This window comes from Zingiber officinale, chromosome 2A, assembly GCF_018446385.1.
Source record: "Zingiber officinale cultivar Zhangliang chromosome 2A, Zo_v1.1, whole genome shotgun sequence".
NCBI lineage: Eukaryota > Viridiplantae > Streptophyta > Magnoliopsida > Zingiberales > Zingiberaceae > Zingiber > Zingiber officinale.
The window spans coordinates 149,701,588-149,845,766 of record NC_055988.1 but is presented as its reverse complement, the minus strand read 5'-3'; the positions used below and the strand labels follow the sequence as shown (position 1 = coordinate 149,845,766).

At 40.5% G+C, this 144,179-nt stretch overlaps 7 protein-coding genes, 1 long non-coding RNA gene and 1 pseudogene across 12 annotated transcripts in view; 4 read left to right on the top strand and 5 right to left on the bottom strand.

The window, feature by feature from the left end:
• Window positions 1-65,091: 65,091 nt before the first annotated feature.
• Window positions 65,092-65,728, bottom strand: LOC122040146. The gene has a single exon (XM_042599491.1). The coding sequence runs from the start codon at window positions 65,674-65,676 to the stop codon at window positions 65,191-65,193; it is 486 nt and encodes a 161-aa protein (XP_042455425.1). The 5' UTR covers window positions 65,677-65,728; the 3' UTR covers window positions 65,092-65,190.
• A 21,420-nt stretch (window positions 65,729-87,148) lies between these two features.
• On the top strand, window positions 87,149-87,539 carry LOC122040145. The gene is made up of 3 exons (XR_006128528.1): window positions 87,149-87,173; window positions 87,276-87,416; window positions 87,505-87,539. It is a non-coding gene; the product is annotated as an uncharacterized LOC122040145 (long non-coding RNA).
• An 8,113-nt stretch (window positions 87,540-95,652) lies between these two features.
• On the top strand, window positions 95,653-109,349 carry LOC122042642 (lon protease homolog 2, peroxisomal-like). Of its 5 annotated transcripts, none has more exons than XM_042602870.1 (17): window positions 95,653-95,808; window positions 96,034-96,143; window positions 96,235-96,346; window positions 97,175-97,344; window positions 99,149-99,240; window positions 99,669-99,848; window positions 100,057-100,140; window positions 100,241-100,368; window positions 101,105-101,306; window positions 101,413-101,619; window positions 104,456-104,586; window positions 104,756-104,969; window positions 105,948-106,247; window positions 106,353-106,547; window positions 107,102-107,350; window positions 107,435-107,536; window positions 109,122-109,349. In XM_042602870.1, the coding sequence occupies exons 1-17, from the start codon at window positions 95,702-95,704 to the stop codon at window positions 109,218-109,220; spliced, it is 2,682 nt and encodes an 893-aa protein (XP_042458804.1). In that variant the 5' UTR covers window positions 95,653-95,701; the 3' UTR covers window positions 109,221-109,349. The 5 variants fall into 5 exon arrangements, with proteins under 5 accessions (XP_042458804.1, XP_042458805.1, XP_042458806.1 ...); XM_042602871.1 differs by lacking the exon at window positions 109,122-109,349 and adding an exon at window positions 107,821-108,113; XM_042602872.1 differs by lacking the exon at window positions 109,122-109,349 and adding an exon at window positions 107,607-108,113.
• LOC122042645 (NDR1/HIN1-like protein 1) lies at window positions 108,216-109,032 on the top strand. Its single transcript, XM_042602877.1, has one exon. It carries the CDS (start codon window positions 108,300-108,302, stop codon window positions 108,909-108,911), a length of 612 nt encoding a protein of 203 aa, XP_042458811.1. The 5' UTR covers window positions 108,216-108,299; the 3' UTR covers window positions 108,912-109,032.
• A 3,896-nt stretch (window positions 109,350-113,245) lies between the features above and the next one.
• Window positions 113,246-114,415, bottom strand: LOC122042643. Its single transcript, XM_042602875.1, has one exon. The coding sequence runs from the start codon at window positions 114,342-114,344 to the stop codon at window positions 113,475-113,477; it is 870 nt and encodes a 289-aa protein (XP_042458809.1). The 5' UTR covers window positions 114,345-114,415; the 3' UTR covers window positions 113,246-113,474.
• A 646-nt stretch (window positions 114,416-115,061) lies between these two features.
• LOC122042644 (protein STAY-GREEN, chloroplastic-like) lies at window positions 115,062-116,410 on the top strand. Its single transcript, XM_042602876.1, has 3 exons — window positions 115,062-115,353; window positions 115,449-115,622; window positions 115,724-116,410. Exons 1-3 carry the CDS (start codon window positions 115,225-115,227, stop codon window positions 116,210-116,212), a joined length of 792 nt encoding a protein of 263 aa, XP_042458810.1. The 5' UTR covers window positions 115,062-115,224; the 3' UTR covers window positions 116,213-116,410.
• A 3,444-nt stretch (window positions 116,411-119,854) lies between these two features.
• On the bottom strand, window positions 119,855-134,339 carry LOC122044114 (annotated as a pseudogene).
• A 2,067-nt stretch (window positions 134,340-136,406) lies between these two features.
• On the bottom strand, window positions 136,407-137,600 carry LOC122042641 (B-box zinc finger protein 20-like). Its single transcript, XM_042602869.1, has 3 exons — window positions 137,356-137,600; window positions 136,933-137,274; window positions 136,407-136,848 (listed from the first exon to the last, which is right to left on the bottom strand). The coding sequence occupies exons 1-3, from the start codon at window positions 137,530-137,532 to the stop codon at window positions 136,573-136,575; spliced, it is 795 nt and encodes a 264-aa protein (XP_042458803.1). The 5' UTR covers window positions 137,533-137,600; the 3' UTR covers window positions 136,407-136,572.
• A 6,108-nt stretch (window positions 137,601-143,708) lies between these two features.
• The window catches only part of LOC122044113, a 1,142-nt gene continuing 671 nt past the window's right edge, over window positions 143,709-144,179 (bottom strand). Inside the window, exon 2 of the mRNA XM_042604652.1 lies at window positions 143,709-144,179. This exon is cut by the window's right edge and continues 293 nt beyond it. Within this exon, the coding sequence (XP_042460586.1) occupies window positions 143,709-144,179 (471 nt within the window).

Sequence of the window (144,179 nt, the reverse complement as noted above, 5' to 3'; positions counted from 1 at the left end):
CTCCAAGCTGCGTAAAAGGGGCATATGGATTATCCGAGCCAAGCAACCGAATAAGTGAAGGCCTCCCAGCCGATTAGGTTCGCAAGCAAATGACCCATGCCGTTCGGCCGGGCACAAAGACTGTTCAAGCGCGAGATAAGTTATGAAGGCCAAGGTCGCTCGACCTGGTAAGGAGTTAGCCTTGAAGGCCGTCTAGCTCAGACGTTAAACCGTAGAGCCGCGCCGATCGGCTATAAACATCCGCGCCGACGAGCACCGTCGTTAAAAATCGAGAGCCGCGCCGATCGGTTATAAATAACCGCGCCGACGAGCACCGTCGTTAAAGATCGAGAGCCGCGCCGATCGGCTATAAACATCCACGCCGACGAGCACCGTCGTTAAAGATCGAGAGCCGCGCCGATCGGCTATAAACATCCGCGCCGACGAGCACCGTCGTTAAAAATCGAGAGCCGCGCCGATCGGCTATAAATAACCGCGCCGACGAGCACCGTCGTTAAAGATCGAGAGCCGCGCCGATCGGCTATAAACATCCGCGCCGACGAGCACCGTCGTTAAAGATCGAGAGCCGCGCCGATCGGCTATAAACATCCGCGCCGACGAGCACCGTCGTTAAACATCGAGAGCCGCGCCGACCGGCTATAAACATCCGCGCCGACGAGCACCGCCGTTAAAGATCGAGAGCCGCGCCGATCGGCTATAAACATCCGCGCCGACGAGCACCGTCGTTAGAGCGGAGCCGCGCCGATCGGCTATAAACATCCGCGCCGACGAGCACCGTCGTTAAAGATCGAGAGCCGCGCCGATCGGCTATAAACATCCACGCCGACGAGCACCGGCGCACGTGTGAGCGAGCGGCGCCGATCGGCTATAAACATCCGCGCCGACGAGCACCGTCGTTAAAGATCGAGAGCCGCGCCGATCGGCTATAAACATCCGCGCCGACGAGCACCGTCGTTAAAAATCGAGAGCCGCGCCGACCGGCTATAAACATCCGCGCCGACGAGCACCGTCGTTAAAGATCGAGAGCCGCGCCGATCGGCTATAAACATCCACGCCGACGAGCTCATGATCGTTCACAAGTACCAGATTGATTAATGCCGGTCGGCCGTCGGTTTGCCAATACTTCGCGTGCACTGAATGCAAGCAGTATGGTTAAGCGCTAAGTGCAAACAATATGGTTAAGCGCTAAGTGATTTTGAGGAAGCGAGTCAATTGATTAACCCGATCGGTCGTTTAGTAGGAAACCCGGGGAGCCCAACAGATTATACGAATGAGCAGCAATGCATTAAAAAGGGGCAATGAAAGGCAAACAAAAAATACAAGGCGCATAAGGGAGCCGAACGGCACGTACAATAAAGTTTTTGCATCCGCCGAGAGGATGAAATACAAAAAGCACTTGAAAGAACTCGCCTCACTCCGGGTCTTCAAAATTAAGAAAGGCGTCCGGGATGTCATCAATCATGGCCGCCAGGTCGGAGGCGGGAATATGCATTCCCTCGGGAAGGTGGCCACCCTTCTTCAGGTACGCCAGGGTGACCTTGACCGCTTCGGCGAATGTAGAAGAGACATTGTCGCCGAATTTTGCGCCGAACCGCTCCGAGTGGAGATATTCTTGGCGCGCCGCTGCTAAGCGACTCGGCTCTCCCTCCTTATACCTTTTAAGCACCGCCCGGGAGGCAATTAGGGAATCTTGGATTGCCTTCAAGTCCATCGCAGCTTTTGTGTGTTCGGCCGAACGGATCTCCCGCTCGGCATTCAGCTCAGCCTCTAGCTTTTTAGATTGCTGATCTAAGGCCCGGACTTCAACTTTCATTTTATCCAGATCAGCAATCGCCCGTCTCTTCCGGCCACTGGCGCGTTTCATGTCCCCGTCCCGCTTCTTCACCAAGTCTTCGAGTCGGGCCACCTCTGCAGCCAGATCGGCAGCCTTCTTCTGCTCGGCCTCGACCTCGGCCGATGGACCCCGATACTTGGAGTTTTTCCAGAGATCCTCCAGCTCCCAGCCGGTGGTTGGTGGCGATTTGCTCACCCAATGCTGTAAGGAAATAAAATCAGGAGTCAATCAATAGCATGGCACATGAAGAAAGATGAATTTACCTGTGTGGCCTATTGTTAGCCGAGCTGCTTGGGCGTCATGAGGGCAACCTGAATTTGGGCGTCCTCAAAAGCTTGGCGAGCGGACCCGTCAAGGTTATTTCGTGAACAGGGCTCGATGGCCGATCGGCAGACATAAATATTCCTCCGATGGGAATCGAAGGGTGGTGATGGTCGGATGGCCGGACGACGCTTCTTCAGTTGTAGCCGCTTGTTGCGAAGACTCCTATGGTGGAAGTTTCGCCCAACCGACGAAACGGCGACGAGTCCGGGAGGAGAGCCGAAGGCTGCAGAGGCGAGGCTACCGGAGTCCCGATCCGTGATGGTGTGCTAGCAGCGGTTACGCCGATCGGCACTGTGGTGCTCCCTCTTGTGGCGGCGAAGGCTGGAGTCTCTTCGACGCTTGCCGAACTTCCAGCGGTGGATCCTCGACTGAGGGACCCCAGGGCCGAGGAATGGATCCGCCTCAACCTCTGCTGCGGATGGGCAAGATCTGCTTGTGGGCGGATTGCGCCCCTCTCCTCTCGCCGGCGGCCGAATGAGACCCGCCGCGAGCTCCTTTGGTGGCCGCCAATTTCCACTACTTGAAAATGAACGGTAGCCTTAGAGCGCCACATGACTTCAGTAAACGAAATTAAAATCAATTAGACAAAAAGACTAAGAGAGTAAAGAACCTTACTCATGTGGACGGGAGATTTGCTAACGGAGACAATCCAAAATATACAACACCCTTGAGCAAAGAATGATCGATCTTGTATCACGACCGACAACCAGTCCGCATGAAGATAGGGATTGTTCGAACTTGCCGAGCTCCTACCGAGCTCAAGACAATGTCCGCCATTTGTCTGAATGTCGGGAAGTCGGATATAAAAGAAAAACTCCTTCCGGTGTTTGTTGGAGGTCGGATATTGTCAAAAATTTAAAGCCTATTCTACTTTGGAAAATAAAAGTCCCCAGCTCGGATTGTTTGGGGTAGAAGAAGAAGTGGAATATTTTAGGGTCAAGAGGGATACTGTGCAGCTTGAAGAGGACGACCATCCCGCTCAGCAGCCTAAAGGAATTCGGAACAAGTTGGCCGAGCGGGATGCGAAAATAGTTACAAACCTCTAAAATAAAGGGATGGGTAGGAAATCTAAGGCCACCCTGGAATTGGTCTAAAAAGAAACAGATTGTGCCGATCGGCGGGTCATGGGGCCGGTCAGTCGGGTTGGCTACAACTATTTCATAGTTATCGGGAATCCCATATGTCCGAACAAGGCGCCGAGCACCCTCCTCATCAAACTGACTCTCCATGGTCAGGTACCAAGGGCCGTGAACACCAACAGCGGGTTCGGAGGAGCTTGCCATCTCGAAGGAGCAAAAAGACAGCGAGAAATCGAAGGAATGGGAACAAAGGAGGCAGAACAAGTTGGGAAGGCCTTGTAAGGGAAGGGAGAAGCTTACTGAGGGAAGGTAGACAGAAAGGATCACCAAATAGCCGAAGACCACCAAGAGGCGAGAGCTGGGACGGCCGGAATGATGCAGCAGCAGCGGGCACCTTCGACGGAGAATACGCGATGAAACAGAAAATGCGGCGTAAAAGGCGAAGACGAGGGCTTTATACGAACGAGGCTGGTCAGCCTCGTCCGTCGGATGCAGGTCACGGAAGACGAAGTCATCATCTAGCCGTCCGTTTCAAAATGACCAGCGTCCCATCGTACGGATCATCACCGCCACGCGAGAAGAGCCACGTGGCGCTCTGTCGCCAGGCACAATTAATGCGCCCATACCGCGCATGCTTCGACTTAATGGAGAAGATTTGCGTGATTTTCGAGAAGATCTAGACAAGCAAACATCCATGTTGAGCGACAAGACAACCGGAATGAAGAGCCGAACGGCTGAATTTGACAGAAGGGCCGAACGGCCCCAGGGATATTATAAGCTACGGAAAGGCGGCGACCGCCCGCTCGGACACATATAGTCCAGTCAGTCGGACTCACTGCCTCCTTCGACTAGACTTGAAGGGAAGGCAAGTGATCCGGCGGTAAGAATGGGGGACCCATTTCCTGAAGGGTCTCAGCTTGAGGACCGATGAAGGGCTGACTAAGCGGTTAATGGCCACGCCGAGCAGCTGAGTAAGTCCGAGCGAAGCTAGACATACCCCATCCAGGGGTTTCGGACGCCTGGGCAGGAGGATCGAAGGGCCGAGCGGGATGCCGCTCGGCTGGAACCGAAGGGCCGAGCGGGTCGTCCGTTCGGCCAAGATAAGGGCGAGGGTACAAAGGGGGACGAGCGGCCTATGCGCTCGGCTCGGGATATGGGATATCAGCTAAAGCATGTCTGATGATTAGGCCGTACACAAGATCGCACGATGGAGGACCTTCCCGTCACATCATGGAAAGGTTGATACAGTAGCAGTATGGCCTCATGGACATCTTCCTGACATATCCATATCCGGGCATGACCCTTCTGACAGACCCATACCTGGGCATGGTCAAAGGCAGGTGGTTACTTTGATTGGTGCGCCCAGGCTTCTTCAGGAGGTCTATATAAGGCCTCCATTTCTTCACCGGAGGTATGAGAAATCTTGATCTGGAGACCACCTTCTTGTTATTCCTCGCCTGACTTGAGCGTCGGAGGGCCGTCGCCGGGACACCCCTCCCGGCTCGGTTTTGCTGCAGGTTCACCGGAGCCCTCGAGGACCCAGCAAGGAGCGCCACATCCCCAGCGTTCGTTGACCCTTGGTTCGAACAGGATCAATAATATTAACCAATATTAATTAAAATAAAGGGTTCATATTATATTGGAGCAAAATGTGATAGTGCTCCTCTTAAGCGGTTTAATATCGCCGGTCCCACAACAAGATACAAGTAGATAAATCATTAGGGGGGGGGCATATTGCCTTAGTACAATAACTCTTTACATGAGAAAGATCAGACATCCAACGAGACATTTTGCACCTATGAAGAATTAACCCTAAAATCTATTGGAACAAACACTCATGTAGGTACTAACTGTTGGATCGTAAAGTCGCTAGAGGGGGGGGGAGAGGGAATAGCGATTGTCGCTTTTTTGGAAATCGAGAATACGCAATGAAAATGAAATATGAAAATTCAAATGCTAACACAATTAATTTTTACTTAGTTCGGAGTCTGTGACGACTCCTATTCCAAGGTTCGCACTCGTCGAGTGTTTTTGTTAGACAATCATTATCAGTTTGAAAATGGATTACAAAAGATTTAGTATAAGAACTGAAATATAAATGTTACTAATAAACAGAAAGGAAATTTGAACTTTGGAGCAGCCTTTCGGTGTTGTTGGAGCCTTTTCGAAGTAGCACACAAGAATGAAACTTGTAGCAATTATTGTCCTGAAGCTATTGGTCAAAGGCCTTTATATAGACCCATTCCGGACGCTTGAACCCCTCTGAGTGCCTGGACCGCTGCTGACGTGACGATCTCTCATCGAAACTTGATTCGTGAAGTTTATCCACTTCCGGGCGCCTGGACCCCCTCTGGGCACTTGGACCGTTGATGTGGGTTCAGCCAGTCGTCGCGCTCCAACTCAGCTTTAGGATCAGTTTTCTAGTCCGAGTGCCTAGACCAGCCTTGGGCGCTTGGACTGCTCGGGTGCCTGGCAAGCCGCCCGTGCTAGCTCCAGGCACCCAGACACCCTTTTTTCAGCACTTCTTCCTTATAAAAAAGGGTTAGTCCAAGCAAAAAAAATAGATTTATCTTGCAAAATAAAGTTAGCACAATACAACAAAATAGTAGTAGTAATTAGATTGACCAGGATCTAGTCATGATCTCAACTTAAGTTTCCCAAATTGACCTAAGTTGGATTGACGCCTACAGTTCCCTCAACCGGAAACACGTCCTCACAGGATCTCTCCTCCAGTTGCTTACATCTTACTTGCCAATCGTAGTCGTTTAACTTGCCTTTGACTCACCAGGTCTTTCCGCCAGTTGTCAGTCCCGCAGATCCAACTGTATTTCGGCCGGTTGTCATGGACCCAACCGGACTTCCTGTCAGATATCAGGTCCCGCAAACCTATCTGGACTTCCCACTAGATATCGAGTCTCGTGGATCTAGCTAGATTTCAGCCTGGTGTCAGGTCCTTCAGACCCGTCAACTCCTATACACTTGGTCAAGCAATTAAATCACAAACACTCTAACTTTAATTCACTTGTCATTTATCAAAACCTGAGTTAGATCATTAGTGCAAATTGCACCAACACTAACTGCATCAACTGGGGGGGGGGGCAAAGTATTCATATTATAATAGCTATGCAATATAAAAAAAATGATGAATCAAGTAACACTGAACTTGAGGTGATTGACCCAGTAAAAAAAATGATAAATCAGGTAACACCGAACCTAGGGCGACCAACTTGGCCCCATGGAAGTTTCCCAATGACCACTAAGGTAAATCGAGAAGCGCTCACGCACGGGACAACCTAGAAGACCAACATCCTGTGATTGCACGTCTCATTTGGAGGAAAAATCCTTACAAATGCGTCATAAATGTTAGATTTTGAGTGAGAAAATCATGTGATTGCAATCGCCTTATGGTTTTTACTAAATATAGATTCACTATTTGAGTACATATTATATGTTTGATTATCTTAAACTCATTTACTGAATGTCTGCAATACAATTCATAGTATGAGAGAAATTATGATTAGATCACAACTATGATTATTTCTATATGTGCAATTATGAATGTATTGGAATTTCCCTAATCGTCAAATTGATGCATTCGGTCTGTTGGTTAGTCCTAGGAAAACGTACCGGTTCCACTGTACAAATTTTTTTTGTACAAGTGTCGAACCTTTCCTTAAATAACCTATTGTCTTCTTTAGAAGTTAAATTAGGAATTGCAGACGAAACTTAACATCATTGATTCCAAATTTAACTTATCTATTCTTAATGATTTAGATTTGAATCGAAGCGAAACTTAACACTATTGATTCAAATCCACCTATGTTATTAATTTCATTAAATATTAATTTCCAAAATTGGCTTCCAGGACTGCATGGCGAGGCACATGACCTTCTTAGATATGGGAGCAACCACCACCGCCTAGACAAAGCCTTTTAAGGAAAGCTAATATTTAATTTCCTTAAATAACTCTAGGTTTAACCAAAAAGAACAATCGAATCACAAATTCGAAAAATAAAAGAAAAGAAACACAACTTCGAAACAAATCTAAAAACTCTAGAATCATATACCTCTTGTGTTTGGTATTTTAAAAAATAACTTATACAAAGAAAACTAGTATGATGCGGAAAACAATTACTAGTTATACCTTTCTTTGTAAGCAAAAATAACCTCTTGATCTTCTACCGTATTCCTCTTCTAACCTCGGACGTTGTGTGGGCAACAATCTTCCGAGATGAGAACCACCAAGTACCTTCTTCTTCCTTCTAGGCTTCGGCCACCAAGAGCTCCTCCAAAGATGAAGAGGTTCGGCCACCACCAAGCTCCAAGGGATGCTAGAAATATCGCCTCCTTTTCTCTCCTTCTTCTCCAAGCAAGATTCGGCCACCACAAGGACTCCAAGGAAGAGATGAGGTTCGACCACAAGATGGAGAAGAGAGAAAGAGGAGGGGCCGGCCACACCCAAGGAGAAAAAGAGAGGAGAAAAATAATAGAGTCGTTAGCCATGAAGGCACCTCTACCCCTTCTTTTATAATCCTTGGTCTTGGCAAATAAGGAAATTTAAATAAAAAAACTTCCTTAATTCTTTTGCCATGAAAAGAAAAATTTATTTAATTAAAAATAATTTTCTTCTCATTAAACATTATGGCCGGCCACATTAATCTCCAAAACAAGAAGAGTTTTAATTAACACAAGAATTAAAACTTTCTAATTTGTCTCCGGAAATTTATAAAAATTTCTCCAATAATTTTTCCCTTCATGGTGGATTATAAAAAGGAAATTTTATAAATTAAAATCTTTCTTTTAAACATGTGGATGATTTCCAAAAAGGAAAGTTATCTCTAAAAATTAAAATCTCATTTCAATCTACAAATAAGGAAAGCTATCAATTCTTTTCTTAATCTTTTGTAGAAACTTATAAAAGAGAATATTTAATTTTTAAACTCTCTTTTAAATCATGAACATGGTTAAAAAGGGAAAGTTTTCTCAAAATTAAAATCTACCTTTCAATTTACAAATAAGGAAAGATTTCAAATTTTTTCTTAATCTTTTGTAGAAAGCTATAAAAGGAAAGATTTAAATTTTAAACTCTCTTTTAAAACCATGGAATCCACATAATAAAAATTTATAAATAAAATCCTTTTTAATATGATGTGGCCGACCACCTAAACTTGGGCTCCAAGCAATTGGACGGCCACCTTAAGGCTCAACCTTTAGGCTTGGTCGGCCCTAAGCTTGAGCTTCAAGCTTGGCTTGGCCGACCCCTATAGGTTGGGTAAAAGGGTGGGTATGTGGTGGGTATAAATCTCTATATACAAGAGGCTACGATAGGGACTGAGAGGAGGAATTGATTTTGGTCTCCCGATAAAATTAAGCTTCCCATGTTCGCTCCGAACACACAACTTAATTACATCAATAATAATTCATTCCACTAAAGAACTATTATTGAACTACCGCACCAATCCCAAATTACATTTTGGGCTCCTTCTTATTATGAGTGTGTCAGTGTCCCTGTGTTTAAGATGTCAAATATCCACTAATTAAATGAGTTACTGACAACTCACTTAATTAATATCTTAGTCCAAGAGTAGTACCACTTAACCTTATCGTCATGTCGGACTAAGTCCACCTGCAACGTTTAACATGACAATCCTTTTGAGCTCCTCTTGGGGACATTATCAACCTAGATCACTAGGACACAATTTTCTTCTATAATCAACAACACACACTATAAGTGATATCATTTCCCAACTTATCAGGCTTATTGATTTATCGAACTAAATCTCACCCATTGATAAATTAAAGAAATAAATATCAAATATATGTGCTTGTTATTATATTAGGATTAAGAGCACACACTTCCATAATAACTGAGGTGTTTGTTCCTTTATAAAGTCAGTATAAAAAGAAACGATCTCTAATGGTCCTACTCAATACACTCTAAGTGTACTAGTGTAATTATATAGTTAAGATAAACTAATACCTAATTACACTACGACCTTCCAATGGTTTGTTCCTTTCCATCTTGGTCGTGAGTTACTGTTTATAATTTATAAGGTGCTGATAACATGATCCTCTGTATGTGACTCCACACACCATGTTATCTACAATATAAATTAATTGAACAACTACATTTATCATAAATGTAGACATTTGACCAATGTGATTCTTATTTCTAGATAAATGTTTATATCAAAAGCTAGGCTTTTAGTATACATCCTAACAATCTCCCACTTATACTAAAAGACTATGCTGCCATACATCTGATTCCCAACCCTTCAACATGCCCATCAAAAGCTCTTGCCTTAAGGACCTTAGTGAAAAGATCTATAGGTCATTATCTGATGCAATCTAGGCGGCAACAACTTCTCCTCGTTTATACGATTTCTCGTATTGGGTGGTACTTGCGCTCTATTGTGTTTACTTGCCTTATAGACTCATGGTTTCTTCGAGTTTGCTACTGCACCACTATTATTACAATAAATTGTAATAATCTTTGGATAAACCAGAAATCATATCTAAGTCCATCTTGAGGTTCCTGAGTTATTCAGCTTCTATGACTGCCTCAGAGGCTGCCACAAACTCAGCTTCTATGGTTGAGTCTGAAAAAGCACTTTTGTTTATCACTCTTCCATAGTTATGACTTTACCTCCTAAAGTAAACACAAAAACTCTGAGGTCGACTTACTATTGTCCCTATCTGATTGGAGGGCAAAATCTGTGCAACCCACAGGGACCAAATTATCTGCCTTGTAAGCTAGCATATAATCTCTAGTGCCTCTAAGGTACTTTAATATATGCTTTACCGCAGTCCAATGTCCTTGTCTAGGGTTACTTAGATATCTGCTAACTATGCCCTCGACAAAACAGATCTCTGATCTCGTGCATAGCATACATTAGGCTTCCGGTAGCCGAAGCATAAGGAACTGTCTTCATTTCCTCTATCTACTTTGATGTCTTCGGAGACATCTCTTTAGATAAAGCTACTCCATGCCTGAAAAGGTAAGAAACCTTTCTTGGAGTTTTGCATGCTTAAAACGAGCAAGGATTGTTTCGATATATGAAGCTTGGGATAAGTAAAATATATTCTTTTCTCGCGATCCTTTTGATCCCAAGAATATATGCATTCTCCTAAGTCCTTCATATAAATTGCTTGGACAACCATACCCTTACTTCTGACAACACTTTGATATTGTTTTCAACTATCAAAAATGTTATCTACGTATAGTACAAGAAATATCACCACGTTTCCATCACACTTTTTGTATACACAAAACTCATTCGGTTATAAAATAAATACATAGGTCTGGATTACTTTATTAAACCGGATGTACCAAGACCTTGAAGGTTTACTTCAGTCCATAGACTGATTGAGCTTACACACAAGATGCTCTTTGCTCTTTGCTCTTTGCTCTTTGCAATGAACCATTCTGGTTGCTTCAAGACTTTCATTAATGAAAGCTGTCTTGACATCCACTTGCTAAATCTCCTAAATAAAAGAATCCGGATAGACTTAAGATGACTACCGGTAAAAAAGTTTCCTTTTTCAACAAGCCTTGCTTTGAAAGTTTCTACCTTCCTGTCTATCCCTCTTTTCCTATTGTAGACTTATTTTCACCCAATGACTTTTACACTATTTGGTGATTTTACAAGCTCCCAGACTATATTAGAATACATATATTCTAATTCTGTATTCATTGCATTTTACAAATATGCTGCATCTTTATCTTGGAGTGCTTCATCATATGTCTGGGGATCAGGTTCATGTTTACTCGGGATCAAGTCCGAAGACTCCCCCAAAAATATGAATCTCTCAGGTTGCCTCACAACCCTCCCACTACGACGAAATACTGTCTGTTGTTGTGTATCAATTGTGATACGTGTTGCAGTTTCTTGTGATATTTCATCTCGTACAGTTGGTACTAGGTTAGACGTGTCCTTTAATTTCCTTAAGAACAGTTTTTACTCATGTGCTTGTGGTTTATAGTATAGTCTTTTCGTTTTTCTAGGATAACTCACAAACAAGTGAACTCATGTTCAATTTTCAGTGTCTCTCATGTGCTAGACCACCCAAATCCGAATATGCTTCAGACTAGGCTTACGCCCATTCTGCAATTCTGTGGGAGTAGAGAGTTCTGACTTAGAAGGTACTATGTTCACTTCTGTTTCCAGTGTATATCCTTAAAATGAATTTGGTAATTTTCTAAATAACTCATCATTGATCTAATTATTCCATAAGAGCCTTATACTTTCTTTCTACTACACCATTCTGTTGGGATGTACCAAGTGCAGTTAGTTGGGATTGAATCCCTACTTCTGATAAGTGACTCCTAAATTCTCCCAAGAGGTATTTGCTACTACGATCTCACCGTAGTGTCTCGATATTTTTACTTTGACATTTCTCCGCATTAGCCTAGTACTCTTTGAACTAATCAAAGCACTTAGACTTGCGGTGTATCAAGTAAATCTATCTGTGTCTCGAATAGTTGTCTATAAAATAGACGAAATATTCGAAACTACCTCTCGTCTGGATAGTCATAGGACCACACAAATCAGAATAAACCAATTCCATTATATCTTTGGCTCCATATCCCTTAGACTTAAAAGCTTCTCGGAAGACTCTCAGGTTGAAAAGATTTCCACTACCATTGAACCCAAGAGTTCATTGATTATTATCTTTTGAATCCTAGTCAAGTTAATACAAACTAGCCTTAGACTGCCAAGGATGTGATTGGTTCATTTTCGAAGGTTGCTTTCTCTTATTAAAGTTAGAAGATGTGTTACTAATTTCCATTTATTACATTTATTGGATTTATAAATTGTCAACCAACGTACCAGAACAAATATCTTTCCTATTTTCTTGATAACAACTTTGTTATCAAAATAGGCACAATATCTATTCATTAATAGTTTAGAAACCGAAATCAAATTTTTTCTAAACTTGGTACGTAAAGATAATTTCTTTAAAATCCATATTTTATTCCTATCAGAGGATAAGCATCTCCCACTGCAACAATTACCACTTTTGCAGCAGTGCCCATGTAGACGGTGACTTCCCCTTCATATAGTTATAGGATTTCCTGGAACCTCTGTAATGAATTGCAGACATGATTAGTGGCTCCCGTATCTATACACCAGGTACCGGTAGATAACACTACTAGTCATGTATTAACTAATGAATGAAATACACCTATTTTGTTCCTAGTTCTAAGAGGACAGTCTACCTAAATGTCCAAGTCCTATTTCCTATCATTACAATTGGGACTACTAAGTCTATTCTATAGTATAACAACTAGGGGATTGACAAACATTTTAAATCCTAAGAATCACCAAAATATTTGGTCAAGACTAACACCTTAAAATCTCTATGAATTTTGTATGTCACGATAGTGTGGACGTATACAAAATCAAAGAGGAGATTTTATTCATTAATTTTATTATCTCGTTGATCCGGTGATAAGGCCGGGGGGCCCTCATAAGGGAAAGGTCAACGACACGTGGAGGTCAATAGTGAAAGGGGGGTCAACCCCATGGCTCGACGAGCGGGCGGGACAGGCCAATCATCAGGCAACGACCCTCATCCGAGAGAACAACCATCTGGCCGTGGGCCAAGATTTCCAATGAAGGAAATCATATGGCCGAGTGGATAGTCCGCTCGGCCGCGGTGCAAGGCAAGAGTAAAGGCCGAGCAGTCTGCCCGCTCGGCCGCGATAAAGGCCGAGCAGTCTGCCCGCTCGGCCAGGGTGTCAGGCTACGAGAGCCGAGCAGGCGACGACCCTGAACCTTCCCGGACGGATGACCACCTACGCCAGATCAAAGGCGAATGTTCTGGCTGAGCGGCGTGATGGTTGATCTGGGAAGTCAAAAAGCGTGGGACAGTGGGGACGTCATCTTAGTAACCCCTGTTGCTGACAACAGGCATGTTCGAGGACTAGGCCATACTCAGTATCGTACGACAAAGGATTCTGCTGTCCCATCAAAGAGACGCTTAGACTGTAGCAGTATGGCGTCAGACATGCTCTTCTGACAAGCCCATGCTGCGGTACGGTATAAGACACGTGTGCACCTCGATTTATGTGCACCAAGCTCCCGTAGCTCTATATAAGAGCCCTTGGACTTCACCGGAGGTATGAAATCTCTGATCCTGGAAGTCACCTTCTTGTTTTTCGTTTGCCTGACTTGAGCGTCGGAGGGTCGTCGCCGGGAACCCCTTCCCAGCTCGACTTCTTTGCAGGTTCGCCGGAAGTCGGTGGTGCAAGTGGTCGGAGATCTACGTCATCAGTCGGAGAACGCCACGTACCCAGCGTCCGTTGATTCAGCGACTCAGACAAGATCAATTTGGCGCCGTATGTGGGAACGCTCCTGCATCCGATCGGAAGCAATGGACGAAGCTGGACGACCGCATACGGTGATGCTCTCTACGGAGGAACTCGACACTCTGATCGAGTCGAGGGCAGCTAAGCTTGTGGAGCAAAAATAGAGGGCACAAGCCGAGCGGATTGAGCAGCAAGCGACATCAGTATCAGGGGGCCGAGCGGAAGCACCTCAGGCCACAGTTCCGTTTCACCGGGCCCTATTCCGCATGCCTCCGGAAGTCGCGGTAGTTAATCGTGATCGAGGATCATCATCAGACGAAGTGCCAATACAAGACAGCAGAAAAGGCAAAGCCCCCCGAGCGGACGCTTCTCCCGAGCGGGTCAACCGTCAGTTTTCGGAAGCCATCTTGCGGGACCCTCTGCCAAAGCACTATGTGCCCCCGGCGATCGGTGAATACAATGGAACCACTGACCCGGACGATCATTTGGGTAAGTTCGATAACACGGCTACCCTTCATCAATACACAGATGGAGTGAAGTGTCGAGTTTTTTTAACCACCCTCTCGGGATCGGCTCAACGGTGGTTTCGGAGGTTGCCGGACGGATCCATCACAAGTTTTAAAGACTTTCGCACGACCTTTCTTCACCACTTTGCAAGCAGTCGGCGCTATCAGAAGACTAGTGTCAGTCTGTTTGCCATCAAACAAGAAGCCCGCGAATCGCTCCGAGCCTATATCCAACGGTTCAACAGGGTGGCCATGGATATTCCTACGGCCACCTCAGAAACCATGATGAATGCCTTTATACAAGGCCTCGTGGACGAGGACTTCTTTCGATCGCTCATCCGGAAACCGCCCCGAGACTACGACCATATGCTACACCGGGCCAACGAATACATCAACGCGGAGGAAGCCCAAGTGGCCCGAAGAAAGGAAACTCCCACCGAATGGGCTCCCCCTTCGGAGCGGAAGCCACACACTGCTCATCAGCCGCCCAGAGGACCGAGGGCCGAAGCAATCCGCTCCCCCAGGCTAGGTCCCATGTACAAGAGGTAGCTGCCGAGCGGCCCAAACCAAAGAGGAAGGTATGGACCCCTATGTTATACTCTTTCCATCGGACCGACACGCACAATACAAGAGATTGCCAAAGCCTTCCTTTAATTGCCCACCCCGTGCCCCGGGGTGGTCACCGCCGATTGCCATCATCCGACAGGCGACAGAGGCCTCGTGAAGCCGATCGGATGATAGCCGACAGGAGACAACAATAGACTCTTGAGCGACATCACACTCCGAGGCATGAGAATCCCCGAATGTCTAGGGAGTAGCCCCGACCGTCCGCTCGGGAAGAAGAAAATAGAAGTAACACTTCTCATGGCGAAATCAACATTATAGCTGGCGGGCCGACCAGAGGTGACTCTAACCGAGCAAGGAAGGCGAACGTCCGGCAGCTCCAGATCCATGCGGTCGGCTGCAGCCAGGAACGGGCAAGCGGACCCGAAATCAGCTTCGGACCCAAGGACTTGGAGGGAGTCGAAGTGCCGCATGACGACGCTCTCCTCATCAGAGCGGTAATAGCCAACTACACTATTCACCGCGTTTTCATTGACACAGGAAGCTCGGTCAATATTATATTCAAAAAGGCTTTCGACCAATTGCAAATTGATCGAGCCGAGCTGCTGCCCATGACAACCCCCCTTATGGGTTTACGGACAACGAAGTCCTGTCGGTCGGACAGATCCAGTTGGCCATTTTGCTGGGAGAGGAGCCGCTCAGAAGGACGCGGACCGTAAACTTCGTCGTGGTGGACTCTCCGTCTGTTAGAGTGTATACTAAAAGCCTAGCTTTTGGTATAAACATTTATCTAGAAATAAGAATCACATTGGTCAAATGTCTTCATTTATGATAAATGAAGTTGTTCAATTAATTTATATTGTAGATAACATGGTGTGTGGTGTCACACACAGAGGATCATGTTATCAGTACCTTATAAATTATAAACAGTAGCTCACGACCATAATGGAAAGGAACAAACCATTGGAAGGTCGTAGTGTAATTAGGTATTAGTTTATCTTAACTATATAATTACAATAGTACACTTGGAGTGTATTGAGTAGGACCATTAGAGGTCGTTTCTTTTATACTGACTTTATAAAGAAACAAAGACCACAGTTATTATGGAAGTGTGTGCTCTTAATCCTAATATAATAACAAGTACATATATTTGATATTTATTTCTTTAATTTATCAATGGGTGAGATTTAGTTCGATGAATCAATAAGCCCGGTAAGTTGGGAAATGATATCACTTATAGTGTGTGTTGTTGATTATAGAAGGAAACTGTGTCCTAGTGATCTAGGTTGAGAATGTCCCCAAGAGGAGCTCATAAGGATTGTCATGTTAAACCCTGCAGGTGGACATAGTCCGACATGACGATGAAGTTGAGTGGTACTACTCTTGGAGCTAGATATTAATTAAGTGAGTTGTCAGTAACTTACTTAATTAGTGGACATTTGTTATCTTAAACACAGGGAGACTAACACACTCATAATAAGAAGGAGCCCAAAATGTAATTTGGGATTGATGCGGTAGTTCAATAATAGTTCTTTAGTGGAATGAATTATTATTGATGAAATTAAGTTGTGTGTTCAGGGAACACGGGATGCTTAATTTCATCGGAGACCAAAACCAATTCCTCCTCTCGGTCCCTATCGTAGCCTCTAGTATATAGAGATTTATACCCACCGTTACCCACCTTCTTACCCATCCAATGGGGCCGGCCAAGCTAGCTTGGAACCCAAGCTAGGGCCGCCAAGACCAAGTGGATGAGTCAAGTAGGTGGCCAAAGCTTGGGTCCCAAGCTTAGGTGGCCGGCCACTAGAATATTAAAAGTATTTTATTAAAATTATTTCTTATGTGGATATCATGATTTTAAAAGAGAGTTTAAAAATTAAAAATTTCCTTTTATAACTTTCTACAAAAGATTAAGAGAAGAGATTAATCTCTTTCCTTATTTGTAGATTAAAAGGATGGTTTTAATTTTTGGTAAAAACTTTCCTTATTTGTAAATCATCTACATGTTTAAAAGAGAGTTTAAAATTTGAAATCTTTCCTTATTTGTTGATTAAAGGAGGATTTTAAATTTTAAGAAAACTTTCCTTTTTAATCATGTTCATGATTTAAAAGAAAGTTTAAAAATTAATAATTCTCTTTTATTAGTTTCTACAAAAGATTGAGAAAAGATTTGATATCTTTCCTTATTTGTAGATTAAAAGAGATTTTAGTTTTTAGAGATAACTTTCTTTTTATCCATATGTTTAAAAGAAAGATTTTAATTTATTAAATTTCCTTTTTATAAACCAATCATGAAGGGATTAAATTATTGAAGAAATTTTATAAATTTCTGGAGACAAATTAGGAAGTTTTAATTAATTAAAACTCTCCTTGTTTGTAGCTTTGGTGTGGCCGGCCATGTAAATTGAGAAAAGGAAAATTATTTTAATTAAATAAATTTTTCCTTTTCATGGCAAAAGAATTAAGGAAGTTTTTAATTAAATTTCCTTATTTGCCAAGACCAAGGATTATAAAAGAGGGGGTAGAGAAGGCTTCATGGTGAACAACCTCTATTATTTCTCTCCCTCTTTTCCTTGGTGTTGTGGCCGGCCAACCTCTCTTCCTCTCTTCCTCTTGGTGGTGGCCGAACCTTCTCTATTGGCTTGGAGCTCTTGTGGTGGCCGGATACTACTTGGAGAAGAAGAAGAAGAAGAAGGAGAGAAAGCTTGTATCCCTTGGAGCTTGGTTGGTGTTTTGTTCTTCGTCCTTGGTGAAGCTTCTTTGTGTTGGCCGAACCTAGCTAGGAGGAGAAGAAGGTGCTTGGTGGTTTCTCATCTCGGAAGATCGTTGCCCACACAACGTCCGAGGTTAGAAGAGGAATACGGTAGAAGATCAAGAGGTTTTTCTACAAGGTATAACTAGTAATTTTTCTTTCCGCATCATACTAGTTATTTATGGAAATAATACCAAATACAAGAGGCTAACGATTCTAGAATTTCGAATATGTTTTTCGATGTTGTGTTCTTTTGTTTTTCTTTTCCTTGTGATTTGATTGTTCTTTTCGGTTAACCTAAAGTTATTTTAGGAAATTAAATATTAGATTTCTATAAAAGGTTTTGTCTAGTCGGTGGTGGTTGCTCCCATATCCAAGAAGGCCGTGTGCCTCGCCACGTCAGTACTGGGAACCGATTATGGAAATTAATATTTAATGGAATTAATAACTTAAGGTGATTTGGGTCGAACGTGTTAAGTTCCGCAGGAGATCCAAGTCAAAACCTAAAAGAACAAATAGATTAAGTTTTGGATCAAACGTGTTAAGTTCCGCAGGCGATCCAAAATTTAATTTAAAAGAACACATGGTAGCTAGGAAAAGGTTCAGACCTTTGTACAAAATTTTTGTACAGTGGAACCTCTAGGTTTTCCGAGTAGCAACCAACAATTGGTATCAGAGCTAGGGATTTGCCTCTGTGTATTTGGTATTAGTTTAATTATGCACATGTCATACATAATTTAGGCGGGATAATAGTAGGATGTGCTAACTTTGTGGATGCAGGATCCAACTATTATGGCTTATAGTTATTATGTGTGTGATTGGACCCTTGGACATGTCAAGGGCATTTATATGTGTGCATGATTGTATTATAAAATACAGCAGGAGTTGTATTTAGTTTTATTAGGATTTTATTTTGATTTAGATACATGTACATTCCTTTTATGGAATATAGGATCAAAATTGTAAAATTCTATTTATGTCATGGATCGAATCTTGCAAAGCGTGGAACCTTCTAAGGACCAGAGGCGCAGCGGAACAAGGAGCAAGATGGATGCGACAGCTAGACCCGGTGGCGGTGGCCAAATATGGCAGCAGCTTGGGATGACAACACACGGAGGACAACTAGAGATAAAAGCCATAATAGTTGAAAATTAGATTTTCTATTTATTGCTTTTATATTGTGCTGTGTGTGCATGTTAGTTTACAAGTTTAGTAGGCTAGCATAGTTAAAATTCCTCATTAATAAATAACTAAGTGGGAGAGAGATTTTTAAGTAAATCCCATGGTCTCCATTACTGGTTTGTAAGTGATGCAAACAAGCTTGCGCGTTGGCTCTGAGTGCCTTCCTCCATAACGAATGAGCTTGTTTGCGGATCACTAGAACAGACTTCCATTTTTGGATGACTATAGGAAGTTAATTAAGAGCGTGTGATCTTCCCCAACGGAAGGGGCATAATCTTATTAATGGACTTAGTGTCAAGTAATGGTATACACTTAGATACATCTAATAGTATCCTCCCCATCGGAGTCACTGCTATTATTTGTGTGACCAAATGAAACCAACTATTAATTTGTCATAAAACTAGGATGACAAGATAATAAAATTAAAGGGTTTAAACCCCTCTTACAAATGATTGATTTTGTATACGTCCACACTAACGTGGCATACAAAATTAACGGTGTTTGAGATAATTTTATTTGTCATAAAGTTACGTTGACAAGATAGTTAATGGGTAAAACCCTCCTCTTACAAATGTTGATTTTGTATACGTCCACACTAACGTGGCATGCAAAATTCACGGTGTTTTGAGGTGTTGGTAAATTTAAATAGTATTGTTAGAGGAATCAATATTATTTTAAATTTAGAGTCTTGACCAAATATTTGATTAAAGATAGATCAACTATTAATTTTATTCGTCATAAAGTAAGGTTGACGAAATAATAAAATTAAATAAAATTTCCTCTTTGAATTTGTATACGTCCACACTAACGTGACATCAAAATTCATGGGGATTTTTAAGGAGTTGGTCTTAACCAAATATTTTTGTGATTCTTAGGAAGATGGTCAATCCCTAGCTGATATACTTTAAGATAAACTTAGTGGTCCCAATTATAATTGATTGGAAATAGAATTTGGACATTAAGGTAGACTGTCCTCTTAGAACTAAGAACAATATAGGTGTATTTTATTCATTAGTTGATACATGTTTAGTGGAGTTATCTACCGGTACCTGGTGTGTAGATATGGGAGCCATTGATCATGTCTGCAATTCATTGCAGGGTTCCAGGATACCCGACAACTAAATGAAAATAAAAAAAACACCGTCCACATGGGCACTACTGTAAAAGTGGTAGTTGTTGCAGTGGGAGATGTTTATCCTTTGATAAGAATAAAATATGGATTTTAAGTAATTGTCTTTACATACCAAGTTTAGAAAGAACCTGATTTCAGTTTCTAAACTATTATAGATATTGTGTCTATTTTGATAACAAAGTTGTTATCAAGAAAAATAGGAAAGTTATCTATTCTGGTATGATGGTTGACAATTTATAATCCAATAACTCCCACGATGCAACAAATGGAAATTAGTCACACATCTTCTAATTTTAAGAGAAAGCAACCTTCGGAAATGAACCAATTATATCTTTGGCATCTAAAGCTAGGTTATATTAACTTAAGTAGGATTCATTGGTAGCTGATGAACTTTTGTGTTCATTAGTAGTGGAAATCTTTCCAACCTACAAGTCTTACTTGAAAGGAAAAATAACCAAGAAGCTTTTAAGTCTAAGGGGAATGGAGTCAAAGATATATTGGAATTGGTTCATTCTGATTTGTGTGATCCTATGACAATCCAGACAAGAGGTAGTATCGAATATTTCGTCTATTTTATAGACAACTATTCAAGATACAAATACATTTACTTAATGTGCCGCAAGACTAAGTGCTTTGATTAGTTCAAAGAGTACAAGGCTGATGCGGAGAAATGTTAAAGTAAAAAGTCACTATGGAAGATCGTAGTGGCAAGTACCTCTTGAGAGATTTTAGGAGTCACTTATCAGAAGTTGGATTTCAATCCCAACTAACTGCATCTGGTACACCCCAACAGAATGGTGTAGTAGAAAGAAGGTATAGGACTCTTATGGAATAATTAGATAGATGATGAGTTATTCAGAAAATTACCAAATTTGTTTTAAGGATATGCTCTGGAAACGGAAGTGAACGTAGTACCTTCCAAAGTCATAACTCTCTGCTCATATAGAATTGCTGAATAGGTGTAAGCCTATTTTGAAGCATATTCGGATTCGAGTAATCCAGCACATATGTTAAAGAGAGATAATGATAAGTTGGATAGGAGTTCACTTGTTTGTAAGATATCCTAGATAAACAAAAGTAGGTTTATAGTCTTAAAAATCAGAAGGTCATTGTTAGCATCAATGACTGATTTTTAGAAAAGGACTATATAATGAACCACGTGCTCATAAGTAAATTTGTTCTTAAGGAAATAATAAACGACATGTCTAACCTAGTACCAACTGTACAAGATGAGATACCACAAGAAAACTGCAACACGTATCACAAATGATACACAATTGCAAAAAGTGTCTTGTCATAGTGGGAGGGTTGTTAGGCAACCTAAATAGGTTCATGTTTTGGGAGAGTTTTTGGATTCGATCCCTGGAGGACATGAACCTGATCTCCGGTCATATGATGAAGTACTCCAAGATAAAAATGCAAGCATCTTGGCAAAGAGTAATGAATAACAGAATTAGAATATATGTATTCTAATAAAATCTGGAAGCTTGTAGAATCACCAAATGGTGTAAAAGCCGTTGGGTGTAAAAAGATCTATAATAAGAAAAGAGGGATAGACAGGAAGGTAGTAACTTTCAAAGCAAGGCTTGATGAAAAAGGAAACGTTTTCACTGGTAGTCATGCTTAAGTCTATCCGGATTCTTTTATCTATTTGGCAAGAGGATGTCAAGACAGCATTCTTTAATGGAAGTCTTGAAGAAAGCATCCATATAAAGCAACCAGAAGGGTTCATTGCAAAGGGCTAAGAGCATCTTATGTAAGCTCAATCAGTCTATGGACTGAGGCAAAACTTCAAGGTCTTGGAACATCCGGTTTATCAAAGTAATCCAGACCTTTAGATTCATTTAGTAACTGGATAAGTCTTGTGTATTCAAAAGGTGTGATGGAAGCGTGGTGGTATTTCTTGTACTATACGTAGATAATATTTTTGATAGTTGGAAACAATATCAAAATGTTGTCAGAAGTAAGGGTATGGTTGTCCAAACAATTCGATATAAAGGACTTGGGAGAATGTATATATTCTTGAGATCAAAGTAATAAGGGATCGCAAGAAAAGAATATTTTACTTATTCCAAGCTTCATATATCGGAAAAATCCTTGCTCGTTTTAAGCATGCAAAACTCTAAGAAAGGTTTCTTACTTTTCAGGATGGAGTAACTTTATCTAAAGATATGTCTCTGTAGACTTCAAAGGAGATAAAGGAAATAAAGGCAGTTTTTTATGCTACGGGTGTTGGAAGCCTAATGTATGCTATGCACGAGATCAGAAATCTGTTTTGCCAAGGGCATAGTTAGCAGATATCAAAGTAACCCTACAAGGACTGCGGTAAAGCATATATTGTAGTACCTTAGAGGCACTAGAGATTATATGCTAGCTACAAGGCGATAATTTAGTCCTTGTGGGTTGCATGGATTTTGACTTCCAATCGGATAGGGACAATAATAAGTCAACCTCGGGGTTTTGTGTTTACTTTAGGAGGTAAAGTCATAACTATGGAAGAGTGATAAACATAGGTGTTTTTCTGGACTCCACCATAGAAGCTTAGTATATGGCAAGCCTCTGAGGTAGCCACAAAAGCTGAATGACTCAATAACCTCAAGATAGACTTAGATATGATTTCTGGTTTGTCCAAAAATTATTACAATTTATTGTAATAATGTTGGTGCAGTAGCAAACTCGAAGAAACCATAAGTCTATAAGACAAGTAAACACAATAGAGCGCAAGTACCACCCAATACGAGGAATCGTATAAACGAGGAGAAGTTGTTGCCGCCTAGATTGCATCAGGTGATGACCTATAGATCCTTTCACTAAGGTCCTTAAGGCAAGAGCTTTTGATGGGCATGTTGAAGGGATGAGAATCAGATGTATGGCAGCAGATATGGCAGCTTAGTCTTTTAGTATAAGTGGGAGATTGTTAGAGTGTATACTAAAAGCCTAGCTTTTGGTATAAACATTTATCTAGAAATAAGAATCACATTGGTCAAATGTCTTCATTTATGATAAATGAAGTTGTTCAATTAATTTATATTGTAGATAACATGGTGTGTGGTGTCACACACAGAGGATCATGTTATCAGTACCTTATAAATTATAAACAGTAGCTCACGACCATAATGGAAAGGAACAAACCATTGGAAGGTCGTAGTGTAATTAGGTATTAGTTTATCTTAACTATATAATTACAATAGTACACTTGGAGTGTATTGAGTAGGACCATTAGAGGTCGTTTCTTTTATACTGACTTTATAAAGAAACAAAGACCACAGTTATTATGGAAGTGTGTGCTCTTAATCCTAATATAATAACAAGTACATATATTTGATATTTATTTCTTTAATTTATCAATGGGTGAGATTTAGTTCGATGAATCAATAAGCCCGATAAATTGGGAAATGATATCACTTATAGTGTGTGTTGTTGATTATAGAAGGAAACTGTGTCCTAGTGATCTAGGTTGAGAATGTCCCCAAGAGGAGCTCATAAGGATTGTCATGTTAAACCCTGCAGGTGGACTTAGTCCGACATGACGATGAAGTTGAGTGGTACTACTCTTGGAGCTAGATATTAATTAAGTGAGTTGTCAGTAACTTACTTAATTAGTGGACATTTGTTATCTTAAACACAGGGAGACTAACACACTCATAATAAGAAGGAGCCCAAAATGTAATTTGGGATTGGTGCAGTAGTTCAATAATAGTTCTTTAGTGGAATGAATTATTATTGATGAAATTAAGTTGTGTGTTCGGGGCGAACACGGGATGCTTAATTTCATCGGGAGACCAAAACCAATTCCTCCTCTCGGTCCCTATCGTAGCCTCTAGTATATAGAGATTTATACCCACCGATACCCACCTTCTTACCCATCTAATGGGGCCGCCAAGCTAGCTTGGAACCCAAGCTAGGGCCGGCCAAGACCAAGTGGATGAGTCATGTAGGTGGCCAAAGCTTGGGTCCCAAGCTTAGGTGGCCGACCACTAGAATATTAAAAGGATTTTTATTAAAATTATTTCTTATGTGGATATCATGATTTTAAAGAGAGTTTAAAATTAAAAATTTCCTTTATAACTTTCTACAAAAGATTAAGAGAAGAGATTAATCTCTTTCCTTATTTGTAGATTAAAAGGATGGTTTTAATTTTGGTAAAACTTTCCTTATTTGTAAATCATCTACATGTTTAAAGAGAGTTTAAAATTTGAAATCTTTCCTTATTTGTTGATTAAAGGAGGATTTTAAATTTTAAGAAAACTTTCCTTTTAACCATGTTCATGATTTAAAAGAAAGTTTAAAAATTAATAATTCTCTTTTATTAGTTTCTACAAAAGATTGAGAAAAGATTTGATATCTTTCCTTATTTGTAGATTAAAAGAGATTTTAGTTTTTAGAGATAACTTTCTTTTTATCCATATGTTTAAAAGAAAGATTTTAATTTATTAAATTTCCTTTTTATAAACCAATCATGAAGGGATTAAATTATTGAAGAAATTTTATAAATTTCTGGAGACAAATTAGGAAGTTTTAATTAATTAAAACTCTCCTTGTTTGTAGCTTTGGTGTGGCCGGCCATGTAAATTGAGAAAAGGAAAATTGTTTTAATTAAATAAATTTTTCCTTTTCATGGCAAAAGAATTAAGGAAGTTTTTAATTAAATTTCCTTATTTGCCAAGACCAAGGATTATAAAAGAGGGGGTAGAGAAGGCTTCATGGTGAACAACCTCTATTATTTCTCTCCCTCTTTTCCTTGGTGTTGTGGCCGGCCAACCTCTCTTCCTCTCTTCCTCTTGGTGGTGGCCGAACCTTCTATTGGCTTGGAGCTCTTGTGGTGGCGGATACTACTTGGAGAAGAAGAAGAAGAAGGAGAGAAAGCTTGTATCCCTTGGAGCTTGGTTGGTGTTTTGTTCTTCGTCCTTGGTGAAGCTTCTTTATGTTGGCCGAACCTAGCTAGGAGGAGAAGAAGGTGCTTGGTGATTTCTCATCTCGAAAGATCGTTGCCCACACAACGTCCGAGGTTAGAAGAGGAATACGGTAGAAGATCAAGAGGTTTTTCTACAAGGTATAACTAGTAATTTTTCTTTCCGCATCATACTAGTTATTTATGGAAATAATACCAAATACAAGAGGCTAACGATTCTAGAATTTCGAATATGTTTTTCGATGTTGTGTTCTTTTGTTTTTCTTTTCCTTGTGATTTGATTGTTCTTTTCGGTTAACCTAAAGTTATTTTAGGAAATTAAATATTAGATTTCTATAAAAGGTTTTGTCTAGTCGGTGGTGGTTGCTCCCATATCCAAGAAGGCCGTGTGCCTCGCCACGTCAGTACTGGGAACCGATTATGGAAATTAATATTTAATGGAATTAATAACTTAAGGTGATTTGGGTCGAACGTGTTAAGTTCCGCAGGAGATCCAAGTCAAAACCTAAAAGAACAAATAGATTAAGTTTTGGATCAAACGTGTTAAGTTCTGCAGGCGATCCAAAATTTAATTTAAAAGAACACATGGTAGCTAGGAAAAGGTTCAGACCTTTGTATAAAAATTTTTGTACAGTGGAACCTCTAGGTTTTCCGAGTAGCAACCAACACCGTCGGCATACAACGTAATATTGGGACGACCGACTCTCAGTGAATTCCGAGCGGCCGTTTCCACTTTCCACCAAAAGATCAAGTTCCCAGTCGAAGACAAAGTGGGAGAAGTACGAGGAGATCAACTGGCAGCTCAGCGATGCTACGTCGAGATGGTACGAGCAGAAGCCAATTCCGCTCGGAAGGCGCCCCGGATTGAGGTAAACGCCATAACTGAAAAACCTCCCTCTTTGGTGTATGAAGAAAAAGAGGAAGTGCAGATTCACCTGACCCGGCCGGAGGCCACCACGTTCATTGCGGCAAATCTGGAGGCGAGCCAGAAAGAGGAAGTGATCAAATGCCTCCAGAGAAACTGTGATGTCTTCGTCTGGTCGACGCATGAGCTGCCCGGAATTTCTCCGAGCATAGCGCAGCACGAGCTCCACGTCCGACCGGACGCTCGGCCGGTGAAGCAGAGAAAAAGGGATTTTAGCGCTGAATAGAATGCCATCTTCCGAGCGGAGGTTGAGAAGCTCTTGGAGGCCGGCCATATACGCGAGGTTCAGTTCCCGAGCTGGTTGGCGAACGTAGTATTAGTTTCCAAGCCGGGCAACAAGTGGAGAGTGTGCATAGATTTTCGGGATCTCAACAAAGCTTGCCCGAAGGATTTTTATCCTCTGCCTCGGATCGATCAGTTGGTGGACTCCACAGCTGGCTACGAGTTGATATGTATGCTCGACGCTTATCAAGGCTATCATCAAGTGCCGCTCGCCTGAGAAGATCAGGAGAAAGTTAGCTTCGTTACAGCCGACGGTACTTACTGCTACAATGTGATGCCGTTCGGACTGAAGAACGCTAGAGCAACTTACCAGCGCTTGATGAAGAAAGTGTTCAAGGAGCAGATCGGACGAAATTTGGAAGTATACGTGGACAATATCCTCATCAAGTCAGTCCGATCGGCCGATCTCTTTAAAGACATGGAGGAGACTTTCCGAACGCTGAGGAGGTATGGAGTTAAGCTCAACCCTCAGAAATGTCTGTTCGGAGCAAAGGGCGGACGTTTCTTGGGCTACATAGTGACCGAGCGGGGCATCGAGGCAAATCCCAGCAAAGTGAAAGCATTACAAGATATGCCGCCCCCAAGAAATATGAGGGAAGTGCAGCGCTTGACCGGTCGGATAACTGCTTTGTCCAGATTCATCTCCAAGACTGTCGACCGGAGCCTACCTTTTTTCAAAATTTTGCGCAAAGCCACTAAGTTTCACTGGGACGAAGAATGCGATCAGGCATTCGAAGATCTGAAAACATACTTGAACTCTCTGCCTGTGTTAGCCAAGCCAGCTATGGGTGAGCCACTTTGTATCTATTTATCTTCAACTGAGCAAGCAGTCGGCTCGGCACTAGTAAGGGCGAGCGGAGAAGAACCTGTATATTTTCTAAGTCATATTTTAAAAGATGCTGAATCTCGCTACACTGGACTAGAGAAGCTGGCTTTTGCTCTGGTCCTCGCCGCTCGGCGCCTCCGTCCCTATTTCTTGGCGCACACTATTATCGTCCGGACAAATAGCCCATTGGGGAGAGTGCTGTTGAATCCAGAAGCGTCCGGACGGCTCATTAAATGGACAACGGAGTTGAGCGAATTTGATATTCAATATCAACCCCGATCGGCGATAAAGGCGTAGTCCTTGGCGGATTTTATCACAGAAGTGCAAAGGCCAGAGCCCGAAGCTATGTTGAAGATATTTGTGGATGGATCATCTACTCGGCTTGGCAGCGGAATTGGGGTATTGTTGCTCTCTCCACAAGAAGAACGAATGCATCTATCCGTTCGGCTGGATTACAGAGCCACAAACAACGAAGCGGAGTATGAGGCCCTCATAGCCGGGTTGCAGGCCGCCTGACATGTGGGGGCCGGATGGGTGACGCTACATTCAGACTCTCAGTTGGCCGCTCAGCAGCTCTCTAGTACTTTTGAGATTAACAACGCTCGGCTCAAACTCTACGCTGAAGCCTTCGAAAAGCTCAAAGCCAATTTCAGAGAAGTCATTATCCAGAAGATACCCCGAGCGGAAAATCAAGCGGCAGATGAGTTGGCCAAACTAGCAAGTTCAATAACGCCGGTCGTCATCCAACGACCAATTGAACAAGTATCTTTGGTGGCACATGTCGACCGGATGGAGGGCCTCGCGTTTCCGAGCGACTGGAGGACAACCATCATAGAGTTTCTGCACTCGGGCGCAACACCGTCCGATCGGGATGCTGCCCAACTATTAAGAAGGAGAGCCGGTCGGTTCACACTCATTGGAGACCAACTCTACAAGAAGGCTTTCTCTCGCCCGCTGTTGAAATGCGTGGGCTTGGAAGACATGGCGTACATCCTCCAAGAAGTGCACCAAGGATCGTGCGGAGGGCATCCAGGCGGACGATCGCTTGCTAAGAAGATCCTGCTGGCCGGATATTTTTGGCCAACCCTGCAAGCGGATGCCGCTCGGACCTTCGCGACGTGCCTTTCTTGCCAGAAGTACCATAACTTCTCCCACCGACCGGTGGAGGAAATGAAGGCAGCTACCGTGTCCTATCCGTTTCACTAATGGGGAATGGATATTGTAGGCCCGTTTCCTATGGCAACCGGGCAGCAGAAATTTCTACTAGTGGCAGTCGATTATTTTTCCAAATGGGTGGAGGCCTAGCCGCTAGCCAAGATCACCGAGCAAATGGTCAAGAAGTTTATCTGGCAATATATCATCTGCCGGTTCGGCATCCCCCGTCGACTTGTTTTCGACAACGGGCGGCAATTCGCGGGAAAGTTGCTCGAAGATTGGTGCAAAAGCTATGACATCGAGCAACACTTCACGTCCGTGGCATATCCCCAAAGCAATGGTCAAGCCGAAGTAGCCAACCGGAAAATTCTTCGCATTCTACGCGCTCGGCTCGACCATTTGGGAGGAAGCTGGGTAGATGAAGTGCCGGGCGTCCTATGGGCCATCCGAACGACCCCAAAGGAGGGCACGGGCGTGACGCCATTCCACTTAGTGTATGGGGCTGAAGCAGTGATTCCAGTTGAAGTGGGCGTCGAGTCCGTCCGGATCCAGAACTATGATGATGGCAACGCCGAGCGGAGAAACATGGAGCTAGATTTGGTCGACGAGGAGCGAGCCAAGGCCGTCCGGCTGATGGCGTACAGGCAAAGAATGAAGCAGAACTATAACCAGCGTGTGATCCCTAGAGCATTCCAAGTCGGCGATCTCGTCTGGAAAAAAGTAAAGCCGGTCGGCGACGTCGGTAAGCTGGAGGCTCCTTGGGCGGGCCCCTTCAAAGTCATTGAAAAGCTCCGCTCGGGTGCTTATTATTTGGAGGATGAAGACGGTCGGCGGCTAGATCGACCATGGAGCGCGAATCATCTCCAGCCGTATCGAGCTGGGTGAGAGGTGCGCTGATGTAATTTTATATATGTTTTGGTCGCCTATGTCCTTGTAATGCAGGAAGCAGAAATAATTAAAGGATGACAAATAGCTTCGCCGAACGACAGTGTCAAAATTAGCCTTAATGGCCGTCGAGCTCCGACGTTAAAAATCGAGAGACGAGCCAGCGTCTATAAACCCTCCGAGTGGAAGACCGTTGAGCTCCGACGTTAAAAATCGAGAGACGAGCCAGCGTCTATAAACCCTCCGAGCGGAAGACCGTCGAGCTCCGACGTTAAAAATCGAGAGACGAGCCGGCGTCTATAAACCCTCCGGTCGGAAGACCGTCGAGCTCCGACGTTAAAAATCAAGATCTCCGAGCGGAAGACCGTCGAGCTCCGACGTTAAAAATCGAGATCTCCGAGCGGAAGACCGTCGAGCTCCGACGTTAAAAATCGAGAGACGAGCCGGCGTCTATAAACCCTCCGAGTGGAATACCGTCGAGCTCCGACGTTAAAAATCGAGAGACGAGCCGGCGTCTATAAACCCTCAGGTCGGAAGACCGGCGAGCTCCGACGTTAAAAGATGAGCGATGAACCGGCGTTTATAAAGCCTCCGGATGGATAGCTGTTCGCATGGTACGACCCGGTTGTAAGTGCCAACCCGTAACCAGTCCTACTATTAAGGCAAGAATAAGGCCATCGTATGGCCGAGCGGCTCCTTTATAAAGAATACTCAGCGTGAAAAAAAAATTTTTTTTTTAGGACTGAAACAAAGGCTAAGGATGAATATTGGTCCAGCAAGCAAGCGAAAATAAAGTTCATTCACGCCGAACGGCGGCCAGGCAAAAGTAGTAATAACAAGGATGTTCGTGTCGAACGACGGGCGTACAAAAAAACGGTTCAAATACTCCTCATTCATCGAAATTAAAAAGGGCTTCAGGGATAGAGCCCATCATGACAGCCAGATCTTTGGGGGGGGGGGGGGACGGACAACTCGGATGGTAGGTGGCCCTTAGTCTTTAAATAATCAACCGCCACCTTGATAGCCTCTTCAAAGGTTAGGGACAGCTTGTCGCTGAACTTTTCACCAAACTCGTCCGAGCGGACGAAAGCTTTTCGCACTTCAGCCGACCGGCCGGGCTCCTCATCTTGATATTCTTTGAGCGTGGCTTGGGAAGTGTCAAGGGCAGCCTGGAGATCTTTCAAATCCCCTTCAGATTTGGCCTTTTCAGTCGAGCGGCTCTCCCGTTCGGTGGTTAGTAGGCCGTCCAAGTCCTTCACGCGTTGTTCCAGCCCCCGATTTTCCACCTTCATCAAGTCCATATCGTCGATGGCCTTGAGCTTCCGGCTGGTCGCGAGCTTTATTTCCTTATCGCGCTGCTTGACTAGAGCCTCGAGCCGAGCCACTTCACTCGCCAAGTCAGAAGATCTATTCCGTTCGACTTCCAAGAGCTTCTTGGCTTTCTCCAAAGCAGCCGTGGACTGTCTGCTTTCCCTCGAGGTTTTGAGCTTTTTCAGCTCGTCCTCCAGCTCGGCTAGGCGATTGCTGATGGCGATCTGCTCCACCCAGTTCTGTGAAAGGATGTGATCAAGTTAAAAGCTAAACCAAATTGACCAACAAGATAAAGGATATACCCCAGTCGCCTGCTGCAAATTGCTGTTGCCTAGTTGGCTGGGGGTCATAAGCGCAATGCGGAGCCGGGCGTCCTCCCAGGCTTTGGCGAGAGGACCTGTGAGAGTGATTTGCTGTTCGGGCACCATTGGCTGATCAGCAGCCAATAAATATTCCTCTGACGGAAATCACAGAACAGTTTTTATCACCCGCGGGCCGCTCGGATCATCTTGAGGCGCAGCTGCTTTGCCAGACGGCTCGCCAGTTGTAGAAGGATGGTCACCCAATCGTCTAAGGCGACGCAGGGTCCGAGGAGGACTGGTAGGCGGCACCTCGGAGGTAGCTCGGGGAGAGCCGAGCGGCGTGGGGGTGCTCTCTGTGGAAATCGCCCCAGAGATCATGGGAGCGTCATCACCCCGCTCGGAACGCTGCTCATCGGAGCCTCATCCGCCGAGCGACCCTCTACCTCGGCTTGAGCCGAGGATGCAATATCGCCCCTAGCCTCGTCTAGAGAGACAGAAGCAGTTAGGGCTTCGGGGACAATCTGAGTCCCCTCACCCCCTCTAGCTGCCGAGCCAGCCAGGACCAACCCCCGTTCGGCGACCTCCTTATTCTTCGCCGCCTCAATCTCAGCAGCTCTCAACTTAAGCTGCTCGGTAGCCTTGGCACGCCACATGATTTCAGCTGCAGAAACAAAGAATAAATCAGTTAGAACAAAGGAAAGAGGACGATAAGAATGCTTACTCATGCTGCAAGGCAGGTCGGCTTGGACAGGGGACAAGCCGAATATGTATAGCACTCCCGGAAGGAGTAGCTTATCGATGTTGTAGCGTTGGCCGACCAGCCGGTTGGCCGCATGAAGATAGGCCGGATCGCTCTTAAACTTGCCGAGCTCCGGTTGTGTTGGCACCGCCGTCTGTCATTTGGTGCGAAAGGCAGGTAGCTCAGGAAAACGCAAGTAGAAAAAATGTTCCTTCCAGTGCTTGTTGGAGCTTGGCATGTTGTCGAAAAGAACGAAACCTATCCTAGATTGGAAAATGAAAGTGCCCCATTCGGATTGTTTCGGATAGTAGAAGTAGTGAAAAACTTTGGGGTCTAGTGGAATGTCATTCAGTTTAAAAAGAACTACCACCCCGCTCAGTAGCCTAATGGAGTTCGGAACTAGTTGCCCGAGCGGGATACGAAAGTAGTTGCATACTTGTAGGATGAACTGGTGCGGAGGAAATCGCAGCCCGGCTAAAAATTGATCCCGGAAAAAGAGAACGGTGCCGGGCGGCGGACCATGAGGCCGGTCGGTAGGGGTGGCTAATACTATATGGTGGTCAGCAGGGAGTTCATATGTCCGAGCGAGGCGCAGGGCGTCCTCCTCATCAAACCGTCTCTCCATGGTCGTGTACCAAAGACCAGGAGCGCCGGCGGTTGGTTGAGAAGTGCTAGCCATGGTTGAAAGTAAGGAAGAAATGCAAGGCAGAAAGGAAACAAGAGAGCAAGCGAGGAAATATGGTGATAATATGGAAAAGACAGCTAAGGAAAAGTGCAAGGGAATGATGGAATGAAGGGTGAGGGAGGCTTACTAGCGAAAGGATGATCGAAGGAAGAGGCTGTGAAGTCGCTGGAAAGCCGAAAGATGAAGTCGCCGGAGCAGAAAGAGCAACAAGGCTTCGAAGCGCTAGGGAGCAGAAGTGCGGTGGAGAGGAGAAATCGAGAGCTTTATAGCGTTGGCCCCGAATAGCCTCAGCCGTCAGATTCAGGTCGCAAGAAATGAAGCTGTTATCTAGCCGTTCATTTCAAACGGCGGCTGTCCCATCAGAGGTAACGCCAACGTCGTACGCTGACAACAGCGAGAACGTCACGTGTCAGCAGGACACAGGGCGCATTTAATGAATGCCCATTACCGTGCGCAGCGTGCCTGCTTGGCGTTAATGGAAAAGATTCGGCATGAATTCCGAGGGGATACCGAAGGTGTCAGCATGACAGCGCCGAACGGGCATGAAAAAGAAGGTAAGCAGAGCGGACGAACCTTCCCGAGCCTAGCATAGTGGCCATTACTCAATCAGACCGGCAGTCCAGTCAGTCGGACTTTGACGCCTCCTTCGACTAGACTTGAGGGGGAGGCAAGTGATCCGGTGATAAGGCCGGGGGGCCCTCATAAGGGAAAGGTCAACGACACGTGGAGGTCAATAGTCAAAGGGGGGTCAACCCCATGAGCTCGACGAGCGGGCGGGACAGGCCAATCATTAGGCAGTGACCCTCATCCGAGAGATCAAGATTTCCAATGAAGGAAATCATATGGCCGAGCGGATAGTCCGCTCGGCCGTGGCACAAGGCAAGAGTAAAGGCCGAGCAGTCTGCCTGCTCGGCCGCGGTAAAGGCCGAGCAGTCTGCTCGCTCGGCCAGGGTGTCAGGCTACGAGAGCCGAGCAGGCGACGACCCTGAACCTTCCCGGACGGATGACCACCTACGCCAGATCAAAGGCGAATGTTCTGGCTGAGCGGCGTGATGGTTGATCTGGGAAGTCAAAAAGCGTGGGACAGTGGGGACGTCATCTTAGTAACCCCTGTTGCTGACAACAGGTATGTTCGAGGACTATTCCATACTCAGTATCGTACGACAAAGGATTCTGTTGTCCCATCAAAGAGACGCTCAGACTATAGCAGTATGGCGTCAGACATGCTCTTCTGACAAGCCTATGCTGTGGTACTGTATAAGACACGTGTGCACCTCGGTTTGTGTGCACCAAGCTCCCGTAGCTCTATATAAGAGCCCTTGGACTTCACTGGAGGTATGAAATCTCTGATCCTGGAAGCCACCTTCTTGTTTTTCGTTTGCATGACTTGAGCGTCGGAGGGTCGTCGCCGGGAACCCCTTCCCGGCTCGACTTCTTTGCAGGTTCGCCGGAAGTCGGTGGTGCAAGTGGTCGGAGATCTACGTCAGCAGTCGGAGAACGCCACGTACCCAGCGTCCGTTGATTCAGCGACTCGGACAGGATCACTCGTCATCCTAACTTTATGACAAATAAAATTAATAGTTGGTCTATCAAATATTTGGTCAAAAACTTTGAATTTGAAATAATATTGATTCCTCAAAATAATATCATTTAAATTCACCAACACCTTAAACACCGTGAATTTTGCATGCCACGATAGTGTGAACATATACAAATTCAAACATTTGTAAGAGGAGGGTTTTACCCATTAATTATCTTGTTAATAAGTCTTTATAAAAAATAAAATTACCTCAAACACCGTGAATTTTGTATGCCACGATAGTGTGGACGTATACAAAACCACACATTTATAAGAGGATTTTTTCCATTAATTTTATTTTCTTGTCATCCTGACAAATAAAATTTCCTCATACACCGTGATTTTTGTATGCCACGATAGTGTGGACGTATACAAAAACTCGACATTTGTAAGAGGGGGTTTAAATTTTATTTTCTTGTCAACTTATCCTTTTAACAAATTAATAGTTGATTTTCCTTTGGTCACACAAATAATAGCAGTGACTCCGATGGGGAGGATACTATTAAACGTGCCTAAGTGTATACCATTACTTGACATTAAGTCCATTAATAAGATTATGCCCCTTCCGATGGGGGAAGATCACATGCTCTTGATTAATTTCCTATAGCCATCCAAAATAGAAGTTTGATCTAGTGATCCGCAAACAAGCTCATCCGATATGGAGGAAGGCACTCAGAGCCAACGCGCAAGCTTGTTGCATCACTTATAAACCAGTAATGGAGACCATGGAATTTATTTAAAATAAATCCCTCTCCCACTTAGTTATTTAAAGTGAGGAATTTTAAGTTATCCTAGCATACATCACATGCATACACACACACCACAGTAAATAAAAGCAATAAATATGGAAATTATTTTCCAACTATTATGGCATTTTCCTATTACTGTCCTCCATGTGCTCCAACCCTAGCTGTTGCCATCTTTAGCCACCGCCATCGGGTCGAGTTGTCGCATCCATCTTGCTTCTTATTCCCCTGCGCCTTCGGTGCTCCAAAAGTACCACGCCTCGCAAGAATCTGATCCGCGACAAAAATAGAATTTTACATATATCGATCCTATATTCCACGAGGGAATGTACATGTAATCCTGATCGAAAATAAAATTCTAAAATCCTAGGGCTAATACAGCTCCTGCTGTATTAGTTACATACAATCATGCACACACAAAATAATGCCCTTGACATGTCCAAGGGTCCAATCACACACAACATCTATAAGCCATAATAGTTGGAGCCTGCAACCATAAAGTTAGCACATCCTACTATTATCCTGCCTAAATTATGTATGACATGTGCATAACCTAATTTAAAAACCAAACACACAGAGGCAAACCCTAGCTCTGATACCAATTGTTGGTTAGTCCTAGGAAAACGTACCGGCTCCACTGTACAAAAATTTTTTGTACAAGTGTCGAACCTTTCCTTAAATAACCTATTATGTTCTTTAGAAGTTAAATTAGGAATCGCAGATGAAACTTAACATCATTAGGTTATTTAAGGAGGGAGAGAGAAAGAGTTTCATCTGCGAGATGAGAACTTAACATCATTGTTAAGATTCGACACAATAGATTCGACACAATAGGCCACAAGATGGAGAGAGAAAGAGGAGGGGCCGGCCACACCCAAGGAGAAAAAGAGAGGAGAAAAATAATAGAGTCGTTAGCCATGAAGGCACCTCTACCCCTTCTTTTATAATCCTTGGTCTTGGCAAATAAGGAAATTTAAATAAAAAACTTCCTTAATTCTTTTGCCATGAAAAGGAAAATTTATTTAATTAAAAATAATTTTCTTCTCATTAAACATTATGGCAGGCCACATTAATCTCCAAAACAAGGAGAGTTTTAATTAACACAAGAATTAAAACTTCCTAATTTGTCTCCGGAAATTTATAAAAATTTCTCCAATAATTTTTCCCTTCATGGTGGATTATTAAAAGGAAATTTTATAAATTAAAATCTTTCTTTTAAACATGTGGATGATTTCTAAAAAGGAAAGTTATCTCTAAAAATTAAAATCTCATTTCAATCTACAAATAAGGAAAGATATCAATTCTTTTCTTAATTTTTTGTAGAAACTTATAAAAGAGAATATTTAATTTTTAAACTCTCTTTTAAATCATGAATATGGTTAAAAAGGAAAGTTTTCTCAAAATTAAAATCTACCTTTCAATCTACAAATAAGGAAAGATTTCAAATCTTTTCTTAATCTTTTGTAGAAAGCTATAAAAGGAAAGATTTAAATTTTAAACTCTCTTTTAAAACCATGGAATCCACATAAGAAAAATTTATAAATAAAATCCTTTTTAATATGATGTGACCGGTCACCTAAACTTGGGCTCCAAGCAATTGGCCGACCACCTTAAGGCTCAACCTTTAGGCTTGGTCGGCCCTAAGCTTGAGCTTCAAGCTTGTCTTGGCCGACCCCTATAGGTTGGGTAAAAAGGTAGGTATGTGGTGGGTATAAATCTCTATATACAAGAGGCTATGATAGGGACCGAGAGAAGGAATTGATTTTGGTCTCCCAATGAAATTAAGCTTCCCATGTTCGCCCTGAACACACAACTTAATTCCATCAATAATAATTCATTCCACTAAAGAACTATTATTGAACTACCGCACCAATCCCAAATTACATTTTGGGCTCCTTCTTATTATGAGTGTGTCAGTGTCCCTGTGTTTAAGATGTCGAATATCCACTAATTAAATGAGTTACTGACAACTCACTTAATTAATATCTTAGTCCAAGAGTAGTACCACTCAACCTTATCGTCATGTCGGACTAAGTCCACCTGCAAGGTTTGACATGACAATCCTTATGAGCTCCTCTTGGGGACATTATCAACCTAGATCACTAGGACACAATTTCCTTCTATAATCAACAACACACACTATAAGTGATATCATTTCCCAACTTATCAGGCTTATTGATTTATCGAACTAAATCTCACCCATTGATAAATTAAAGAAATAAATATCAAATATATGTGCTTGTTATTATATTAGGATTAAGAGCACACACTTCCATAATAACTGAGGTGTTTGTTCCTTTATAAAGTCAGTATAAAAAGAAACGATCTCTAATGGTCCTACTCAATACACTCTAAGTGTACTAGTGTAATTATATAGTTAAGATAAACTAATACCTAATTACACTACAACCTTCCAATGGTTTGTTCCTTTCCATCTTGGTCGTGAGTTACTGTTTATAATTTATAAGGTGCTGATAACATGATCCTCTGTGTGTGACTTCACACACCATGTTATCTACAATATAAATTAATTGAACAACTACATTTATCATAAATGTAGACATTTGACCAATGTAATTCTTATTTCTAGATAAATGTTTATACCAAAATCTAGGCTTTTAGTATACATCCTAACACGGACATCATCAATTTTGTAAGACTAGCATGGGTTATACTCCTTGGTTTGCCAAATAGCTGTTTTCTTACTAGTTGGAGACATTGAGATGTCGAGAGTTAAACGTGGATGCTAGTTATGGTAACTAGTTCATTGGAGTGACTCAATGTAAGACTTCATATGGTTATCTATATATATGAATATGTCTATGAAGCTCTTATTGCAGCTCGAGTGTAAGTTTTTTTTGACTTAAGGTATACAAGTCATCTTGATCATGAAAACTTATACTTTGATATCTTAAATAAGCACCTTATTGAGGTGTGGACCTGGGATGATTGGGTATAAGTCAAAATGGCCGAAGATATTTGGATAGCCCATAGGGGATTCATCGCTCCTTGTGAGGAGACGTATACCCTATGATCATTCGTTAGGATTATTACTCAAAGTCTTTGGTCAAACCATCACATGTTAAGAGTGCGAGACTCTTAGGCACATGCATGAGTAATTTGAATCCGTAGAACAAGAAAGTATTACTTGGGCTAGGTGAAATGTAGTCAGTCTAGTTGGGACAGAATGCCTCAAACCAAGTGGGTATAAGACGAATGAAAGGAACAAGGCACGACTCACTATAGCTGCTGAAGGTTTAGAATTAGTTATAAGATCAACTATGATTTTTTAGCTAATTGGGGATCATAATGTACTACTAGATGCCACTCATAATCATTCTATAATTAAGTAGTTAATTATGGACGACTAAGATAAACCGGGAAACTATTGGATCACACGCACTAAAGAGTCTCTAAAAGACGTAAAACAAGTTAAAGAATAGGATTCCTAGATCAAGAGATAAATGTTTGGTTGGACCATACATAAGACAAATATGGAAATATTTGTTATAATGGAAGTGCAGATGTGTTACATCTCTTATGGTAGAGTTGGACCATATTTGGTTTAATCATGAATTAGTCATAAACTAACTTGTTTTTGTTAGGACCTTTGGCCGGCTAGAAAGGGTTGAATAGCCCTGCACAATTAAAATCGATGAACCCTTCTTAGACTTAAAAGTACACTTGCATAAAACAATTAAATGAACAAAAAAAAAATTGAGGCTCAGAGTTTTTACTTGATTACAACCGGGGAGGTTGTTAATCCAAGGAAATGAATTGCACTACTTTCTCCTTCAGGCGGAGAAGCCTCTTTACAGCAATTTACGCACAAAAATGAAGAAGTTAAACAAAGAGGAAAGCGTGTACAAGTATTGCTTAGTAATTTTTGTTGTTGTCTAGCTTCTGGACCAAAACTGTATTTATAGCCTTGGTCGAGGTGCCTGGAGTGGGATAGAATTCTATCCATGATGCAACGGTCAACATCCACGTTGAAGTGGATAAAAATGAGGTTCCGGGCGCCCGGACCCTAAAAGTCAATAAGGTTGACTTTTTCTGGTCCAGGCCCTTTGCTCTGGTGTTGCTTGCCTCGATCCGGGTCTTCCGTTCCGGCTCTGCTTGCTTGGGAGATTTTGGCCATCCATAATAGGGCTCACCCGAACCCAACTTTAGGCCTTCTCGAGCAACCTTCCGCTCCGGCTTCTCGTCCCTCGGAAACGTCACGCGCCTCCTTCTCGTCCGCCCGCGTACTCTTCCGCAGCACCTCGTCTCTCAGACGCACCGAGCCCGTCGGCTCTCTCCCGCGCCATCCTTCTTACTAGTTGCGTCTTTTGCTCGACTTCCTATGCTTCTAAGCTCTTACACACTTAGACACAAGGTTAAACATAACAAAACCTAACTTAACTTGTTTGATCACATCAAAATACCTTGGGGTACCAACAATCTCTCTTTTTTTGATTTGAGCAACCCAAGTTAAGTTAGGGTAAACTAACATAAATATAAAGGCAATTAAAGTGAAAAAAAGAACTTAATTTTAATCTACCAATCTACCTCCCCCTAGACTTAATCTTTTTTTCTCCCCCTTTGATCACATAAAAAATGGGTACCAAGAAAAATCTAAGGGTAATTCTGATTTTCAAATAATTTTAAAAAAACTTATCAATTTTTAAAAATTTTGAAAATTATTTTGATATAAAAAAATTATAATAATTTTAGAAACTTTAAGTATTGCAAAAAAAAAATTCTAAGTAAGAAAATTTTAAGCAGAAAAATTTTCTAAGTTTAAAGATAAAAAAATTTTATGCAAAGTATAAAATAAATTTTGATAAAGCAAAGTTTATAAAATAACTTAAAAACTTTAAGTTAAACAGATTTAAAAAAATGAGAAAATTTTCTAAGTTAAACAAATTTGTAGAGAAAAATTTGAGAATTTTCCAAGTAAAAAAATTTTGAGTAATTATTTAAATCATTATCTAATTTCAATTTTAATACTCTATTAATTAGTTAATTAAATATTTTATTTCAATATTTGGCTTCCAGGTTGTGGCGAGACACTAAGCCTTTTTGGTTATTGGAGCAACAACCACTTTCTAGACAAAACTTCATAAGGAAATTAAACGTCTAATGTATTATCTGAAAGCCCTAAGTCCAATTAAACTTTTAATTAAGACAAGACTTTGGAACCCAATAAAGATTCTTTCCAACTGGGTTAATTAGGAATTTCTTAGGGACATATTTCTTTGAAATGTTTCTAATTTGTCCTTTATGATATTTAAAATACCAGTTCAGGTTATATTTTCTAACACTTGTACTATATGTGCATGTATTATTTCTCAAGTTATTTATTTCTAGTTGTAAATTATCATTTTCAAGCTTTATTCTGTCAAGATCTTCTAATGGACAAGATTTTGCTAGAATTAACTTTAATTTCTTTACTTTTTTTTTTCAAGTTTACAACAATCTTTGGTTAATAATTTCATAAATTTAAATAATTTATCGGGAGGTAGAGATCGTACCTGACTTACCTTGTCGATCTCGTTATCCGTAGCTCCCCCTGAACTGCTACTTTCTTTCGATGTAGCTTCCACTTCATCGATGCTCTCGATGCTCATTTCGAACGAGCTTGCTTCATGTTCATCTTCTTGATGACTTGCCATTAATGCAAGTCCGGAGAAAGTCTCAACTTCCGATTCGGACGACGTTTCGTCCCACATCGCCTTTAAAGTCTTGTACTTGTTTGTTTGGACATGCTTCTTTCCTTTATCCTTATCCTTGTTCCTTAACTTAGGGCAGTTGTCCTTAACGTGCCCTTCTTTGTTGCAGTGGTAGCATCTGATTGTTCTTTTTTTTCTACCCTGCGGATGGTTAGTTTTTTTTATTTAAGTAACTTTTTAAAATACCTTACCATCATTACCATTTCATCATCGTCGAGAGAGGATTCTGACTCATGTTCGTCTCTCGTTGCCTTGAAGGCGATATTGAGCTTCAGCTCTTTAGTACCTGCACATCTTGATTCATACACTTTAAAAGTTGAAAATAATTCTTCTAAGGTAATAGATTCTAAGTCTTTAGAGATATAGAAGGCATCTACTAGTGATGCCCATTTTGTATTTCTAGGGAATGCATTAAGAGCGTACCTTAGCGAATCTAGGTTGCTTACCTTTTTTCTGAGATTCGAAAGTCGGATGATGAGCTCCTTAATCCTTGAGTGAAGGTGTGCAATCGTTTCATCTTCTTCAAATTGTAGGTTGGTGAGCTGATTGCGAAGTAAGTCCTGTCTCGCGAGCTTGGCTTCGGACGTCCCTTCGTATAGCTCAAGGAACTTCTCCCAAATCTCTTTTTCTGAGTTGTAGGTGCCGATCTAGTTGACTTCTTGTGGTGAAAGGACGCTCAGCAGATGGAACTCTGCTTTGCTGTTTGTCACGTAGTTGGTCTGCTCCTTATTTGTCCACTGGTATTCTTCCTTACCCTCGGGTACTATAAAACTAAACTTCATTATTAAAAGTAATTCAAAGTCGATTTTAAAGAATACTTGTATTTTTTTTTTCCAACTAGCGAACTCCCCCTAGAACTTCAATGGGTATATGCTCGGTCTGGCCATTGATTCAGTGATTTCCCCTTCATGTATAGGCAATCTGCCTATGCATCTCACCCCTTTATAAGTTTAGCAATACACAAACAAGGCAGCCCTAGTGTATCGGTGAAATGCTCAAGTCCTAGATCTATAGGAGTATGCTTTCTATGGGTTTGATCTAGACTAAGGTTAAAAGTAATTTTGAAAATTCTAAAAATAAGGGAAGTTTTGAGAAAAATAAATAACGGATTTTACCCTAGAATTTTTTAAAAAAATTGAAAGTAATTTTGAAATTAAGAGTCCTAGTCTATTAAGCACATTCTTAATTGTCGACGCAAGTTACTGAATTCACTTTCAAGGAGGGGTTTAGTGAATATGTCAGTCAGGTTTGACTTTGACTCAATGTATTTGAGTTTAATGTCGTCTTTAGTGACATGATCCCTGATACTAATTTCGACGTGTTTAGTTCTTGAATGATGCATAGGATTTTTAGTTAAATTAATTGAACTAACATTATTAATTAGTACTTTTGTATTTGTAAAGTTTAAATTGAAGTCTTTTAAAGTGTGCATCATCCATAATAATTGGGCAACACATTCTCCTATAACTATATATTCTACCTCAGTAGTAGATAAAGCAACACGGTGTTACTTCTTACTAAATCAGCTGACAAGTGATGGGCCAAGTAGCTGACACCCACCACTTGTACTTTTACAGTCCAATTTACAGCCAGCATAGTCTGATTCAGAGTAGCCTATGAGTTCAAAATTGAGTGTTCTAGGATACCAAATTCCTACATTTAATGTTCCTTTGAGATATCTAAAGATTCTTTTGATGTTAGTCAAATGTGATTCCTTAGCACAGATTTGGTATCTAGCACACATACTAACTGTAAATAAAATATCAGGTCGACTATAGAAGGCTACCTATGACACTCCTATAGTATTTTAGGTCAACTAGTTTTCCATTTGGGTCATCATCTAAGGTTGTGTTGGTTGCCATATATGTCTTTATTTCTTTAGTATTTTCCATTCCAAATTTTTTAAGTAATTCCTTAATATATTTTTGTTGATAAATATAATTATCTTCATTTGTTTGTTTAATTTGTAACCTTAAAAAGTAAGTTAGTTTACTTACTTAGCTCATTTCAAATTCTTGTTCCATTAGGGTTATAAATTTTTGTAAAAATTCTGAATTGGTTGACCCAAAGATTATATCATCTACATATACTTGAGCTATAAAAATATCTTGGTGGATTGATTTGACAAATAGAATTGGGTAAATTTATCCTTAGTTGGACCCTTTGGAAATTAGGTAAGAGGTTAACCTTTCATACCATACCCTAGGTGCTTGTTTAAGACTATATAAGGCTTTCTTAAGTTTAAATACATGGTCAGGATGGTTTAAACTCTCAAACCCAGATGACTGACCTACATAAACTTCCTCTTTTATTAGCCCATTTAAAAAGGCAGATTTTACATCCATTTGATAAAGTTTAAATCTTTTATGGGCTGCATAGCTGAGTAGCATTCTAATAGACTCTAGTCTGGCTACTGGGGCATATGTTTCATCATAGTCAAGTCCCTCTACTTGACTAAACCCTTTAGCAACTAGTCTGGCCTTGTTTATAATAATCTCTCCATTTTCACTTAATTTATTTCTGAATACCCATTTTGTTTCTATTATCTTTTTATTTTTAGGCGGTGGTACTAAGTCCAGACTTTCTTTCTCTCAAATTGGGCTAACTCTTCTTACATAGCTATGATCCAGTCTAGATCAAGTAAAGATTCAACTATTGTTTTGAGTTCAATTTTTGAGATTAGGGATATCTGACTTAAGTTTCTGAAGGATGATCTAGTCTAAACTCTTAGGTCTGGGTCATTAATTATTTGGTCAATTGAATGATTTGGGTTGACTCTTATGGTTCTAGTAGGTTCATTCATTTGAGGTTGATATTCTTCTTTTTGACTTAGATTTTCACTAACTAGCTCCCCCTTGACTAGTGTTACTTTGAACAAAATCAATTGGTTGAATCTGGATTTGTTATAAGTTTTGGTTGGACTCTTTAAATATTACATTTGAGATTTCTTCAATTCTTAGTGTAATTTTATTATATATTCTATAACCTCTACTGTTTGACGAGTATCCTATAAAGATCTCATTTTCTATTTTTGATGTAAATTGTCTTAAGTGTTCTCTTGTATTTAGTATGTAGGTTGGACATTCAAATACTTTAAAGTATTTAATATTAGGTTGTTTGTTATAATATATTTCAAATAAAGTTTTATTATGAGTTTTATTTATTGTGGTTCGGTTTTGTACATAGTAGGCTGTGCTAACAGCTTCTGCCCAAAAGTATTTTGGTAGGTTATATTCATTTAACATTGTCCTAGAGGCTTCAAGTAGGGTTCTGTTCTTTTTTTCTACTATTGTATTTTGTTGAGGTGTTTTAGGACATGAATATTCATGATGATAACCATTTTCAAGGCAAAATTGGTCAAAGTTATGATTTTTAAATTCACCTCCGTTATCACTTCTAATTCTTTTAATTTTTAGGTTTTTTCCATTTTCAACTTATTTGCAAAAATTAGTAAAGATTTCAAATATTTCATCTTTATTTTTTAAGAATTTTACTCAGGTGAATCAAGAGTAGTCATCTATTATTACTAAGCAATATAAGCTTCCATTTATTAATTGACCCCATGAGAATCAAATAGGTCTAAGTACAACAGTTCTAGTATTGAATCTGTTTGAAGTTGATTAATTGATTTGTGAGTAGATTTTGTTTGTTTTCCTTATTGACAAGCATTACAAATTGTTGAATCTAAGTTAGGTAACTTTGGTAGGCCTCTAAATAATCTATTTAATTTACTTAGATTTCTAAAGTTTGTGTGTGACATTCATCTATGTCATAACCAGGTTTCTTCTTTTTATGTTAAGTAACACTTAAGAGAAGAAGATGTTAGGTTAATTGCATAGATATTGTCTTTACTAAACTCTTTTAGGCTTATAGTAGGGTTATTTAAGTGCTTAATTAAGCATTCAGAGGAAAAAACCTAACCTTATATTCAGAATCACACAATCGACTTATACTAAGAAGGTTGTATTTGAGTTTTTCAACAAGTAATACTTTATTAATAATGAAATCAGTTTTGAGTTCAATATTATAGGAGATCGGTGGTCGTCTAGAAGGGAGAGTTGGATAGACGACACCCCCAAATACTCGCTTCCTACGATGTTAGCGCAGCGGAATACAAACAAATACAAATAGAAAGCTAATATAAAGACAATAAGGAAATGCAAACCAATACACGTCCGTTTAACGTGGTTCGGAGATAAAGCTCCTACTCCACGGCTGTCCGTAAGGTGGACGATCCCGATCTATCGATGGATGACTTCCCGGCAAACTCCGGCTAGCTCAAACCTCCTGTGGGTGGAGAAACCTCGCCATAACTCTCACAAGAACTCTTTTGACGCTAGGGCACAGGTAGACTACTAATAGGGGTTAACCACCTCTATTTCGTCAACTATAACCAAGCCCCAAGCCTTGGTTATATAGGTCACGGGTTAGAAAACCCCGGCTACCAGTCGACTGCTAAAACCATTAGTCGACTGCCCTCTGTGGAAATTCGACCGTTACATTCCAACGGCTCGATACCAGTCGACTGCTAAAACTAGCAGTCGACTGCTCCACACTGGTCGAGCGAACAGAAACATTTTGTTCGCTCCCAGTCAACTGCCCAGTCGACTACTATTTTCACCAGTTGACTGCTACAGTGACTGCTACAGTAACCCCTAAACCTAGGATTTTACCCTGAGTACAATCTCTCATGCACTCGTACCCTCACGACTCACTTGACCCTTCATTGCGGCCTTGACCTTTACCCTTCAAGCCTACTTCCTTTGGCTCTCTTCCCTCGGGTGCATTCAAGCCCGCGGCTCATCCCCAATGTCATCCTTCGCGTATGCCTCGAAGTCGCTTCCCTCGGCTCTTGTCCTTGCTGTCTTGCCCACGGTCCCTCAGATGCTCCATCCTTCACCGGACCCAAAGCCATCAAACTGAGTCATATGTGTATCCTACAAACCTACACACTCATATACACATATCAAATATAAGGATGAACCTAACTTAAACCCTTTGCTCAAATACCAAAACACATGATCGCACGGACCATTGGGATTGCTCTAACAATCTCCCCCTTTTTGATGTTTGACAATACATTTAAGTTAGGGAAAACAAATAGCAAATAAACATGCTAAAAACAATGGACTTACGATGCCAAGGCTACACACTTGGACTTACAACGCCGAATGGACTTACGTTGCCAAGGCTACACACTTGGACTTACACTGCCGAATGAAAATGCACCATGCATTGGAACCTATCCCAAGGCCCCCCTACACCTATGCTCCCCATTGAGCTAGGAATTTCCCATAGGGCTATTTAATAACTTATCACAAGGCTCCCTCTACGCAAAGACACTTAAGGTTTTCCCAACTAAACCTTACTTTTCCCCCTTTGCCTAATATCAAAAGGCTCCAACAATATCTCAATTGTTGAAAACTTGATCATCAAATTGATCCTAAACTCGTGCATTTATTCCTCATGGATCTCATAGACATATACAAGCTGACATGGTCAAAATCTAATGCTGAAAATAATTTTAGACTGGTATCAGTCGACTGCTAGAAGTACCAGTCGACTTCCCTTATCAAAAATAAGCTTACAGAGACATTTTGTACTCAAAAACACTGTTATCAGTCGACTGGTATGCTATTTCTGAAAAAATCAACATTTTCTGACCAACTTCAGAAATGCACCAGAAATTTCACAAACCTCCAAAAATTCTCAAATTTTGTGGAGAGGTCTATTTTATCAATGTCTACTTGGGAAAAATATATATAAAAATATATTTATCATAAATCCTAATATTGACACAAAACTTAAAACTAGCTAAATGGTTCAATTGAACCTTGACCTAAAGTCCTAGTTTTGGCTTCCTCTTGATGTATTTGCCCATACTAACCCATAATGCATCCCTAGCATTGGTTTATATGACATCTGTACATCAAAAACTAATTATCATGCTATATGACTCCAATGTCATATTTCTAAGCATAAAACATAAACCAATTGTGCCAAATCCCTAGGTTTGAGACTCAAGTCCGTCTCCAAACCACTTGGCGCATCCTATGGCTTGTCTAGACTCCCAAGTAAAACCCACCTGAGATCCATTGATCATGGGCCCCAATTTGACTCTTAGAGTTCCCCCTAGAGCTCTTAACCTTAGTCACCTTGTCTTTGGTTAATTTCTCTTTACTTTTAAATGACTTTCCCTTGCCATTTCTTGACTTCTCCTTGCTATAGTCATATGCAACTCTAACATAAGACTTTCCCTTAGCATTGGAGACACTAGATCAGTATCCTAAATCCGATCTATCATTGTTGGGTCTTTGGCTACCCAACACCATACTTAAACCCTTAGATCTAACATTGAATCTTTCTAGCATTTTCTCCAACTTATCACACTTTGCCTTCAAAGCTTGATTTTCCCTTTCTAGATTCCTAAACCTAGAGTCAACATGTCCACCATGGACATTCCTAGACCTACCCATTTTTCTAGGTATATGTCTCCCCTTCTTGGGATTAATGCCTTGAGCCTCCTTAGGTCTACCATTTCTAGAGTTATCATGAATGAGTTTCCTAGGGTTATGATCCACATTTACCTTACTCCTATCATGATATTTAAAACTAAAATTTTGCATGGGCATACTATGATTAACAAAATCATTTCTCCTAGCATGCATGGAAGAATAAAAATTTAAATCATGATTCAACTTAGGGTATACCTCCCTTACCCTTGAAACTCCCCCTTGACACTTGCTTCTCTCCTTCTTCTCCCATTTATTTAGATGCGCTAGCTTCTTAATCTCTCCCTTTTTAGGACATTTAGTGTGGTAGTGGCCCTTCTCTCCACACGTGAAGCATATGATGTGTATTCTCCTTCCTACAGCCCTTGTTAGTATTCAAATTAACTTAAATGAGTTTAGGAGTTACCTTCTTCTTACCCATTGGACACCTACTCTTGTAGTGTTCCTTCTCATTGCGCCCGAAGCAAATTATGTGGTCCTTTGACTTCACTTCGGTGGAGGTGCTTGCTAGGTTGACCACTTCCAAGACCTCTTCTTCTTCTTCACTTGTCTTGGAATTTTCTTCAATTCTTAAGGATGTAGATGATATCTCATCTTCCTTTTCCTCCTCGGATATTGAGCGCGACTCAACTTCCGTTTGCTCCTCCTCAACTTGAGCAATTAAACCCATTTCCTTGGGTTCTTCTTCTTTTTGTCTAGGTTTAGGTTCTTCCCGTAGAACCATCTTCACCTTGCTCCATAAATCGTGGGTGTTCTTATATTCACCTACACCACTTATCACATTAGACGGCAATATATCTATTAAGATTGATATTACCTTTGAGTTTGCCTCCGAACGTGAGGTTTGCTCCTCCGTCCAATATCGTGGTCGGAGCTTCTTCCCTTTCTTGTCTTTCGGGACTTCGAACGGTTCCTTGATCACCATCATGGTATCCCAATCCGTGTCGAAGAAGACCTCCATCTTCATCATCCAATAGGTGATGTCCCATAAGCCTCCGCCTTCAAACTTCGGTAGTTCAATCAAGTCGGTCATCTTCTTGTATTTGCTCTTCTAATGTCCGATGAAGTGCAACCTCACTCTGATACCAGTTGTAGGGGATCGGTGGCCGGTTAGAAGGGGGGTTGGATAGACGACACCCCCAAATACTCGCTTCCTACGATGTTAGCACAACGGAATACAAACAAACACAAATAGAAAGCTAATCTAAAGACAATAAGGAAATGCAAACCAATACACACCCGTTTAACGTGGTTCGGAGATAAAGCTTCTACTCCACGGTTGCCCGTAAGGTGGACGATCCCGATCCGTCGGTGGATGACTCCCCGGCAATCTCCGGCTAGCTCAAACCTCCTTGTGGGTGGAGAAACCTCGCCACAACTCTCACAAGAACTCTTTTGACACTAGGGCACAGGTAGACTACTAGTAGGGGTTAACCACCTCTATTTTGTCAACTATAACCAAGCTCCCAAGCCTTAGTTATATAGGCCACGGGTTGGAAAACCCCGTCTACCAGTCAACTGCTAAAACCATCAGTCGACTGCCCTCTATGAAAATTCAACCATTACATCCCAACGGTTCGATACCAGTTGACTGTTAAAACTAGTAGTCAACTGTTCCACACTGATCGAGCGAATAGAAGTATTTTCTTCGCTCCCAATCGATTGCTATTTTCACAGTCAATTGCTACAGTAACTGCTACAATGCTGCTACAGTATTGCTACAGTAACCCCCTAAACCTAGGATTTACCTTGAGTACAATCTCTCATGCACTCGTACCCTCACGACTCACTTGACCCTTCATTGCAGCCTTGACCTTTAGTCTTCAAGCCTACTTCCTTTGGCTCTCGTCCCTGTTGGTTGCTACTCGGAAAACCTATAGGTTCCACTGTACAAAAATTTTGTACAAAGGTCTGAACCTTTTCCTAGCTACCATGTGTTCTTTTAAATTAAATTTTGGATCGCCTGCGGAACTTAACACGTTTGATCTAAAACTTAATCTATTTGTTCTTTTAGGTTTTGACTTGGATCTCCTGCGGAACTTTACACGTTCGACCCAAGTCTCCTTAAGTTATTAATTCCATTAAATATTAATTTCCATAATTGGTTCCCAGTACTGACGTGGCGAGACACATGGCCTTCTTGGATATGGGAGCAACCACCACCGACTAGACAAAACCTTTTATAGAAAGCTAATATTTAATTTCCTAAAATAACTTTAGGTTAACCAAAGAGAACAATCAAATCACAAGGAAAAGAAAAAACAAAAGAACACAGCATCGAAAAAACATATTCGAAATTCTAGAACGTAAGCCTCTTGTATTTGGTATTATTTCCATAAATAACTAGCATGATGCGGAAATAAAAATTACTAGTTATACCTTGTAGAAAAACCTCTTAATCTTCTACCGTATTCCTCTTCTAACCTCGGACGTTGTGTGGGCAACGATCTACCGAGATGAGAAACCACCAACCACCTTCTTCTCCTCCAAGCAAGGTTCGGCCACAAAGGAAAACTTCACCAAGGAGAAAAAACAAAATACTAACCAAGCTCCAAGAGATGCTAGCTTTCTCTCCTTCTTCTTCTTCTTCTCCAAGTAGTATCCGGCCACCACAAGAGCTCCAAGGGAGAGAGAGAGGTTCGGCCACCACAAGAGGAAGAGAGGGAGAGGATGGCCGGCCACACCAAGGAACAAAAGAGGGAGAGAAATAATAGATGTTGTGTCTCATGAAGGCACCCTCACCCCTTCTTTTATATTCCTTGGCCTAGGCAAATTAGGAAATTTAATTACAATAAAATTTCCTCAATTTCCTTGACATGATTTAATTGAGAAAATAAAATAAAATTTCCCAATTAAATCTACATTGGCCGGCCACATCATTGGAGAACAAATTGGACAAGTTTCAATCAACAATTAAAACTTCCTAATTTGTTTCCGAAAATTTTAAAATTAAAATTTCTCTTTAAAAATCTCTACATGGTTAATAAAAGAAATTTCTATAATTTTAATTTTACAACATGTGAATAATTTTTAAAGAGAAAATAAAATATCTCACCAATCTACAAATAAGGAAAGAGATCTAATCTCTTTCTTTAATCTTTTGTAAATTTTACAAGAGAGATAATTTAATTTAAATTCTCTTTAATAAATTATTTCTTCCACATAATAAAAATTAAAATTAAAATTCTTTTTAATTTATTTTGGCCGGCCCTACTAGCTTGGGTTCAAGCTAGGGCCGGCCACCCAATCTTATACCTAGGCCGGCCCTAGCTTGATTCCCAAGCTAGCTTGGCCGGCCCCTTATTGGTGGGTATAGAAGGTAGGTATAGGTGGGTATAGTACTCTATAAATAAGAGGCTACGATAGGGACCGAGAGGAGGAATTGGTTTTGGTCTCCCGATAAAATTAAGCATCCCGTTTTCGCCCCGAACACACAACTTAATTTTATCAATAATAATTCATTCCACTAGAGAACTATTATTGAACTACCGCACCAATCCCAAATTATATTTTTGGGCTCCTTCTTATTATGAGTGTGTTAGTCTCCCTGTGTTTAAGATATCGAATGTCCACTAATTAAGTGAGTTACTGACAACTCATTTAATTAATATCTTAGTCCAAGAGTAGTACCACTCAACCTTATCGTTATGTCGGACTAAGTCCACCTGCAGGGTTTAACATGACAATCCTTATGAGCTCCTCTTGGGGACATTATCAACCTAGTATCTCTAGGACACAGTTTCCTTCTATAATCAACAACACACACTATAAGTGATACCATTTCCCAACTTATCGGGCTTATTGATTCATCGAACTAAATCTCACCCATTGATAAATTAAAGAAATAAATATCAAATATATGTGCTTGTTATTATATTAGGATTAAGAGCACACACTTCCATAATAACCGAGGACTTTGTTTCTTTATAAAATCAGTATAAAAGAAACGACCTCAAATGATCCTACTCAATACACTCTAAGTGTACTAGTGTAATTATACAGTCAAGATAAACTGATACCTAATTACACTACGACCTTCTAATGGTTTGTTCCTTTCCATTTTGGTCGTGAGCTACTGTTTATAATTTATAAGGTACTGATAACATTATCTTCTGCATATGACACCACATGCTATGTTATCTACAATATAAATTAATTGAACAACTACAAACAAATGTAGATAATTTGACCAAATGTGATTCTTTATTCAAGACAAATGTTTACAAAAGCTTAGGCTTTCAGTATACACTCCAACAATCTCCCACTTATACTAATGACTAAGCTGCCATATCTTCTACCATACATCTGATTCCCATTCCCTCCACATGCCGATCGAAAGCTTTCGCTGGAAGGGCCTTAGTGAAATGATCTGCCAGGTTATCTGCTGATGCAATCTTGGTGATGACAACTTCTCCTCGCTTCACGATATCTCGTATCAGGTGGTACTTGTACTCTATATGTTTACTTGCCTTATGAGCTCGTGGTTCCTTCGAGTTTGCAACTGCACCACTATTATCACAATAAATTGTGATGATTTTGGGCAAACCAGGAATCACATCTAAGTCCATTAGAAAGTTCCTGAGCCATACTGCTTCTTTAGCTGCCTCAGAGGCTGCTACATACTCAGCTTCCATGGTTGAGTCCGAAACGCATTTCTGCTTAACACTCCTCCATGAAATGACTCCACCTCCTAAAGTAAACACATAGCATGATGTAGACTTACTGTTATCCCTATCTGATTGGAAATCTGAATCCGTGTAACCCACAGGGAGCAGATCGTCTGCTTGGTAAACTAGCATATAATCTCTTGTCCTTCTTAGGTACTTTAATATATGCTTTACCACAGTCCAATGTCCTTGTCCAGGGTTAATCTGATATCTGCTGACCATGCCCACGGCAAAACAGATATCAGGTCTCGTACATAGCATTGCATACATTAGGCTTCCTACAGCCGAAGCATAAGGAACTGCTTTCATGTCCTCTATCTCTTTTGACGTCTTTGGAGACATCTCTTTAGATAGAGCTACTCCATGTCTAAAAGGTAAGAAACCTTTCTTGGAATCTTGCATGCTAAAATGAGCAAGGATTGTATCTATATATGAAGCTTGGGACAGACACAACATTCTTTTCTTACGATCCCTTATACCTTTGATCCCAAGAATGTGTACACAATCTCCTAAGTCCTTCATATCAAATTGTTTGGACAACCATACCCTTACGTCTGATAATACCTTGACATTGTTGTCAATTAACAAAATATCATCTATGTATAGTACAAGAAATACCACCACGTTTCCGTTACACTTCTTATATACACAAGACTCATCCGGACTTTGAATAAATCCATATGACTGGATTACTTCATTAAACCGGATGTTCCAAGATCTTGAAGCTTGCTTTAGTCCATAAATGGACCGATTGAGCTTGCACACTAGATGCTCTTTGCCTTTTTCAATGAACCCTTCTGGTTGCTTCATATGGATGTTCTCTTCAAGACTTCCGTTAAGGAAAGCTGTCTTGACATCCATTTGCCAAATCTCATAATCCATATGAGCAGCAATGGATAAGAGTATCCGGATAGACTTAAGCATGACCACTGGTGAAAAGGTCTCCTCATAATCGATTCCCTCTTTCTGAGTGTACCCTTTCGCAACAAGCCTAGCTTTGAAGGTTTCTACCTTCCCGTCTGCCCCTCTTTTCCTTTTGTAAATCCACTTGCATCCAACGGCTTTTACACCATCAGGTGGTTCTACAAGCTCCCAGACCTTATTAGAGTACATAGACTCTATTTCAGAATTCATTGCCTTTTGCCAAGATGCTGCATCTATATCTTGGAGTGCTTCGTCATATGTTCGTGGATCAAGTTCATGTTTACCCGGGATCAAGTCCGAAGACTCTCCCAAAAACATGAATCTATCAGGCTGCCTTACAACCCTCCCACTACGACGAGGCACTGTCTGTGGTTGTGTATCATGTGTGACACGTGTTGCAGTCTCTTGTGGTACTTCATCTTGTACTGTTGGTACTGAAGTAGACATGTCCTCTCTAAGTTCTTCTAAAATAACTTTGCTACTGGGCTTGTGATCCATTATATAGTTTTCTTCTAAAAACTGGGCATTGGTGCTAACAATGACCTTCTGGTCTTTAGGACTATAAAATAAACCACCTTTCGTTCCTTTGGGATATCCTACAAATACGCGAACTTCTGTACGGGATTCTAACTTATCAGCATCTGGTTTCAGCACATGTGCTGGACTACCCTAAATCCGAATATGTCTTAGACTGAGCTTTCGCCCATTCCACAATTCTATGGGAGTAGAAGAAACTGATTTAGAAGGTACTAAGTTCAGAACGTATACTGCTGTTTCCAAAGCATATCCCCAAAACGAATTTGGTAATTCTGAATAACTCATCATTGATCTAACCATCTCCATAAGAGTCATATTCCTTCGTTCTGCTACACCATTCTGTTGGGGTGTTCCAGGTGCAGACAATTGGGATTGAATCCCGGCCTCTGATAAGTAATGCCTAAACTCTCCTAAGAGGTATTCGCCACCACGATCTGACCGTAGTGTCTTGATACTTTTACCTAGTCATTTATCCACATCAGCCTTGTATTCTTTGAACTTATCAAAGCACTCGGACTTGCGGCGCATTAGGTAAATGTATCCATATCTTGAATAATCGTCTATAAAAGAGACAAAATATTCAAAACCTCCTCTTGCCTGGACAGACACCACACAAATCGAGTGAACCACCTCCAACACTTCTTTGGCTCTATATCCCTTCGCCTTGAACGGCCTCTTGGTCATTTTACCTTCCAAGCAAGATTCACAAGTTGGAAAATTTTCAACTCAAATGAACTCAAAGTCCATGGCTATAAGCCTCTGAATCCTACTTAAGTTAATATGACCAAGCCTTAGATGCCAAAGATATGCTTGGTTCATTTCAAGGTTCTTTTCTCTTATTAGAGTTAGAAGATGAGTTATAAATTTCCATGTTTTGCTTTGTGGAAGAAATTGAATTTAAAGTATACAAATTGCCAACTAATGCACCAGAACATATAATCACTTTATTTCTTTTAATAACTACATCGTTACTAAAGGAAACTGAATATCCATCTAAAAATAGTTTAGAAACTGAAATTAAATTCTTTCTAAAGCTGGGTACATAAAGACAATTTCTTAAAATCAAATTTCTATTTCTACTAAAAGATAAGTAGACGCCTCCCCAGCTGCCACCTTAGTAACATTGCCCATAGACGGTAATCTCTCCTTGAGATAGTCGTCGGGTTTCTGGAACCCCGGAAGGAATTGCAGACATGATCGATGGCTCCCTACACACCAGGTCTTGGTAGATAACACCGCTAAACATGTTTCAACAACTAGAGTATGAGATATACCTTTGTTTTGGTTCCTACGAGGACGGTCCGCCTTCCAATGTCCCGCCTACAGATGAAGCACTTGCCCTTGGCTTCTTCATTCCAACTTCCCGTACACTGAGATTTATTCACTTTCTTTCTTGAACCACTTGTTTCTTCTTCTTCTTCCTTTCGGTTTAGAAGTAGAACCATTTTCGATAGTGAATTTGAGCATTGTGACGAAATAATCCTTCTTGAAGTTCCGTCAGTAGTTCCGCTAATGAATAAACCCTCTTATTCATATTATAGTTCAGGCGAAACTGCTCAAAACTTCTAGGTAGCGTTTGGAGGATCATATCGATCCGGGTTTCCCCATTTCTCCTCCAAGGATCGTATCTCGTTTAGATAAGCCATCATCTTTAGGATATGATCCCTCACAGGAGTACCCTCTTGCATGGTGGTGTCATTATCTTTCTCATGGCTTCTTGCCTAGAAGCCCTATCTGATGACCAAAGAGTTCCTTGAGATTATATCATAAATCGTTGGTAAATCTTGATCTCGATGTTGCAATACATTTGACATTGAAGCCAAAATGTAACACCGCGCCATCTCATCTACTTTTACCCATTTCCTATGATATTCAATCTCCTCTTGGGTAGATTCACCAGTAGGTGCTTCAGGGCAAGGCTCAGTCAGTACAAATTTATAGCTTTCAGCAGTAAGAACAATGTCTAGGTTTCTTTTCCAATCTATGTAGTTTGGTCCAGTAAGTCTATTCTGTTGAAGTATGATGGACAGTGGGTTGAAAGTCATCCTAAGAATCACAAATAACTTTTGGTCAGAACTCTAAATTTAGAATAATATTGATTCCTCAAACAATACTATTTTAAATTAACCAACACCTCAAAACACCGTGAATTTTGTATGCCACGTTAGTGTGGACGTATACAAATTCAACATTTGTAAAAGGAGGGTTTTATCCCATTAATTTTATTATCTTGTCAACCTAACTTTTTGACAAATAAAATTAATAGTTGGTGTCTTTTGGTCACACAAATAATAGCAGTGACTCCGATGGGGAGGATACTATTCGATGTGTCTAAGTGTATACCATTACTTGACACTAAGTTCATTAATAAGATTATGCCCCTTCCGTTGGGGAAGATCACACGCTCTTAATTAACTTCCTATAGTCATCCAAAAATAGAAGTCTGTTCTAGTGATCCACAAACAAGCTCATCCGTTATGGAGGAAGGCACTCAGAGCCAACGCGCAAGCTTGTTTGCATCACTTACAAACCAGTAATGGAGACCATGGGATTTATTTAAAAATCCCTCTCCCACTTAGTTATTTATAAATGAGGAATTTTAACTATGCTAGCCTACTAAGCATGTAAACTAACACATACACACAGCACAATATAAAAGCAATAAATAGAAAATCTAATTTTCAACTATTATGGCTTTTATCTCTAGTTGTCCTCCGTGTGTTGTCATCCCAAGCTGCTGCCATATTTGGCCACTGCCACCGGGTCTAGCTATCGCATCCATCTTGCTCCTAGTTCCGCTGCGCCTCTGGTCCTTAGAAGGTTCCACGCTTTGCAAGATTCGATTCGCGACAAAAATAGAATTTTATATTTTTGATCCTATATTCCATAAAAGGAATGTACATGTATCTAGATCAAAAATAAAATCCTAATAAAACTAAATACAACTCCTGCTGTATTTTAATACAATCATGCACACACATATAAATGCCCTTGACATGTCCAAGGGTCCAATCACACACATAATAACTAAAAGCCATAATAGTTGGATCCTGCATCCACAAAGTTAGCACATCCTACTATTAACCTGCCTAAATTATGTATGACATGTGCATAATTAACCTAATACCAAATACACAGAGGCAAAACCCTAGCTCTGATACCAATTGTTGGTTGCTACTCGGAAAACCTATAGGTTCCACTGTACAAAAAATTTTGTACAAAGGTCTGAACCTTTTCCTAGCTACCATGTGTTCTTTTAAATTAAATTTTGGATCGCCTGCGGAACTTAACACGTTTGATCCAAAACTTAATCTATTTGTTCTTTTAGGTTTTGACTTGGATCTCCTGCGGAACTTTACACGTTCGACCCAAGTCTCCTTAAGTTATTAATTCCATTAAATATTAATTTCCATAATTGGTTCCCAGTACTGACGTGGCGAGGCACATGGCCTTCTTGGATATGGGAGCAACCACCACCGACTAGACAAAACCTTTTATAGAAAGCTAATATTTAATTTCCTAAAATAACTTTAGGTTAACCGAAAGAGAACAATCAAATCACAAGGAAAAATAAAACAAAAGAACACAACATCGAAAAACATATTCGAAATTCTAGAACGTAAGCCTCTTGTATTTGGTATTATTTCCATAAATAACTAGCATGATGCGGAAAGAAAAATTACTAGTTATACCTTGTAGAAAAACCTCTTGATCTTCTACCGTATTCCTCTTCTAACCTCGGACGTTGTGTGGGCAACGATCTTCCGAGATGAGAAACCACCAACCACCTTCTTCTCCTCCAAGCAAGGTTCGGCCACAAAGGAAAACTTCACCAAGGAGAAAAAACAAAATACTAACCAAGCTCCAAGAGATGCTAGCTTTCTCTCCTTCTTCTTCTTCTTCTCCAAGTAGTATCCGGCCACCACAAAAGCTCCAAGGGAGAGGAGAGGTTCGGCCACCACAAGAGGAAGAGAGGAGGATGGCCGGCCACACCAAGGAACAAAAGAGGGAGAGAAATAATAGATGTTGTGTCTCATGAAGGCACCCTCACCCCTTCTTTTATATTCCTTGGCCTAGGCAAATTAGGAAATTTAATTACAATAAAATTTCCTCAATTTCCTTGACATGATTTAATTGAGAAAAATAAAATAAAATTTCCCAATTAAATCTACATTGGCCGGCCACATCATTAGAGAACAAATTGGACAAGTTTCAATCAACAATTAAAACTTCCTAATTTGTTTCCGAAAATTTTAAAATTAAAATTTCTCTTTAAAAATCTCTACATGGTTAATAAAAGAAATTTCTATAATTTTAATTTTACAACATGTGAATAATTTTTAAAGAGAAAATAAAATATCTCACCAATCTACAAATAAGGAAAGAGATCTAATCTCTTTCTTTAATCTTTTGTAAATTTTACAAGAGAGATAATTTAATTTAAATTCTCTTTAATAAATTATTTCTTCCACATAATAAAAATTAAAATTAAAATTCTTTTTAATTTATTTTGGCCGGCCCCTACTAGCTTGGGTTCAAGCTAGGGCCAACTTATACTTAGGCCGGCCCTAGCTTGATTCCCAAGCTAGCTTGGCCACCTATTGGTGGGTATAGAAGGTAGGTATAGGTGGGTATAGTACTCTATAAATAAGAGGCTACGATAGGGACCGAGAGGAGGAATTGGTTTTGGTCTCCGATAAAATTAAGCATCCCGTGTTCGCCAACACAACTTAATTTTATCAATAATAATTCATTCCACTAGAGAACTATTATTGAACTACCGCACCAATCCCAAATTATATTTTTGGGCTCCTTCTTATTATGAGTGTGTTAGTCTCCCTGTGTTTAAGATATCGAATGTCCACTAATTAAGTGAGTTACTGACAACTCATTTAATTAATATCTTAGTCCAAGAGTAGTACCACTCAACCTTATCGTCATGTCGGACTAAGTCCACCTGCAGGGTTTAACATGACAATCCTTATGAGCTCCTCTTGGGGACATTATCAACCTAGTATCTCTAGGACACAGTTTCCTTCTATAATCAACAACATACACTATAAGTGATACCATTTCCCAACTTATCGGGCTTATTTATTCATCGAACTAAATCTCACCCATTGATAAATTAAAGAAATAAATATCAAATATATGTGCTTGTTATTATATTAGGATTAAGAGCACACACTTCCATAATAACCGAGGACTTTGTTTCTTTATAAAATCAGTATAACAGAAACGACCTCAAATGGTCCTACTCAATACACTCTAAGTGTACTAGTGTAATTATACAGTCAAGATAAACTGATACCTAATTACACTACGACCTTCTAATGGTTTGTTCCTTTCCATTTTGGTCGTGAGCTACTGTTTATAATTTATAAGGTACTGATAACATTATCTTCTGCATATGACACCACATGCTATGTTATCTACAATATAAATTAATTGAACAACTACAAACAAATGTAGATAATTTGACCAAATGTGATTCTTTATTCAAGACAAATGTTTACAAAAGCTTAGGCTTTCAGTATACACTCCAACAGTCCCTCGGATGCATCCAAGCCCGCGGCTCGTCCCCAATGCTATCCTTCGCGTATGCCTCGAAGTCGCTTCCCTCGACCCTCGTCCTTATTGCCTTGTCCACGGTCCCTCGGATGCTCCATCCTTCACCTGACCCGAAGCCATCAAACTGAGTCATATGTGTATCCTGCAAACCTGCACACTCATATACACATATCAAATACAAAGGTGAACCTAATGTAAACCCTTTGCCCAAACACCAAAACACATGGTCGCACGGACCATTGGGATTGCTCCAACAAATATTACCTATCCCAATTACCTTGAGTTTGTCGTTGTTTCCAAAGGAAACTGTTCCTAAGCTTTTGTAGGTTAATAAAGTGAATTTGGTGTGATCTCCAGTCATGTGTTTGGAGCAACCACTGTCCAATATCCACTTGGGCTCCTCATCGGAACCTTCGGAAATGAGTACGGACTCGTGGCTCGATTCGGGTTTGGACTCATCTTCCAATTCACCTTCTGATTCTGATTCTCATGCCATCAGCGTGAGGTAACTTCAGTGCTTCTGTTCTTCGGCGTCCGATTCATCCGAAGATGATTCATCCCATGTTGCCTTGAGTGCTTTCTTCTTGGTTTTGTCATTCTTCATCTTTGGGTACTCGTTCTTGTAGTGCCCCTTCTTGTTGCATCCGAAGCAGGTCACGTTTTTGTTGTTAGGATCGGTGGTGAGGTTGATCTTCTGCAGGCCATTTCTACTAAATTCTTCTTTCTCCTGGTGAACATTTTTCTTACCAAGTTCACCAGGTATTCTTCGTCTTCTAGGTCTTGGTCAAGCTCACCTTCAGCTTCAGGTTTAGTTCTTGACTTGTCTTTGGAGGTGTTAGTTAGAGCCCTAGAGCCAATCATTTGATGATTGTATGGACTCATGTATATCATATTCTTTTATATTAATAAAGGCATTTGTTTGGTTATTATACTTATTTATATTAGTGCCAAATAGACTAAGTATAATAGCGTCCTTGAGTAGAAGGTTCATACCTATATCAATCGATTAGTTGAATCGATAGTGAGATGATATAGGGAACACTACTCTAAATCATTCCTAGTCGAGTATTAGCATTCAGGGACAATGTTAATACAATAAGACTAGCATGTAGGTCAGCTCGATGACTTGATCTCACAAGTCATGGATATAGAGATATCAAGCTGACACATGGGTATGCATTAGAGAATGTATACTGAATGACCCGCCATGAGAAAGTATCATGGATCGTTATATGAGTGTCATATACTTTCTCATGTGGCTATTAGTATGACTATTAGTCCTTAGACCTGAAGTCACCATGGATCCCTACATAAGGAGTTATGTGCTTTGGTTTCGTCAAACGTCACCCGTAACTGGGTGGACTATAAAGGCGATTACTGGGTATATAACGAATTATGTAGAGGGATGTGAGTGATGTAGATGGGATCTATCCCTCCCATATGACGGGAGCGACATCGGTATTCTTGATAGAGTGAGACCACTAAGTGCATGGCCATGCCCAAATGAGTCAACATTAGATGTTGAGCTCATTTGATCGAGTGAGTCTACTTGGAGTTCAAGATTTAGATTGATTAGAGGATGACACGGTCTATGCCTCATATTGATCAATCTAGATGTCTAGGATAGAATGACACTTGTCATTATTTTGTGAGGAGTCACAATTGGTAGTCACAAGGTGATGTCGGATCTCGACATTCTTGTAACTTGGGTAGTAATGATGTGTTGCTAGATACCGCTCATTACTTATGCTCCTAAATGAGTTTAGGGCATTGCCAACGTTACAAGAACCTATAGGGTCACACACTTAGGACATATAGATGGAGATTAGGTTCATATGATGAACCAAGAGGATTAGATTTATTTGATAAATCAAATTGGATTAAGAGTAATCCTAATTGGGCTAACTTGAGTTCGACTCAAGTTGATTCATGTATTTAATGAGTCTAATTTAGATTATGACTTATTAAATCAATTAATTTAATGAATTAGATTCATTATATTAAATTGGCTTGAATCAAATGGTTGGATTAGATCAACCATGGTAGAGATTGAGTCAAGTTTGACTTGACTAGAGAAGGAAGACCAAAGGTCAATTTTGACTTGACCTTTTGCCACCTCATTGGTGAGTTGGCATTAGGTGGACCAATAATGATGTTCCACATCATCATGGGTGCCACCTCATGGAAGTTACAAAGCCACTCTCTTAATGGTTTCATATTAATTGCAATTAATGCAATTAATTTTGTGAGTTTTTGAGAAGTGGTCGGCCACTTTGTTTCTTGGTGTGAATTCATTTTCATTCAAGGGTGGTGACTCTTCCTCCTTCTTCCTCTCAAGCTCTCCCTCTCCCTCTCCTCCTTGCTTGGCTGAATCTCACCAAGGTGCTAGCACACCTTTGTGTGAGGTTTTCTCCACCTACGTGTCCGTGTGGATACTTCTAGAGGACCGGCGCTTGACGGTCTAGAGATCCGACAACCCCTTGGACGAGCGGGATAAGCGAAGGGCTTCGCTTCGAAGGTATAACTTTCATCTAGTGTAGATCTAAAGTTTTACAAACTCGTACAAGAAAAAGTTTTTCGAAAAAGTTTTTGTTTACGAATCTTTGCACGGATCTACGGCTTTGGGTGACTCGGGGTTTCCGCGACGCGAAAAAGCGGTTTTCGCGGCCCGACGAACCCAACAGGAGGAACCTGCAAAAAGGGCAATTCCTTTCTCGACCTATTTTGAGTTAGTCTGTTCATGGAGTTCAAGTTCACAAAATAGTTCATCTAACTTTAATTTGGAAAAATTCTTCAAAATCTTATAAGCATCCATGATGGATGCTCACAGTGCATTTCGAGGAAACGCGTTAAGGGCATACCTTATCAGGTCGCGGTTCTCCATTTGGTAGCCGATGTTGTGAAGATCGTTGAGGATATCCTTTATCCTCGCGTGGAGTTGACTCACGGTCTTTCCTTCCTACATTTTTATATTAAATAGTTTATTTAGATAGGGGTCTCTTTTGGTTACCTTTGCATCGCTGGTTCCCTCGTGCAATTCGATGAGGTTGTCCCACAATTCCATCGCATTTATGTGTGGACCGACGTGGTTAAGTTTTTCTTTCATTAGTCTGCACTAGAGGGTGTTCAGAGCCTTGAAATCTATTTGAGCTTTCTTCTTCATCTCTGGATTCCACTATTCTGGGTCCATCGAAATTCCGGCATTATCGACTGGAGCCTTGTAGCATCTGGTTATGTTGAACCACGGGTCAAAGTCAGTCTTCAAATAGACCTCCATTCGCTTCTTCTAGTATGAGAAGTTGTCGTCGTTGAAGAGGGGAGGATGGACAGTGTTGTATCCCTCGTTTTGGGCAATTTCTCTTGCACACAATAAAGAAAAACAGAGACGGTCCCAAGACTTTTGGTCTTGGATTAGTAGTGTGGGGAAAAAAATAAAAATATTAAAACTGAATTGTTGTTGCACCAATTCAGATTGGTTTGCTATGAGAAAATATTTCCAAAGAAGTAATTGTACCAATTTGGATTATGTTAGAAAAACTTAAAACCGAAAATAAGAAAAAAATTTCACCCCCTTTGCCTGATTGGTGGTTGCACCAAATCAGAGCGGTACCTACTCTGATACCACTTGTTGGATCGGAAAGAACGCTAGAGGGGGTGAATAGCGATCGTCGAAAATCAATAATTAAATTGACTACACGGCGGAAGATAAAAATAAGAATAACGCTAACAAACCAAGTTTTACTTGGTTCGGAGCCTTTGTTGACTCCTACTTCAAGACCCACACTCGTCGAGTGCTTTCGTTAGGCAATCCACTAATAGATCGCAAAAAGGGTTACACGTTAAGTACAAGAACTATAATATAAAATTACCGACGACAAGGGAAATAAAAATCAGAGTCGCAGGTTGTCGGAGAAACTTCACAGCGTCGCAGGATCGTCTTTGGAGCAGCACGCAAGAAAGCAATTGCAGAAGAAAGTTGTTGTTCTTTGCTCCTGGTGGAAGGCTACTTATATAGACAGTTCCAGGCGCTTGGACCGTGACGATAGTCATCCAATCAATGTGCTCTAAGCTAGTGACAAGATAGATTTTGGGCATTCCAGGCGCCTAGACCGCTTCCGGGCGCCCGAACCACTCCGGGCGCCCGGATCCCTTCCGAGCATCGACCTATCTGGACTCTATACCAACTATCCGATCGGGCCGTCGACCTAGCTGATTTTTTTACCAGATATCCAGTCGACCCATCTGGACTTCTCCTACACACTTAGTTAAATCATTAGTTCACATTAAACCTAATTTAATTTATTTTGTCATTCATCAAAACCTGAGTTAGACCGTTAGTGCAACCTGCACCGACAGTAGCTTTGTAACTACTGTAACATCACCAAAAATGCTGATAGAATATTACGTTGTTATGCTAATAAATCAATAAGAATCTAAGGATCGAGTCCCGGGGCTAGTTTTGTTGGAGCAATCGGTGTGACCTTAGGTTTTGATATTTGGGTAAAAGTTTAAGTTAGATTTATTGTTGTATTTAATATGCGCTTGTGAGTATGCAGGATGTAGGTACAACAAGAAAAGTATAAGTGAGATGTTGGCAAAGGTAAAGTCCAAGGGTGAATATTGGCAGTGTAAGTCCAAGTGTGTAGTTTTGGTAACGTAAGTTCAAGTGTAGCTTGGCAAGGATGAAGACCGAGGCCAAAGGAAACTCTTGAAGGCAAGTCGTGAAGGATATGGAAGCATCTGAGGGAGGTTGATGAATGAGGCTAAAAGGCAAGGTCATGAGAAGATCCGACAACAAGGACAAGGTCGAAAGAAATATCTTAAAGGCAAGACGTGAAGGATAGAGAAGCATCTAAGGGACGCAAGGCTGATGGAGGAGGCTAGAAGACAAAGTCATGAGAAGACCCGACAACAAGGATAAGGCCGAAGGAAATATCTTGAAGGCAAAACGTGAAGGATGGGGAAGCATTCAAGCGACGCAAGGCTGATGGAAGATGGCTAAATGACAAAGTCGAGGTTGTGTGGGCGAGGACGAGTGCATGAAAGATTGTACTCGGGGTAAAACTTTATGTTTAGGCTTTTACTAGTCAAATGGCATCTGGATCAATCGACTGGGGCAGGGCATAGAATGTTTCTATGCTTGACGACTGTAAAAATGAGTCTACTAGTACTGTAGTCAGTTGACTAGTACACTGTAGCTAGTCGATTGGTACTGTAGTCAGTCAACTAGTACACTGTAGCAGTCGACTGGTAAAGAGCCGTTGGCAAAATCGTGGATTCTATGGAGTGTTGTTGGCCAGCACTAGTCGATTGGTACAAGGCTAGTCGACTAGTAACAGTAAAATCAACTTACTAATGGAGCTTGCGGTGACTGAGCTTAGTGACGAAATTAGAGGTCGTTAACGCCTAATTAAAGTCACCAAGCTCTCGTGTGATCCTCGTGCTTTTGATTGAGTTGTGATGAGGTTTCTCCATCGACAAAGAGGTTTGAGCTAGCCGAAGTTTGCCGAGGAATCATCTACTAACGGATAGGGATTGCCCACTTTACGGATAGCCGTGGAGTAAGAGCATCATCTTCGAATCATGTTAAACGAACATGTGTGGGTTTGTGTTTATTTTTCTTATCATGTATTGTCTTCTAGGGTTAGCTTTCATTAGTACTTATAGTTTGTTTTATATTCTGCTGTGCTAACAAGTGTAGGAAGTGAATATCGTGGGTAATCGGTTATTCACCCCCTTTAGTTGGCCATCAAGATCCCAACAAGTTTTAGTAATTAATGGATAAATTTTTTTTAATGAACGATTAATCTAAGAACACTAAGTTGATAGATCATTCACTGTAAGAGCTTTCTTATTCATTTTAATAATCCATAAAAATTTTTAATGGAACCGAGCCACTATTTCAGAATTAGTTGGCATAAGCATTATCTATTACCCAGTAAAAAAATAGAAAGGCACGATTTTTGCCCTAAAAGATTTCTACTTAATTTATTTGTATTTAATAAAGATTGGCGGAATTCGTGACTGCAGCTACCCTTTCCGGCGGCGAGAAAGCGATCGAGAGGGAGAGGAGCAAATTCGAAGTTGGATGATGTCGGCTCTAGACTCAACCCTAATACCTGTCGGCTGTCGCGGTCTCCTCATTCTTGGTGGATAAATGTCAACACATTCGTCCCCAATCCGCTTCCCACTCTTCCCTCGCCATCTCCCTACCTCGTCGCCCGATCCGAGGTGCCATTATTTTTTCTCTTCCTTGATTTATTTTTCGTGGCCTTCAATGAGGATTCACGACGATGCATTTGATTTCAGCTTTGAATCAGAAGTTCCTGTATGCAAACATGGAATGCGTTATCCCGTTTAACACCTAATGATTTAGTTTTCAAAATCCCACATTCGATCCTTTTCTTTCTGACTAAGCTATCATAATCTTTTTTTTTAATCAACATGCGTTTATGTTGCTATTTGGTTTTTGGTGGAGGGATCATGGTAGCTTCGTTCATTTTCAGAGTTCTGATGTAAGACATCCAGACTGGTTTAAATTGCGATGTTTAGATTGAGAAGCTGGTGTGTTGTGATTTCTGCACTCTGCAGACTGGTTTTTGGCTATGCTTATCCATCTTACAAGTGCCACAACCCACAAGACCATAGAATTGAACAAGCCAGAGATTGGGCAATTGCGTTTCTGGTGCCATTATTAGACAGTTAAGTTTTTTTCTGTATTAGCAGACTAAATTCCTCTGTGTGTTTGGATAAACAAACATGACATGAATTATTCAATTCCTTTTCAGGATTCTAGTTGCATTATTGACAGTCTTGGGAGCATTTGCAGATGCATCCTTCTCATAGTCAGCAAGCTATTTTGTTTCTTTTGTTATCTTATTCTCCTTGGTTTCATATTTCTTCCATTTCCACTACTATTGCTGTGTCTTTCTTGCTGAAGGTTACCATTGTATTATGAAGCCAAAGCAAGTAATTGGTTTGTGAGAGGTGAAGATAATTGCTTCACATTTTTACAAATATTACAGTACATTATTAGCAATCAGAATTGTGCATTTTGAATCTTGAAATATTTGTTTCTGCTTCTAGGTTAATTAGTCCAGCCTATTTGTTATGGCAAAATATTACTGCACTCAGAAATTGAGAGAAAGTTGACATTTTTGAATAGAGACTTGGTAAGGAAATGATGATTACAATATATCGTGCAAAAGGAACGTTCTCAGAAAATCCTAACTTGGTTTAGGGCGAGGCTTTGAATATGGCGGAAGGGGACAAAGGAGCGGAGTCGAGCTGGTAGAGGCCGAGCGCAGGACCGATGAAGCGGAAGAGGATCCACCCGCCAGCGATGACGAAGATCAAGGCGTAGGCGATCTTGTTGAGCCAGAAGAGGAGGCCCTTCTCCCCCACGTAGAGCTCCACCGCCTTCTCGCCCGGCGTCATCGACTCCCAATCCTTCTTGGGTGGCGGCTGCTTCCGGGGGGCGCTCTTCTGCTGCTCCTCCTGCCGCCGCACCCGCGAGCGGGACCGGTACCTGATATTGAGCGCGGGCGGAGAGGGGGAGGAAGGAACCGCCGCGCTCTCGGCCTGCCTGTCGCCGGCGTCGGTGGCGTCCCCGTCGGTGGTTGCTCGGGGAAGGAGAAGGCGAGGGCGAGGGGAAAGGCGGGGTCTTGGGAAGCAGCAGGGGTTGGGAGAGAGGGTTGAAGGATGCAGCAATCTGGAATCCATGGCTGCGCTTCGCTTTCTCTTCACTCGCACCTCAGTGGTTTGCAGTACGCCCAATCTTATCCGATCTTAGTATCTTACATTCTTACCTGGTTAGTTTTACATTTTTGCCCACAAACTCCATAAAATTGCAGTAAGCTTTTAACGAAGGGCTCATGAATACGCTCGACTCCAAGCCCCCTTCAATCCGTTCAAGGGTCAATACGGAGGAGATAAATCACGGATGACTATTAGTTTTTGGAATAGTGACTAATACATAAGGGAGATATTTACCTCGATTTTATCGAGATTCGAACTCTAAATCTCATGATGATAATATTTTATGCGCTAGCCACTAGACCAATATGAAGAGACTATTAACAAAGGGCTCATGAATGGGTGGATGGACTGGAGTAAGCTCGGATCAATTGATTTTTCTCTAAATTTGTGTTCGTCTCGGGTTCGATTAAGCTTTAATTGTAAAGGTCGAGTTTGATTCATAATAAAATTAAATAGTTTATAAACAGCTTGAAAATAATATTTTACAAATTAAATGAGCGTAGTTAGAGCTCAGCTCATTGACATATAACTTTTAGATATTTTTAAAAGCTCAAGTACTAGCTCGTTATTCGCATAATCGAGTTCTAATTAATGGTGTTATTTTACTTAAAATTTTAATTAATCAAGTTTAGTTAATGATATTGTTTTATTTTTAAATTTTAATTATTAAGATATTATTATATTTATAATTTATAAAAGATAAATGAACCTCATAACAAAAATGTTCATAAGCCTTTTAACTAATACATTTACAAATCTTTAAACGAAACTCGAGCTCGGCTTAATAATATTTTTGAGTTTGAAATTAGGATCGAGTTCGACTCGTTAACTTAATTGAATGAACTTGAGTGAATTTTTTTCGAACCGAGATTCGAATAGTTCACGAACGGCTTGATTCGTTTATACCCTTATCATGATTTAAGGTAAATTGCCTTTGAATGTTTCTTAATTTCAATTTTTATTCCTCTAAGCGATTATGTTCATGAGCTTGTGAATTAAATACTGTTAAGCTCAAGCTCGGCTCGATAATATTTTCGAGTTCAAAATCAAGTTCAAATTCGACTCGTCAATTTAATCGAACAAATTTTAATGATTTCTTTTAACCGAGATCTGAATAATTTACAAACGGCTTAATTCATTTATATCTTAATCTTGATTTAAGGCAAATTGCTTTTAAATGGTTCTTAATTTCAGTTTTTATTCCTCTAACACCAAACTTTTGGAAATGGAAAGACAATTCAGCTCGGCTCCACTCATCCACAAGTAAATTTCCAACAAATCAATGAAGCATGCCAACTTATATGGAACTAACAATTTTATATGTAAGTTCTCACTGGGTGTCTAATTAATCAGAAGGTGATAGATTTATTATAATTAGACATAAATCAATTCCAGATGAAAGCATGTCTTCAAAGAAAATGTCACACCCTAGAGATATACTTGTTCAGTAAAATAGACGATATCCCTAGTGATAATGTACGATACAATATGATATAAGTCCACAACATGGACATAAATACACAACGAAAGATAAAATAAAGCAACAACAATACAGAGGAATTTACATGATTTCGACATAACATAGAAAATATAAACGACTACCTGCCGACATGGCTTAACACAATAGATAACACAACCGAATAAAAGTACACTATAAGACTAAAATCCACAAACAAAATCAAGTGCAAATATAAAGTAGCAAAACATAACATGGAAAAATACGATCTTGAGTGTAATATCGGACTAGTAGCCAGGACCCCTGAGTGACACAACATATCTTCTATCTGCTAACTTAAAAGATAAGGGAAAAGCAAGGGATATTGAGTATAATAACTTAGTAGGTATAATAAGATAGTGCATGATACTAAATATGAGAAGATCGAAGGATGCAATCTCATGTAAAATACTTACTATAAAAATAAGAGCGCTGGCATAATCATCTGCTAACCAAAAGCATAAATAACAATAAAACACTCCACTAACTTGCTTAATTAGGTATAACCAATAGACCGGGAGTATATACAGTACATCCAAACCTATATGAATAAATACATAATTGTCATATAGCAAGCATATAGCTAGTCCTGACTAGCACAACAATATGTGATCACGAATGAGTCTCGTAAGCGGTCAGGATGTATATATAGTCATTGTCCGTGGAAGAACGCTCTACCACGGATGGTCCCGTGGATGGACAGGTTGAGGTAGCTATCTAGCTCCTCAGCCATTGACTACGGGAGAACGCTCTTCCATAGATGGTCCTGTGGGCAGTCAGGGTATGTAACTAGTCACTGTCTGCGGGAGAACTCTCTACCACAGATGGTCTCGTGAGCAGACAAGATTTATAAGTGACCATTGTCTGAGAAAAAACACTCTACCACAGATGACCTCATGGGAAGATAGGATATATATGTGGCTATCTAGCTATAAACTACAAGCGAAAACGCTACCACAAATGGTCATGTGGACAGTCATATGCATCATGATTGTTGACAACTTTTTCAACCATGAATGGAAAATAATGGTCGACAAGATATGCTAACGATCGTTGATGACTCTCTCAACCACGAATGAGTCAGACAACAATTGTCAGGACATAACAATGTAATGATAAGCAAAAAGTGGATCATCATATTCAATATAATGCTCTATAGCTATACCTCGGTCTAACCTCACTAGCATATAGGCATGAGCCTGTTGGAGCAATCTCAATGGTTCGTGCGACCATGTGTTTTGATGTTTGAGTAAAGGGTTTAAGTTAGGTTCATCCTTGTATTTGATATGTGTATATGAGTGTGCAGGTTTACAGGATACACATATGACTCAGCTTGATGACTTCGGGTCCAGTGAAGGATGGAGCATCTAAGAGACCTTGGACAAGGTAGTAAGGACAAGGGTCGAGGGAAGTAACTTCGAGGCATACGCGAAGGATGACATTGGGGGCGAGCTGCAGTCTTGAATGCATCCGAGGGACAAGAGCCAAAGTAAGTAGGCTTGAAGGCAAGAGGTCAATGCTGCAACGAAGAGTGAAGTGAGTAGTAAGGGTGAGGGTCCGAGTGCTGAGAGATTGTACTCGGGTACCAGTCGACTGGTAGTTTCATCAATCAACTGGTTCAGTTGACTAGGTAGTCGACTGGGAGCAAACAGAATGCTTCTGTTCGCTCAGCCAATGTGGATCAGTCGACTAGTACTTTCACCAGTCGATTGGTATCGAGCCGTTGGATTATAACGGTCGAATATCCACAGAGGGCAGTCGACTGATGGTTTTGGCAGTCGAATGGTAGCCGGAGTTTTCCAAACTGTGGCCTATATAACCAAGTCTTTGGAGCTTGGTTAAGGCTAATGAAATAGAGGTGGTTAACCCCTATTAGTAGTCTACCTGTGCCTTAGCATCTCGTGTGTTCTTGTGAGAGTTGTGGTGAGGTTTCTCTACCCATAAGGAGCTACGTGAGCTAGTCGAAGTTTGCCGGGGAGTCATTCACTGACGGATCGGGATCATCCACCTTACGGACAACCATGGAGTAGGAACCTTATCTCCGAACCACGTTAAACAACGTGTAGTGGGTTGCTTGTTTCTTTTTTGTCTTTAGCTTGCGTATTTGTGTTTGTATTGTTTGTATTCCGTTGTGCTAACAAATACATAAGAAGCTATTGATTTGGGGTCACCGTCTATCCAACTCCCCTTATAGCTGGTCATACAAGATCTCTAACAAGTGGTATCAGAGCGAGAATGCTCTTCATTGGACTAACCGCTAAGGGAGCAAAAGATGACCGACTTGATAGCACTTCCAAAGTTTGAAGGAGGAAGCCTAAGGGGCATCACATTTTGGATGATGAAGATGGAGGTCTTCTTCGACACGGATTGGGACACTATGATGATGATCAAGGAGCCATTCAAAGTTCCAAAAGATAAGAAAGGGAAGAAACTCTGACCGCGATATTGGACGGAAGAACAAATGTCATGGGCAAATGCAAATTCAAAGGTAATATCGATTTTAATTGATATTTTACCGCCTAACATGATAAGTGATGTAGGTGAATATGAGAATGCCCACGAATTATGGAGCAAAGTGATGAAAGTTCTAGGCAAAGAACTCATGCCTACACAAGAGGAGAACAAATTTGAAGAAAGGGATGAAGTGGTCCAAGAGGAGGAAAAGGACCAATCAAATGTGAAGACCAATTCAACATCAAAAGAGGAAGAGGAAGTGAATTCGATCACATCCGACGAAAAGAAAAATGAGGAAGTATTATCTGTTGGATCGTAAATTCGATAGAGGGGGGGGGGTGAATATCGATTTAAAACTTGAGTGAGTAAATACGCAGCGGAATAAACGAAAAACAACAATGCTAACAAGGTCGTTTTACTTGGTTCTGAGCCTTTGTCGACTCCAACTCCAAGGCCCGCACTCGTTGAGTGCTTTCGTTGGGTAATTACTAATAATTCGAAATGTTTTTACAAATGCAGTACAGGAATTTTAGTAAAGGAAAAGAAACCGACAATAAGATAATAATAAGAAAACAAAACTTGTCGGAGAGCCTTCGCAGCGTCGCAGGAGCACAGGAGAGCAGATCGTTCATTGTTGATTTGCTCCAGCCTTCACCCTCCTTATATAGGAGGTTCGGGGTGCCCGGATCCCTTCGGGGCACCATGAATGTGACGTACCCAAGCCAACCAGGGTGCTCCACATGGTGAGGCTCGTTTGGGGATAAAACTTGCCTCCGAGCGCTCGGACCCATGTTTTCCAGCAATCTCCTGCATGCAAGAAAATGTTAGTCCGAGGCAAGTATAAGTTATATCCTGCAAAATAGAATGTTAGCACAATTTATAGGTAAGCAGAATAGTAATTAGATTCCATCTCCTCAAGACCGGAATCTAATAATGATCTCGACTTAGATATCTAAAATGGATCTAAGTATATCTAAGTCGGATCGACGCCTAATGTTCCCTTCCCAGGAACGCGTCCTCACAGTCACTCCCCTCCAGTGACTTACCTTAACTTACCTGTCAGACGTCTGGTCAGCCCTTCGACTCCGTCTGGACTTCGTGTTAGCTACCTGGTCAGCCCGTCAACCTAGATGAGCTTCCCTGCAACACTGAGTTAACATAGTATTAACAGAATTCAAGTATAACCTAGGGTTACCTCCTAGGGTTGCCTAGCTTCACTCACTAGGACTTCCATTGCTTGACTTCACTCACTAGGACTTCCTCCACCTAACTTCATTCACTAGGGCCTGACTTCACTCACCAGGACTTCCTCCACCTAGCTTCACTCACTAGAGTCCGACTTTATTCACCGGGACTTCCACCACCTAGCTTCACTCACTAGGGTCCAGCTTCACTCACCGGAACTTCCACCACCTAGCTTCACTCGCTAGGGCTCTGTTTCACTCACCGGGACTTCCATTTTGCCTAACCTTTGGTTAGGACTTACCTTTACTAGTCATCTAGTCCTACTAGACTTCTCTCTCCCAAACATCAAGTCCTGTTTGGGTCAACCCTTGGTCATATTATCAAACATCAAAACCCTAGAGGTCGATTGCACCAACATTATCAACATCCTCAAGGGTTGAAGAAGAGTTCATGACAAGTGAAGAGGAACTCTTGGAAGTCAACCTTGGAAGCATCTCCACCGAAGTGAAGTCAAAGGACCACATAATATGATTCGGGTGCAATAAGAAGGGACACTACAAGAGTATATGTCCATTGGGTAAGAGAGAGGTAACTCCTAAACTCATTCAAGTTAATTTAAATACTAACATGGGTTGTAGGAATGAAGAAGCCCAAAAAAGGAGAATGCGAATTAAATGCTTCACGTGTGGGGAGATGGGACACTACCACACAAGATACCCAAGGAAGAAAGAGCTCAAGAAGTTAGAGCATCTAAAGAAATGGAGAAGAAGAAAAGCTCAAGTCGAGGGGGAGTTTCAAGGGTAAGGGAGGTATATCCTAACTTGAAGGTTAATTTAAATTCTTATACTCCTATGCATGCTAGGAAGAATTTTCATTATCTGCCCATGCATAATTTTGACTTTAGATATCATGATATAAATAGGGCCAATGTAGATCATAACCCTAGGAGACTCATTCATGATAACTTTAGAAATGGTAAACCTAAGGGGAACTTAGGCAAAAATCCCAAGAAGGGGAGACATATGCCTAGAAAAATGGCTAAGTCTAGGAATGTCCAATGTGGACAAGTCAATTCTAGGATTAGGAACCTAGAAAGGGAAAATCAAGCTTTGAAGGCAAAGCTTGATAGTTTGGAGAAAACCCTAGCTAGATTCACGGTTGGATCTAGAGGGTTAAGTATGGTGTTGGGTAGCTAAAGACCCAACAATGATAGATCGGGTTTAGTATATCGATCTAATGTCTCCAATGCTAAGGGAAAGTCTTATGCTAGGGTTGCATATGACTATAGTAAGGAGAATCCAATAAATGACAAGGGAAATCCATTTAATGGTAAAGAGAAGTTAACCAAGGACAAGGTGTCCAAGGTTAAGAAGGTTAGGTTTGTATGCCAAATGTCACCGGATGTGCACCGATGTGGCTTATCAATTGTAAATGAGTCACCTAGGGAGGTGGCTAAGGTTAAGAGCTCTAGGGAGAGCTCTAAGAGTCAATTTGAGACCCATGACAAATGAATCTCAAGTGGATTTTACTTGGGAGTCTAGATTGGGTCTTGAAATGTGCTAAAAGGTTTGGAAATGGATTTGAGTCTCAACCTTAGGGAATTGACACATTTGGGTTGTGTTTCATGTAAGGAAATATGACATTGGGGTTGTTGGAGTGTATACTGAAAGCCTAAGCTTTTGTAAACATTTATGTTGAATAAAGAATCACATTTGGTCAATTTATTTGTAGTTGTTCAATTAATTTATATTGTAGATAACATAGTATGTGGTGTCACATGCAGAAGATGATGTTATCAGTACCTTATAAATTATAAACAGTAGCTCACGACCAAAATGGAAAGGAACAAACCATTGGAAGGTCGTAGTGTAATTAGGAATTAGTTTATCTTGACTATATAATTACACTAGTACACTTAGAGTGTATTGAATAGGGTCATTTGAGGTTGTTTCTTTTATACTGACTTTATAAAGGAACATATATCTCAGTTATTATGGAAGTGTGTGCTCTTAATCCTAATATAATAACAATGACATATATTTGATATTTATTTCTTTAATTTATCAATGGGTGAGATTTAGTTCGATGAATCAATAAACCCGATAAGTTGGGAAATGATATCACTTATAGTGTGTGTTGTTGATTATAGAAGGAAACTGTGTCCTAGAGATACTAGGTTGATAATGTCCCCAAGAGGAGCTCATAAGGATTGTCATGTTAAACCCTGCAAGTGGACTTAGTCCGACATGGCGATAAGGTTGAGTGGTACTACTCTTGGACTAAGATATTAATTAAATGAGTTGTCAGTAACTCACTTAATTAGTGGACATTCGATATCTTAAACACAGGGAGACTAACACACTCATAATAAGAAGGAGCCCAAAAATGTAATTTGGGATTGGTGCGGTAGTTCGATAATAGTTCTCTAGTGGAATGAATTATTATTGATAAAATTAAGTTGTGTGTTCAGGGCGAACATGGGATGCTTAATTTTATCGAGAGACCAAAACCAATTCCTCCTATCGGTCCCTATCATAGCCTCTTATTTATAGAGTACTATACCCACCTATACCCACCTTCTATACCCACCTAAAGGGGGCCGGCCAAGCTAGCTTGGAATCAAGCTAGGGTCGGCCTAAGCATGGTTTAAGGTGGTCGGCCCTAGCTTGAACCCAAGCTAGAGGGGGCCGGCCATATTAAATTTAAAAGAATTTTAATTTTAATTTTTATTATGTGGAAGATATAATTTATTAAAGAGAATTAAAATTAAAAATATCTCTCTTGTAAAGGATCTACAAAAGATTAAAGAAAGAGATTAAATCTCTTTCCTTATTTGTAGATTGGTGAGATATTTTATTTTCTCTTTAAAAATTATTCACATGTTGAAAAATTAAAATTATAAAAATTTCTTTTTATCAACCATGAAGAGATTTTTGAAGAGAAATTTTATTTTTAAAATTTCCGGAAACAAATTAGGAAGTTTTAATTTGTTGATTAAAACTTGTCTAATTTATTCCTCCATGATGTGGCCGGCCATTATAGTTTAATTGGGAAATTTTATTTTATTTTTCTCAATTAAATCATGTCAAGGAAATTAAGGAAATTTTATTGTAATTAAATTTCCTAATTTACCAAGGCTAAGGAATATAAAAGAAGGGGTGGGGGTGCCTTCATTGGATACAACCTTTATTATTTCTCTCCCTCTTTTCCTTGGTGTTGTGGCCGGCCATCATCCTCTCCCTCTCTTCCTCTTGTGGTGGCCGAATCCTTCATCTCCCTTGGAGCTTTTGTGGTGGCCGGATACTACTTGGAGTAGAAGAAGAAGAAGAAGGAGAGAAAGCTTGCATCTCTTGGAGCTTGATTGGTGTTTTGTTCTTCATCCTTGGTAAAGCTTCCTTATTGTGGCCGAACCTAGCTAGGAGGAGAAGAAGGTTGTTGGTGTTTTCTCATCTCGGAAGATCGTTGCCCACACAACGTCCGAGGTTAGAAGAGGAATACGGTAGAAGATCAAGAGGTCTTTCTAGAAGGTATAACTAGTAATTTTTCCTTTCCGCATCATACTAGTTATTTATGGAAATAATACTAAATACAAGAGGCTTACGATTCTAGTATTTCGAATATGTTTTTCGATGTTGTGTTTTTTTTTGTTTTATTTATCCTTGTGATTTGATTGTTCTTTTCGATTAACCTAAAGTTATTTTAGGAGATTAAATATTAGCTTTCCATAAAAGGTTTTGTCTAGTCGGTGGTGGTTGCTCCCATATCCAAGAAGGTCGTGTGCCTCGCCACGTCAGTACTGGGAACCAATTATGGAAATTAATATTTAATGGAATTAATAACTTAAGGTGATTTGGGTCGAACGTGTTAAGCTCCGCAGGAGACCCAAGTCAAAACCTAAAAGAACGAATAGATTAAGTTTTGGATCAAACGTGTTAAGTTCCGCAGGCGATCCAAAATTTAATTTAAAAGAACACATGGTAGCTAGGAAAAGGTTCAGACCTTTGTACAAAATTTTTGTACAGTGGAACCTCTAGGCTTTTCGAGTAGCAACCAACAGGGGTCATATTATATGATAATTGCTTTTGGATGTATAGATGTCATATAAACTAATAATAGGGATGTATTATGATTTGGTATGACCAAATACATTAAGAGGAAGCTAAAATTATGACTTTAGGTCAAGGTTCAATTAAACTATTTAGCTAATTTTGAATTTTGTATTAATCTTGGGATTGGTGGTAGATACATTTTTTAATGTATTTTTCCCAAGTAGACATGGGTAAAACAGACTTCTCCATAAAATTTGGAAAATTTTGGATGTTTGTAGAATATTTGATGTATTTCTGAAGTTGGGTTCAGAATGCTGTTTGGGCTGAAAACAGTATGTCAGTCGACTGATGCAGTTACTAGTCGACTGGTAACAGTGTTTATCGAACACAGAATGGTTTTGTGAGTTTGTTTCGATAAGGGCAATCAACTGGTACTTTTATCAATCGACTGATAAAAGTCTGAAATTATTTTCAGCATTGATTTTGGCCCGGATAATTCATTTTGGTGTATGAGATCCATGTTGGGATAAATACATGAGTTTAGGTCAATTTGATGATCAAGTTTTCGACAATTGGAATATTGTTGGAAGCTTTTTAATATTAGTCAAAGGGGGAGAAGTAAGGTTTAGTTAAGGAAACCTTAAATACCTTTGCATTTGGTAAAATTCCTAACTCAATGGGGAGCATAGATGTAGGGGGAGCCTTGTGATAGGTTTTTAAATATCCCTATGATAAAATTCTTAGCTCAATAGAGAGCATAGGTGTATGGGGAGCCTTGAGATATGTTCCAATGCATGTTTGTATTTTTTTCGGCAGTGTAAGTCCAAGTGTGTAGCATTGGCAACGTAAGTCCATTTGGCGGTGTAAGTCTAAGTGTGTAGCCTTGGCAACATAAGTCTAATTGGCGGTGTAAGTCCAAGTGTGTAGCCTTGGCAACGTAAGTCCATTCGGCGATGTAAGTCCAAGTGTATATCCTTGGCAACATAAGTCCATTGTTTTTCACATATTTATTTGCTATTATGTTTTCCCTAACTTAAACGTATTGCCAAACATCAAAAAAGGGGAGATTGTTGGAGCAATCCCAATGGTCCGTGCGACCTTGCGTTTTGGTGTTTGGGAAAAGGGTTTAAGTTAGGTTCACCCTTGTATTGATATGTGTATGTGAGTGTGCAGGTTTGCAGGATACACATATAACTCAGCTTGAATCCACATGTGAGTGGGCAAGTGTGTAGTCTTGGCAACGTAAATCCATTAGGCGGTGTAAGTCCAAGTGTGTATCCTTGGCAACGTAAGTCCATTATTTTTAGCATGTTTATTTGCTATTATATTTTTCCTAACTTAAATGTATTGCTAAACATCAAAAAGGGGGAGAATGTTGGAGTAATCCCAATGGTCCGTGCGATCATGTGTTTTGATGTTTGGGCAAAGAATTTAAGTTCATCCTTGTATTTGATATGTATATGTGAGTGTGCAGGTTTGCAGGATACATATATAACTCAGCTTGATGGCTTTGGATCTGGTGAAGGATTGAGCATCCGAGGGACCGTGGATAAAGCAACAAGGACAAGGGTCGAGGGAAGCAACTTCGAGGTATATGTGAAAGATGACATTGGGGGCGAGCTGCGGACTTGAATGCATCCGAGGGATGAGAGCCAAAGGAAGTAGGCTTGAAGGCAAGAGGTCAAGGCTGCAATGAAGAGTCAAGTGAGCTGTAAGGGTGAGGGTCCGAGTGCTGAGAGATTGTACTTGGGTACCAGTCGACTGGTAGTTTCATCAGTCGACTGGTTCAGTCGATTGGGAGCGAACATAATGCTTCTGTTCGCTCAGCCAGTGTGGATCAATCAATTGGTATCGAGCCGTTGGATTGTAACGGTCGAATATCCATAGAGGGCAATCAACTGATGGTTTTGGCAATCGACTGGTAGGCGGAGTTTTCCAAACCGTGGCCTATATAACCAAGGCTTTGGAGTTTAGTTAAGGCTAACGAAATAGAGGTGGTTAGCCCCTATTAGTAGTTTACCTGTGCCCTAGTGTCTTGTGTGTTCTTGTGAGAGTTGTGGTGAGGTTTCTCTACCCATAAGGAGCTACATGTACTAGCCGAAGTTTGCCAGGGAGTTATTCACCGACGAATCAGGATCATCCACCTTACGGACAGCTGTGGAGTAGGAGTCTTATCTCTGAACCACGTTAAACAACGTGTAGTAATTTGCTTGTTTCTTCTTTATCTTTAGCTTGCGTATTTGTGTTTGCATTGTTTGTATTCCTCTATGCTAACAAATACGTAGGAAGCGATTGATTTGGGGGCACCGTCTATCCAACCCCCCTTCTAGCCGGCCATACAAGATCTAATGATCTAGTAAGATACTCAATATCCTATACTATGGTTGAATCTTACTAATGTATCAACAACAAATGAACAATCACTGTTGGAGTTGTAAGGTTGCAAATAAAGTTCCACATTGAAAACACATGGAAAGATCATGAATTTATAAGAGAAAGATATCTCTATTAGTATGAGGTCTTTGGTAGAACCTAAAAGTAAAACCATGAAAGCTTAGGCCCAAAATGGATAATATTATACCATTATAGAGATATCTAAATTTCTTTCGATCCTTCAATTAGTATCTAAGTGAAGTTGCTCTTTACTAGACTAACCGTCGAAAAAAGCACGAGCCAGAGTCATGATCCAAGATTGAACCATGTGGGTTAAACCTTGAACGAAGTAGGGGAGGCTCTGAGCATATCAAGAGTGACCCAATACTTGAGGGGGATCCTATGGTCCTTTGTTTAAGGGAGATTGTTGGAGTTGCAATGTTGCAAAAATAGTCCTACATTGAACACATGGGAAAGATCATGGATTTATAAGAGAAATATATTTTCATTGGTATGAGGCCTTTTGGACAGAGCCCAAGAGCAAAACCACGAGAGCTTAGGTCCAAAGTGGACAATAATTGTGGAGATATCTAAATTTCTTTTGGTCCTAACAATCACGCCTATCAAATACTAGTCAACCAATCTCATCAAGAGAATACCAATCATCTAGTCATAATATCTCAATTAATTTCATGGTATCATCATACATATAATCAAACAATGGGATCTAAATCAAGTAGTCTTAGATGTTAGCCCAAAAAAAATAACCTAGTGGGATACTCCTATCACTTTGCTAGGGTAAGATATTTATCCCGTATATGCAGATATAGTCTTGCTAACATATATGCACTCATATAAGTATACAACTATACTATAGTATCACTAACATATAATTAAAGCTCAATTGTATCACTATATGATGTAAATATCCAAACATAAATCTGTAGCTATACTATGGTAATGCTCAAACAATACATGCATGGAAACAAAGAATACTACATAGATATCAAAATAGATCAAAATATAAGCTCAAGCAATAAAAGGTTAAGCTCAAGAAGAAGATAGAATGAACTTAAGATAAGTAAGTAACTGCGACCTAATCAAGATGTGACAATAAACAATTATGCACTAAGATCAAAGATCTAAAGAAAACAAGCAGGAACTACCCACCTGATATATAGATCATGTTGAATGTCTTCACATTAAAGAGTCTACTTTAAATCATAATCCTACAATGTAGAACACACGTCATAACTCTATCATACCACTACTCATCATGAATTTACTCCGCTAATTGGAGCTAATAGGATTTAATCAACCAAATTATGATTCAAGTCTAATTACTTCTTTACCCTAGCCGATTTTCTTCTGGTGGATGCTCACAGCGGTCGACAAGCTATGCTAACTGATAGTGGCTGGTAGTGGCCAGGATAACATTAATGACCGGTACATCTATGGCAGAGGCTGCCCACAACAGTAGGTGCTCACACTCGGCTGGCATGAAAGGGTGGTGGAGTAGACCACGTATGACTACGGCTGCATGCTAGCAACTGTGGCAGCGTATGGACGGAGTGGTCGCGGTCGTATCCGGACGTGTATGGCCACGATTACGACCGATATCGACAGTCGTTGGCTGGCTACAGTGGCCATGACTAGCCACGTTTACCCGGTTCAAAGGACAATAGTGATGGCGACAACCAAAGTGTAGGCAACGGGTGAAGAGGGCAACAGCATGGCGACAACCAAAGCATCACTAAGGTAGCCTCGCATAAGAGGAGTGGACGGCTGGTCTGTGTAATGGAGAAGGGTCATCGACTTGCCTAGTCAAAGGAGGTGCACCAGTGTCCAAGCATACGGTGGCGACTGTGTCGGATGGAAGATGACTCAGGCAAAGACGACGACGATTCGTGCTCATGGTAGGAACGAATCAGAATAGGGCCTGTTGGGGATCTTGTGGCCAGCTAGAAGGGGGGTTGAATAGAAGTTACCCCTAATTCGATCGCTTCCTACACTTGTTAGTTTGCACAGCAGAAATACAAACTAATATGAATACAAAGAAAGCTAAAGACAAAGGAAGAGCAAACCGCTAACACGTTCCTTTAACGTGGTTCGGTGATTAGGGCTTCTACTCCACGGCTGTTTGTAAGATGGACGATCCTGATCCGTCAGTGGATGACTCCTGGCAAACTCCAGGTAGCTTATGTATCTCCTTGTGGGTAGAGAAACCTTAATACAACTCTCACAAGAACTCTTGAGAAGTTAGGGCACTAGTAGATTACTAATAGGAGTTAATCACCTCTATTTCGTCAGCCTTAACTAAACTCCAAAGCCTTGGTTATATAGGCCATGATTTGGAAAACCCCGTCTACCAGTCGATTGTCAAAATCATCAGTCGATTGTCCTCTATGGAGATTCGACCATTACATCCCAATAACTCGATACCAATCGACTGGTAAAAGTACTAGTTAACTGTTCCACACTGGTTGAGCGAACAAAAGCATTCTGTTCGCTCCCAATCGATTGCCCAATCGACTACACCAGTCGACTGATGCAACTATCAGTTGACTGATACCCGAGTACAATCTCTCAACACTTGGACCCTCACCCTTACAATTCACTTGACTCTTCATTGCAACTTTGACTTCTTGCCTTCAAGCCTACTTTCTTTGGCTCTCGTCCTTCGAATGCACCCAAGCCTGCGACTTGTCCCAATGTCATCCTTTGCGTATGCCTCGAAGTTGTTTCCCTCGACCCTTGTCCTTGCTGTCTTATCCACGGTCCCTCGGATGCTCCATCCTTCACCGGACCCGAAGCCATCAACCTGAGTCATATGTGTATCCTACAAATCTGCACACTCATATACACATATCAAATACAAGGGTGAACCTAACTTAAACTCTTTGCCCAAACATCAAAACACATGGTCTCACGGACTAATGGAATTGCTCCAACAATCTCCTCCTTTTTGATGTTTGGCAATCATTTAAGTTAGGAAAAACAAATAGTAAATAAACATGCTAAAAACAATGGACTTACGTTGCCAAGGCTACACACTTGGACTTACACCGCCGAATGGACTTACGTTGTCAAAACTACACACTTAGACTTACACCGCCGAATGGACTTATGTTGCCAAGGCTACACACTTGGACTTACACCGCCGAATGGACTTACGTTGCCAAGGCTACACCCCGATCAAAATTAGCACTGAAAAATAATTTTAGGCTGGTATCAATCGACTGCTAGAAGCACTAGTCGACTGCTCCTATCGAATTCAACTCACAGAACCATTCTATGTTCGAAATATACTATTACTAGTCGACTGACACCCTAATTTTAGCCTAATCAACATTTTGAATCCAATTTCAGAAATGCGTCAATAATTTCACAAATCTCCAAAGATCCCCAAATTTTATGGAGAGGTCTGTTTTACTAGTGTCTACTTGAAAAAAATATATTCAAAAATGTATCTATCACAAATCCCAAGATTGACATTAAACCCAAAACTATCTAAATGGTTTAATTGAACCTTGATTTAAAGTTCTAATTTTGGCTTCCTCTTGATGTATTTGCTCATACTAACCCACAATACATCCCTAGCATTGGTTTATATGACATCTATACATCCAAAATCAATTATGATGCACTATGATCCCAATGTCATATTTTCAAACATAAAACACAACTCAATTGTACCAAATCTTTAGGTTTAAGACTTAAGTCTGTATCCAAACCACTCGTCACATTCCATGACCCAACTTAGACTCCCAAGTAAAACTCACTTGAGATCCATTGATTATGAGTCTCAATTTAACTCTTTGAGCTCTCCCTAGAGCTCTTAACCTTAGTCACCTCCCTAGGTGACTCATCCACAATTGCTAGGCCACATCGGTGCACCTCCGATGATACTTGGCCTACAAACCTAACCTTCTTAACCTTGGACACCTTGTCCTTGGTTAATTTTTCCTTACCTTTAATGACTTTCCTTTTCCATTTATTGACTTCTCCTTGCTATAGTCATATACAACCCTAGCATAAGACTTTCGCTTAGCCTTAGAGACACTAGATCGGTCTCCTAGACCCAATCTATCATTGTTAGGTCTTTGACTACCTAACACCATACCTAAACTCTTAGATCCAACATTGAATCTTTCTAGGGTTTTCTCTAACTTATCAAGCTTTGCCTTCAGAGCTTAATTTTCCCTTTCTAGGTTCCTAAACCTAGAGTCAACATGTCCACCATGGATATTCCTAGACCTACTTTTTCTAGGCATGTATCTCCCCTTCTTGGGATTAATGCCTAGGTTCTCTATCACCTTATTCTCCTTAGGTAATAAGAATTTAACATGTCTAGATCTATCATGCATATGTCTCCTAGGGTTATAATCGACATTTACCCTATTCCTATCATGATATCTAAAGCTAAAGTTATGCATGGGTAAATAATGAAAATTATTTATAGTATGCATGGAGGAATGAAAATTTGAATTGGATTTCAAATTAGGGTGTACCTCCATTACCCTTGAAGCTCCCCCTTGACTCTTGCTTCTCTTCTTCTCCCATTTCTTTAGATGTGCAAGTTTCTTGATCTTCCTCTTCTTGGGGAATTTGGTGTGGTAGTGGCCCTTCTCCCAACACGTGAAGCATCTAATGCACATTCTCCTCCTTTCGGCTTCTTCATTCCTACAACCCTTTTTAGTTTTAAAATTAACTTGAATGGGTTTAGGATTTATTTTATTTTTACCCAATGGACACGTACTCTTGTAGTACCCCTTTTCATTGCACCCGAAGCAAGTGATATGGTCCTTTGACTTCACGTCAGTGGTGGTGCTCACAAGGTTGACCTCCAAGACTTCTTCTTCACTTGTCTTGGATTCTTCTTCAACACTTGAGGATATTTCCTCATCCACACTTGTAGATGGAATTTCTTCATCCTTCTCCTCTTCGAATGTTGAGCATGTCTCAACTTCCGTTTGCTCCACCTCTTTTTCTTGAGCTATTAAATCCATCTCCTTGGTCTCTTCTTCCTCTTGTGTAAGCATAGGTTCTTCCCATTGAACCTTCTTTATCTTTCTCCACAAATCATGAGCATTCTCATACTCGCCTACAACACTTATTACATTAGAAGGAAACATATCTATTAAGATTGATATTACCTTGTTGTTTGCCTTCGATCGTGAGGTTTGCTCCTCCGTCCAATATCGTGGTCGGAGTTTCTTCCCTTTCTTATTCTTCGGGACTTCGAACGGTTCCTTGACCACCATCATGGTGTCCCAATCCATGTAGAAGAAGACCTTCATCTTCATCATCCAATATGTGATGTCCTATAAGCTTCCTCCTCTATATTTTGGCGGTTCTATTAAGTCGATCATCTTTTTCTCCCTTGGCGGTTAGTCCAATGGAGTGTGTCTTCGCTCTGATACCACTTGTTGGGGATTTTGTGGCCGGCTAGAACGGGGGTTGAATAGAAGTTGCCCCCAATTCATTCGCTTCCTACACTTGTTAGTTTGCGCAGTAGAAATACAAACTAATATGAATACAAAGAAAGCTAAAGACAAAGGAAGAGCAAACCGCTAACACGTTCTATTAATGTGGTTCGGAGATTAGGGCTCCTACTTCACGGTTGTCCGTAAGATAGACGATCCTGATCCGTCAGTGGATGACTCCCTGGCAAACTCCGGGTAGCTTACGTATCTCCTTATGGGTGGAGAAACCTCAATACAACTCTCACAAGAACTCTTAAGAAGATAGGCCACTAGTAGACTACTAATAGAGGTTAACCACGTCTATTTCGTCAACCTTAACCAAACTCTAAAGTCTTGGTTATATAGACCACGATTTGAAAAACCCCGTCTACTAGTCGATTGCCAAAATCATCAGTCGACTGCCCTCTGTGGAGATTCGACCGTTATATCCCAAAGGCTCGATACCAGTCGACTGGTAAAAGTACCAGTCGATTGCTCCACACTGGTCGAGCGAATAGGAGCATTTTGTTTGCTCCCAGTCGATTGCCCAGTCGGCTACACCAGTCGAGTGATATAACTATTGGTATCCCAAGGTTGTTTTGATGAGATCAAAAAAGTTAAGTTAGGTCCTATTGTATTTAATCTTGTATCTAAGTGTGCAAGAACTTAGGAGCACAGGAAGTCGAGCAAAAGACACAACTAGTGAGAAGGACGGCACGAGAGAGAGAGTTGACGAGCTCAGTGCGTCTGAGGAGTGAGGTACTACGGAAGAGTACATCGGCGGATGAGAAGGAAGCATGCAGTGTTTCCGAGGGACGAGAAGCCAGAGCGGAAGATTGCTCAAGGAGCAAAAGATGCAGCTAACGAGAAGGACGGCATGGGAGAGAGCCGACGGACTCGATACACTCGAGGGACGAAGAGCTACGGAAGAGTACATTGGCGGACGAGAAGGAAGCACGCGACAATTCCGAGGGACGAGAAGCCGGAGCGAAAGCTTGCTCGAGGAGAAGGCCGGAAGTTGGGTTCGGGTGAGCCCTATTTCGGATGGCCGAAATCACCTAAGCGAGCGGAGCCGGAGCAGAAGATCCGAACCGAAGAAAGCGGAGCCAAAGCTGGAGGCCCGGAGAAAAACTCAACTAAAAGTTGACTTTTCCCCTTCAAGGTGCTCGGAATGATTCTAGGCGCCCAGAACCATTCCGGGCGCCCGAAGTAGTCCGAGCGCTCGAAACCCAAGTTTTATCACTTTCGACGTGGCCTTTGATCGACACGTCGGGGATAAAATTTTATCCCATTCGAGGTTCCTAGAACGCTTCCAGGCGCCCCGAGCAAGGCTATATAAGCAGCCCTGCTCCCAGAAGCTAAGAACAACAAGCATTCTTGCAACAACACTCATACACATCTCAGTTTTTGTTTAGCTTCTTATTTTCTGTGTTTTCACTGTTGTAAAGAGGCTTCTCCGCCTAAAGGAGAAATTAGTGCTACTATATTCCTTAGATTAACAATCTCCCCGATTGTAACCAAGTAAAACTTCTAAGCTTCTGCTTTTCAGTTTATTTATTATTTAATACAAGTGTTCTTTAATTAAATTATTTACCTGAGAAAAGTTTTTTTGTTTGATTTTGTGCAGAGGCTATTCAACCCCCCTTCTAGCTGGCTACCAAGGGCCCTACAAGTGGTATCAGAGCCAGGACGCCTCAGAAGGACTGACCGCCGACCGAAGCAATGAGATAGCCGGAGATAACATCTACCCACCAACGTTCGAGGGGGAGTTCTCGTTTTGGAAACGACGAATGGAGGTATTTCTTAAAACAGATTTTAATATTTTATTAATAATGAAATATGGTTATGAAGCTCTAAAGAACACAAACGGAGAATAAATTGAAAAACACCTCTGGACCAAAAAGCAGCGCGATGACTTTACGTCAAACGGTAAGGCTGAATATCATCTAATAAGCATACTACTGGTGGAGGATCTCAACAGAATCAGCAACTACCAAAGTACGAAAGAACTTTGGGAAAAATTCTTGAAGATCTACGAAAAATCAATTGAAGCCAAATCCAACTCCTCGATGGACATCGAGTTGTCGTCAGAAGAATCTGAGACCGAAGAAATTGTCGGGACAACCCTTATAGCCGAATTCCTTCCTAAATACACAGAAAGCTCATCCCAGATGAGCATCAATGAAGGGGGGAGTCTTCGGAGGAAAGTATCTCTACAAGGGGAGCATCAGAAGTCGACAAGGTAAGTCAGGTACGGTCTCTACCTCCTGACCAAATGTTTAAACTTATAAAAATATTATCGAAAGATGCTTGCAAATTAGAAATTGAAAATAAAAAATTATTAACAGAGAATATTTTCAAAGGAACTCTAGCAATAGCTTGTCGATTAGAGGATTTCGACAAACTAAAAATAGAAAATGAAATGTTAAAAGAACAAATACAAATTTTAAAAGTTTCTACATTTTCAAAATTATTTTCTTCAAATTTTAGAAATTATAATAGACTAAATTGGAAATTTAAATTTCATAATGGACAGATTAAAAATTTGTCAAGAAAGAATATACCTAAAAAATTTCTTGTTAATCCGGTAGGAAAAAAAAAAAATCTATTTTGGATTCCAAAATCATGGGTGTATTAATTTTTTTTTTTGTTTTAACTTGTGTTCAAAATAAATTGGATCCCAATTTTTTAGAAAGAAGAATTCAATATTTATCTTAAGGAAAAATCTCAAAAAAATTTTTGTATCATTTGAATTCTTTAAATATTTAATTATTTTGCAAGAGTTATCCCTGCTAACTTTTCTTCATCTAAGAAATTTTTTTTGATGATTTTTTTTTGAGTTATTTAAATACAAATATTCAAATATTAAGAATATTCAAAATTATAAAATTTGAATATATATATATATATATATATATATATATATATATATATATATATATATATATATATATATATATATATATATATATATATATATATTAAAGAACTTACTGGTAAAACAGTCAACTGCGTTAAATATTTGTCAAAAATTATATTAGATTTTTTTTACTTAGATAAATATAATTACCTTATATAATTGATTTAAATGTTTATCTAAATGCAATTTTTTATAATCTTGAAAATGTATTTTCTTCTATTAAAATGTATACTTTATTTTTTTCAGAAAATATTTCAAGATTTCTAAAATTATCTTAAAGCTTCCAATTTCGTTTTTTTTAATTATTCACTTAGACTTGTATTTAAGATTCACAAGTCATTTCTTAAATTCAAAGTTTCTTTTAAAACTTTAAACTTTCTTTCTTTTTGAAAAGTTACCCTTAGATTTTTTTTTATCCCATTTTTTATGTGATCAAAGGGGAAAAAGGGACACTACAACAAAAACTGCAAACAACAACACCCCTACGACAACGGTTTTAAGAGAAAGCGTTGCGTATTTGTTCAAAGACAACGGTTTTTGCCAAAACCGTTGTCTTTGAACTCCCCATTAAATATAAAAGACAACGGTTTTGGCAAAACTGTTGTCATTGAGCAATATTTTTTTAAAACGACAACACTTTTTACAACGGTTTTATAAACCGTTGTCTTTATCCGCGTTTTTAGCGTCTATGACAACAGTTTTGAAAAAACCGTTGTCTTTGGCTTTATTCGTTTCGTCATTTCCGCTCGCAGTTTTGCTTTCCCACTCTGCAAAAATTTTTTCGCGCCGTGTTTTTCCCTTAGCGTTCCCAAACCCTAAGCCATTTTTCTTTCCTCTCCTCGACTATCTCTTCACGCCATGACACCAAATGGAGCGATCCGTTTCGTTGCTCTCCTGCTCGCGACGAAGGCAAGAAGCTATTGCTCTTCCTCTACGATTCTTCACCGGTCACTTCAACGGAGACTTTCCCACTTCTCCGTGGCCCCGGTAGCCACTTCGCCTTCTTTCTCCGCGCCGTAGAAGCTCCTCGTCCGTTGCTTACACAAACCGTCGCCCCCTCTTCTCTGGTGGACTTTCGCTTCCGAGGCTCGGATCGACGCCGCTGTGTCTCTTCCCCCAGCTCTGTCCGGGTTTGGGTGGCGAACTCCTCGGCCGAACTGTCCATGGAGAGATTCTGGCTGAATCTAAACCCTTTTCGGTTCAGGCTGCTGCGTCGGGATCGATTCCCCTGATAAAGGTGATGCCTGTGAGGTTTTATTGTTTGCTTGGCTCCCTTTTTGTTGGATTTAGGTGCTTTCTTATTTGGGAAAGGGCTTCCGAACCTTACTACCTGTGCTCACTCCCATCCCACCCCCGCGAAGATATCGTTGCCTCAAGCTCTTAGTGCTTATGTGAGCTTTGTGGTTTTGGAGCCCGATCCTACTTCGACTGGGATTATGTTTATGGGAAGTTGAAAAAAACCGCACCAAGAATCAACAACCGCAGTGGATTTCCCAATCCACTGCGGTTGTTGATTCTTGGTGTTGTTTTTTTCAAGTCCCTTGATTCATTTTGATTGATGGTCCTTGGCCTTGTTTTAATTACTTAGCTCTGCAATTTTCCTTTTGGTATACTGTTATTAGGGGATTTGCCCGGTTTGTAAATGTTGGGGATGAAAGGGGAGAGACGCCTCTACATCTTGCAGCACGGCGAAGATGGACTGAGTGTGTCCGTGTACTCTTAGACCATGGGGCTCTTGTTTCTTCTTCCACTAGGGAATATGGGTATTTTGACTGATTTATATACTCGATCATTTGCCATTATGTTTATGTGTCAATTTTCTGTTTTGAGATCGAAATCCATATTTTTCAGTCATTCTGGGAGCACTCCTCTACATTTGGCAGCTCACGGAGGAAGTTTGGATTGTGTTCGCACATTGCTTGCATGGGGAGCCGATCAGCTCCAGAGGGATTCATCTGGGTGGGCATATTTCATCTTTTCAAATTGCCTATACTTTTGGAGAAATTGGAACTGCTTGCTTTACAATTGAAATCTTGAACAAACACATAGTGTAGATTCTTTGTTAGTTGGCCTTTTGGTGATTATCTTCCAACAACCATGAAATCTCTTTTTAGGAATTTTTTAGGCAGCATTTAGCCTTTTTATATTTTGGCTGTCTTTTGTTAGTTGAGATGAATTATAATGAATCAAAATTTTCCATGCATTAGGAGAGTCAATTTAAGGAGTCTCTCTCTCTTAATTTTCTACTTTTCTACTAACAAACTAATTAAAATTTCTGTGTTCATGGAAGTTCTGTCTTTGTTTCACTGTTATTAAACATATGCTGATCCATATTCCACAGACGAATACCTTATTCTGTAGCTATAAAGCACAATCATGGAGCTTGTGCAGCTTTGCTAAACCCATCAGCAGCAGAACCTCTTGTTTGGCCTTCTCCATTAAAGTTCATCAGTGAACTTGATCCAGATGCAAGAGCTCTTCTAGAAGTAGCTCTGATGGACACTAACAAGGAAAGCGAGAAAATAATATTGAATGAAAGAAAAAAATTGTTGTCTCCTGCAAATGTGGATGAAGCATTTCATGATGATGCTTCTGAGGTATTACAACATCTCCTTGATTAAGCATTTCTAATGATTTCCAACTTATAATGGATTTTAGGCTAATAGATCTTGCGGCACCACAGAGGCTTTGGTGAACGTTACGACATTTTAATAGTTATTTCACTTGTTGAACATATCTGTCTAACAATGGACAACGGTGCATTGTTCGCATGATTGTGATAAGAGATCATAATGATTGAGCTAAGTTTGAGCATGTCTTTAACCTTGTTTAAAGCACAATGATGGATACTTTTCTGATGTACACTTGAATAAATTGTTGATCTTGCACGGTCCTATTCCATAAAGAACTGCACTGAGCTAACAGCATTGTATGCGTTTTCTTCTATTCATATTTTTTTTTATCGATTATAGTTATTGGCAATGAGAATTTACTATATATTGTTGCATGAAGTTGTCACATTACTTATTTTTCAAGGTATCTGAGAGCTAATTACCTTCAAGGGAACATTCCATCCGAGATTGGAGAACTTGTGCACCTTACCATCTTGTAGTTTTTACATCCCCTTGTTTTCTTTTGAAATGTAGGGACTTGTCAAGCAATTTGCGCAGGGGCACAATTCCTCCATCTATTGGCTCTCTGAACCCATTATGATTTCTGTGAGTCTTCATGTGATTATTGGTGGCTAGGCAGTTTGTTATTGCAGAGTTAACTGTTTGACTATGAGTTTTTTAACAACTGTAGGAATTTATCAACAAATTTCTTGTTTGGTGAAGTTCCAATCGTTGGAATCCTTGTAACTTTCCAAAGCACTTCATGAGTAACTCTTCTATTCTCTTTGATGCTTCATTGGCTTGCTCCATTAATTGTTACATGTTATCCAATTGTTTTCTACTTGGGCAATTGAAGTTTTTTTCCCCATTACACAAGCGTTCTCTTCTATCTTTTTATTTGACATATAGTGCATAACTAGCGTTCTGGGTGAAAATATCTTATTAGTTCTACTCAGTGTTAGAATGTGTTATGTTAGCACTTTGCATTTGACCTTTCAGTGTTTGTTGGATAAGTTTTATGGCATTGCCAACCTTAAAGTATCATGCTTTGATTTGAATATGCCACTGGGCTAAATTGAACTCAATGAAGAACCATATGATTTATATGATTGAGATCGTTGCAAATTTCCAAATAGCTGTGAATGTTATGTAATTTCATTTCCTTCTATACCAGTTGCTAATTTCCAATAACATGCTGCACAAATAAGACAACAGTAGTGCAAAGCTTAATTGTATCATCAATCCATATGTGTTTCAGCAAGTTAAGATAATTCTTATTCGCTTACATGTATATTTTATCTTTTAATGTCTTTATAATTTGTTTATTTTTATCAGATCCTACAGCTTAATTCTGCATATTTGATTGCCAAGGGAAATTTGTATACTCGGTCACGTGAAGATGCAGCCAGTAAGTTGCTGGAAAAGGCTTTAAAGATTCAGTTGGGAAGAGGATTTTAGCTTGCATATTATGGATTTCGATCACACAGCTATTATTTTCTCATTTTGATGTGTGTAGTTAATTTTTGAAATTTGAAGATAACATTTTCATGGATTGAATGTAGTAAATATTTAGTTTTGTATTGGTGGTTTGTTTATATTAAATAAAGATTGGTTGTTTGTTATTATCATGTTACAACATGAATATTAAAGACAACGGTTAGAAATATTGTAAAAAGTACGTAACCACAACGGATTTTTTTTTATAAAAAGTGATAAAAGACAACAGTTTTATCTGTTGTAAAACATATTAAAATTATCTATCACAACGGTTTTTAAATTAATCTGTTGTAAAAAGAGTCTACCACAAAGGTTTATTTCTGTTGTCGAAAATATCTACCACAACGGTTTTAAAACGTTGTCGTATCCTTCGTAAACAAATTTTGAGCATGTAAACAACAACGGATAAAAACCGTTGTCAAATGTCTACAAAGACAACGGATTCAAAACCGTTGTTGTAGGGCAATACATTCTACAACACCCTCAGTTACAACGGTTTTTTGACCCTATGACAACGGATATTATCCGTTGTCGTTTGCAGTTTTTGTTGTAGTGGAAGATTAAGTTTAGGGGAGGTAGTAATTTCAAATTTCACTTTTTTCACTTTAATTGCAAAATTATTACTTTTATTTTATATTGGTTTACCCTAACTTAACTTGAGTTGCTCATAAAAAAAAAAGGAGAGATTGTTGATAACCCAAGGTTTTTTTGATGTGATCAAACAAGTTAGGTTAGGTCCTATTATGTTAAACCCTGTGTCTAAGTGTGCAGGAACTTAGGAGCATAGGAAGTCGAGCAAAAGACACAGCTAGCGAAAAGGACGACACAAGAGATAGAGAGCTGATGGGCTCAATGCATCTGAGGGACAAGGTGATGTTGAAGAGTACACCGGCGGACGAGAAAGGAGCATGCGGTGTTTCTGAGGGACGAGAAGTCAGAGCGAAAGATTGTTCGAGGAGCAAAAGATGCACCTAGCGAGAAGGTCGGCACGGGAGAGAACCGACGCATTCGGTACGTCCGAGGGACGAAGAGCTGCGGAAGAGTATGCTGGCGGACGAGAAGGAAGCACACGACGATTCCGAGGGACGAAAAGCCGGAGCGGAAGCTTACTCGAGAAGGCCGGAAGTTGGGTTCGGGTAAGTCCTATTCCGGATGGCCGAAATCACCTAAGCGAGAAGATCCAGAGTGGAAGACCCGGACCGAAGCAAGCGGAGCCGAAGCTGAAGGCCCGGAGAGAAAGTCAACTTTTTCCCCTTCGGGGCGCCCGGAACAATTCCGGGCACTCAGAGCAGTCCGGGGCGTCCGGAACCATTCCGGGCATCCGGAACCATTCCGGGCGTCTGGAGTAGCCCGGAACCCATGTTTTATCACTTTCGACGTGACCTTTGACCAGCGCGTCGGGAATAAAGTTTTATCCCATTCCAGATGTCTGGAACGCTTCCAGGCGCCTCGAGCAGGGCTATATAAGCAGCCCTGCTCCCAGAAGCTAAGAACAACAAGCATTCTTGCAACAACACTTGTACACATCTCAGTTTTTATTTAGCTTCTTATTTTCTGTGCTTTCATTGCTGTAAAGAGGTTTCTCCGCCTAAAGGAGAAACTAGTGCTACTCTATTCCTTGGATTAACAACTTCCCCGGTTGTAACCAAGTAAAACCTCTGAGCTTCTGTTTTTAAGTTTATTTATTATTTAATGTAATTGTTCTTTAATTAAGTTGTTTGTCCGAGAAAGGTTCTTTTGTTTGATTTTGTGTAGGGGCTATTCAACCCACCTTCTAGCTGGCCACCAACGATCCTACAATAACTACCAGTCGACTGATACCCGAGTACAATCTCTCAGCACTCGGACCCTCACCCTTATGACTCACTTGACTCTTCATTGCAGCTTTGACCTCTTACCTTCAACCTTACTTTCTTTGGTTCTCATCTCTCGGATGCACCCAAGCCCGCGGCTCGTCCCAATATCATCCTTCGTGTATGCCTCAAAGTCGCTTCCCTCGGGCCTTGTCATTGTTGCCTTGTCCACGGTCCCTCGGATGCTCCATCCTTCACTGGACCCGAAGCCATCAACCTGAGTCATATATGTATCCTGCAAACCTGCACACTCATATACAAATATCAAAAACAAGGGTGAACCTAACTTAAAACTTTTGCCTAAACATCAAAATACATGGTCTCACGGACCATTGGGATTGCTCCAACAGGCTGACGAGATTACTCGCTGTGACCTCTCGATGGAGGAACCCACAAGATGGTCGAGGCTAGAAAATGACACCGACAGTGCACGCGGAGAGGAGGCGGCGATGGTGCGAAGAGAGGAGGGCGGCGCATGGATCAAGAAGGAAGCTAGGGCACGATGAGAATAGGAAAATGTGGAAAAGAAATGAAAATGAGTTTCAAAAAATAAATATTTAGGATAGCTAAAAAAAGGTCGTTCTCTATCTCATTTATCTTCATAAACTATAAAAAGACTCTTTTAAAATCTAAAAAAATTCCTAAATATTCTATAAGGTAATTTCCTCATTAACCTTTAGTTTTATTTAATTGTCTTATCTCATAGAAAAACTCCTCCACCCCTAGCCACTAGCGATCGACTATAAGTTAATTTTGTGATTTATCTCCCTTCATATAATCTAGGGACAACATGAGCATAATCATTTTTTGCTATAACAAACCCTACATATCGATATCTCATGGATAAGAGCTAACCATGCAATCATCCATAACATTCAATATCCTTTGAACAAGGTTACAACGCCCCCAGGGCGTAACGCAGATGGTGGGTACATAGTATTTCTGGTATAATAATCAGGGGTTGAATCTCTCAAAAACTCATGACCTGAAATTCACCCCACCATACGTTTCTTGCCTATATACCTGAATTTACCTCCCTCCATATCCGTGGGACCTACTCTGGAGTCGCTGAGGTGGCGGATTAACTTTTGAACGAGGTTACAAATTGCATTATTTATGCCTCGTGTAGGGCAATGATAAAACACTCTGAGAGTAAGAATATCAAAATTTAAATTTCAACTGAGATAAATATTTTGAATATCAATTTTTAAGTGTGTATAAATTATATTTTAAATTTAATAAGATAGATAAACTAAAAAGAAATGTTCATTATATTTGGGATTAAAGAGAATATATTATTGATATGTTATTAAAAAGATTGTTATATAATGACGCAGGGAGTATTAGAAGTCTCCACTTGTTCTAAAAAGTTAATAGCCAAGCTGAGGATGTAAGTCAGTCTCAAGATAGTCCAATAGAATTACCCCTTTGACGAGTCATCTCATCAGCTGTCTCGATCGAATCAACTCCACCGATCCGATCACCCTACGTGAGTTCAGCTCCATGAATTAAGTCGCTAGCTTGGTCAGATTTTATCGGTCAATTTTCCTACTCCCATCGCCCCTCTCAGTCGACTCAGCTCTCTTGACTCAAGGCCATCAGTCTGATCAGCTTAGCTTTGCCAACCAGACACTCAACTCCTCCCCTACTCAACCTCGGTGACTAGACGCTCCCACATACAAGACTCCCGACTCATTCCTTTTGGTCTCCCCCAATCTGACTCTCCTTTTATTTAGTGGATCAGACAATTTGGTTCAATTAATTTCATATCTCGTGGGTTGGCTTCATAAGTGGAACAATATGTGAGATAGCGTGTGAGTTGTCAGAGCATGTTGAGCGATCTACAAATAGAGAACGTGGATGACAAGATCATAGGATACGACAGTGATATCATGGCGATACGTGGATATGACATTTCCCCTACTAGAATATGATATTCAATTAATAAGGAGAGAAATGCTATTATATATAATAGTGTTATAAAATGAATTCACATATGTAAATAAAAGCATACTAACACACGAACATAGATTGATTACATTTTCCTCATTTACTATTCATCTTTTCCATCTCTCTCGCCAGACATCTTATTTGAATGTCAGAATGGCTGGGCTAGGACAACTCCTAGCTTCCCTTCTAACTTCTCCTTCTTCCTCTCTTAATCTCCTGTTTTGCGAACTGTTGGATATTGGGGCCTAAATGGACCAATACGATTTTGAGGAGGAAAAATCGGAAGCCATCAATTGTTGAAAGTCGTAATTGACTTCAAAATTGAAATCTACGTTTCGCGTAGATAGATTTAGACTATTAATTTGCTCAAAACCGATTAAGGGTGAATGAGAAATTAATGTTCAAAGTCGGCCCAAAATAACGTTGGTTATTCATTAAGGAAATGCAAGGGAGAATAGTCCCACATCGGAAATTTCCGATGTGCATTCCTTACTTATTAATAATGTTGAGTTATTGGAGTTAACTCAGAAAAGTACCAGGTACTCTCTGCTCAGGGGCGAGCAGGTGCTCGCACCTGTGAGCCCGCCACCCGCCACGTGCGCAATGGGCGCTTTGTAGGCGCACTTTGCACTTCGCGAGGAGCATTGAGGAGCTTAAATTTATGCTCCAGGTGACATTGCAGTGCCTACATGGCACTCGGGTGACGTGTCAGGCTAGTACCTGACATGGCAGTGCCTATGTGGCATCCTCGTGGGCAAAGGGAGATGACTGGACAGTTGGTTGGGCGAACGGATGGCAGCCGTTGATCAACGTTGATCAAAGAAGTATGGTGGATCGCTTGTGATGCGATCTAGAGCGTTGGATCACAATGAGTCACGATCTGACGGCTTGGGATGAGACATGATCTGAAGCATCGGATCAATGGATCCAGATCCGATGGCTGATAGATCTGAGGGTCACAACTCTTAGATCTGATGGATGAGATTAAAGGGGCTATGTGAAGGGTTATAACTCTTCAGTCCGGACGGCCCAGATTAATCCACCCAAAGGTCACACCCCTCCCTAAAGCCTCTTCCTTCTGTATAAATAGAACCCTCCAGATTGGAATCAAATCACTCAACTTAATCTTCTCTTCCTCAAGTATTCACTCACTCATCTTGTGCATTCAAGAGTCCAAGAAGCCTACGAGAAGGTTCGCTGGTCTCGGAAGTCGGAGTGCTACGATTCCGAGACGATTGTCGTCGTTGTATCTTGGGAACGAATTGCAACAATCCGTTAAGCACCGTAGCGGAGCAATATCGTTTACAGAGATAGTGTCGAACACTAGCCTCGACGATCAGTTTGCATACTCCGGAATTTACCGGAAACAACACGAACTTCCTTATCAATGACCTCCCTTTGATACATGAGACAAACTTACACTGTGACGATCTCAGATAAGACATACAGTAATCTTGACATTGAACCAACCAATACATAATTAATGACCTTATCAAAGTTTTACCAAGTCAATATGATTCATCGTTAAGAAAGCATGAAATAATAATTAATTATCCTGCTCGACTTTTATCAAGTCAATACGTTTAATCATTAACAAAGGACGAAAGTGTAGACAATGGAAAAGTGTCACTTCGAGAGCGACCATAAGACTCATCTACGGCGACCATAAGACTCATCTACGGCGACTTAACCAACAATTATTGTGGCTACATTACAGATGTGCATTTAAATATTAAAATATAAAAGGATAAGAGTGATATTATTATAATAATATTGTGATGTTTAATAATAAAAATTTGAGATGTTTTAAATATTTAACTAAAACTATAAGTGAATATTTATATACAATTTAGGAATTTTTGATGATTATAACGTCGCTGTCGCATCGCCACGTCGTGTGTAAGATGTGGGGAAAAGACTGCGGTTCGGACGCGTAATGCACCATGTGCGACGCGATCCCGATGGCGTCACCCGCGTTGCGTCACGCGCTCTTTCACCGTTTTTTCAGAAACGGCCGATGCGCGCCGGGCCCACAACCACCCCGAGCTGTCCCTGGTCCGTCTCTCTCTGATGCCCTTTTATACCAAAGCGGTCTCCAACTCCGTTCGTCGATCTATCTTCTTCTGTCTCTCGGCGATGGAAGAGACGGTGGAGCTCCCGAGTAGGCTGGCGATCCTTCCCTTCTGGAATAAGGTCCTCTTGCCCGGCGCCGTCATTCGAATCTGCTGCACTTCGCCCAGTAGGTAATCCCGATTTCTACCTACCTCTACATGGATTGATTCTACTGTCGTGCATGTTGCGTCGATAGGACTCGAGTTCTTGCTTCGAGTCTACTAAATTTGGGGCTTTTGTTGTACTTGTAGTTTTTTTTTTTCTGAGTCATGTGGCTTTGGGTACTGTAGTTGGCGATTTAGGTGTCTATTAAATGTTGTGTCCCGGACTCATGGTACTGGTATGTCATGATGCAGTGTTAAGCTGGTGGAGCACGAACTATGGCAGAAGGAAAAGAAGGGATTGATTGGCGTGCTTCCAGTTAAGGACAGTGAAGGTGCTGCTGTAGGTTCGTTGTTATCTTCAGGTGATTTTGGTTGTCTACTTGTCTTTTGTCATTTTGTAGATAATTTGCGTCTGAGAAAGGGAAATTTGGTCTTACGTTTGAGTATTTGTAGGTATCGGGAGTGATTCTTGGGAACAGGGCCGTAAGGGAGAACCAAATGCAACTGGAGGTTTTCACAAGCAGGATGCAAAGAAGCCAAGGGAACTTACTCACTGGCATAGCAGGTGCATAGATATATTCATTTTCCTTGAAAATTTCACGTTTTTTAAGAATAAAAACTACAATTTTTTTATTAGACAGCAACGACTCATTTTAGTTTGAACTTGAAAATTTAGTCAATTAAAGTTTGTCTTTGGTTATGCTCTAAAAAGTTGGTTTAGCCGTAGTTTACTTTGTCGATATGCCCATATCACTCATTTCTTTTTGTATTTGATAAAAATAATATGTATCTCTTTTGTTTCTTAAAAGATAGTCTTTTCAAAAAAAAAAAAATTATGTTAAGCATCGTCTTCTTTTTTTTGGTGGATGAGTGGAGATGAAATTTAATGGCTGTAGAAAGATGAAATTATCCTCTTTTCTGGCATGGCACCATGTCTACTTTGTGAAAGTGTACCACTCGTCAAGGCCAAGTGCTCCAAAGATTGCAACGTAAAACTTTTTAACATAAAAGGCGCAATTTGAAGGTTACTTATCTGTCTTCCTTCCATTGTTTATCCATTCTGCAAGATTAATGTACATGATCAATTGACTTTTATCTGTCCCAAGCATCAAGATATAGAGAGTGCATAACTTTTTACATTTGAGACTTACATGAGGTTGGTATAGGGATTCCTATCTTCCTTAACTTGGTTGAATGATTATATAGAAAACTTTATCCAAATAATTGTCCATACTAACTGAGTAGTTCTATTGGGAATAGACAACTGATTGATTGGCATTTCATTAGTGAACCAACCAGATTCTGTTTTCTTCATATATTAACTACTTTCATATAAATATATTTGAATCTTTCTGTTGCCTATAGAATCTTAGTTATCAGATTATGCTTTTAGGGGAGTAGCTGCTAGAGCACTGCACCTCTCTAGAGAAGTTGAAAAACCGAGTGGGAGAGTCACCTATGTTGTTGTTCTCGAAGGCCTGAGCAGATTTAATGTTCAGGAACTCAGTGCAAGAGGAAAATATTATGTTGCAAATATCAACGGTCTGGATTTGTCTAGTGCTGGTAAGGCAGGCACGCCATTACCTAATACATTTGTTCCCAATTGTTTCATTATTTTACTATTTTAATGACTTATATTCTAAGAAAGATATGGTTCTTTGGGCATGGTATTCCTGATTCGGCATATGCATATTCCAAGAAAAATTATGTTTCTTTCTTTATGGTCGATTCTATATTTCTATTTAGGATACACACACTTTCTATTTAACCATCTTAGCTTGTGTTGTTATTGTTGAATAATAGGCAATAGCCTATAGAGTAAAGTTATTTCCTACGTCAAGCATATGTACTAGCATCATGTTTGACAAGATAATGTCTCCTTTTAAGTGATATCAGATGTAAAAAATATCATATGCATGACCAAAAAGCATTTTTCTTCATGGTCTGAAAACATCTCTTCATTCTCTGATACTGCAACAAAATATAGGAATTTTAACTATAATATGTGGTTATGGTTGATGAAGAATTTATCTGCATGAAAGAAGAAATCTAATAAAAAAATCGGTCTGCCTAGAACTATAATGCTTAAGGTGTATGTGCCCTTGACATCCAATCAATCATCTTCTATTATAAAAGACCTACCATAAGTTTGTGTAATTATGTAATTCAGCTACATTTTGCTTTCAAAGCTTTTGTTGTCAGTTCCTTTCATAGTATTTATCAACTCATATATACTAGTGTTTGATGTTTGGGAGTGCAACCTAAAAATAAAGACATTTCTAGGAATTGTTTTCCTTTCATCTTTCTCAATATACAGGACAGAGTGAAGTGATTATTCCATGTAAACTTACCAATAGGTCTGCTAGAATCTTGCTAGCATATGTGCATTCTATAGAAAGTGCATTCTGCCCTTGTAGTTATGAAGTGAACTGTTTTCTAAGTGTCTGTTCAATCTGATTTGTGAACCAAAGGAACAGATAATCCTATGAGACTCCAACTAGTACAAGATCTATTCGCAGACTTATCCTTGAACCAAAGTAGAAGCTTAAAAATATGGTTTTCTTGAATCAAACATATTTTCTTAGGCCTTTGTGCTTTATTGACACTTCTCCAAGTGTACCTTGGCAATACTTCCTGGGAGATTTTTTTTAAAAAAAAAAACAATAGGATCGAAAAAGAATGTTCATTCTGTTCTTCTATTGAAATAGAGGTTAGGATATAGACCTAACATCTTAAAATAGCAAAAAAAAAACATATCTGACATCAATCCAAAAAACTATCACTAGAAACATAGAATAGAAAGAGCATATCTGATATGTACATTCCAGGTGATTGTGTAGCTAAAGACCAATCATTGATCCCAGACTATGCTTCTTGCTAGGTTGTTTCTTCAAGGGTTTGGAGCTTCAAGTGTAGAAAAGCTGCTTAAGAGAAGCCATTTTGCTAGTATCCTATTTAGAAGCGCACTATCTGCATCAAAAGCCCTTACTTTTTGAGAGAATACAACAACAAGCTTTATCCTACTTACTTTTTGAGAGAATGTACCCAGAAAATATAACACTTCAACTTTTTTACTTTAGTACGTCCTCACAACATTTATAATAAATAACATTGTTTAGTTTTGTTTTAGCTTTTCTATCTCTATATTCAAACATGCTACAGGTGTTCCTTGGTATGTGTAACAAGCTATAAAATTTCTTTGTTTTTCCGTGGATTTCCCAGGTTGTTAATATGCCCATAAATCTGAGCTGTTACTACTAGTGCTGAGTTGTTCACTTGCATATGCAATTTCTTATGGAAAATCTTTCTGCGATTTTGGTGCATGGTAATAACTAAAATCTTCATGATTGTTTTCCTTACTGCTTAGAGTTGGAGCAAGCAGAACAAGATCCAGATTTCATTTCATTATCTCGCCAATTTAAAGCTACAGCTATGGAGCTCATTTCTCTTCTTGAGCAGGTTGGTGTTCTACCCTGAAGGTCTGTCTTCATGATCATTAAATTTTTATTGTATTAGAATTAAGGTTTGAGTGTGTGCATGGAGAAATGGTTTAGTAACATTAAAGGCAACACAAGCTGCCTCCTTTTTCTGTTTTCCTTTAATATGCTATAATCACTAATCTTTTGAACTGGAATTGTGTCTGAGTTAAATGGCACGTCTTTACCCTTATTCTATGATATTTTGCTAAAGGCCCATTCTATCGCTGTGTGGATTGGCCTTTTCTCTCAGTAATATTTGAAGGATTTCGTTTACTTATTCTCTTTGAAATTGTTTCATGTTCGTTTAAGTTAGTCTTATATCACCAGCTGCTTGTTTTTGCTTTATCTGTTAGTTTGTCTTAGCTTATTATGTGGTATTTCTCACTCACTTTTACTAACTATTTGCAGAAGCAGAAACTTGAGGGTAAGAAAAGATTTCTCCTTGATACAATTCCTGTGTATAGGCTAGCAGACATATTAGTTGCTAGCTTTGAAATAAGTTTTGAGGAGCAATTATCAATGCTTGATTCTGTTAATTTAAAAGTGCGACTCTCTAAGGCAATTGAACTGGTGGACCAGCATATACAGGTCAAGTTCACTATTTGTGTTTTAACCATCATTTCTAGCATCTCAATATACTCCTGAAGTTTTATGTTTTTTAATTGTACAGCAACTGCATAATCCATCAAAATTATAAAATACCATATCATTGATTTTTGAGGAGTCGAATATCCTATGTACTCAACCTGATTACTTGCTTTATCCTATATACTTAACCCAATTACTTGGTAAACAGTCAATTCGTGTGGCAGAAAAGATAACTCAAAAGGTCGAGGGTCAGTTATCTAAGTCACAGAGAGAATTTCTTCTCAAGCAGCAGGTTTGTATCTTTATATACTGATTTGATATCACATTGATAATATGTACTAATCTGTCAATAATTGCTCTATTCTCACACAACTTAAATAATCTTTTACTAGATGAGGGCTATAAAGGAAGAACTTGGTGATAATGATGATTGCGAGGATGATGTAGCTGCCGTGGAAAGGAAGATGCAAAATGCAGGAATGCCTCCTAATATATGGAAGCTTGCTCAAAGGGAACTGAGGTTGGTTTTCAAATTGAAGTGATGATTTATCATCAAGTTGCCATGTGCATGTGAGACTATGATCATACTGCATGTTGAATTTTCTTCTTCAGTACGGATTGCATATCCTATTGTTGTTGTAGTGGTACTAAAAAAATTTTCTTTCCACCCACTCATTGCTGTGAACATCTCAAATGCTGACATGGAAGCTTTCTGATTTCAGCCATTACTGAAAATTCAATTCCTTCTTCATTGTGTATCTTTTATTAAATTCCTGCACTTTCTTAATTTCTCCCTGTACCTTTGGTTGCCTTTGTTCAACTAGGGAAGAGTATTCAAACTCTAGCAGTATCAGAAGTTGCGCTCTTATGTACTATGTCTGTTAACCAAAGTCCTAAATAACTTGTACATAGCATATGTTCACCGATACTCTAAAAAAAAAGAAAAAGAGTAGCCCAGTGCACGAAGCTCCTACCATGCGGGGCCCCGGGGAAAGATCTATTGTACGCAGTCTTACCCTGCTTTTTGCAAGAGACTATTTCTAGGATTCGAACCCGTGACCTTTTGGTCACAAAACAAGCATATGTTCACCGATACTCTAATTGGGAGAAATAGATAGCATTATTGTAGTTTTCAAAACACATTGAATAAAAGCTTAATAGCGTTAAAAGAACTTTTATTTCTCAAATTTATACAAATTCCCTGTATTCTAACCTAATTGATGCAAAAGATGTAACTATTAAAATTTTCTATTCAGACGCCTAAAAAAGATGCAACCTCAGCAGCCTGGATATAACAGTTCATGTGTATATTTGGAGCTTCTTGCTGATCTTCCTTGGCGAAAAGTTAGTGAAGAACCTGAACTTGATCTTAAGGCTGCCAAAGTGAGTCTTGACCGTGACCACTATGGGTTGCTTAAAGTTAAGCAACGTATCATTGAATATCTAGCTGTTAGAAAGGTTATGTCCTACCCTTGTTTTGTGGTTATGTTTTGTTCATCCTTTACACTATTAGCATCTAACAACAGTTCACACCAGTGACACAAATATACTACTATTTTTGCAGCTTAAACCAGATGCACAAGGTCCTGTGCTTTGTTTCGTTGGTCCTCCTGGAGTTGGAAAGACATCATTGGCATCATCAATTGCAAGTGCCCTGAGTAAAAAATTTATACGGATATCTCTGGGTGGTGTGAAGGATGAAGCTGATATCAGAGGTCATCGAAGGACATATATTGGAAGCATGCCGGGACGACTTATTGATGGATTGAAGGTTTGTTTTAGGACATTATGCCATTTCAGTTCTATTTCTTTATTGTCTTTTCAATTATAGATCTTTGAGATTACTTTTGAAGTGACTAGTGGTATTGCTCTCATGGATCGAAAAATGGGATGGACACAAATGACACATACCTCAAACACTTCATTGCTTGTCAACTGTTGCCATCTTCCGCAACTAGAGTTTTGCTGCTGCAGTGTTGTCGGTTTGCGATCTCATCTTCTGCAAAGGTTCCTGTTGGAGCTTGGTACACATTATTCCTTCCACATTCTTTTTATTTCTTCCCTCAATTTCTTCTGTTGATTGGTGCCGATTGGCACCACCTTGGTAAACCCAGAACCTCAATGTGAACTGAGACTTCAAACCTTGCGTAAACCTTTGAACCCATTAAATGCTTCGCTATTTCCTTATCTCTATTGTCACAACATAATACATCTCTTCTATTCCATGAGGTAAGCCACCTCTTCTTTAGTTATTCTTGGTTCCACCCTCCTCATTTGTGCAACCGACACATGTCGGCATACTGATGCAACATTGATACTTTTTGTTCCAGCTAGTATCTGGAACATAGGCTTGGAATAAGACTTTAAACCTTAGGATAAAATATATATATTGTTTTTTTCCTTTCCTTATTTGTGATTTATGTTTTTTGATGCCATCACATGTTCTAATTTTTGAGAAAAAGGCAATTATTGTTAACAAAACATAAAGCTCATTTAGCTGTAGGATCATATAGGCTGCCTTTTTGTCTGTAAACATCATCTTGTCATTAGCAATCCTTTAATTTCATGAAATAAAGGTTTTTAAGAGTATTAAATGTCATGTCATTGTTGGGATTTTTTGCGAAAAATAATAAATATACACAGCGGAAAAATCGATCACTCCAAAGATCCAAGCGAATGCAGAATACATATTTGATCAAGTTGTTACCTTTGTCGCGTGAACGAAACAATCTCGACAGCAACTTTACTTCGGCATATCTCAGCACGATCAGAATGGCCACGCCTCTTCGGTATCCACATGAACTTGTCTTTCGTTCATCGCACGAACTCAGCCTTCGGAGAAGAACAACCTTCGTTGTGCTAGCAACAACTACAAGGTGCTCGGCCAAGGGAAGAAGAAGAAGATCAAGTGTCTCACTTGAAAATTTCACTCAAGAAGGTTTTTTGTGTTCATTCAATGAATATCAAGGGTTTGCCTTTTGGTCTTCTTCCATTAATGATGAATTAATCTCCATTAATCTTCTTAATGAGTTGAATTTTAGTATATTGGATTAACTATTAATCCAATAACCCAATGGGTTTAACCCATTAATCCAATGAATTTAATCCGGATTTATTTGGATTAACCCACTAATCTTAAGGTCCATAGTATTTTAGTCAAACTAAAATAAATTTATCTTCGAATCAACATGTTCTCTATGCGTGTGATCCAATAGGTTCTCGTAACGTTGGCAATGTATCTAAAATAACATTTTAGATACATAAGTAATGAGTGACATCTAGCACTATATCATTGCTACCTGATAAGAATGTCGAGATCCTACCTAACCTTTCTGTGTCTATTATCTTGTATAACTTGGTCCTTCTATCCTCGATATCTAGATCGATCCATGAGGCATAGACCATGTCAGCCTCTTATCAGTTTTTGTATTTCTTAATCTCTAAGTAGACTCACTTAATCAAATGAGTTCAATATATCATATTGACTTATTTGAGCATGATCATGCATTTTAGTAGTCCTACTTAATCAAAAGGCCCACAAATATAACTTCCATCTATGGAAGGGTTAAATTCCATTTACATCACTCACATCCCTTCGCATAACTTTCCAGTGATCGACTTTATAATCTACCTTGTTACAGGTAACGTTTTCCAATACCAAAGTACACAACTCCTTATGTAGGGAATTGACTTTAGGTCTAAGGACTATTCATACTAATAGTCACTATGAGAATGTTTATGACACTCATATGACGATCCATAAAATATTCTCATGCCAGGTCAATTAAGTACATATTCTCTAATATATACTCACATGTCAACTTGATATCTTATATCCATGACTTGTGAGATTAAGTCATCAATTAACTTACATACTAGTCTCGTATTAATATTGTCCTTGTATATTAATATTTGACTAGGAATAGTTTAAGAGTAGTATTCTATATATATCTACAGCATTCCACTATTAATTCAACTAATTAGTATGTTGTATACTAGAACCTACTACCCTACGACATTGTTATACTTATTCATCTAGCACTGATCTGAAGTACATATAATAACCATAAACTTTGTCTTTTATTAATGAAATATGATACAAAAGCTTCTTTGCCAATCATCTCATAATTGACTCGTAGGGCTAATACTAACAGTCATATCCCCAGAAAGAATTGAAATTAGTAGGCCAATTCTGGTACCCTTGCCTGCAAAAAAAATTTCATCTGACCTTCGCTGGTGCGACCTTTACAAATTCTGAGCTGTCCTAATTTCATTGTTTATTATATTCTCATTTAAAACAATGGTCACGGGTTCGAATCCTGAAAACAACCTCTTGCAAAAAGCAGGGTAAGGTTGTGTACAATAGATCATTCCCCGGGACCCCGCATAGCGGGAGCTTCGTGCACCAGGCTGCCTTATCTATTATATTCTCATTTAGTAGCCTCTACTTTTTAAGCTAGTAGATTCTGCCAATACTCTAAATTGCTTGAGAACTATTTGTTTCATTAAGTACTATGTATCCATGTTCACCAAATATGTTTGATTACCTATTGGCTTATTGTTTCACTTGACATACACCATCCATATTTCATTTAATTAATCTGCAGAGAGTGGCTGTTCGCAATCCAGTTATGTTGCTTGATGAAATTGATAAGACGGGTTCTGATGTCCGGGGGGATCCAGCATCAGCATTGTTGGAAGTTCTTGATCCAGAACAAAATAAAACCTTCAATGATCAGTATCCTCAGTTATGCCTCTTGATGAATTTCTATTCCATATGACTTCCCTACTAATTGGATGGATTCATTTAGTAAAATACTATTTAAATGAGTGTCTTTTCAATTCTCATGTTAATCTGATTAATTCTTAATTGTTTTATTGCAAAAATTCCTTAACTTGCTTTTCAGTTATTTGAATGTTCCTTTTGATCTATCAAAGGTAACTTTTGTTGCAACTGCAAATAGAGTTCAACCTATTCCTCCTCCACTCTTAGACCGAATGGAAGTCATTGAGCTTCTTGGCTATACACCTGAAGAAAAACTAAAGATAGCTCTCAAGCATCTTATACCACGAGTCTTAGAGCAGCATGGACTAAGCTCTCAGTTCCTTCAAATTCCTGAGGTATATTTTCATCAAATTTAGTTTTGTTAGAGTAGAAACAAACATATTCAGCTACTGAAAGTTTTAATAAGGTATCTAGTATTAAAGTTTTAACAATTTTTGGCATAAAAATATTTTTGCTCACTAGAAATTAAACTATTCAATAGTTCCTTTAATAGTTTGGATCTTCTTTAGGTGTATATGACAAAGATGATACTACTAGTACTTCCGCATTGAAAATTTTATTTTTCTTTATGTTCGCTAGTATAATTCTAGTTATGTAAAAAAACTAATCATTATTGTCATTTGAACAGTAGCATAACTTCTTTGATCACTTGGAATATGTATGTTATAGGTAGATATAAAATGCTTAAGCGGCGTTTGGTTTGCGTTTTCCACGCTATTTTCTGTTTTCATTTTCTGAGAAAATGGAAAACGCATTTGGTTTGTGTTTTCCACGTTCATTTTTAAGAAAATGAGAGAGCGTTTTCTAAGAAAACGAAAAACACGAAAAAGTCATTTTCTAAAAAACGAAAAACGCGCGTTTTTCAGAAAATGAAAATGAAAATGGGGCAAACCAAACGCACCCTTAGTTTGTTCACGAAGACAAGAAAACATGGGCATGCCTATTTATTTTCAGATTATGTGAATATGTGGTTAGAGGTCAGATAAAATTTGGCATGAATAAATGTATGTGTGTATATAATAACATCATTTTATGACTTATTTGTTGTCTATTTCACAAAAGTTCCTTGATTCACAAAGTCTTAACATTTAATCAGCCCATATATATGGAATAGAGCGCATGCCTTCTAGTTGTCCGTGCAACATGCTCCTTATCACTCTGATTTAAAGGTATATTATGATCTTTACTGGTGAAGGAAGCTAGGGATCACATGTATGCGCAGAGTGGTAGTTCATGTTGGAACAAGGTTTTTCTTATCACTGGCATATAGACTTCGTGACAAAATTTTACTTGTTTCTGATATTTATGTGCAGGGCATTGTGAAACTAATTATTCAGAGATATACTAGAGAAGCCGGTGTTCGTAATCTTGAAAGGAACTTAGCTGCTCTGGCTCGTGCAGCTGCTGTCAAGGTTGCTGAAAAAGACTTCATGGTTCACCTTGGCAAAGACAATCACCCAAAGACTTCTTTGATGAACACCAGGCTTGTTGATACTGCTGAAGTTGAAATGGAAGTCATTCCTTTGAGTGTCGACAGTCAGGGAATATCAAATTCTTTCTCAAGTGCCTCAGTTATGATCATAGATGAGGCTATGCTTGAAAAAGTGCTTGGGGTAGCCACCTATATCTTAGACAATCAAATATTTCTTTTACTTTCTATTCAGCTTCATCTTGTCTTCAAAATACTTTTCTGAAATATAATTAGCTGAAAATTGCAGCCTCCTAGATTCGACGAGAAAGAAACTGCTGACCGTGTAGCTACTCCAGGAATAGTCGTCGGTCTTGTCTGGACAACCTTTGGTGGTGACATTCAGTTTATTGAAGCCACAACAATGGTGGGGAAGGGTGATTTGCATTTGACAGGACAACTTGGAGATGTCATTAAAGAATCAGCACATATAGCTCTTACATGGGTATTTTTCTTGCTTGATGCATCTACCTCTTTTCTTGGGATAGCATAATGGAAGATTGAATGGCATTCATGTTAGCTTTTGAGTTATAGTTTAGAATCCTTGAATTACAGTTAAATCTTATTTAAACTTTACGCATAGAGACTGAGACACATCTCATGAGAATTCCTTTAGGACATTCCAAAGAGCCAAATTTCATTCCTGCATCAAAAAATCCAAAATATGATGGCCATCATATTTCGAGGTTATCCAACACACATTCTTGAATTCTGTTGCAGTTCAACATATTCTCTATTTTGAACTGCACAATTGCCATGGGAATGCTTGAAGAATATTCCCCAAGCATCCATACTTCTCTTTTTCATCATCACTTTTTCAAACAAGTAATAAGTTGTCATTGGAACTCTTGTTCAATACTTCTGTGTCGTACTTACTGGAACATTTCTGAACAATACAGAAAACTGATCCCATCTAAATTGCTGCTAATCTCTGTGTTGTTCACTGGTGTCTAAAAAGTTTGATATATCGAATTATATCTTCATTTTTATACACAACAGGTGAGAGCAAGGGCCGCAGATCTCAATCTGTCAACTGCTGGTGATCATATCGGTTTGCTTGAGAAGCAAGATATTCATATTCATTTTCCCGCTGGTGCTGTGCCGAAGGATGGACCATCTGCGGGAATTACTTTAGTAACAGCCTTAGTATCACTATTCAGCCAAAGGAAAGTTAGAGCAGACACTGCAATGACCGGAGAGATGACCCTCAAAGGCCTTGTATTACCCGTTGGCGGTATCAAGGATAAGGTTGGTGCTACGATAACTAAGTTTTGTTTCACATTTTTTTCAATAAAAAAAGAAGTTAAAAAATCCCTTCTCTGACTCTATAAGGTACTGGCCGCGAATCGGTATGGTATCAAACGAGTAATATTGCCTGAACGAAACTCAAAGGATTTGGCTGAAGTTCCATCAGCCATTCTTGCCGGCATGGAGGTACTGCTTGCCTTCATCTAAATGTTCATCTTTTGCTTAACCTTCTATGATGCACATTTTGCGCCCGCAGTTAACCTGATGATAATACCTCCGATACGATCGAAGATCATATCGATAACCTTTGTCACAATTTTGATACAGTAGGGGTTACCGAAATCGAAACTCTTCATTATCAACCACAGTGATCGACTGGACTGCTCGTGCTTGTTCAGCAAAATTCCATGATTCTTGATAATAGTAGGAGACTACTACTCTTGTCTAACGATCACTATATACTTTGCCAGATGCTGCTTGTGAAGCGCATCGAGGATGTGCTAGAGCATGCATTCGAAGGCGCAAGCCCATCGAAACCGACGTCGAAGTTATAGCACTGCCTCACTCTACTTTGAAGAGCATATAAGTCGGCGAAGAAGATGGAGCTGCATCTTCGACTTCCACTTGCAATTCCTATCGAGCCTAACACACGACATCTCTTTCACATGTGACATGGCCTGTCGCCTTGTTTCATATGCCTTCTTTGGGTACTTAGTGGAATAAAACTTTTTATTATTATTATTATATACTACTGAACTTCAAATGGGACCGTCACGAACACGGTCCGTTTTATGCCGAGCCAGAACTGGCCGCCTGAACCGGTTGACACGTGTACTCTCAGTCGGTCTTAAATCCTCCACTTCTGGCTCTCGCTCGTCACTCTTTCGTTGCTGCTTCTTCTCGTCTTTCTCCTTCCTTCTGCTCCTCGCCGGTTCGGAACAAAAGAGAGATGAGCGAGAAGAGCAATCGTGCCCCCCGCGGCGGCCGCCTCCTGATCCTCTCCCTCCTCCTGTTCCTCTTCCTCGCCGGCCTCACCGCCCTCATCCTCTACCTCGTGTACCGGCCCTCCACCCCCCGCTTCTCCGTGGTCGCCGCCGCCATCTACGACCTCTCCAACGCATCCTCCTCGTCCTCCCCGGCCACCGCGCTCTCCACCAGCATGCAGTTCACTCTGGTCATCCGCAACCCCAGCCGGCGCGCCGCCGCCTTCTACGACCACCTCTCCGCCTACGTCGCCTACCGCGGCCAGCCCGTCACCCCTCCGGAGCCGCTCCCGCCCGTCTTCCAGGATCCCCAGAGCACGGTGGCGGTGTCCCCGGTGCTGGGCGGCGGGTCGGTGCCCGTGTCCCCGGACGCGGCGGCGGGGCTGGCCGCCGACCAGGCCTACGGCATCGTGGGGCTCCGGCTCTTGGTAGTGGGCCGGGTCAGGTACAAGTCCGGCCCGTTTAGAGGCCGCTGGAACGGCGTCTACGTCCGCTGCGACGTGCTCGTCGGCTTCAAGAAGGGTCTCGCCGGTCCGGTTCCGCTGCTCGGCGAACCGGACTGCGACGTCGACGTCTGAGCCGGCTCGGTGCTTAAGCTTAGTTAATCTCATGTTAAGTTTGTAATTTTAACGTGCTTAAGCTTAATCGACCAACCGCTGTTTCATGTCAATCAATAAACAACAACTCATTCCCTCAAAATGTTTATATTTTCTACCCAAAAAAAAAAAACAATCTCTATTGATTGTGTTTTTTCTTGAAATTTCTACAATCTTCTTCTTTTATGTCAGAGAAAACACAGTGCTCAGAAGAATCCAATTCTTCATGGAGATCAGAACAAGAATAAGCATTTACTTTGCTTGGAGCATCCATTAATGGTCTCTACTTGAAGCCCAACATTGTTTCTTTTTGCTATATGGAGGGACCCTGTAAGCACAACTTTAAGATTAAAAATTTCAATTTCACCCATCTAACTTTCATAATTCTAAAAGATAAATATCATACTCCCATTCATTATACACTCTTTTTTTTTTTTGGTTTTTTTTATTGCTCTCCATGTTCAAGTTTTTTTTTCAACTCAGTTCAAAAATTGACTGCTCTCTTAATTTACGTTGTTAAATTCAGATTTAAGACCATGGACGTATTAAAGAGGTTTGTATGAGTATTGATTTTAATTTAAATTACACTTTAAAATTTTGATATTTTTTAAACAATAAAATTTTATTAATGGTGTTGGAACCTTTACAAGTTTAAAAATTAATAGCTCTTAAGTGATGATAAATTTAAAAAAATCTGAATTATTTTAAATCAAAATTAATATAGTACATTTACTACTAAAAGCTTTCTAAATGTATATATGTATGTAGTTCTGAATTTGACAATATAAACTTAGAACAGTAAATTATTCATTTTGAATAAGTAGTGAAAATTTTAAGTTTAAAAAGAAGGATGTAACAGAAATATGACACATACTTTTAGAGTTATAAAAATTGAACCAGTGAAATGTTCAGTAAAATGCCGTTCAATCAACGAAGACAAGGATCACACGAAATAGAAGGAAATAATCTCACTAAAAAGTAAAAGCTGAGGGGTACAATTCACTCAATGATCACACTTTGGTGGGCACAGAATCTGATGCCCTATGAACTACTAGTTAATGATGATGAATGCAACCACAACGCAGTCTGCCTTCTTTACTAGTTTTTGGGGCTTTAACTAAATAATTGATGGAAAACACAATGCTTCTTTCCTCTTTTTTTGGCTTTACCAAAGAATTGATAACCCAACAAATCAGATAACAATCAAGACAAACAATAGAAAACAAATCAGAAGTGAAGTTTTTTAAAGGTTGAGTTTACTTGATAGAAAAAATGTATGTGTGAGGTAAGGGGAGAATGAGAAGTAATACAAAAAGATTGAGGTATCTATAAACAAATTGCATTGATCAGAAGTGAAAGAAGCATTTGGTCTACAAACGTGATGTAAAGACTGTAGTCTTATTTAGTGATGGATCCGAAATCATGCCTGTATAACATTAGTGATGCTTCAAGGTATACTTCAGTCACTCAATTTAGAAGTTCCAGGAACATGAACAATATACTTACCGAATAAGCAAGACATTTTTCTTGGAGTATATTACTTTCATCATTCTACACTATGTTGAGAAACTTAGTTTAACTAGTTCAAAGAAAAACAGAATATCTAACGTGTTCGTACGCGAAAATGTGTTGCTGAAAAAAGAAACAAAAAAAGATAATAAGATGCATCTACAAGGCCATTAGAAACAGTTAAATAGATAAACAATAGTGGAATTAGAGCCACTACAGAGTAATAACAATGCTATCAGTTTTTGCTTTAGAACCACTACAAAGAACTAGCTAATGTTTTATGGTAAAAACCTTAACATCGTATTGCCAACTTCCGATAAAATAAGTCGTGTGGTTCTTTTAATCTTCATGGAACTACGCTCATTCAAACCATGAGGAACAGGGATGACCATATGTCTTTTACTCATTACTCGTTTGAGAATTATAAAATAGAAAACACCTTACACTACCATTGGCAATATTCACAATAAGTACCAAAACATCTCTAATGTTCAAAAGCAGTTAAATACACTGCAAATGCTACGAGTTTAAGAAATACAATGGCATTATCAAATAGTAACGGACAGATTACCAAGATGGAGCAACATTTCAATCTTTAGCAAGATTCTAAAATTCGCTAGGCACTAGTCGAACACTGCCAAATCAACGCCTAGGCCACCTAGGCGGGGACTATGCGTCGCTAAGCGGATTCCACGGTATCAACATATATGACACAATAAATCATATTCTAACATAATGACATCAAATTTAAAATGAATTTAAAATTACATAATTAATAAAATATCACAAATTTATTCTACTTCTCCATAATTTTCAACGACTTATTTTTCATCAAACACAAACTCAATATCATCATTGTGATCCTCCTCTTCTTCTTTGAATGCAAAATCATCCACAAAAAGTTCTCTCACTCTAGAGTTTTTTCGAGCTTGTCTGATGAAATGACTTTTTCAAAGGATTAGGCTTTGGCCAACCTTCAATTCAATCCCTTTCCAGTCGCTCAGTTGAGGAAAGATACAATAAATTTTCTTCAAATCGATTTCTCCAACCGTTTAACTCTCTGATTTCTTCAAAATATGGGTTTCTTCATTCGCTCTGATGAAGATTAAGTTTGGAGGCAAGCCAACAAATGGATTTTCTTGTTGGACCAAAGTTTAGGGCTTATAAAACTTAAGCCCAACACAAAAAAAAGGTTATATTTCAGTTTTTTTTAATTGGACTTTAAATTTAAAAGTCTAAACTAAAAGAAATCATGAAAACCCTACACTATTTCTGCAGCGGCTAGATGATTCGACTGATTAGTCGACGCCTAGGGCTGCCTAATCCCACCTAGGAGCCAAGACTGCCTAGGCTAACCAACTAGCATGTTTTCAGTGTGATTAGTTAGCACCTAACGCCTAGGTGGCGCTTAGGTGGCCACCTAGGCTGATTTTTTTCGAACACTGATCTTTAGAATAAGGCTGTCATTCACATAAGATATTAGAATACAAGAAGACTTTGTTCTATTCCATAACATATTTGTTGGGAAATATATAAATTCAGATTGAAAGGTTATCCAGTCAACATAATCAAAATATTATATTTGTTTTGTAGAAATAAAATGACAAAATGGATGATCATTTGCTCTGATGTTTTACTCAGCACTCTACTCTTAGATAATACAGCATTTGGTACTTATTGTGCTGTATTTGAAATTTTTCTTACAAAATTTTTCTTTCTGTAGTAAACTACCAATGCAACTTACTCTATAATTTGAAATTTGAATTTCTTTGAGTTAGAAGTTTAAGTTAATAGAATTTCTATTTGTTTAGTCAATTATTCCCCTTAATTCTTTTTCTCTCTTTATTTGTTCATAACTTCCTATGAATCTATAAAAAAGAGTTCTAGCAGACCCAGAAAAGAAGGAATGGTAATCTTTGACAAACAAGAGAAAAATAATTATTGTTTCGATATAATATGACAAAGAAAAAGCATTCCTTCATTTTTCTTATGTCAAATATAGGATTCATAAAGACCAGTAATCCTTCCTAAAAGGATTTCATTTTTTTTTGTTTGTTTTGGGCATCCCTCCCTTGTATTCTCTTCTTCTGTATGACTATAACTAAGAATAGGATACGAGTAACGAATTCCAGACATTCCGCAAAACAAAAAAAGGCATAAACAAAGCAATGAAAATTTGCATGTTTAGCCAACTTGATGTTAAGAAATCCCCACACCTAGAAACTAATTATGTGCGATTGAACCTCTACAAACTCCTTTTTAAGAAGTAAAAAAACATGTCCCAAAATAGCAGACGCAAAGAAGAACAAAGGACCTTGGACCCTAATAGGCCTTGGACCCTAATAGGCCTGCAAGCACAACATCTGCATGTCCAACCAAAGTCTCTCATATTGGGATTGTTTATTAATGGTTGATCAAGCTTAATGGATTCATCTTCTGAAACAAAAAGTTTTGGTCCTAGAGGTACAATATCAACTACTTGGTGTCCATCCTATGCATCAATAACAGTTATCTATATCCACCCCTTTTGTGAACTGATATAATATTATAGACTGTATTGTTACTTTTGTTACCATTAGGATAAATCTGACCCCTTCCCCTATTCCCATTGGGATATTTTAAAATGTGAATATTTTTCTTCATAGCAGGATGGGAGAAAAGAGACAAACATCAAGCAAACCCAGAAAATATGTAACATAGCACAAATTGTTACAGAAAAATTAATCAGGCATAAGAATTTCAGCTGTCATGGTGTTCACATACTAATTTACTATTGACATTATACAAACATCAAGTCAGCAAAAGAATAAAATATGTAATATAGCATCAATTGTTAGGGCAAAACTAATTTGACATAGAAATTTCAGCTGTCATGTTGATTACATACTAATGAACTATCAGCATTGTTCCAATCTTTCAATACCCTCACCTTATACGCCAATGCAGAAACAAATTTCTATAGTAATTGCAGATCATGCATATGAAATAGGTTAGTAACTGTAATAAATCTAACCAAAACTTCACCCCAAATCATCGCTAGGACTGCTGTATGATGCCATCAACATCAACCCATTTCCAGAAGTGCCTCCTAACAAAAACTGCCTTCTCCACTGCCTCAACACCCTCTCCATTCTCTTCCGAAGAGAACTCTCCCACCTCCGGTAATCCTTCCACTTCGGCATCAACTGAATGCAGAATGTACCTTGCAGGGAGGCCTGGGTAAGAGGCGGAAGCCCTTTCCTCCACCCTCATTTGATACGAGCCAGGTAAAATCCTTACCACATCTTTCCCCAATTCCTCACGAACTGCACGATGGGCAGCTTCCTCCACAGCCTCCCCGGGCATCATCTTCTCGGAAAGGGGGCGGGACCTGTGTCGCACAGTGCCATCAGAGAGAAGCTGGTGGGATTCGACAAGGACTTCGCCTCTAGAACTGCGGATCCTGACGATAGTCACGTTAACAACTCGGAGGACGGTAAAGGTTCCATCTTTTTCGCCTCTCGCATCATCCTGGGAATTTGGTTTCAGTTCGAGACTCGTCTCGCCATGGTTGATCTCGAGCCACAGATTGCTGAGAGATTTGGTGCCAGGAACCGCGCCCCACGAGGCGACAGGGTCGACGGGGAGGTGAGGCCGAATCCAATCGGAGAGAGACTCGGGAGACGAGAAGGTGAGCGGCGGCGGCGGGGAGGAGGAGGGCGGTTTCATGGGAACCACGTGGTAGAGGCGACGGCGAGGCGCGGAAAGAAGATGAGGGGGAAGGGAGGGGGGTTTAGAAAGGTGTAGGGCCGAGTGGGCGGCGACCTCTGCGACAAAGAAGAGGATATTAGGAGGGGAGGGATAGGGGAAGGCGGAGAGGGCGGCGGCGGCGAGACCTGCGGTGATGCGAGAAAGTAGAGGGCGCATCAGGCGGCGACGGCGATAGACGGGACGCGGTGGTGGGAGATCTCCATCGCCATGGCCGAACCACGTTAATGAACAGCGGTTTTAAGGAGATTTCTAGGGCTTACAAAAACCCCAAGCCCAAACCGATTTGATCCGGCCCACAACGTGAGTATCAATTCCCATCAACAGTACGTCATTTTAATTAAAATTATTTTTTTTTAAAAAAAATAGTAAATTTAGGAAGAGAAGTTTAAGTAAAGCACCAAAAATCGGAAAAAACAGAGTTGCGGTCCAATTAGTACATTGGGTTCGACCGGAGACAGATAGATGATGACTCGACCGGCCTCTCGTCAAATTTGACCGATTTAAAGAAGCCAAATCGAACCAATCAGCCAATCCGAATCTCAAAGCGCACGCGTCGCACTCCGACAGTTCCCATTAGATCCCCACCGAATCCAGCCGACGAAAACCAGAGTTGCGGTCAACGCATTCCTTCTACTAAATTTCTATCCAAACTATCATCAAACGTAACGGGGACACGTGTCGGAGTAGATCGCCAGCTAATTTCAGAAAAAAAGGTTTTACTTGGTTGAATTCCCCGGGAAGCAACCGTCTGCGGCAAGCGATCGAGATTCCCACACGCCGCCTTTGCTTTCTCACCCGCATTCCAAGCAATCTCACTGACTTCCCGCTTTGGCCAACCTCCCTTGTCCTCTTCCTCCCCATCAACGTGCATTAAGAGATCTCACGTTGGAAAATAAAGGAGAGCCGTGGCGATTCCTCCGTTCTGATTCCAATTGCCTTCTAAAGCCTTCGGTTTTCCTTTTTGGCTTCTGACTTCCGTAGAAACCGGAGGAGAATTGCTAATTAGGGTATTGCTTCTCCTTCTTGCTCGGTGAGGATGGGATTCTCAGCCGCCATGTTGCTGCAGCCTGTGCAACTGAAGCAGCAACAGCAGCAGCAGCGGAGTTTTTCTTCTCTGTTCGACTTCAGCAAGCAGAGAAGAGGAAGAAGACGATCCGTTGTTCCGGTATCATCTCTAGTTTTCTTCTTCTTTCTTCTTCTTCTTCTTCTTCTGCTTTTTGTTTTTTTTTTTCACTTTGGAGAGTTGATGGTGGTGATTAGGTTGCGAGGCTGTTTGGGCCGGCAATCTTCGAGGCGTCGAAGCTGAAGGTGCTGTTCTTGGGAACAGAGGAGGAGAAGCACCCGGGGAAGCTGCCGAGGGCCTACACGCTCACCCACAGCGACATCACCGCCAAGATCACGCTCGCCATCTCCGACACCATCAATCGGGCTCAGGTAAGTCGAGCTTTTGATCGGATCGGACGAGCGTCGAGAGTAGTGAAGTTCGTCGTGTCTGTGTGAGTGTTCTTAGAGAGGATGCTCTGTTTTTTGAGCAGTTGCAGGGGTGGTACAACAGGCTGCAGAGGGACGAGGTGGTGGCGGAGTGGCGGAAGGTGCGCGGGAAGATGTCGCTGCACGTGCACTGCCACATCAGCGGCGGCCACGTGCTGCTGGACCTCATCGCCGGCCTCCGCTGCTACATCTTCCGCAAGGAGCTGCCGGTGGTGCTGAAGGCGTTCGTCCACGGCGACGGCGCGCTGTTCGACAGCTACCCGGAGCTGGAGGAGGCCACCGTGTGGGTCTACTTCCACTCCAACCTCTTGGAGTTCAACCGCATCGAGTGCTGGGGCCCGCTCTGGGAGGCCGCGTCGATGGGTCCCCCAGAGGGTCAGCGGGAGGAGGCGGGAGGAGCGCCGGCGGAGAGGCCGCGGCGGTGCGAGGCGGATTGCAAGTGCTGCTTCCCGCCGCAGAGCTTGATCCCGTGGAAGCACGACTTGCTGGAAGAGTACCGGGGAGCCTGCTCCGGCGGCCGACTGCAGCAGTGATTAAGAAAGATGAAGAAGTTGACTAATGTTAATTTGGAAATTGGATCGAAATTAAAGAATGGGTTGGAAGATCATAATTTATTCTTTCACATGATAATTAATTAATGTCACGAAGGCTAGGAATCCATTTGTAAATGTAAATGCCCTCGATTGTAAACATATTTGTTGGTAAATTTATCAAAAGAAGTTCTAGTGCTATCCTATGCTTATCACTCTAAATTGGATTTAGGCAACCGATATGTTTTTTCTTGTTTTTTCCCCAAAATTAATGGATTATTTTTTAAATCGCAGTTAAGATGGCCGTAGAAAATAAAATATATAATACTTATATTTTATAAAATAATTTATATTTAATTTTATTATAATAATTAATTTTATCTAAACTAAACAATAAGTCTTGCACTAAATAGTTATCATGCATGTATCAGAGACTACAATGATAACAATACGGTGCCTAACTTGGTAACTTGTGGCGCACGAGCTGCTTGTGCAACAGTTGCATGACAAGTAATAGATTTATGATGCTTCCACGTTTTCTTTATTAATGATTTTCGGCAATTGACCAACTACTTACTCAGGGCATCTCCCATGGTGACGTGGCAACACCCAAGATCCCTAGTCCCTCCCTTGGTGAAACACGATTTTTTTTTTATTTTAATATTAAACTAATATCTTCTTTTTAATATTTGTTTAAAAAATAAATAACGGTTAGCAAATTAGTCATAATATTTATATATTTTTTTAATTATTAATATTATTTCATATTAATAATTTATAAATTTAAATTTTATAAAAATTTAATTATATATAATATAAAATATAAAAGATATGAGAAATATATATAGTGAAAAGTATGACACCTATAAAATAGTTGTTGAGAAATTTTTTTTTATAGTGAAAACGTGTATACAATTTTTTTACTTTGATGTGGTACCGATATAAGAATCTTTCTAAGAACTTCATCTGGATGTCTTTATCATAGAATTAAAAAAAAAAAAAAATCTAATTTTCAGATTTTTAAACACAAATTTATTTCTTATTTTATTCCTCCATCCTATTTCTCATTTTACCCTTCTTACTAATTACATACTGCATTTAAAAAATATCACCGCTGTAATTTTGAATTTCAAAAAATAATATCACTGTAATATTGTATTTTAATATAGCACCACACTGATACTGATTTTAAAATTTATACAGAATGTAACATATTTTTAAAAATCAACACTATAATTGTATTGATTATTAACATACAACATCATCATTCTTTGAATTATAGTATGATATTTTTCGTTGAATGCAGCATCATAGTTGATAAGAGGGATAAAATAAAAAATAAATGTATTATCCTGAAAGTTAGAAGCACTTTAGAAATTCAACAAATTTAAATGTGGTCTTTCGATCAATTACTAATTATTTTTTTCGATTATTTCTTACAGTTAATAAATTAATTGATGCGGCTATCCCCATTCATTATCTCCCATCAGATAGTATTTTCAAAAAAATATTTCTTTAGAGTAAAATTATTACCTATAAAATAATAGTACACCAAAATACTCAATTACAACTTATTAAAATTAATTGTTCCAACATAATATTTAAAATCATTTTAATTTTACTAAAATTACTTCAATATTATACTATTGTAATAAATAGCAACTTTAACTAGAGTTGTTATGATAATATTAAAATATAAATATAAATATCTTTTAAAAAAAATAAGAAGATAATAAAAGTAAAAAAAAAACAATACCTTTTTAATTTTTATTCTTTAATGTTTGGTATTTATAATTGGGTAGGAGCGCGTGCTTAATTTGTTTGTCTTTCCCCTCCCAAGTTAGTTCGGATCCTCTGTCTCTATTTCTCTCTGTCTCCATGTTTCACTGTTGATTGGACGGGTCAGATTACATCTCAATGCATCATGACATCTTTAAGATGTGTGCAATATCCTCGTGATTTGTAAAGTATTATTGAGATGTGATCTTGTCCGTCCGATCGACAGTGAGATATTAGGACAGATAAAAATGGGGACAGAGGATTCGAACTGCTCCCAAGTTGGCTTTAGGGCAAGAGTCAGATGACATCATTCACATCAAAGATGTTTCTATTTTCATCACATTTAATCGGAATACAATTGAAAATTCATCTCAAAATTTATTAGAACATCATACCAATATGATATCGACTATGCCAACTGTGGGGGCTTCATCATATTTAACATGATCATTATATTTTTCATCATCCTTATTCATTGAACGAATTTTTTTTAGCAATTTAAGGTTAAACAAAATTCTAATTCCATTATATATATCAAATTGTTGACTCTTCGTAGTTGAAGTTAAGAAGAATTTTATCTTAGATTAGCAAATAATTTTATGTGCTTGTTAGAGTAACGTGTTAATATTCTCTTGTAACTAGTTTAGAATAATAGAAGAAATTAAAATGATTTAACAGAAAGATAGTGACACAGACCAAAACTATCTCTTAAATTGCCTCCTATGGTTGCCGAGAACCTTCCGCACGTTGGAAGTTCTTGCAGAACTGAAGGTACAGTAGAACTGGTTGCAGAATTCAACGAACTCATAATTCAGACTTAAAACTTATTGTATGTATTGTTTTTCCATCATGTTATTTACATCAAATTTTTAATGATACGTCTGAAGAATTGTATTGGAGTATTTTGTTGGTATCCAGAGCAGACGGAATACAACCGAAATGAGTAACTAAATCAAGCTTAAATGGAAAGAAATGCACATTGGCAAGTTAGCCCAAAAGGATAGAATCTGCAGTCTAACGACATGGAATGGCTGGTCGGATTGGAAAAAATCAGACCTGTATCCTGATTCAGTTTGGCTTTGTAAAAACTCGCTGGTTTTCATCAAACTGTGCTGATCACACAGTTCAGTAAGAGCAAATGCTGGGAAGATCCATGTACTAGGACAGTTTGCTTTTCATTTTAAGCAGGCAAAGATTAAGCTCCAGTTCTTATAAAAAATGACGACTACAAGTCAGAGATAGTTCGTTCTGGCACGAATGTTTTAGAACATCCAATTCATGTGGAGGTTATGACTTGAGTTTCATAAGAAAACGGAGAACAGATAAATCACTTCCAACTTACAAAGATGTGTCCGACTATGGCAATACGACTGAAATGAGTAAACTACATCAAGCAGAATAGAGACTATTGGAAGCCTTCATGGTTGGGACCAAATTACATTGAAGGAAAAGCAATTTGGAAATATTAGCTTAGATGGATAGGACTTGCAGTTATAGAAACAAAAACCAGCCTGGACTGGCTGGTTGCACTGGAAAAAAGCCAGAAAGGAGCAAGGAGGAATGATGCATCTTTGCGGGTAGTAGATGGCAACTAAAGAGATTCTATTTGGTATAGCTATAAGATGTTCACTTACATTTTTTAACAAATCCACTATATCATTTTTTCTTGGTGAGAATGTCTCCACTACTTCAGATAGCAACTAATTCTTTAGAAATGCAAACTCAAGCATTTCGTACTTTCCTATGCAAGAAGTAAAGAATAATTGCCTTGTAAGATGTCAATGTTCAAATATAAAATTTACCTCCAACACAAGAATGAGTCACTTATCAGATAAAGGATACCTGGGGGTCAGTGAAGAGCTGTGAGTGGCCCTGGAATAGACGGCTGCTGCTGCTGTTGCTACTGTCTTTGCTGTGGCTGTTGCCCAAACTCCTCTTCTTGAAGAGCTATTGCCAACTTGAAATATAACTACTAAATTTAACCACTCAAAATTAATGATGCTGGTCAAGTAAAATCCTAAGCATAATAAGTTCCTTGCTACTGAATGTCTGAAACCAATTTGTAGTAGTAGAGAATATGTACTTCAAAGCTGATGGATGACCTGCACTTCGAAGTGCAGCTAGATAATCCTGCACAATAACAGAAATCACAATCAGGTACTTCATAAAGGGTAGCTTGGTGCACGAAGCTCCCGACATGTGGGGTCTCGAGGAAAGATCCATTGTACACAGTCTTACCCTACTTTTTGCAAAAGGTTGTTTCTAAGATTCGAACTCGTGATCTTTTTGGTCATATGACAACAATTTTATTGTTGCGCCAAAGCTCCCTTTCACAATCAGGTACTCCATATTGATATTATTATGCTCAGAGAAAACAATTTTCTCAATTAAATATATAGTGATGATATACATACAGCCGTATTGGTCATAGCACTTAGTTCATTCCATGAATGATGAACCTGATCATCAGCCTTAAATTCCACAAAGTTTCCAGTCATAAAGATGGTGCCTCCGTTGACCTTATGGATGGATACAAGCAGAAGAAACTAAGATAGAACTGTTGTAAAAATGAAATGGAATGAACAAAAAAGAATCTAGACATTCAAAAGCATAGGTGACAACATTATTAAGAAAATCAAATATCATAATTTACAAAAGAATATGATAACAAGAGTCATATATTCCAGGAAAGAAGAAATACCTCATTCAACTTCTCCCAAACCAAGTCGTTCATATATCCCCGATCTGTAGCTAAAAGATATAGTTCACCATTATACTGCACAAAATAATAAGTTGGGAGGTATTATTAAGGATAGCAAAGTAATACATCATTAGTTTGTACAGGCATTAATATAATCTACTGTATCTCATTGAAGCAAGAGACATATGAGAGGTCAATTGCTCAAATACTTCATCCCTTGGATGTACCTTAAACATAGTGCTGAAGTGATTATTTCTGAAGAATATGCAGAGCTCCCCTTCCTTTAAAACTTCTTGCAAACAAAATAGGCTGTGAAAGAAAAAGAAAATTTTAAACAATACACAAGAAGGGCAGGAACATGGAAAAGGACATAAAAAAACAATCGCATGATGAAACTTCACCCATAAATTGTCAATTGGCAACTACTGTGTTACAGAAAATTCGTTATCAGACACCCTAGAAACAAGAATAAGTATTATTTTGCAGAAACTTTGACAAGATTGAAAAATCAAAAGAAACCAAAATATTAAAACTAAGCCTCCAATAAACAAATACAAGTACTTATCTTACATTGTTCGTGAACAACACTATCTTTTATATTTGCAGTGTGGTCAGTAGCTTCTATTTTCTCAGCTTGCACAACAAGAACCATTTCACCTTCATAAACTGGCTCCGGATTAACACATGCTGCAGGTCCAGATTTAATGATGCAATCTTCTTCTTCATAAATGCGTTCAATCTCCTCGAGGCTTGAGGCTATGCAACCAGAAACATTTGAAAGCTCATAACCTCCACTTTCAGTAGCAATGGATATACGAGTAGAATTTTCATGAACTGAATCTCTGAGGTCATCATGGAATGATTGTTTGAGAGACTGGCCATTTTCTGAAGCTGCTGTAAGGTTATTGGAGCTACTATCATCAGAAAACTGCAAATTTGGAACCTGGTTGGATGTTGTGTCAGTCTGTGTATTCTCGTCTGATTGACTAGATTTTTCACAATGTCCAGATCCATCGGAGTCTGCTTCACTTGTAGAACTTACAGGAATAGCTGGCAGAGAGTTATTTTCTGCTAAAACATCATCTTTGAGATCATTATTGACCTGTGACTGGTAGATAATGCTAGATCCATCTCCAATTTCTATGTCTAAAGAATCAGTGTTAGATCCTGGCTCAGAACTGTGAACATTTTTGTTTTCATCTAAATTACAAGAATCATCAACATGAACCACAGGACAGATAGAAACACAAACAGGAGTTCAAACTTCTGATTTTGAGAGATTCAAGACTCTCATAAGCTCCTCTTCCTCCTCGATATCATCTTTCCCTCTTCTTTTCTTGATAGTGGCGGAATTTTAACCCTCAAATAATCTACCTCTTGAAAGAGAAGGTGAGGGAACACCCAGGGTTGCTGTTGTAGCTGCAGCAAAATCAATGTAATCTGCTTCCTCTTCACCCTTAATATCTCCTTCAATTTTTTTCATTTCAAAGGCTTGTACAAGCTCACTAGCAAGTAGCAAGAGCATTGTCAGACTGTAAGCCTATTGCCACTGCAGTGTCAGTGTCCTGGAACAGTGTACATTTTAAGCAACATTGGTGAATGAGTGAAAGTAACATTGTCATCACAAGTATTGAATACTCATCATAAAGAAAACTTTTACATAATCCCAGAAAGATGTGTCAGGATTGGAAGGCCTAATTTGGATAATGTTTGAGTCCGGCTAGAGGGGGAGAAGGTGAATAGTCGGTTCATCTAATCAAGATTTTCCCATACAACACAATGATAAACAAGGTGTACATGTGTGTTCGATCATATCAATTAATAGAAATATAAGAAATGCATGCGCCGAGGCAAAGATATAACGTGCTTCGAAGACCTCACTTCTAATCCACAACTTATGATGCATCTGGTGCGTCACTGTCAAATGATTCCACTAGACCCGTCCCTTCACAAAACATATTGGGGCATATCTCTTAAAATAAGAAGCTTGAGATGCTTTCAATAAAATCTCTCCTTTCTTATATAATGACGCTAATTGACTATTTGGACAAATGTAGTCATTAAGTGACTACTAACTAAATCGACAGTTGAATCGAACTTCGTCTCCAGTTGATTGCTTATCTTCCAATCAATTGATTCTTGAATAGAAATATTTTGTTCACAGAACCCTTGCATTCAGTTAACATCCGAATCAACTCCTAAGTGGACTCACTTCTCGCCCCAAAATTACATTTCACTCATGATATAGAATAAATTGTAGGATGAACACAAAAATGAAGTTAAAAAATAGAAGCATTCTATGCATGTGGAAATAAAGAATACCTAACGAACACAGTCAACAAAAAACATATCATACATATATTGTATAAGAAGAAATAATATTGTTGAACTATTATGCAAGTACTATCATTCAAGGTGCTTAGCAAAGTAAAAGCTAACTTAACTTATAATCTATGACAACAAGGACTTTGAAGTATAAGAAGTTGACCTAAGGATCGACAATCCAACCATGATATAGACCAATTTCAAGGAGATCAAGTATAGCACATTTCCTTGTAAATGCAAAATCATTAATCCTGCATATAGATACACAACGTCATGAATTTGAGTGAAGAAAATAATTACACTTAAAAGAAACAACATAAGCTCACTTCCTAAAATGCACATTCACATCAATCCCGATCACAAGCCTAGGCAATAGATCAATTGCATCAGAAATGTTTTGCTGCTGATTTTTGAGATACCCATTATCCTTGTCCTGCACGGGCAAACAGAGTGAATCAACAAATCAGAAGTCTGTAACAAGATTTCAATACTAGACCTTATACAGGATGTAACTAGTGGACCCAGGAGATGACATGGTGGTCAAAATCATGGTGATATAGTGGTTAGAGTCAAGGGAAGCGAACATTCCCTATCTAGCTTCGTCATTCACCCAGGCTCTCAGCATAAGCCTGAACGGGTTAAAAGTCACTCGAAATAAGGCCGGCTGGCCTTTACGCCAGTCGAACAGGAGGAGTTCAATGCCTCACTCTTGAACTAAAAAGATAGCACGCTTGGTCGAGTTTAAGTTCATCTAGCCCTATACCTATCTCTCAATCGACCTGCCATAGGTGTGGTCAGAGTAAAAGTCAACCTCCTTCAGGCTCACAAATATCTCTATGCTTGCCTGGCCGGGCTTAAGGCACTTAAGGTTCACAAATCTCTCTATGTAAAACCGGCCAGAGTAATTCTCTATGCAAGCCCGGCCAGAGTAAAGGTCGGTCGGGCTTAAGGCACTCGAGGCGCACAAATCTTTCTGCGCGTGCCCGACCGGGTAAAAGGTCGGCCGGGTTTGAGGCACTTAGCCACATATTGCTACCCAGACGAATTTCCAGCAAGCACAGTTTATCAAATGGTGTTCCAGGACACACAGATTATCATATTATTTTTCAAACAGATTTCTAATATAACTAAGGTAGTGTATCATTCTTCAAACGGATCTTCAATATTATGTAGAACGTAACTGAGCAATTTAATGTCGAGACAGAGATAAAAGCGGTCGGCCTTACTGGCCGGCCGAGATATACGCAGCATAAGATATAACAGAGCAGACTATATAGAATGTGACTGGGCAGTTTAATGTAGAGATAGATATAAAAGCGGTCGACCAAGAGATACTCAGCAAACAACATCCTAACAACTTATCAGAATAACAATCATGTGTCAAAGAATATTCTTCTAGAACCTTCGTCAAGGATTATCGTGTCTCCCATTAGCTGACCACTTATGACACCATATTCCCTCAAACAACCTCAACAAGGGCATAAACTACAAACGACAAAAGAGGTATATATGTGAGTAAGCAAAAGATTCCTTGGACAATTATGTAGGTGCAGCGGAGGCCGGCAAGAGGGGGGTGAATTGCTTCTGAAATCAAAAATAAACTATACCCTCCTCGGATTTCAACTCAGAAATAAAATCAGCAGTAAAAATAACTAGCAACTATATAAAAAAAACAGAAATAAAACGAGAGACCGAGGTTTAACCTGGTTACAACCAAGGAGGTTGTTAATCCAGGACAATCGAAGATCGCACTAGTAGAGTCTCCTTCACTGTAGGCGGAGAAGCCTTTTCACACACTTAATGAACTCACAAGTTGCTAGGAATTGAAAGCTTGAATCAATGATGAATTCCTAGGTCCAGGGGTCTTTTTATAGCCCCTGGAAAGTCTATCCCGAAGCTCCAAGTCGCCTCCAACAATGGTCCAAGGCGCCTCAAAGCAAGTGTTCGGATAGAACTCTATCTGAAGCCAAACGTTCGATTTGACCATACTCAAGGCGCCTTAAACAAGCCTTGAAGGCGCCTTCAAGTTGAAGGCGCCTTCAAGCATGATAAAGGCGCCTTGAGCTGCCTTTTCAGCTCCTTTGCTTCTTTGCTTCGTCTTTCGATGTCTTCCGTAGTTGCGGTCTTTTGGGTGATTCCGGCCAATCGAAATAGGGCTCACCCGAACTCAATTTCCGGCCTTCCTCGAGCAGACTTCCGTCCGGCTTCTTGTCCCTCGAACGTCGCGCACGTTCTTCTCGCTCCACCGGAGTACTCTTCCGCAGCTCTCTCGTCCTTCGGACGCACCGAGCCCGTCGGCTCCCTTCCCGTGCCGTCCTTCTCGCTAGCTGCGTCTTCCGCTCGACTTCTTGTGCTCCTAAGCTCCTGCACACTCAGACACAGGGATCAGACAAAACGCAGGACCTAACCAACTTGGTTGATCACATCAAAACACCCACGGGATCCAACAATCTCCCCCTTTTTGATGTGCATCAACCCAAGTTCAAGTTAGGGTAAATAGACATAAACAGTAATTTTAAAGGAAATTACTAAACTAACATATTTAAGCATAAATTTGCAATAATTAAAATTGCAACACAGTTTAGAAAAAAAATATTTAATTTTCGTACTCCCCCTAAACTTGTACCTTTCTCTCCCCCTTTGATCACAGCAAATATGGGGTACCAATAAGAGAATATTAAGCAAATTATTAAGGTAGAACAAATAATTTTTAGAGAAAATTTCTAAGTGTAAACTGAATTTTAAAAAAAAATCTAAGCTTAAATGAATTTTTAGAATTTCACAAAAAAAAAATCCTAAGTAAACTTTTTGAATGTTCCCAAAACAAATTTCTAAGTCAAATGAAGTTATTTAGAATTTCTCCAAAAAAAAAAATTCTTAACTAAAAAAATTTCTAAGTTAGAATTTTCAAGAATAGTTTCTAAAATAAAAAAAAATGTTTGATAAACTTTTAAAGCATTATCTAATTCTTGTTTTTAATGCTTTTTCAGAAAGTTAATTAAACATTTTCTTTCAATATTTTAACTTCCAGGTCGTGGCGAGACACTAGGCCTTCTTGGTTATTAGAACAACAACCACTTCCTTAGACAAAGCTTCCATAAAGAATTTCAATGTTTAATTTTCTCTCTTAAAGCTTTTAATAAAAATTTTTAATTTAGCACAGATTTTGGAACCCAATAGAGGTTCCTTCCTACAGGGTTATTCAAAAATTTAGGAGGTACATAGTTTCTAGGTACTTTTCTAAGTTGACCCTGATGGTTTCTAATGTACCAATTTAATCTACCATAAATTCTAATTTTTGAATTTGGAAACTTCTTTAAGCATGCATCATTTTTCAATTTTTCAATATCATTTTTAAATTTTGTATTTTCTAATTTCAAATTTTCATTTTCCTTTTCAAATTTATCTAACTCTTTAGAAAGTGCTTTTATAAATTTAAAGAACTGAGTCGGGGTTAGATTGTGTACCTTACTTACCTGACTCGGTGATGCTCCCCCTTCATTGCAGCTTTCCTCTTCTGACGTTCCTCCCCCTTCATCGATGCTCATCTCTGAGCTGGACGTTTCTTCTAGCTGATGGTTGGCCATCAGTGCTAGTCCCGAGAATTCTTCGACTTCTGATTCGGAGGATGACGAATCATCCCACGTGGCCTTTAGGTTGTGTTTGGTTCGAGCTGGCTTCTTGCTCCTTTCCTTATCCTTCTGTTTGCTCTTCAATTTTGGGCAATCCTCCTTGATGTGCCCTTCTTCGTTGCAGTTGTAGCAACGGACTGTCCTTCTCTTTTGACGATGTTTACTTGACTGCGATCTAAATTTGTTAGATTTAAAAAACTTATTAAAACGTCTAATGCAGCTTCGTTTTCGTCGATTGTCGCTTCAGAGTCAAGATCGTCCTTCTCGGCTCGTAGGGCAATGTTGAGGTTTGACTTCTCTACTAGATTTTCTACAAGTCGAGATTCGTGAAGTTCGAAGGTTGAAAACAATTGTTCCAATGTACTTACCTCGATATCCTTAGAGATGTAGTAAGCATCTACTAAGGAGGCCCACTAGGGAGTTCTCGGGAAGGCGTTGAGCGCGTATCGAATTGAGTCTCGATTCGTTACTTCTTCTCCAAGGTTGGAGAGTTGAGTTATCAGCTCTTTGATCCTCGCTTGGAGTTGCGCTACCTTCTCGCCTTGGTTCATCCGAAGGTTCGTCAACTGGGTCCGGAGGATGTCGCGTCGCGCCAGCTTTGCTTCGGAGGTACCTTCGTGAAGCTCCAGGAATTTCTCCCAAAAAACTTTCGCGGAGTCGTAGCTTCCGATTCGACTTACCTCTTGTGGTGGCAGCACACTGAGCAGGTGGAACTTTGCCTTTCCGTTGGTGACGAAATCGGCTTGCTCCTTCTTGCTCCATGTGTTTTCTTCTTTGTCTTTCGGCGCTGTAAAATCATATTTCATTGTAATAAGAATATCAAAATTTGTTTTAAAAAATACCTCCATTTTGCGCTTCCATGTGGCGAAGTCTTCGTCGAACTTCGAGGGATGGATGTTCGCTCCAGCCATCGTCTTGATCGTAGTGCTTCAGTTGGCGGTTAGTCCTTCTGAGGCGATCTGGGTCTGATACCAATTGTAGGTGCAGCGGAGACCGGCAAGAGGGGGGGTGAATTGCTTCTGAAATAAAATATAAACTATACCCTCCTCGGATTTCAACTCAAAAATAAAATCAGCAGTAAAAATAACTAGCAACTATATAAAAAGAGAGAAATAAAACGGGAGACCGAGGTTTAACCTGGTTACAACCAAGGAGGTTGTTAATCCAGGACAATCGAAGATCGCACTAGCAGAGTCTCCTTCACTGTAGGCGGAGAAGCCTTTTCACACACTTAATGAACTCATAAGTTGCTAGGAATTGAAAGCTTGAATCAATGATGAATTCCTAGATCTAGGGGTCCTTTTATAGCCCCTGGAAAATCTATCCCGAAGCTCCAAGGCGCCTCCAACAATGGTCCAAGGCGCCTCCAAGCAAGTGTTTGGATAGAACTCTATCCGAAGCCATACGTTCAATTTGTCCAGACTCAAGGCGCCTTAAACAAGCCTTGAAGGCGCTTTCAAGTTAAAGGCACCTTCAAGCATGATGAAGGCGCCTTGAGCTGCCTTTTCAGCTCCTTTGCTTCTTTGCTTCGTCTTCCGACGTCTTCCATAGTTGCGGTCTTTTGGGTGATTCCGGCCAATCGAAATAGGGCTCACCCGAACCCAATTTCCGGCCTTCCTCGAGCAGGCTTCCGTCCGGCTTCTCGTCCCTCGAACGTCGCGCACGTTCTTCTCGCTCCACCGGAGTACTCTTCCGCAGCTCTCTCGTCCTTCGGACGCACCGAGCCCGTCGACTCCCTTCCCGTGTCGTCCTTCTCGCTAGCTGCGTCTTCCGCTCGACTTCCTGTGCTCCTAATCTCTTGCACACTCAGACACAGGGATCAGACAAAACGCAGGACCTAACCAACTTGGTTGATCACATCAAAACACCCACGGGGTCCAACAAATTATTGCATATTGGCCAAGTTGTGCAATTTCCTTTCCATAACATCCTCTGACACATATTACCACCTCATGTTTGTGGAGGTTATGAGAGGTAATATAGAAAAGGGGAGTCATTTCCATGGGCAAGGTACATTCTCTGAACATCTAAAGCTTATTCTCGCGCACGTTTTCTACTATTCTTCATTCACCTTTCCGGACTTGTACTGACATGAGTGTTGGAGGACATTTGCTAGGGACTCTCCCTGGTTTTGGGGTGCTGACGTTTTGTTGGCTTGTCTCTGTATGCGCAAGATCGAGAGGAAGCCTCTGCGTGGAGTAAAAAAGGTCTTCTACCGGTTAACAGTCAATCCCATCGTGACCAATGAATCATCTCTGCAGTCTTCATACAGGATCAAGACCTATTTTCCAACCTGGCAGACGTAGACATTGTTGTTGGAATCAATCAACCTTTCCACGACAAGAGAGAGTAGCTTATGTAGTGAGACCTCCGAGTCATCCAAGCTCAAGTCGAGATTGTTCCTAAGCAGCAAGACATTACCTATCCCAAAAGTTAAACCAACAAGAATTCATAAGCTAAGTCGATTAACTAAAAACTGCTCCCTCCTAGAACACTGTATGTTCATATTGTTGGAAAAAGGAATTATGGGAGAAGAAATAAAATGACTATAGAAGAAAAATGTGAAAGAGGAGAAGAATCTCTACGTGGAAGAGGAGGAGAATAAAATAAAAAACTTAACTTGCTTCATTCATGAAAAAAAGTACATGTTTATAGGCTTATTGGATAAGCATCAATCTCAGATAATCATGACTTTTTTATATTATTATTTTATCTCCACGAAACTCTTGTTTCTATCATGATTGTCACCTCATCCATTCTATCCCTATCCACTGCCACCTTATTTATTCTATTATATCTATAATTAAGCTTACTTTTCAACACCCCTTCTTAAACTTAATTTTGTAACTCCAAGTAGATTTCGCATCTTGATGAAATCTTCAAACTTCAATGGTTTGGTAAAGATCTCAACAACCTGATATTTAGTCTTCACATAGACTAGCTCCACATCTTTGTTCTTCACATGTTCGCGAATAGAATGAAAGTGAACATCAATATGCTTACTTCTTTGATGATATACAGAATTCTTCCCCAATGCAATTGTTGATTTGCTATCAATGCAAATTTGAGTTGGTTCATTTTGTTCAAATTTTATCTCCTTTAACAAGCTTCTTAGTCATATAGCATGACTAGCACATGAGGATGCCACAATGTACTCTGCTTCACAACTGGAAAGAGTAATAATAGGTTATTTTTTTGACATCCAAAAAAATGTCGTATCTCCAATGAAGAATGCAAAATCGGAAGTGCTTCTCCGGTCATCACAGGTTCGCCCCAATCACTATCCGAATATCCAACAAGTTGAGAATTGTTAGAGTGAGAATAAAATAATCCGTGATTCAGAGTACCTCGGACATAATGAAGGATTCGCTTGGCCGCCTTCCAATGAGTCTCTTTAGGCTCCTCCATGAGCCTGCTAACAAGACCGACTCCATATAATATATCCGGTCGAGTGCAAATTAGGTACCGCAAGCTTCCCACCAAGCTTTTGAAACGTGTGGGATCAACCGTCTTTCCTTCGTCACTCTTGGATAGCTTTGTTCCGCAGTCCACCGGTGTGTTAATTGGATTACAATCATCCATTCTAAATCTCTTGAGGACCTCCTTTGCATATTGTTCTTGAGTCATAAATATGTCATCAACTCCTTGTTTCACTTCCAAGCCGAGAAAGTAGGACATAAATCTCATATCGGTCATATCAAATGCTTTTGTCATAACTTCCTTAAAAGATTTTATCATTTGAGGTGAACTTTCTATCAAGATTAGATCATCTACATATAATGATACTAATAAGATGTTATCATTATTTGTTCTTACATAAAGAACATGGTCATAAGGGCATTGCATAAAGCCATTTTCTTTGAAGTATGCATCAATTCTTGAATTCCATGTTCTCAATGCTTACTTCAAGCTATAGAGAGTTTTCTTCAACTTCAATACCTTTCTTTCTTGCCCCCTTGATGTAGTCAGCCGGTTGTTCAACATAGACTTCTTCTTCTAAGTAGCCATTAAGAAATGGCAATTTAACATCAAGCTGAAATATTTACCACTTTAATTGAGCAGCTAAAGAGATTATCAACCTTATAGTCTCCATTCGGGCAATGGGAGCAAACACTTCTTCGTAGTCAATGTCGATCTTTTGTTTGTAGCCTTTTCGACAAGTCGTGCTTTGTACTTTTCTATTTCTCCTTGAGTATTTTTCTTTACTTTATAAACCCACTTCACACTAATGGGTTTGTGGCCATTGGGCAAAGTAGTAAGATGCCAAGTTTCATTCTTCTCAATTGCCTTCATCTCTTCATCCATGACTTTTTATCATTTGCTATTTTTAATAGCTTCTTCAAAAAATACAATTTCTTCATTAGCATAAAGACAAATGAGATTAAGTGGAGTTGTCACCTCATATAATTCTTAAAGACTCCTTGTCTTTGGTGGTGGAGGATTTACTTTCGGACTCTTTCATCTCCAATGATTTAAATTCCCCTCTTAGGATTTGAAGGCGAATACTTTTTGCTTTTTCATCACCTTTGTATGCTACTTGTAGGATCTCCCATGCCTTTTTTGGAAGTTGTAGCTTCGACTACTTTCTCAAAAGTAACTTTATCAAGAGCTTTATAGATAAAGAAAAGAGCTTTCTTATGTTTTCTCTTTTGTTCCGCCATTGTTGTCCTCTGTGCCTCTGTTTGGTCGACTCCTTCTTGAGGCGCTTTATAGCCTCTTTCGACAATATCCCATAAGCCTTCGGTCTCCATTAAAGCACTCATTTGGATACTCTAATTATCATATTTCAAATCAGCAAGATGAGGGATAGGAAGCATCGACTTGGTTCTGATACCACTTTGTTGGAAAAATGAATTATGGGAGAAGAAATAAAAGGACTATAGAAGAAAAATATGGAAGAGGAGAAGAATCTCTACGTAGAAGAGGAGGAGAATAAAGCAAATAACTCAACTTGTTTCATTCATGAAAAAAAGTACATATTTATAGACTTATTGGATAAGCATCAATCTCCGATAATTATGACTTTTTTATATTATTATTTTATTTCCACGAAACTCTTGTTCCTATCATGATTACCATCTCATCCATTCTATCTCTATCCACTGCCACCTCATTTATTCTATTCTATCTATAATTAAGTTTACTTTTCAACATGTATCGAAGCTACGCTACACTAATTGAAAACTCATAGATGGCAAGGAGAGGGCAAGGGTCATTGTCGTTATGAAGGATGATCGGGGTCGCTCGTCTGAGGAACTGGATGACCTTTGCCTGCTAATGGATCTCCTACTTGGCGCCCACTGCTGGAACACCTTGCGGCTCCTCCGTGGCCATGCCACCAAACCGTCGATGCTCGGAATCTACTTCGTTTGCGATCGTACGCCGTCTCTGAGCTCTGCCTTGCTTTGCTTGTTTGTAGGCGGGCGAATCCCAAAATAATCGGGAAACACACGTAGCGATAAATCTAGAAGCTCAACATCAGTGACGACCAACCAAAAGTCCAGAAGGAGGAGGACTGAAGAGCAGAAATTGGATGGTTTTATTTATTTATTATTTTTAAAAGAGGATGATGTCATGACGGCGAGGGGTAACAGTCGACTTCCAATCGTGACCGTCGAATTGAACCACGCATTTGACGCGTTGGAATCGATGGCTGTGCCTACTTCGACTCGGTGTTACCCACAAAATTACCACTCTGACCATTTGCCAGAAGAAGTGGTCCCCCTATGTGGGTTCTATTTATTTTTGACAGCCAGCACTACAGCACAGAGTAATATTCTTCAACGAGCCAATCTAATCGCAATCGAATCGTTAGTAATGGATGAAAAGTTGACTCGGCCAAGATTAGCCCAAAAATGGTGTAGGATGAATATATTAGCCCTCATTATTTTTCTAAATCATTTGTTATTAAATATCCAAGTTAACTATTTTAGGCTTAAGCCAACACAAATATTAATAACTTGATCGATTCAAGTCTAACTTGTACTTTAACAATAGAAGCATATAAGAAATATCACTTGATTTTTTCTATAAATACGGTAGCAACTAAAATGTAAAACGAGTCAAGTCGTTCGCGAACTATTCGAATCTCGATTCTAAATAAATTCACTTGAATTCATTCGATTGAGTTAATGAGTAAAACTCGAGTATGATTTCGAGCTCAAAAATATTATCAAGTTGAGCCTAAGTTAATAAGCTCACAAACATGTTTAGAAGCTTTCGAATTATTAAGAGTCTCGTTTATCTTATTATATAAATCTCACCTGAATTATAAACATAATAATATCTTAATAATTAAAATTTAAAAGTTTTAACAATATTGTTAACTCAACCTTGATTATGTGCCTAACAAGTTTGAACTCGAGCTTGTTTAACAGTATGAAAAATGATATACTAACGAATTGAATTAAACTCGTTTAACTTTTAAAGAATTTATCTTTGAATCGAGCTCGAGCGGTTCGTGAAGTATTTAATTTCATTATGAACTGAATTCGAGCTAAGGAATTAAAACTCAAATTGTGCTCTAGCAAAACTTGAGCTTAAAAAAAAACTAATTAAACCAAGCTTGAACCTCTTACTATCCAGCTTAGCTCAACTCCATTTGATTACACTCTTATTAGCCACCTATCTATTTCATTCATCACATTTTATTTATTCATCCCTCTTAATTTAACCCAACTACTTCTCCTATACACAACATATTATATTTAAATATATAATAGCCCATTCATAATCAAATTGTAAGGAGTATATGATATTTATCATAATTTACATATAGTTGAAGCATATTTAACTGTGTCAGATCTAATTGTGATTGATGTTAATGAAGTAAAGATGATTTAGTTGACCTCGAGTCTTGTTCGTTGTTAGTCCTACAATGAAATGAAAAGAGATAAATTAAATATCAAGTGACGTCTTAGATACGAGGATATTTAATCATTAAGAGAATGAATTTCATGAAAATCAACCCTTATCCTTTGCCACTAGTACCAACTTTGTTATTTTTTGTAATATAAAGATCCGTATCCATATTACGAAAGGATGATAAATTATAAGATCAACTTATAATTGATCTATCAAATGACTAAGGTATGGGAAAATTTTAACTCTGCGATCTTTGATGCTAAAGATCAAGTGGACTAAATGATAAGAATTTAGATACGATTAGAGGAACTTCACTAAACTAAATTAAAATACGACAAGGAGATTAAGAAGGGACTGAGTAGAGAATTTAGATACCCTAAAATATGTAAATTAGAGTAGAGAAACTTTGAATATTTTATGTTTGCTCTTATCTTAACCTAAGGAAGTTTTTTCAGTTTACTCCATAAAATATAAAAATTTATATTGACATTATTCATGAATTTAATAATAACCAAATGGAGAAAAAATAACAGAAAGTTTTCTCACTCTTTCGCTCCTTCTTTTCTTTTTTCGTCCTAGTAAACAAGCGGAGGAATCTTCTTTTTCCTGTCCATTTTCTTTCCTTTTTTTTTATCTTCTTTCGTCTTTTCCTCCCACGACACGACATACTAAAATAAGCAAAAAACCGTACAAAGTCGAATGAACTACCAGAGTACCAGCAACGGCAACTGACACTTACCCCATCGAATACCCGCGGGACCACCCCGGCATTCCCCCATAGTAGTTCAAATTCGTGCCGCGCTCGCTCTTCCTCCGCGGCGTCTGGCATTCAGCTTCACCGATGGCCACCGGAGACGCCGACGGTGACGGAGACGGACACGGCAGCGAAGTCGAAGGCCCGGCGATTCCCGCTGCTCCTTCGTGGCCTATTCGATCATCGCAAACCTCCAGTGTCGCAGATCGCCTGCCCGAATTCGCGTTCCTTCCGCACGAGCTCATTCGCCCTCACCCTTCCTCGCAGCAGGAGCAATTCTTTCCGGAGATTCCTTCTCCTTCGCTGCCCCATCGTTCATCGAAAACCCCCTTTTCTGATCCCCAGCCACCGTTCGATTTCCTTCCTCACGAGCTCATACCGCATTTCCTTTATTGGCCAGAGGAATCCTTTCCGGAGATTCCTACTCCTTCGCAGCCTCGTAGATCATCGCAAACCCCCGCCGCCGATAGCCCGATCCTGTTATCTTTACTTCCTAAGGAGCTAATCCCCGATCCCCTTTTGCCACCGCCAAAGAAATCCCTTCCGGATCTTCCTGTCAAATTCTGCAATCCCAACTTCAAAGTGCCCATACCCCGGAACTTGCCTCCCGGGCCATGGGATCCCGCCGAATTCTGTCCTGCATTGTCCGATCTTAGGGTCTCCGACGAGGCGGAGATCCTTCCGGACTACATCAGCGATTGGGAAGGTCCTCGAACAGCGCACCCAACGGACGGTCGAAGAAGCGGCTGCAGTTCCAGGCGGAAACGAGAAGCGGGGAGTGCGGCGAATCAGCGATCTGGTTTCGACAATTACTGAAATAAACAACCAAATTTTCACTTTTCAGAGAGAAAGCATAACGGTAATGATTTGATTTCGATTTTCCAATTTTCTTTCTTCCCTTCTTTGAAGACTTCTTTTATCAAGAAGCTGAGTTACTACTCTGTTTTTTCAAGCCCTTGCCCTGTTCGTCTGCAGATTGAAGCAGAGTTAGTACTGTTTCGATTCTTTTACTCATGGAGAACTTTTACTTCATAAAACTCGATTGCATAGAGTTATCTATACTTTAATATGGTTCATTGTCCTCTAGTTTTGCATCTGCTTCAAGTGATACTGTTCTGTTTCGACCAAACTTTTTGAGTTCCTAAAGTGTTTGCCAAAAATTTGAACAATGTACTATTTCTACAAAATAAATATTGCCATTAACAATCTTTTGATTGCTTGGTCCTAAGTAGACAAATGTATCATTGTATTAACGAGCGGATGGACCATTTAAATATTCCACATGTTCCTTTGTTTACTTGAACTAACAGGACAATTAGGTACTTTGTATTGTAAAAAATAACCTCACCTCTAATTTGTAATGTGCTCATGTATCTCCCTGTGAAATAAAACTTGCTATCTATAGAAGGTTAGGATTTGAATGAGGTTGAGTTGGTAGGGAAGCCACTAGACAACAAAAAGGAAGGGCAACAATACATACAACTCTGGTGTGCTAAAAATGGATGATGATTATATAGCAAAGCACATCAAGAATTGATGGTGACCACAGGACAAAACCCCTAACCCCCAACAAAGAGAAAATAATGTAATAAAATAGGTTGATAAGGCATATACACGAGTTAAAACCTAATCACTATGTACCATAGTATGCCAACAAATATTCTATTTTAGTTTTACCTTTAGGAGCATTTTGTTTCCTTGACCCGCGAGCTAACGTTGCGGGTCGGGGGCCCAAGTGAATCGATCCATCTAGACTTTACTTTAAATAAGTTGATAAAATTTCAAATAGACTCACTTAAATTGTTTAGATGTACAGACCTATATAAATTGACCCATCTAATCTAAATTGACGGCCTTAACTTTACATACAGAACTCTAAGCTACATAGGTATTTTGGAAGCTCACTTTCACTGGCTTTAATCAAGCTCAAATTTATTAAAACAATAAATTTTGTTTGATATTTGTTTTCATTTATTTAACGTTGTGAAATTATAGTTTTTCTTATTTGAAATTTGACTACCGCAACTGCAGGGCATTACCACAACTCCTGTTCCCAGGTCTCATGGGTCATGGCAACTGTGGTCTTCTCTCTTTTTTTGTGTTTTTTTGACCGAATCAGCATCTTAGTCTGAACTAAGTTTGTGATTGGTGTTCCCAAACCGCACATCTTTCAACAAGAAAGTTGGGGAAAGCATATACATTCTTACACTAATTGAGTCTGGAAATTTGAAGCTTTCACAAAGGCACTAGCCAAAACAAGCAATCTCCATGGCACAAGCCTTAACCCTAAAAACTAACAGAGTAGAAACTATGTGAGCCAAAAGGCCGGCCATGTTGGTCTATTGGTGAGAGCCGAAGCAGGGGAGATCTGTGGCACCGTGAACTTTTGTTCCTTCCACTGCTCTTGCGCTGCCACCTTGCTCCCTTGACCCGGCTGGTAGTGTCCGGTGCCGGCGACGGAGGCGCCGGCGGGGAGACAAGGTGGAGGGAACTGGGGCACCTGCGGTGCCAACGCTGGGAACTTGTCTGCCGCCGGATACAACCCCCCGCCGTCCGGCCCCGGAAATGGAAGCGAGCCGTTCCCCTGCGCGATAAAAAAACAGTACTCCCTGTGAAAAACAAGATGCAATTTTTAGGGTTAGCCAATCGAGAAAGGGCACCCTCGAACCGTTGCTTCCTCGTCGACGAGAAGGTCCTCGACTCGCCATCCCGGGCACGTCTTGGTTAGGTATTCCGAGATGCTGCTGGTGGCGCGGATGCCGGTGGTGCTGCAGCTGGTGGAAGCGTCTGCGACCGATGTGTTATTTTCTCTGCTCACGGACGCGGCCGTCTTGGCCTCTGGTCCGGCGGAGGGAAGGGGGGAGGAGATCGGCATGGCGGAGAGCCGGACGCCGCCGAGGAGGAACCTATTGTGTTTCATGGTGAGACGGTTGACAGCGTGGACGGAGGCGTCGCAGTCGTGGCAAAGAATCGCCCGGTCGTCTTGGCAGAACAAGAACCCTCGCTTCTCCTGCAATTCCCAAAACCGAAACCAACAGAGGGTCAATCAAAACCCAACCTTTCTCCGTCGTTCTCAATGGCCGAGGCGGACCTTGCAGATGTCGCAGAGCGGGTGGGATTGGGCGGAGAGGGAGAAGCGGCGGTGCTTGCCGGCGACCTTGTTCGCGCGATGGACCCGCTGGTCGCAGGCGTCGCAGAGCGCGGCCTCGTCGGCGCAGCAGAACACCGAGGCTTCTTCTTTGAGGCACACGACGCAGAGTATCTTCATCGCGCTCCCTTCGCCGTCTTCGACGCCGAGGACGATATGAATGGGAGCTCGGAGCTTTGGAAATCATGCTGGAATTTTTTAAGATTTTTTTTTTTTGATAATTAATAATATTTTAAGATTTGTTTTTTAATGGAAGATGCATCAGACTTTGCTCTTCCACTAATTATTTTATAAAAATATTTATAATCTCTTCTCCTCTATACTTTTCAAATTCCTCATGTTTCTTATTTCTCAATGCTCATTAAAATAAATCAAATCGATTAATGATTGTGTTAGATTCTAATGTGAAAGTTTAAATAATGCTACTATTGAATTGATAAAGATATTTCAAAGTGAAATTTGGCGTCGTGTTAGCGCAAATGAAATTTCATTTGGTGGTGTTTTAGATTTGTGTAATGGGGTTAGAGATAAAAAGTATGGTTATTGGTGCGTCCTTAGGTCATGGGTGACACAATACGAGTTTTTATTTTATACCTAATGTGATCATATGAATAGGCGTCCCAAATTGTGGGAGAAATTTAAGCAATATATATATATATATATATATTTATATTAAAATATTAAAATTAAACTTTATTTTATAAATACAATTAAAATTCCAAATAATTTTAATGTGAAATAAATTATTTTTATTGAATATTGATCTTTCCCTGAAGCTGAGTAAATGGCAACCGGAAATAACGTTGATGTGGGTCTACGTCTGCGGTGAAGGTGCTCGGCTCCTACAATCACAAGTCGTTAGTGCCAAGCCGGGAAGGGGTTCCCGGTGACGGCCCTCCGACGGTCAAGTTACACAACAGCAGAAGGAAAAAATAGAGCAAGTAAAGAAGTGAATAGTGGTGCCAAAAGACGTCTGCGCGTACCTCCGCGGATGGCCACCTCCCTCCTTATATAAAGCTTCGGCGGGCTGACTGCACACTTCCCGGGCAGACGCGCATTCCCAAACTTTCCCCAAAAGCCAACATCGAGAAAGGTCCCTGACGTTTTACTATAACGGGGCGAACGCATCCTTATCAAGGCGGGAAAGGGTCCCTAACGTCTTACTATAACGGGGCGAACGCATCCCTAAGGCGGCGAAATCTTCTCCCGAACGATTTTATGTTCATCAGCGCCGTCAGCCAGCGACATAGACTCCCAAAAGGATGTTGGCACGTATCCCCCATCTGATTTGTCGGCCATTAGTCTGGTTGAACTTCCCTTGATCGACTTGGCCAGCCAATTCCTTAACCTCCTACGAGTATATCTGAGCCGAGCGACGTGAGTGCCTTTGGTCTTAGTACGTTGTAGGCTCAACCAACCCTTCTTGAATTCTTCCGGCCGATCGGGTTGCAGGCTTGGCCCACCTTCAGCGAACTCTTCCGACCGATCGCCGAACTCTTCCGGCCGACCGGCTTGTAGGGACTTCGGCTCGACTAGTCCCTTAGCTGACCACCTCTTGACTTTGACGACCACCTAAGCGTTGAACTTCCTTGTTGGTGGACCCTCCTGGATTATCACCAGATCACATGCCTCCCCTTTAAGTCTAGTCGAAGGAGGCTGTAAGTCCGACTGACTGGACAAAATGTTGCGAAGATATGATTTCCTGCGGGTGTGTCGGTCAACTATGCCAATCGGCCCACCTTCACCGAACTCTTTCCTTTTTTTTTTCTTTTCGAAGGGGTGCTTCTGGCGAGCCGATCGGCCGACATGCAGGATTGTCTATCCACAAGCTTTCTATCCTTGCTCGGTTGGCTCCTAGAGCCGTTGCAGCGCTCTTCGCAAAATCTCTTGGAACCCGCACCAACCCGAGGCATTGATGTGAAGCACGCTTCCTTAATTACTCTGACAACCGCCTTATCGATGTACGCCACGCGTCGCCACCTGCCGGCGCACGTTTGAAGTGACAGGCTGGGATGTGACCTTTGGGTTATTTGAATTTTAACGGCCAGATCTGCCTCTAGGTGTTCGCGCTGTCGATCGGACGGTTAGGCGAGGTCTCTTGATGTTTATAAGCTCGTCGCCGCCGCCTTCCTTCTTCCGTGCTTTCGTTTCCGACGACTTCATCCGTGTTCTTTAGCGATTTCCCCCGTGTTCTCCGATGAATCCTTCATGCTCTCCGGCACATCCTTCGTGTTCTCCAGCAAATCCCTCTGCTTCCCTTGTTGTTCCCATCTCGGGTGAGTCTATTGCCTTCTTCTGTAGCTCCTTACTGCTCTGTCTTCTTCGATTTTCCGACGAGCCCCTTCTCTTGCCCCTGCCCCCCTTTTCTTTTTGCACCTCTTCCCGACTCCTCTTGTTTCCTTCCTTCTGCCATGGCCGGTGCATCGCAGCTTTCGTCTTCTGCCTCGGGCCCTTAGTACGATACTATGGAGTCCCAATTCGACGAGGATGATGCTAGAACCCTAGCCAATACCTTTGAACTCCCTCCCGGCTACGAGATCCATGTCCCGCTAGCCACCGATCGGCCTTCCGCTCCGCCGACCGGCTGTGTCTGCTTCTTCCGCGACCAATTTGCTGTCGGTCTGCGACTTCCTCTTCATCCCTTCATCCTCGATGTTTGTAAATACTTCGGTCTATCACTTTCTCAGCTAGTCCCGAATTCCTTTCGCCTTTTGTACGGGGTAATTATCTTATTCGGCTTACATCGCATCCCCTTGACCCCTTCGATTTTTCACTTTTTTTATTACCCCAACATGTCCGATCAACCTGGCACCTTCCTCTTGCAAGCTCGACCGGGCTTGGTCTTTTTTTTTTTACAGGATGTCTTCCTCCAATAAGCATTGGAGAGAATACTTCTTTTTTGTCCACTTCCCCGACCGGCCCTCCTTCCAAACCACTTGGCAACTTTCGCTGGGGCCTCAACCTTCGCTGTCTCGCTACAAGAACACTCCTGCCTACTTACTTGCTGCCTCCATGCTAGCTGGCCAGAAGTTCAACATTCACAAGCTGCTGGAGGAAGGAGTCTTGGCACTTTTTGGCCTTAGCCCGATCAGCCCAGACGAGCCAATCAACCTAGGTACACCATTAATTTACCTCTTTTCTCTTTATCTAACTGATTTCTTTCTTTATTTTGCAGCCGACAACATGATGCGAGCGCGCTTGGTCGGACAATCGAAGCTTACCACTGCCGATGTTGACCAAGTAGTGGTTGAAGTCTTGGCCGAACGGGGGTTTCAGCCCGAAGATCTCCCCGGACCGACACTGCCCGAACAGGGGCCTACTAAGGAGGTCGGTGGGGAGTCGAACCTGATGCCAGTTGGAGCAGCAGCGACAGGAGTGCCGATCGCAGAGCTTCCGGCGGATCAACTAGCTCCAGAAGAAGGCTCGCAATCGGAAGCGCCACTTGAGAATACGCGCAAGAGGCGTCGAGCGGAGAAAGCTACTCGCTCCACGTCTTCAGTAGCGAGGGTCGCCGATCAGACTGGCGCTTCCGGCCAGATATTGTCGGAGGCCGCCAATATCTCTTCTGATCGGACACCTTCCGACCCTCCCGTTGCCTCTTCCGCCGCTAGTCTGCCGCCACTATTGGCTCAGGGACGTATCCTAAGGTCAAGCATCAACCCCGTACCCTTTTCTTCCCGCGCAGGCCGATCAGCCTCTTCCCATTCGGCCACGACCCGCCGGAGACACGTCACAGCAACCCCCACCTTCCTACCGAAGATCTTTCAGCGCCGGGAGGCTCGGTCGATCAGACTGAACACCGGATCATCATTAGAGGCCATTTGGCCGAGATATGGGAAGATGCGCGCGCCCGGGCAGCGGCCATGCCTCCGAGTGTATTAGCGAACAACTACACTAGGCAGATTACCGGCGTGAGCTTTTCTTTTAGCTTCCATACCGATTAATTTGGCCTTGTTTCTGATCCCCTTCCAATCATGACTTTCGCAGTTTTGGGTGGACGACCTGGCTATGAGCCAGAGGCTCGCCTTTGTGGAGGATGAGCTGAAACGGCTGAAGGAAACCCCCGGTCAGTCGGGTACCACTCATGGTCTAAACGACACTCAGGTGGCTCAGCTGCAGGCCGACTTGGCCAAGAGTGAAGAGCTGATGGCCGCCGAACAGGGTAAGAGTGCCGAGCAGGTCGGGTATATTGACTGACTCAAGAGAGAGATCTCCACCTTCGAGGGCAAAATCACTCTGGCCACCAACCGCAAGCAAAGGGCTGTTGAGGATCTGGAGAAGAAAAATGTGGAAGTCTGGGCTCTCGAGCAGAAGTTAAAGTAGACAGAAGACAAGTTGAAAAATGTCGAAGGTTTGTTGGTGTCCGAGTGGCAAGCCCGCGAGTCCGAAGAAGCCACTTTAAGAAGTCAGCTATCTGACAAGGACGCCGATCTTGCGGTGGTTAAGGCAGATCTGGAGAGTGCCCGGTCGACCTTGGAGGCCCATAAAGAAAGTGAGCATAGCCGATTCGAAGAGATGAAGGTGGCTTACATCCGGTCCGACACCTTCGTGGATAAGTTCATTGCCCGAGTTCTCCTACTCTTTGGCTGCGCCGTGGACAACATTTTTTATCAGCTCAAGAAAAAGGGACACCTGCCTGTCGATCTGCCCGGCTCTACGATTAATCGCGACCAACTCAATGACTCTATCCCCCGAAGATGCCCTGGCTTATTTGGATTGAACCCGTGAAAGTGTTTCTTTTTGCTCGGTTCGCTAAGTGATCTTTTGAGCTGTACTTGTCTGCCACCGTGTGTACCCAGTTGGCATAAACTTTTAAGGCGTAATTTGATCTTGTCTTATCTTTGACGATTTTCTTCGATATTTCGATGGTCTTTGAATATGGTTGGGCTATCGTCTTGTCCTTACTTGTCGATCGATCATACGAGGGCATGCTTTACGCCGCTCGACCGTCGAATACGCGAGGGTTTAAGGTCGTCGCTCGACCGTCAATGATGCGAGGGTTTAAGGTCGCCGCTCGACCGTCGATGAGGCGCTGGATAAGAAATGCACTGGGGGGAATCAAATTATCTTGTTTTCTTCCTGCGTTCAACAAGAATACATACATGCCCGGGTACATGAATTCATTTGCGCACCTCTCATGCAGCTCTGTAAGGTTGGAGGTGGTTGGCGCTCCATGGTCGATCCAGCCTTCTTCCTTCCGCATCTTCTAAATAGTAGGCGCCCGATTGTAGCCTCTCCACGACTTTGTATGGGCCTGCCCATGGGGCCTCCAACTTTCTGACATCACCGACCGGCTTAACCCTTTTCCAAACTAGATCGCCCACTTGAAAAGATCTGAAGATTACTCGCCGATTATAATTTTGCCGCATTCTCTGTCGGTATGCTGCAAGCCGAGCAGCCGCCTTGCTGCGAGTTTCGTCGATCATATCGAGTTCTATCCGTCTCCTCTCGTCATTTCCCTCGCCATAATGCACCACCCGATCGGACTCGACGCCAATTTCTACGGGGACAATAGCTTCCCCTCCATACACCAGATGGAAAGGAGTAAAGTCGGTTCCTTCTTTGGGGGTCGTTTGGATCGCTCATAATACGCTAGGCAGCTCGTCCACCCAACTACCTCCCAGATAGTCGAGTCGCACGCGTAGTATTCAGAGGACTTCCCTGTTGGTGACCTCAGCCTGTCCATTACTCTGGGGGTAGGCCACGGAGGTAAAAGCTTGCTGTATGCCGTAACCATCACACCATTCCTTTAACTCCTGTCTTGTGAACTGTCTTCCGTTGTCCGAGACGAGCCGACGAGGAATGTTGAATCGACATATGATATTCTGCCATATGAACTTCTTGACTATACTTTCTGTTATTCTTGCTAGCGGCTCGGCTTCCACCCACTTTGAGAAATAATTCACCGCTACGAGCAGGAATTTTCTTTGGTCGGTTGCCATAGGAAAAGGGTCGACAATGTTCATCCCCCATTGGTCAAACGGGCATGCGACTGTGGACATTTTTATTTCGGTGGTCGGTCTGTGTGTCAAATTGTGATACTTTTGACAGGACAAACAGGTGGCCACCATGCGGCTCGCATCCTCTTGGAGAGTTAGCCAGAAATATCCCGCCAAAATAATCTTCCTTGCTAGTGATCGTCCGTCCGGATGTCCCCCGTAAGAACCTTGATGCACTTCTCGAATGATGTATTCAGCATCTTCAGCATCCACACACTTGAGCAGGGGACGCAAGAACACCTTTTTATATAACTGCTCACCCACTAATGTGAATCGAGCGGCTCACCTCCGAAGAGTTCAATCGGCCTCTCGGCTCCCCGGCTGACCCCTCGACTGGAGGAATTCAATGATGGGCGTTCGCCAATCTTCCGGAAGTAGTATCCCTCCCGTTCGGTCAACATGAGCCACCAGGGAGACCTGTTCGATTGGGCCACTGGCGACGATCGAAATCACTACGCTGGCTAGCTTGGCCAGCTCGTCTGCTACTTGGTTCTCTGACCGGGGAATCTTCTGTATAACAACCTCCTGGAAACTCCCCTTGAGCCTTTCGAAGGCCTCCGCGTATAGCCTGAGTCGTGCACTATTTATCTCAAACATTCCGTTTAGTTGTTGGGCCGCTAACTGTGAGTCTGAGTGTAGGAGTACCTTGGTGGCACCGACATGTCGAGCAACTTGCAGACCGGCTATGAGCGCTTCATACTCAGCTTCGTTGTTGGTGGCTCGGTAGTCCAGCCGAATGGATAACTGTATCCGATCTTCTCTTGGAGA

Excerpts from the sequence above, each read along its gene's own strand:
- LOC122040146 (XM_042599491.1), bottom strand. The coding sequence starts at position 65,676 with ATGGATTCCAGATTGCTGCATCCTTCAACCCTCTCTCCCAACCCCTGC.
- LOC122042642 (XM_042602870.1), top strand. The coding sequence starts at position 95,702 with ATGGAAGAGACGGTGGAGCTCCCGAGTAGGCTGGCGATCCTTCCCTTC. Across the intron at positions 96,347-97,174 it reads CTTACTCACTGGCATAGCAG|GGGAGTAGCTGCTAGAGCAC; the intron begins GTGCATAGATAT and ends TTATGCTTTTAG. Across the intron at positions 104,587-104,755 it reads AATAAAACCTTCAATGATCA|TTATTTGAATGTTCCTTTTG; the intron begins GTATCCTCAGTT and ends CTTGCTTTTCAG.
- LOC122042645 (XM_042602877.1), top strand. The coding sequence starts at position 108,300 with ATGAGCGAGAAGAGCAATCGTGCCCCCCGCGGCGGCCGCCTCCTGATC.
- LOC122042643 (XM_042602875.1), bottom strand. The coding sequence starts at position 114,344 with ATGCGCCCTCTACTTTCTCGCATCACCGCAGGTCTCGCCGCCGCCGCC.
- LOC122042644 (XM_042602876.1), top strand. The coding sequence starts at position 115,225 with ATGGGATTCTCAGCCGCCATGTTGCTGCAGCCTGTGCAACTGAAGCAG. Across the intron at positions 115,354-115,448 it reads GAAGACGATCCGTTGTTCCG|GTTGCGAGGCTGTTTGGGCC; the intron begins GTATCATCTCTA and ends GGTGGTGATTAG. Across the intron at positions 115,623-115,723 it reads ACACCATCAATCGGGCTCAG|TTGCAGGGGTGGTACAACAG; the intron begins GTAAGTCGAGCT and ends TTTTTTGAGCAG.
- LOC122042641 (XM_042602869.1), bottom strand. The coding sequence starts at position 137,532 with ATGAAGATACTCTGCGTCGTGTGCCTCAAAGAAGAAGCCTCGGTGTTC. Across the intron at positions 137,275-137,355 it reads CGCTCTGCGACATCTGCAAG|GAGAAGCGAGGGTTCTTGTT; the intron begins GTCCGCCTCGGC and ends TGGGAATTGCAG. Across the intron at positions 136,849-136,932 it reads TCGTCGACGAGGAAGCAACG|GGGAACGGCTCGCTTCCATT; the intron begins GTTCGAGGGTGC and ends TTTATCGCGCAG.